This window comes from Helianthus annuus, chromosome 17, assembly GCF_002127325.2.
Source record: "Helianthus annuus cultivar XRQ/B chromosome 17, HanXRQr2.0-SUNRISE, whole genome shotgun sequence".
NCBI lineage: Eukaryota > Viridiplantae > Streptophyta > Magnoliopsida > Asterales > Asteraceae > Helianthus > Helianthus annuus.
In genome coordinates, this window is record NC_035449.2 from 178,291,427 (window position 1) to 178,435,605 (window position 144,179).

Genomic DNA, 144,179 nt, shown 5'->3' on the forward strand with positions numbered 1-144,179 from the left:
TAATTTCATCTTTCTCTTCAGCTTCCATTTCATGCTCAGACTCTGGCTTTTACTCTTCAACATCTGTTGTCTGATCACCCTTCTCTAGCTCAGCTTCACTTTCCTTCTTAACTTCAGCATCATCTACTGTAGCTTCACCATCATCAACGGGAGTAATCTTTGCCATAAATGCTTGAGTGACATTCTCATCATTTTCTAAGTGAACACTCCAGTCATATGAACCTTCTCTTGTAGTAGAGATCAACGCTCTTGAGTTAGAGTTGTTTGATGCATTCCTATTGTTTGAACTCTGACTCGAAGTATCTTGCTTTTGTTTTTGACATTCCCTAGCGAAATGCCCATAACTTTGACAGTTAAAACATCTCACTTTGGTCTTGTCGAAACCAACACTCTTCCCTACAAACTTTCTACCAGTCCGATTCATAAATCTCTTCACTCGTCTAGAGATCATGGCCATTTGCCATTGCAAATCCATCTCTTCTAGATCATCAGGGTAAATCTGATCATAATCTTCATCTAAAGTGGCAGGATCAGATATCTTCCCCTGAATGTAGTTCTCATAAGAAGCAACGAATGAGGCAAGTAGAGCAAGATGTTCTTCAGCAGACTTCACACTCATAGGCATCGACTTAGCACTACTACTTTGCTTAGAAGCTGATGTTCTCTTGGCTCCTGTTGATCCTCCTGAAGCAGCTACAAAACATACATCACCATCCTCATTTACTGTGACCTGCTCATTCTCACACGATAGAAACGCAGTAGCAGAGTCGCTAGAAGCGTTGTGAGATGAAGAAGATGTAAGCCCATTGTAAATTGCTGGATCTTGAACCTGATCGTATCCAGTGTCTTTCTTCTTCATACTGAGCTCATAAGCTCTCAGCTTGCCAACTACCTCTTCCAACTCCTTTGTCTCATAATCTGCTTCTCCCTTGATCACGAGAGTGTAGATATCCCACTTAGTAGGTAAGGCATCGAGCAGCTTGTCATTCTTCTCTACGTCAGTATAGCAATCGATCTCATAATTTTCCATTTCTGACATCAGATGGTAGTAACGAGTGATGATGTCCTCAAGTGACTCATGTTTCATGTACTTGAAGACAGCGAAATGCTTCTTCAGTAGATCAACTTTGTTCTTCTTGACATCTGCATTTCCCGCGTATCTTTTTTCTAATGCATCCCACATATCCTTTGAATTTGTGTACTTCTTGAAGGTATGCTTGATGCTATCAGGTAAGGACATTTTGATTGCAGCCAAGGCTCTCTTTTCAGCCTCATACATCTTTTTATCAGCCTCTTGCATGTTCACATAGGCTGTTCTACGTGGTCTCCCCTCAATGTCGTGTGTTGGGTTTGTGTACCCATCTTTGATACATATCCACATGCGAGTGTCCTGATATTCAATGAAGGATTGAAAACGATCCTTCCATGTCAGATAATTTTCCACCTTTATCATCTTAGGTGGTTTGTTGGTAGTGCCAACCTCATGCTCCATTCGCAAAAGCTCATTCAAACTTGACATGTTCGACATCTTAAAGTAACAGACTGATAAAACCGTACAAAATTTCTCCAAAAACAGTGGTTACCAAATTACACCGTTAGAATCGTCTCGAAAAGATGAACCCAATGATATATAATGTCAAAAACTGAATTCGGGATTTTCCAGAGTTTTTTTTAACGGCTTCTTCAGATGAGCTATAGATATTTCTCTAAACTCGAAACACTGAAAAATTTCCTACGCTTGCCTTTGAAAATTCCACCACTAGTGAATCGCACAATATAGAATCGCACAAGACTCTCTGAATCGCACAAGGTCTTCTGGATCACACAATCCACTAACTTTGGGCCGATCTGTCACTAAATGGGCCTGATCGCACAAGTTTTGAATCGCACAAGCTGAACTCTGATCGCACAAGCTAACTTCTGATCGCACAAGCTGACTTCTGATCGCACAAGTTTAAAACGGGTCGCACAAGAACAATCCGGGTCGCACAAGAACAATCTGGGTCGCACAAGTTTCAAACGCACAAGTTTTAAACTTTGAATTTCAACTAATCAGCCACTCAATCCTGAAAAATCAGCAACTAGTAATCAGCAATTCTTTCCAAAAACTTGAAATTCACTTCATTTTTCAAACTTTCAAAGCAAAGTCTCCTACAAACACGAAAACAGTCAAAAATAATAATTAAAACAGATCAAAATACATGAATTTAAACTATTCTTCAACTGTTCTTCATAAAATCCCAGAATTTTTATTCGAAAATATTCAAACAAACCAACTGCCTTGATTCCAATCGATCAGTCTTGAACCACGCACAAGAGCAAAAGCTCTGATACCAATTGTAGGTCCCCGTATCCCGTATGGATCGTAACAAGACTGTTAATCTATAAAGGGTGCGGAATCCCCTTGATAAACCTTCGAACCCGAAACAAGAATGTGTAGATGAATATGAACTCGAACACACAAACACACAATCTTTCAAACTGATCTTCTGTGATTATCAAACCTTAGAAACGTTTTACAATCACTAAGATCTCCAAGAACCTAACAGCCGATTTCTGTTTGTTCTAAACTCTCTCAAATCGAATGCTCTATCACAATTTCCAAAAGTCTAACCCTAAACATGTAGACTAAGGCTGTTTATATAACACAGCCAAGACCTACGAATTTGGGCTTTGCCCATATTACAATTACATAAACTTGGGCCTAATAGACTTAATACAAACTTGGACTTGATTGGGCTTCATAGAACTCGTTTTTCTTTAAGTCTTCATGATCCAATCTTCTGTTTAATATCCAAAGACCAATCCAAAGCTATTGTCACATAACATGCACCAACAAAACCTCATAATCATCATCGTCAGACTCGCCGCGTAATAATTTTCGATGAAAATCCTCCGGCACCATCGCATTTTAGATCGGCATAAAAAGAAAATAAGACCGAAGATTAAAGTTTTAGAGATGATGGAAGATTAAATCAAAAGATGAAATCGCCAAAATTGATAACGGCAGTGATTTAGGTTTTTAAGGATTGATTGAAACGTATTGGAGAAGATTTCAACTGATTGATAATTGATTGGAGTTTCCTTATTGAAGAACATAACAGCGCTTTAACAAAATGGCTGAGAAATGAGGAAAAGGATTTACCGCTCAAATCTTAATTCTCTGCATCAAGACCTATGCCACATCATGGTCAATTGGTCAAAGCTATTTTGCTTTAATATAAGAGATAGATATTTGGTGAAAATGGTGTGCAAGAAATATATAAAGTGAACATATTTGTCGTATTATGAGATTTATTCATAAATATAAATATACAATCTTTATATATATAGCTTTTTGCCATCAAACCGAGTTGAAAGTGTATTTTATTTTATACTCGGATACTATTAAATCAAGAACTACTATAAGTATAATAATGTTGATATATTATTATTATAAATATAAATACATATTTTGGTGTAAAAATATATATTTTGTCAAATTGGAACAAATCGTCAATCTATCGGCGTGTCGTGTTTAAACAAGAAAGTAGTTATTTCAAAACTAGCTAGTTGGATGATTTGATTATGACCAACACATATGCTAAGGCTATGTTTCATGGACCTTTGTGTCTTTTACGATTTAGGACCCGTGTAGGTCGGTTTTCTACTCAGACATTTTATTATTTGCTAGCGGTGCACAGAGAGCTTAGGTGAATTTCACGACCCTTTTGTTTTTAAATTGTTTATTCAAAATGGGGGAGGTACATGCTTGGTACGGGGTATCGTAGTTGGGGATGAATTCCATTAATCTATAATGTGCACATAAGTTTTATGCATTGAGCTCGGGATGCCCTCGTGGTGGTATTACATTGTGAGTGACCATTAGCCTACCTTACTGCGAAACAGTCGAATAGATCTGTTGGGTATAACAAGCCCCACCCTCGGTTGGACCTTGGGTGTAACTGTGTCCTATTTGTTAGGTGTCACCTTAGTTGGTGACGTGGCGAGGCAACATTGTTACGGTTTGGTCATGAGCTTATATTTTCACATACGTCATTGTTCTTTCAAGGCAATGATTTAATCATTCGGTTTCATTAGAGTATGCATACTAAACTTTTTATCAAATGATTTTGGTTTCATTTGTGTCATTAAAATCTGTGAACTCACCAACTATATATTGAAATTTTTAAGCATGTATTTCAGGAAAGTGAATAGTGTTTCATGGGCTTTGGAGTAGGTAGCCTGCATCTATAGTGATACCATTTTAATGGGTTTTGCTTAGATGTCAGATTAGATAAGCATCCTACAATCATTATCGGTGTTATTATCCACCTAAACTCAACAATCAGATGTAATCATATTGCTTAGGATACACTTACTTTGATGATTTATACTTACTAACCGATGTTCATCCACTCACGAGACATTCCCATATCAAGGTATGCGCAAGAGTTCATTTTACTGGCAAGTATACTATTTATCATATGTTTAACGCATAGGATGTGAGAAACCTCACTTATTTAAAGTTGAAAACAAGCCTTATATGATGAAATCACTTATTGATGAGGAACTTGATTTTCAGATGCATGCAGAGAGAGCAAGTACGTGCTCAGATTAGTGCCATCGCACCGAGAAAGAGGCGATCTTCACTCTCAGATGATATGATGTATGAAATGTGATTAAAACTCACTTATTCATGAGATGGATGTTAAAAGAGTATCACTTACTGATGGTCGTATGCAGTAATATGTACATGTATATGTACCGCATCATTGAAGTTCTATCTTTGCATCCTCATTAAGGTAAAAGAACGACCATGATGCACAGGTGATAAACACATAAAGACCACATATCTCAGAACCTTGGGAAACTATAAAACGAAATTTTGGTACCAAGACCATATGCCAATGAGCCACACAGTCTTCAATCCTTTTATGTTTATATCGCCCTATACACTTTAAATGATTATGGGCCTACCGATACATCATTAGTAGAGCTACTTATCATATATCAATTTAGGTTTAAAGAGGTTTCGACAGACCACTGATATACTATCATTTTCTTTTTTTGGTGCCAGGGAACTCATTTTTGATTTTTTATTTGATATCTTTTTGAAATTTTTCATTTTTTTTATTTTTCTGTGAAATCCCCCCTCCCCCCCCCCTAAAATTCCAAAAGTAGAATAAACTAAAAACATAATTTTTGGATTTCTCAAAAAAAATTATTTACAAACACAATTTCCCGATGCAGATTACTCTTGTTTTACCTTAACTTCGTTTACAAATGATCGACAGAACAAAATATACCAATTTTCATTGTGTACTTTTTTAGTTTAAATCTAGTTACGTCATACTTTATATTATTGACCAACTTTCATATACTATATTATTTTTACAAACATACTATATCAAAAATTGAAAATTTTATTATTGTTAATTTTAGTGTGAAACCACCAAATTAAGAAAAATCTTGTCTTAACATAAAAACGGTAACATAATTAGGATGTCACTTACCGGTGGAGCCTTAACCGGAACCAACTTCTCTACTCTGCTGATCAACTTGATTTGCATACTAAAACTCATCTACACTTAGTGAGTTCTAGTTTAATAAAAGTTATTTCGCAACTATTTAATGGTTAAGAAATTAAGGCACACAGTATAACACATAACAATACACTATGAATGCATATCACATTAGGGTAGACTATAACATTTTACTATACATGATAACATACACATTATACTATAAGTAGTTGATCAACCACTGGCAAGCCACAAAGGCATTGCCCCTCTGTCACGACTTGGAAGGTAACCACCTCTGTCCTCGCCCCGAAAGTAACCACCCCCTGTCCGTGCAACATGCATACTATATCACTTATACTATATCCCTTTAACATTTTAATAATCCAAAACTCTACAATTACTTAAGAAAGCTTTGTCATAATCTATCATATTTGAAAACATATTACTTTACTTTGAAAGCTTTAATGAGTATGCACACCGCCCCAAAACAATATTGTAATAGGGGAAAACAAAGGTCAACTGTATTATACGCACATACAATGAGTTATGCCAAATGTATACTGTGAGCTATGCTAAGCGCATACTGTGCCTGGGGCACATACTTTGACCCAATCGCAAACTATCACACAGAGCGCATACTTGAAAGTATGCAGTTAATCAATCTGAGCGCTAACTTGAATGGAGTGTTAACTTAATACAAGCTCCAAACTCTCATAGAAGCGCGAACTTACCAGGTTTATGTCGAGTAACCCTAAATCTAGGCTGCTAATGGCGGCTGTGATTTCGATCCTAGTATTGAATCACAATTCCAACTTTATGTTTCCAGTAAACCTCGATTTACATGACAAAGGTGTTCTCATGCAATACTGTGGAGGAAAACACCATATCTTCAGGGTTTATCCAAAAACTGAACCACGCCTTCAAATCCTTAAAAACCCAATAAAATCAACTTATAACCGGTGCTTGTGAGCGTAGAACTGATCAACGTTGATCCTCTTGTTATCCCCCTTTGATTGTGATTAAATCTAGTCTCTTTCTTTCTCTAGAACTCCAAGGGAGAAACTTTGTAAATGAGGGTGTCAAATGAGGATTAGAGTTTTCCTAAAACCTTTTATACTCCATATTAATTACCTAAATTGCCCTTATGGGCTTTCAATCTATGAGTTCCCTTTTGTGGACCTTAAATCCACTTAATTTTATTAGGCCCATTATTCTTTAAAAATCCAAGGTCAAAACCACTTGTTTCATTGACTTGAAGCCGTTACTGTGTGTCTCTATATAAGAAACGATTAAAAAAATAAAAAAATTGAAGAACATCATAAAACAACATATAGATGCAACTACAAGAATAGAGTATGGTGTAAAGTCCATCAAAGGTATAGGAGAATCTAAGCCCCTAAAAACATATAAGAAAAATATGTATTCTCTTAAAACTTCTTAACCTTAATACTATGTCCACACAAATTCCTATCTCTGACCATGTCATCAGAGAGGTGCAGGTGTGCAACTCTAACAATTCTTGCCTAATTGTTCATCCTAACTTTCCCAAGTCAGTTTGTGCATGTTTATCCCATCCCTCCCCTCAACAATGAGGGTTCCTACTAGTCTAGCAAGCGCTTTTATTTGTCTCCTATTAACATGTTCAAACCATCGTAATCCCTCATCTTTTATCTTATCTGGTATACATGCCATATTTTGAATTCCCCATACATCCATCTTAACATTCTCATCCCAAGTGATATTTTCATCTACGTGTTTATGTTTTCTCAATTCCCATTGTTATATTTCATATAACATAGTCAGTTGAACCACAACCCTATCAAAATTTCCTTTTAATCTACTTGGAAAGTTCTTATCACAAAGTACCCCTTCTGATGCATCCCTCCACCTACCTCAACTTGCCTGGACTCGACTATCTATGTCCCATCTCTTTGTTTAAACAATCATATATACTTGTACGTGGTTGCCTGCAAGTGATCTAGATGTCCTCGTCGTCACTTGTACCACTAAAAAACGCGAATTACACATTTTAGCATAATGTCATTCTGCCTAAATGCGATCACATTTAGCCCAAATCCGATCCTATTACAACTAAACCTGAAACTCTAAACCCGAATTACATTTTAATGCTTTTTGTGTTTTTGGTTAAAATTAGGTTTTCAATAAGAACAGATGCTAAACCGAATTCTAATTCTGTTTTAGATTCAGTTTTACCAACTTCAAATTTGGTTCAATTTCAGTTTTCCACAAAAAAATCTTCAAAACTCGAATTACATTTTAATGTTTTGGTGTTTTTGGTTAAAATTAGGTTTCCGATAAGAAACAAATGCCAAACCGAATTCCAATTATGTTTGTGATTCAGTTTTACCAACTTCAAATTCGGGTTAGTTTCTGTTTTTCACAAAAATTTTCTTCAAACCGAATAAACCTAAATGAAATCCAAACAAATTAACCCTAAAATTGAATTCCGACTTTCTAACATAATTTCATAGATTCATCACAAAATCAAATTTTCTATTCAATATTTCGTTACACATGCCCATAACATTATAGCCTAATGACATGTTAGGGGTGAGATAAGGGTTAGGTACCATTAGGTTTTAGGTTCGAGTCTCATAAGATGGTTTTTCCACATTTATTGGGTTTATCTCTGAATTGGCATTGTCGCCTAGTGTAGGTAGATGGATATAATCGGGTATTTCACTCGTATCATAATGATACTTCTGTGTCCGTTAGTGACTCAAACTTTTCGTTAAAAAAAAAAAAATTCGACTCTCTTATCACATTAGATTAGATTCATTACAAAATTAATATTTCGTTACACTCTCGTATTCGTTACTTAAATTTTGAGTATAACGAGTTTACGCTAACCCGCGCGTTGCGGCGGGATGTTAACTATTAATATTATTAGTATCACTGTATTAGTCTATTAGATACGAAAATTCTTAAGTTTTTAGAAAATGTTCTTTCATTTTGCCTAACCTCTAGCCTATAACACCAGATGCTAGAAAATGTTAACCTCACATTTTCTCAAATTTATCACATTGAAGATTCAATCTCTCAACAATAAACTTTTACTAATTAAACTATATTATAAGAAATAACTTTTACCCACATTACCGAATGATAGAAATAAAAATTTGAAAAATATACATGGCAAACAACTAATATTTAAATGAATAAAAAAATTCAGTTAGCATATAAGGTGCATAAAGTGAAATAACGTATAAATGCATTAAAAATATATCATAGATTTATATGAAGTAATATAAGATTTTCCCTTTTCAAGTATACATATATTTCTATTACTTATATAAGAATAAAATTTATAGGATAAAACTTAAAAAAAATATACTTTAGGCTAAGCTAAACTAACAACTCATCAACCAACCAAATAATATAGACATATGAAATATAACCTATAACACAATCATTAAACATGACTTAATATCCTCGCCAAATAATTACTTTCAGCCCAATTCGTAAACCTTTCATACGAAACACAACCTGTAACACATGATAAAACCTTGCCCAACCGAACCGATTGGATTTGTCCGACCATATTTAACCAAAAGACGTTATAAATAATATAAATATTAAAAACATAACAAAATATCCAAAATATTTATAAATTTCAAACACGATCATATATCTATATATTTAATAAAATAAACAAATTGAACATCAAGCATTTTCAAAATACGTAAGTGGATTTGCTGACTAAATTTAATATTATTAAAAAAAACATAACCAGAACTAAATTTAATAGTATTATATATTTCATTTAACAACTTAAAATAATGATTTAATTAGTGAATATTAAAGGAATGGATGACAACTCATACCTCTTTGGGTTTGAAAATTGAAAAGATACAAACATGAGAGAGTAGTTAATGACTTAAAGTTAATGACTTAATGTAATCGGAACAATAAGACTACATGGTATGGTGATGGACCATCCTTGGAGGATGGTCCGCCACGTAGGCGACACGTCACAATCCTCACTAAGATGCTCCATCCTCCAAAACTACAAGGCATGGTAGGATGATCCTAGTCATAGTCCTCACCATGTTTTTTTTATTTTTTTTATTATTTTATTTTTTTTTAACATTTGACAAATATACTAATAAAATATTTTCATTAATATTAAACCCACATTACATAAATATTAAAAAAAAACATAAACTTAAAAAAAAGACTTAATAAAAATAAACATAAAGTTAAATAATTTGATGCTTTTTCATGATGTCGTCTTGTAGTTTTTTCAACATCGAACGTCTCGGCTCGGGTTCGTTCTCGACATTAATCATCATTATTTCCCATTCCTTAAGCCGAATTTTTTCATCGGAGATTCGGATTTTCTCATTCGACAATCGGACCTTTTCTTTTAACTTCTCGTCCGATGCACGGCTTTTTTCTTCGACGGCCCGCTCCTTCGTCCTCGACTTTTGGGCCGATATGTCGTTGTACACTTTTAGGTGTTCCATAAACTCAACCATGTTCGGGTCCACCGTTTCCTTTCCTTTTCCCTTGGCCCGCTCCTTTTTTGTTTTGTCTCGGCCCGGTGGACGGTCGGGTTCACGTACGTTATACTCGTCTTCGTCATAGTCGGCGTCATCATTTAAGTTAATGTGACACCTCGCGTCCGACCCACCGGCGCTTAAACTACCCGTTTCCGATGTTTTTTGGCGTTTCGCCATCGCCACCTCGTTAGGAATGGGCGCCCATTTTGGGTCGTTTTTTAGAACCATCCACGCGCGAACGTGAGGAAAGTTGGAACCATGATTTTGTTTATACTTTTCCAATGCCATTTTGAACACATCTTCGTCGTTCCACCCGCTACGACGGTCACTTGTGTATAATTTGTTATACTCCGCGCAAAACCGATTAACGGTCGTGTTCAACTTTCGCCACTTCGAGGAAACCGAGTCGATATCTCTATACGGGCCTTGGTCCATCATGGCGAGAAACTTGGTCAATACTTTGGACCAAAACCCGTCACCCGGTTGATTGTTACCTATAAAAAAACGAACAAATAAAATTAAATAAACAAAACATATAAAATAATAAAAAATTACTTACTGTTATGAATTAAAAAATTAAAAAACCTAAACTAAAAAATAAACTAAAAATTAAAAAACTAACTGTTAAAAAATTAAAAAACCTAAACTAAAAAATAAACTAAAAAACTAAACTAAACATAACCTACTGTTAAAAAAATTAAAAACTAAACTTAAAAAATATTAAATTTAAACCAAAAAAAAAATATAAAACTTAAAATGTAAACTTTAAAAAAATACGAACCTTTTACCGGGTTGTCGGAAGTGCCAATGAAAGCCTTGGCTAATGCTTCTTCTTCGATTGGGGACCATTTAATCGCCTTCGGTTTCGACGCTTCATCACCCGCTACTTGTTTCCCTTTGTTTCTTTTTCCTTTCCCTTTTGGCGGTTGGGTTTCGGGCACAATCTCCACATCATCTTCGGGTTCGGATTGAACGGGGGGTGTCGGGATCGGTTGGGGTTGAACGGGGGGGTGTCGGGATCGGTTGGGGTGGAAAGTTCCAAGCACCCCGCATCATCATTTGTTGAAGAGCTTGGTTTTGGGAGATTTGAGTGAATTGGTTGGGCGATTGTTGGAATGACGCAAAAGCGTTCGATGAAAATTGGGAGAATTGGTTCGGTTCTAGCGTTGGATAATACCCCGGAACCGAAAAAACATTTGGTTGGGTCGGATTAGTGGGAGTATTCGGGTTGTTCGAAGGCGTGTTGGGAGTATCGGGGTTGTTGAACGGATCCATGAAAATTATGTGGAAGAAGGTTGAGAGTGTAGTGGAAGAGAGTGTAAAAATTATAGGAGAAAATGGTGAATTGTGGAAGTTAATTTGGTGTTTGATAGTGAAAATGGGGGTTTAATTTATATATTTTAAAAAAGTAGCCGTTTGGCTTTATTCAAAAAATGGAAATTTAATTTTTTTTTATTAACGGTCATATTTAAATTTGGGGGGCCCACTTTTTGCTTCGTCGAGAACGGCGGAAAAGAGACGTTGGGGACGGGACGGGATGGGGGCGGCACGGTGTTTGGACCGTCGCCGACCCGCGACGGCCCGGGGCCGACCCCCATACCGTATAGCCTAAGGCAATGGACTTTTGTGTTCTCTCTACTCTTTCGCACCAACCAACATTCTGATAGACTCATCTTGTTTTTGTCAGTTTTCGAATTTCCGGTAAACATTATGCCATCTCTGGTGCCAAAAACATAGTGGGTCTTCTCGTGGCGGAGAATAAAATAAATTAAAAATGATAGAACTAAACCCGCCGGCCTGAAATACAAATATCACCGACTTTCTTGGTCGGCCTGCCATGGGGGAGTGAGTCACAGATCGGTGACGATGACGGCGGTGTTTCGTGGCAAAGTACGTTGTTTGTGGAGGGTGTGAAACGATGGCTTTGAGAGTATGTTACTGTGAGTATGGCGGTGGCTTCAAGGGGTTATAAAGGGTGTGAAACGGTGGCATGGGGAAACAATGGTGAATGTTGGAGGAGACGCGCCGAACTATGAAACGGTGGTGACTGTACGTGTACCTATTGAGGATTTGAGTGGTTGAGATGGTTGATGCTACAAACCGCTAACGGTTGAGAAATTGATGGTTATACAACCGTTTTTACAGTTGCCAATGGTTGAGATGGTAGTTGGGGGAAAACCCGCGCCAACTTAGAGTTGCACCGCTTGACATAAAACCCACATATAATATCATAATAACTGTTACTAATAATAAAAGGATGTCATAAGATTATTTCCATTAGTGTATACGTGGGAAGTAGGTGACGCCGTTAAAGTTATTGAAGGGAAAGTGAAGTTGCTTTTTGTATTATATAGTAAAGTAAAGTAATAGTAATAGTAATATTATTACACTTTCCTATGGATGCAGTAACGTTCGGCATCATCGTCGGAATAATAATCCTCTTCTTCATCATCGTTTGCTTCATCACCATCGAAGGCACCTGCAAACGCCGCTCCTCCTGATAACAACAATAATTCAACCCAAAATGACGTCGTTTCATCACCGTAAAACCCAGATCTACACCTCACTCCTACTTTTGCTCATAACCGTTTCGTTCAATTCGAGTTTCGGTCACCAGTGTCAGCACTCACATGAATCCCATAATCATGTTCATGCTCATCATCATCACCATCATCATGATGATGGGTATGCGGATTTGGGGGTGAAGAAGTTGCCGGAAGAATTGGCGGAAGAGGAGGATCTACGGTTGGAAAATAATCAATTTATGTCACGAATTGATCATGGCTATGATCATGGTGTTGGTAATGTTAAGGATTGATGATAATTGTTGGTGTTTTGTGTAATTTTGTGGGTGATTTGTGTTGTGAATTTTGTGTTTTAGGGCTTTGGATTCGTGCAATGGGGTGTTCACTGTTGGTGAGCTTGGCTTCTTTAATATGTTTGATTTTACTGCCTTTGATATTCTGTGAGTTAATATGCTTGACTTTAGTGTCTTTTTTTGGTTTGATTTGGATAAAAGATGGTAATTTGTTTGAGTATTTTTGTAGTTCAAGGGAAGCCTTCAAAGGTTTTTGTTGATTCACTGGCTGTGTTTGGGGTTAGATTCTTGATCCTGTTATGATCTATGGTAGTGTTTTCTTGGTTTTAAAAAGCGCGCCTTTGCCTGCCTTTTGGACTTAAATGTGTCGGAGCGATTTGCGCTTTTTAAAACCTAAGCAGTTGATGCGGTAAAAAATCGGATATCAGTCAAAGATCGATATGGTAATCACGGTGGGATATCGGTAATTTTAATATCATGTTGAATTTATATATATATAGCAATTTAACGCTAGCAATTCAGTATACTCTCCTACCATTAACAAATTAACCTTTAACATTTAACACTAATAATTAACAATTAAGACTTAAAACAATAATAGCAACAATTAGAAGAAAGACGAATGCTAGAACTAAGAAGAAAGATATTGATATCGGGAAGATTGGTGATATATCGGTCATAGTTGTCAATTGCGGCTACAGCGGCCGCTATAGCGCGCTATGTAGCGAGGCGACCAAGTGTCGCTATCTGGGTCATAGCGACCAATAGCATGAATAGCGACAGTTAGCTTTTTTTTTTATTTTTTTGATGTAAATAGCAATTAGATATGGCTGTAAAATAGCTGGATTTATAGGTTTTTGTTAAATATACATGTAAAACAGCATATATACCAAGGTATTTTGATATAATATACATATAAAACTTTTCAAAATTCTTTTTTCTAGTATATCGCTATTATAAAATAGCAGTCGCTATTCGCTATGTAGCATATAGGTCCCTTGTGCTATTCGCTATTAACAACTATGATATCGGTCAATGTCACCGATAATATCGGTACCGATATTTTGCACCGGTATCTCACCAGGGGACGGATAACCGATATATCACGATATTAACTACATAGTTTAAAACCAAGACTATTCTTGTTGGTAAATGACTAGTCTTTGTTGGCATTTTAGGCGGGAGCGATGCTTGGGGATGCTTTCCTTCATCAATTGCCGCATGCGTTTGGTATAATAAACATAAATTTCAATTCTTGTAATAAACCAATAACATAGATTTTATGTTAACTAGTTAAATGTATATTCATCAGGTGGTGGACATTCGCATTCGCATGACGATTCTCATGAGCATTCTGGGCATGATCACTCCCATTCACATTCCGATTCACATTCACATTCTATCGAAGATCTCTCAGTTGGATTATCCATTTTGTGTAAGCAATAACATATTCGAAATGCCCGATTATTCAACGTCCGTGCTACCTTTACATCCTAGACTAACTAGATTCGATTCATTCACGATTTCCCGTTTTTCAAATTATTACTGCAGTTGGAATTGTAGTTTTTCTTCTTGTGGAAAAGATTGTGAGGTACGTCGAAGAAAGGTCAGGCGGAACCGATTCATTGGGTCATGGTCATCATCATCATCACCGTAACCATAAGAAGACTGATACGTTGCAGGATACATCAGAAACGACATCTGTTGAATCTTCAGAACCAGAAAAACAAAGTGAATCTCTTCTTCGCAAGGTATAACTTGTTTATACAATCATATATTAAACAGTTGGTAGATACCAAAACGCTAAACTGCATGTCATCATTTTATTCGTTGCAGAGAAACATTAGTAGTAACGGTGCTGGAGATTCAGCTGCTGAAAATGGAACGGAAAGTAATATCGAACCCGTAATTAAGAAGGAACCTGAACCACAGTCGTCAAATCTGGTGTTCGGTTATCTTAATCTGATCTCTGATGGTGTAGTATGTGTCCCTTATCCTTTATATCTTATTTTCACCTTTGGTGACCGTGAGAACCTGTTACTAGAAAACTCATGGGACCCACCTATACCCTGCTAACCCCGGGCAGGTGGCATGCTAGATTTTGTATTGTATTATTATGGATTTATCATTTATGGTTAATAGTTTTAATCTCTTATGGTTAACTTTTGCAGCATAATTTCACTGATGGCATGGCTTTAGGAAGTGCTTTTCTTTTATACGGGTCTGTCGGTGGATGGTCAAGAACGCTATTTCTACTGGCACATGAGCTTCCTCAAGAGGTGTTGCTCTTTTGTTTATTCCTTACAATCAATACAATTAGTTATTATACATATATGTTGTAGTTAGGGTAAGTGATAGCGGTCAGGGAGCCCAGAAAATTACCGACTTTACCGTTGGGGTTTTGAAAGAATTAACGCCAGCTGAACTCGGGCCCGAATCGGATCATATAGGGACCCATGGAGGTGGTTGATAAAACTAGCTTCACACCCCACGTTCACCACCTCTTTTTTTATTTATTTCTGCATGTTTTATTGTCAGTTTCTTTTGATGCTTTATTTAATTGTACTTGTTGCTTATTAGGTAGTACTTTATCTTAGTGTTTAAACGTGGGGGTAGTGCATGAAATCTATATGTATCTAACTTTGTAATGAATGGAAGGTGGTGGTTTTATGTTTGAAAATTCTCTGTGTTTCTCTTCTTCGAGCAAACCAGTTTTTATTATCTTCCATTGCTAATCCAAGGTAGCATCTTGGGTGGTGTTCTTTGGAACCTATACTTGAGTTTTAGGTGGTGAATCTGTATCCTTCTACTCGGTTTAGGAAGCTCTTCGGTTTGAATCGGGTGGTGTTTCTGTATCCCATTCGACCGTTGCTTGTTCGTTCGTTTGAAATTCTACGATTACTAGTCGTTTGATACTTCGATTGCTATCATCTGGTATCAGAGCCGAAACACGTTCCGTTCCGTTTCGTCTCCAATCCATTTCGTAACAAACAATTTGTCACCATTTACATCGGTATTCATTTTACAGCCATGGAACAACAGATAAAAGACCTACAAGATCAAGTGCGGGAGTTAACTTTAGCTGTACAGAGACGAAGGGGCAATGACCGAACCCCTCCTCGATACAGACCTGATGATGAATATGATACCGACGAGTTCTCCCAAGCCGGTGACTATAACCCTTATGGTCGTCGATCTCCTAACAACCGAAACCACACCGACATCAAAGTTGACATTCCAGAGTACGATGGAAAGCTTGACCCGGACGAGTTTGTAGAATGGCTTCGAATCGTGGAGAGGGTATTTGATTACAAGCACACAGTGGAGGAAAAGAAGGTGAAACTTGTTGCTTTGAAGTTAAGGAAGTATGCATCAACTTGGTGGGCAAATGTGTGTTCACAACGAGAGAAAATGGGTAAGAGTAAGGTCCGTTCATGGCAAAAAATGAAGAAGTTGCTCAAGGCCAAATTCATGCCAGTGTATTACCTCCAAGAAAGCTTTACAAAACTCCATTTTATTAAGCAAGGAACCAGATCTGTTGAAGAATTTTCTCAAGAATTTGAACATCTTCTTATGAAATGTGATCTTGGGGAAGACGACCCTCAAACATTGGTACGATATCTCGGTGGTCTAGAGTCAAGAATTGCAAACATTGTGGAGCTACAGTCGTACTCGACGTTGGCTGAACTCAGGTTAATGGCGCACAAGGTGGAGTCTCAACAGAAAGCACGAGGCAAGATGGAAGCGGCCAAACAAGTTAACAAACCAAGTCTCGCACCAAATGCTTTATCCATGCCAACTTCCGAACCGTCACCGATGAAGACTATAGATGTACCTGATGGTTCCAGTACTATTTCGAAGCATTCACGGCGTTGTTTCCGTTGCCAAGGACTGGGACATATCGCATCGGAATGTCCCAACAAACGGGTTATCACTTTAGCAGAATTTGAAGCCTTGAGCGAGCCCAAGTTCGACGAAGAACCGAACCACCAACGTGATAAAGAAGAGGTAGTGATTGGACCTGATGATGGAGAGTGTTTGGTGATGCGTCGAGCACTCAACGGAACCGCTGTTCACTGTGAAAATCTGCAGCGTGAGGCTCTTTTTCGCACTCGTTGTACAATTCGAGACAAGGTTTGTTCGATAGTTATTGATGGCGGAAGTTGCACCAACGTAGCGTCTCAAACCATGATCTCAAAACTGAACTTGCTAACTGAACCCCATCCTTCTCCTTATGACATTCACTGGCTTAATCAAGGAAAAGGTATCCGTGTTACAACCCGTGTTTTACTCTCATTCACTATTGGACAGGAATACAAAGATGAAATCTGGTGTGATGTTATACCAATGGATGCATGCCATGTGCTATTGGGAAGACCTTGGTTGTTTGATCGGAAGGTTATTCATGACGGGTATAAAAACACATATTCTTTTGTTAAAGATGGGAAAAAGATAACATTACTCCCCATGGTCTACACTAATGCAACAGGTCGGCAATCCTTAGTTATGATTGGATTTAAAAGAAGTAAGTCCCTTGGCATAGGTACCGTTCACAAGCTGGAGATTAATCATTTAAGTTTGAGGGCAAACTTTTTCAAAGGAGGAGAGGATGATAGCGGTCAGGGAGCCCAGAAAATTACCGACTTTACCGTTGGGGTTTTGAAAGAATTAACGCCAGCTGAACCCGGGCCCGAATCGGATCATATAGGGACCCATGGAGGTGGTTGATAAAACTAGCTTCACACCCCACGTTCACCACCTCTTTTTTATTTATTTCTGCATGTTTTATTGTCAGTTTCTTTTGATGCTTTATTTAATTGTACTTGTTGCTTATTAGGTAGTACTTTATCTTAGTGTTTAAACGTGGGGGTAGTGCATGAAATCTATATGTATCTAACTTTGTAATGAATGGAAGGTGGTGGTTTTATGTTTGAAAATTCTCTGTGTTTCTCTTCTTCGAGCAAACCAGTTTTTATTATCTTCCATTGCTAATCCAAGGTAGCATCTTGGGTGGTGTTCTTTGGAACCTATACTTGAGTTTTAGGTGGTGAATCTGTATCCTTCTACTCGGTTTAGGAAGCTCTTCGGTTTGAATCGGGTGGTGTTTCTGTATCCCATTCGACCGTTGCTTGTTCGTTCGTTTGAAATTCTACGATTACTAGTCGTTTGATACTTCGATTGCTATCAGTAAGGTTCATGCGAGAACCACCTTTATTGCGAGAACCGCGAGAACCAATGTGAACACAACCTAAAATAGCTAAAAAAACCTAACACCCCCCCCCCCCCAAAGCTAAATGCTAAAAACTAAAACCCCCAAAAAACCTAAAAAAAAAACTTTTTTTTAAATATTTTTTATGTTAAAATCGCTAAAAGTGGCGATTTTTTTATAAAAAAATGTTAAAAAAAAACAAATTTTTTGTGTTTTTTAGCTATTTTTAGGCATTTTTGGTTGTGTTCACATTGGTTCTCGCGGTTCTCGCAATAAAGGGTGGTTCCTAACGGATCTTTGTCCGTTGTAGTTAATGCATATATAAACTTGCATTGTCGCTAAATAAAAAAAAGTGTATACCTGTATATGTTATGTGTGTTATATACATTATTTACCACTTATTATTCTTTTTTTCTTTTTGAAACTTTTCAAGCTAAAGTTTCTTACAAAACCAATGATTAGTTTCATGATCATACACTATAAACGGCATTGATTTTGATTGAACACTTCCATATCTCACTTTAGAGGTGGTAGTTTCGACCCATTTGCCTATGAGTCTCTCGATTTGGATTGTGTTTTATCTCAAATGGTTCACAGATATTTTTTAGCTAAAAGGGGAACATGTTGAAATAGGGGTGTGCACAATCCGGCTGGGCTCGGTTTTGATAAAATTTTGCGCCGGAACTCTTAACCATGGTTTTGGAAAATGCCAAACCAAACCGTCCAGGTTGGTAGCGTCGGTCGAAGCGGATGTGTTTTAACTGTTCAGTTTTGGCGGTTTAATAGTTTTGAACCAAGACTGTTTTTTGAATATCGTAATTTTGTATTAATTTGTTTAAATTAATAAGCATGAAGCACGGTTTATTAATATAATACATATACTGTAAACAAGACCGTGAAAACCGAACTGTTTGCATTCAAATCCGGCCAAACCAACCAATTTGCTTCAGTTTAGACGGTTAGGTTAGTATCAACGGTTTAAGAATACTTCTAGGTTGAAAGTCACCTAAAGTCAATTAATAATGTATACAACCTCCCAAAAAAATTGGTTTTAAGATTTTTAATTAGACTAAATTACGATTTTGGCCCCTGTGGTTATATCACTTTTACCCTTTTAGCTCAAAAAGGAATCTTTTATCATCTGCACCCCCAACGTCTTTTTATCTAACTAATATGTCACGTGCCCCTCACATGAGGGGCAAGTAAGTCAATTCACCAAATTAGTTAGATAAAAAGACGTTGGGGTGCAGAGGATACAAGATTCCTTTTTAGGCTAAAAGGGTAAGAGTGATATAACCACAGGGGCCAAAATCGTAATTTACTATTTTTAATTATTATTGTAGTAAATAAGGTGGTTGCTGGTCAACCCCGCCTGGTCTATTTCAATTCATGACCCTACGTGTTTAACTTACCATCTTTACATCACTTATAGTCAACATGGTCACTAACAGATCACTAATTTCCGTTAATTATTGCAGATAGGTGATTTTGGAATCTTAGTGAGATCCGGTTTCAGTGTATCCAAAGCCCTCTTCTTCAACTTCCTTTCAGCATTAGTGGCATTAGCAGGAACCGCATTGGTTAGTTGTATACTTATATCTTTCCACAAATTACGCAAATACAATATTCTATATTTTAATAAACCCCATGAAAAATAATTACAATTTTACCATTATCGTATTTTAGGCGTTGTCAGTGGGTCAGGATCCAGGGCAATCATCTTTGATCGAGGTACATTTGTTATCAAAATGTTGGAATTTATGTACATTAGCGGAATTTTATGAACCGAGTTGACTCGGTACCTTGTTTGGTTGTGAAATGTACAGGGGATTACGGCAGGTGGATTCATATACATAGCAGTAGGGGTGATGGCGGAGATGAACAATGGCAGCACCTCGTTGAAAACTAGTGTTATACAGTTAATTTCATTGGTAGCGGGTATGTCGGTTGCCCTATTTATATCGCTTATCGAATGAGCTATTTTGATTTTAATGTAGAAAGGCTAGGGAAGCAAATGTACAAGCTGGTTTCAAATTCGTGTTTGTTTGAAAATGATTTATAGCAATTTTTTTTAATACTTATAGAGGTTTTTTTAGGGTATGTTATGACGCTTAAATTCCAACTTTGAAATTGTGTAGTAGAATAAGCTATAAGATCTGCACATGTAAATAGGTGGTGGTGGTGGCGGCAGCCGCTCTAAGTACCAACTGGCTGGTGTTGCACCGCTGAAACAACTGGTCACGTTCTGGGTATCTGAAAGGTTGTTATAGGGGCTTCCTGAAATATGTGTTAGTTTCAATCGGTCGTTAGTGACAGCTGGGCAGTAATCAGTGGCGGATCCAGCCAGTTTTTTCACTGGGTTCCTTTTTCCAAATCATACAAGGTTTACACTACAAAAAAAACGTTTTTTTTCAAATCATACAAGGTTTACACTACAAAAAAACGTTTTTTTTCCAAATCGACTGGGTTCTCGGGAACCCGGTGAACCAGCCTGAATCCGCCCCTGGGGCAGTTAGTGGTAACTTGGTTACCACTGATGGAGTCTTTTACTAACGTGTCCGCTAATATGTCGGTTGTTGGCAGTTATAAACGCTAAACAATTACTCTTATGTAGATTGTGATGTTTTGTCGTGTCTGTTTCCACCTAGAGAAAAGAATCATCTCGTTTGAATTTTACACACGAATTACTACTTCGTTTTCACATAGAAAAGCATATTGCTCTTGCAGAAACACCATCAGTAATCTTATTATTATTATTTTCGTGTTCTACGAAATACTTTAATCTAAAAGAGTGCACGATTTGAAAAGTTGTCGAAGTCATACGACATCCAAAGCTTAACACTTTCTTTTCTAGTCACTATGCACTTACATTCATTCTTCCCTTTCATGGTCGTCAACCTCCATACGACTTTGCTCCCAGCATAAATCCGATTCTCTGAGCTAATTCAAATTATAAAATACAAACTAAGTTTGGTTGGTTTTGCTACGAGGTCGAGTCTAACTATTATATTATACTATATCTTTAAGGTAATTGGTCCATGCGGCATTACATGAGTGATCTATGTTTTTACATTTTTTTTATTAAAATACATAAACATGATTTATACTATTTTATTTGGATTATAATATCAGTTATTTGAACATATATTATTTTTGTTTTTCTATATTCCGTCTATCCGTTTTTCTTAATGTACGTTTTAACAACCTAGCTTTTTGGATATATCGTTTTTAAAGTGTGTTTTTTCATACGAGGTCTTAGTGGAAACAGTCTCTCTATTTCTACGGGGTAGAGGTAAGACTGTCTACATCTTAGCATTCTTAGATCCTATCTTAGTTTTGCCATGGGTAAGATTTACTGAGTATGATAATTATGAAGTGTGTTTTTCTTACATTTGTTAAAAATAATTCACCACAATACGCCACCAAAAAGAACGTTATCCAGCCACAGCGCGCGATAAAACTAATGGTTCTTAAATAATTAAGAAATCTAATATTATAAAACAATTTCCATAGTTTATATTAAAATGAACAAAGTGGTCGCAAAAACCAAAAAGAAGACTAATTGTAACACATAAGACAAACATTCATAATCATTATGTTTTAGCCATGAAAAGAAACACATTTTGGGATTATTTATTTAAACACAAAACATTATCTATGACAATTAGGGTGTGATAGGCACTCTTATTTTTCTTAAAGAAAATGTAATTTTGGTTCGGTCTTGAACTCAAATTTTAAACTCAAATGGTTTTGAAAGGCACCCCTGATTGAACATAGTCAACCCAAATGAACTCATTAACGAGGGAGTCTCATCTTATTTTATCTTAAAATAAACCCGGTGACCCCAAATTATAAGGGGCGCTCCAAAAAATAAACCCGATAAACCGAAGTTCCATTTTTCCCAAATTGTAACAATCATTTCTTTGGCTTCAACATTGAGTTCACCGTTATCATCCCAATGGCGCCTGTTAAATAAGTTTATAATTTGAGTAAAATGTTAAAATGGTCACTGAGTTTACTTCACTTTTGTCACTTGTATCTGAGTTCCAGAGGTTTCTTTTTTGTTGCTATTTTCATCCAACTGGAAAACTAGGTTAGAATTTTTATCAACCTTCACTTTTTGTCGTCTTCCTCATTTAAATGAAGGATATATTTGTCAATTTACGTATGAATAATAGTTAATTCAAATGAGGAAGACGACAAAAAAATGTGGAGGTTAAAGGAAAATTCTAACCCAGTTTGCCAGTTAGATGAAAATGGCTGTAAAAATGATACCTCAGGGACACAGATACAAAAGGTTTCATATTTGGATTACAGTGACAAAAGCAACCTAAACTCAGGGATCATTTTGGCATTTTAGTCTTATAATTTTAAAACTCTTTATTCAAGAAATAAAAAAGAGTTAAGTGTCATTTTAGTCTCTATGGTTTAGGCCATTTTGTCAGTTTAGTCCAAAGGTTTCGTTTTTCGCCTTTGGGTCCAAAAAAGTTTCACCGTTGCCATTTTAGTCCACTGGGTTGACTTCATCCATTTTTTCTGTTAACGAGAAGGGCAATTTGGTCATATAAAATGATTGAATTGCTCTTCTCGTTAACAGAAAAAATAGATGAAGTTAACCTAATGGATTAAAATGGTAACGATAAAACTCTTTTGGACCCTTAGACGAAAAATGAAACATTTAGACTAAACTAACAAAATAAACGGAACCACGTGAACTAAAATGACATTTTAACTCAATAAAAAATCACTTGAAAACGTAAGAAGCTTAAATTCATGTAAGCATGAGAGTAGATGGTCCACTTTATCAGAAATTAGTCCATTAGTTTAAAAATTGCGATTTCAGTCCCTGTGGTTTCACTTTCGTAACCATTTCAGTCCAGTCTCCTAACACCGTCTATTTTACCGTTAAGTTTTTAATGAAATACCTAAATTACCCTTGTGTTAATTAAATATGGACTTATATGATTTTATTATTGGATTTATATGATTTTATTGGTGTATGACATATGGACTTAAACTGGATTGTAGGGTTCGACCCACCATGGCTTCACTGAAATGGTTACGAAAGTGAAACCACAGGGACTGAAATAGTGATTTTTGACAAACCACAGGGACGAAAACAGTAATTAACTCATTTAGATATCTTTTTGTTTTTTACTAATAAGGGCATTATGGTCAATTCATGTGTACTTAACAGAATAAATGGATGGGGTCAACGGAGGTGGACTGAAATGGTTACGAAAGTGAAACCACAGGGACTGAAATCGTAATTTTTAAACTAATGGACTGAAATAGTGATTTTTGACAAACCACAGGGACGAAAATAGTAATTAACTCGAAATTCAATTCCATTTGTCATCGATCATCTTTCCCATTTCAATTCCATTTGAATCCCCCAATTTCTGCGAGGTTTTGGTCCCCTTTTCGGGCCTCAAAAAATGGCCAAAGTTAAAGCAACAGGCTCGTGTCATTTTCTTTATCGGGCGGTGCATCTTTCTTTCAACAGTTGAAACGCTAACAATAGTGTATCTAATTTGTTTAATTCTTGATCTAAGAACCCTAATTTTAAAAGGGTTTTGTGTCTGTCTGGCTTTAATGATTTTGTGTATCTCTGCAAATCCAAGGAGATGGAAAAAAGTAGGAAATTTGTATGATTTTCAAACTAGAATGTACTCTTGTTGTTGAACTTAAAGCAACACTTTAAAAAAGTGAAGGGGGTGGGGTGGGGCAAAAGTGTTCTCTTTGGGATGTTTTGGGATTGTCTTTGAAAGCTGTTATTTGGGTTTTTGGGATTGTTGCACACTCTTAAAAATAATGTAATAAGATGAAATAAATGTTATGTTGAGAACTACGAGAAACGCATAAACTATTTGTACATAATGCGTGTGAGAACCGAGAGAACAACATTGAACACTTTTAAGCATTTGGACGTAGTGCGTCAATTATTTAGTGAGATGGTGGGATAGGTGGTTATGTAACTGCTTCTGTATCACACTTAAAGCAAAAGGTACAAGTGTATCACTATTATGCGGTTTTCACATTTCTAAAATAATATTGTTTCTAAAATCAACGACTCTCTTATCAGATAAATAATTTTAATAATCAATTCAAAAGAGAGTTGGTGAAGGAGAAGAGGCTGACTAGAGTGTTGGGTGGGTAATTTTCAAATTATGGGTAAAATAGTCTTTTTGAAAAAATTATTGTTAAAACACAAAAGTGCATCTATTACGGGACCAAAAACGTGACGAGTAAGTGAATAGTTGGGACCAAATGAGTAATTTTTAAAAGTTGGTACCAAATATGATACATCTACATACCACATAGACCATCCATGTAATTTATTCTTTTTCTACGTGTTATATTTGTACTCGACAGTGCTAGATCCGCTACTGACACAGGTGACGACGCAGTATGTTTTCGGAAAATGACACTATAAGCTCAAAGGAAAGAGAATTGGCAGGATTTTGAAGTTGTTAGCTATTACTATGAGTTGAAACCATTATATATTTTTTGAACATAAAGTGTACATAATTCCCGGAATTTGATAACCTGGCCTGACCCGATAAAAATATTTCAAGATCCACTACGACATAAGAACACGAAAGAAAGTAATCCCTGCGTCTGTCTCACCATTTTCATAGATCGCGCTCACACGCACACAGTGCGTGGAAATGATAGGGACCCCAAATAAAGAAAGAATAGTGAGTAGTCAGCAGCAGGGGACTAGAATGATGATGAGGAATCTTTATTCTTCTTTTACTGTTGCCTTTAGCAGTCCCCCTTCCTTTTTCATGCATACACAGACTGCTTTATATTTATGTTTTGTGTTTATTTGAGGTTGTGTTTTGTGATGTTTTTGTATCTTATGTTATGGGGCTTTCATCAGGGGATGGTGACCATGTAAGTCTCTTATTATCTCACTTTCTACCATCCCCATATCTATCTCCTCTCCCTTTCACTCACATAATTTACAGGTTATATGTTTGTTTGTATGTGTGTGTGTGCATTATGATCTTATATTATATAATGTCACTTGGGTTTTCATTTGAGGTTGAACTTGTCTAGCTTGCTCATTTTTCTGCATTTCTCATACACATACACACCATTGGAGACGTGTTAAAATCTAAAATGTCGATTCTTGATATGAGTTCTTCTTTCTTGGACAATCTTGTAAGTTTTTTTTTTCTATGTGTATACTTATTTTAGTCATTTTAAAGATGTTTTATGTAAGTTTTTTGATCTTAAGTGTCGATTCTTGATACGGGTTCTTCTTTCTTGGACAATCTTGTAAGTTATTTTTTTTCTATATGTATACTTATTTTAGTCATTTTTAAGATGTTTTATGTAAGTTTTTTGATCTTAAGTGTCGATTCTTGATACGGGCTCTTCTTTCTTGGACAATCTTGTAAGTTATTTTTTTTCTATATGTATACTTATTTTAGTCATTTTTAAGATGTTTTATGTAAGTTTTTTGATCTTAAGTGTCGATTCTTGATACGGGCTCTTCTTTCTTGGACAATCTTGTAAGTTATTTTTTTTTCTATATGTATACTTATTTTAATCATTTTTAAGATGTTTTATGTAAGTTTTTTGATCTAAGTGTTGATTCTTGATACGGGTTCTTCTTTCTTGGGTAATATTGTAAGTTTTTTTTGCCATCTATGTTTGCTTATTTTAGCGAGTTTTAAGATGATTTTTGTTAGTTATATGGTTTAAAATGTCGATTCGTGATAGGGGTTCTTCATTCATGCATAATCTTGTAAGCAGGGGCGGACCTAGTGGGGGGGGGGGGGGGGGGGAGGGGCGTGCGCACCCATTGAAAAAAAAGTTAGTGTATTTTATATGTCAAAATCTTGCCCGCAACCCTTGAAAAATCTAGTTAAACTCCTCATCTACGCCCCTTGAAAATATTTCCTGGGTCCGCCACTGCTTGTAAGTTCTTCTCTATGTTTTATTTATTTTAGCCATTTTCTAGATGATTTATGTTAGTTTTATGATCTAAAATGTGGATTCTTAAATCTTAGTACAGATTCTTCTTTTTTTCTTTTTTTGGATAATCTTGTAAGTTGTTTTCTCTATGCTTGCTTATTTTAGCCATTTTTTAGATGTTTTGTGTTAGTTTTATGATGTAAATGTCAGTTCTCTTAATGAATTTTTGATTTGATGATGACTTTTTGCTTCTTTTCTTTTCCTGCTTTCACACTCACACACCATCTGTCACTTGTCTCTTTATCTTTGGTGCATATGAGTATAGGGGTGTTAATTTCTTATACAACACGAAAACGTAAGTTTTCCGGGGATGGGTTTAGTCTTAAACAGGTTCGGGTCAGTTTCAGGTCGAACCCATTAACACGTGTAGCTAAACAGGTTGAGTTTCAAATCAACTTGGTGGGTTGACATTTATTTTATTAACTTTAAAAAAACATGTGCTTTATGTCATAACATAAAAGTTAAAAAGAAAAAAAAATGTAATCGTTTACGTGTAATCGTTTTATACACATTTGTATCTTTGTTGTAAATTTGTAAATTTAGACTATTATTCAAAAAAAAAAATTGGGTTAAAGAAGTTGTATCTTGTGTTCATGTGAACATGCGAAACGCTTGTCATGTTCGGTTCATGTCTGAGTCTGTGACATTATTTTTTCCACACAGGAAATGAAAGAAGGGGTGGTGATTCAACTGAAAGATGACAGTAGAGAGGATCAAAACAACATGATGATCGAAAATGTGGGAATCAAAGGTATTGACATAGAACCATGTTTTGACTTAGAACCCGAGTTTGACTTTTGGCCAATCCAACACCCGACCGAACCCTCCCATGAAGATCGGCCCGTCCAGTGTCCTATGCCTCATTCTTCCCATCTTATCAGTGTAAGTCTTTCTCCTTTTTTCTACTTGTTTTATGTGGTGTTTGAATATATGACATGACATGAAATGGTCTAAACGGGTCATGTCCACGTTGAAGTGATAGGTGGACCCTTTTAACCTGTTTAGGTTTGTATTATTTTTTTTAAATGTGTTTTTGCCTCTTTACTTAAGTTAATTGCGTATTTTATACCAATATATAAAAGATAAAAAAAAAGAAATGAGTATCAAGTTCTATATTTTAAACGTAATTATTTTATTTACTTTTGTATTTTCGGTTGTAAATTGATACTTTTAGAGTATTAATAGGTAGATTTAATGAAGAAAATAGAATTTGGGGTGAAGCGGGTCATATTCATGTCAACCTACTAAAACTAGTGTTGTGTCCGGGCTCTTGACAAATTTTTGGGTTCGTGCCGGGTTCGACCCACAAACACAACCCGTTTAACATCCCTAGTTTGGATGCATTTCTTGAATTTCATGTAATCATGCTGGCGTAATTACATTCGTATACAGGATGATAGAATGCAAGATGATCGGTTTTCAGACCGCAAGAGGCCCGAAGCAAAAACCACTCTCCACAAAGAAAATAATGAACTAAGTGCCATAAAACCGCCTGTTAGGATGGTCCGCAAGAGGCATCATGATCATACAAATGCCGTCATATCGTTGCTACAAATGCCGTCTGTTTATCCTCATTTGAACCAAAAAGATGGGTAAAACCGTCTTCAACAAGTCTTCAGGTTCGAATCATGGCAATCTTGAATTGAGGTTTTAGTTGCTGATCATCATGGTGTTATGACAGTTAACTTAGACTAAATGTCATATTCATTGTTAAAATCAAATTAGATGAACTCTAGTGAAACTTTTTATATACATATATGTATAATGCATTATTAGCCTTTTTATATTGTGGCAATCTGGCCTTTGATCATTTATAATTCGTGCACTTCACCGCATGTAATCGTGTCATGCCGGACTTCTTAAAAGAGATGATGACATGGGCGGGTTGGGCAACAAGTCAAAACAGTTTCGGGCTGAAATGATAGGTTTTAAGTACCTTCTGGCCCATCTTTTCTAAAATTCATTTGGTTCAAACTCAATTATTGTAAATTACTATTTAGAAGACTATATATGTTAAATCCTCTCTTTGATCGACTTTCGGCTGCTGTCCGCCTCCCCCCCCCCCCCCCCGCCTCTAACTATACTGTTTATTAGATTAATCCAAGAAAAATACTTCTAGATAACGTATTATTAATAAGTAAACGGGTCAAAATGCTACCACTTATGTGAAGAATGAAGATGTAGTGTATCGGTCACATGTGAATACATAAATACATATCTAAGACTCTAATACTGATGTATATTTGCCATGGTTGTAAAGTCCCGCCTAGGCCGAGTACTTCCCGAGTACTCCCGAGTACTCTCAAATCCGACTAGGGAACTCCTAACGACTTTTACAACCATTTGCCAAAACCAACTAAGCTATATATCACCAACAAATTCAGCGTAAATAGTATATCATCTCCGCGGTGACAACTATATATAGTACTTCGAAATAAGAGTTTTCTTGTCACCATTCATAGTCAAAGGCATCTCTTTAACATGAAATGACTTTACAGCCATATGAGTTTTCTTTTCACCATGAAGTACTATAACATATGCACACTATATAGACTTATTGTATCATGAACAGAAGTTTAATAATATGCGGTCATTGTAAGTATTTAAAGGTATCGAGTCGTTAATCCTAATCGTCTATAACTTGGCGTGTAAATTTTTCCATTTTTATTTATTGCTTTCTTAATATGTGACATGTTTTTCCTGAGTAACTCTCGGTTGACAAAGTAATGTCCATCCCAGAAATGATAGCAAAATTAGGAATAAGGTTTTGACTCAACCAAACAAAAACACAAATAAAAGAGCAAAAAAAAAAAAAAGAAAAAAAAAAGAGGGGGATTTGGAACAGGAAATGAGGCTATGGAAGAGGGTTTTCGGGGCGTTAAAGGACCAAAACAGTCTTTTAAAAGCAAGACTGGTATGTCATTTAACGTCCGGAAATCCTGACATAGAGAAAGCCATCATCAAAGCCACCAGCCATGACGAATCCTACATTGATTTCCGTAACACACAATCTGTCTTTTCATGGATTCGTCTTTCTGACGAAAATTTCCAACCTACGTTGTCAGTCATTTCTAAAAGATTAGAAAAGACGCACAACTGGGTGGTGGCCTTGAAAGGCCTCATGCTTATGCATGGAGTTTTCTGTTGCAAAGTCTCCTCTCCTCATACGATCGGACACTTGCCATTCGATCTATCAAATTTCAAACACGGGCATTCAGAAAGTGCAAAGAATTGGAGCTTCGAGGCGTTCGTCCGGTCTTATTACGATTTCCTCGAGCAAAAATCGATGGTTTTATTACATTTCTCCAAACAACCAAATAATAACAAAACCGAAGAACATCTCATACTCCAAGATCTTGTTTGTCTACATACCCTTCAACTTTTGCTCGACACGCTGCTTCAAATCAAGCCGCGATATGCAGCAAAGTCAAACACGTTTGTTCTCGAAGCAATGGATTGTCTCGTCGTCGAGAGTTTTGACATTTACAGCCGTATATGTGACGGGATCATGAGCGTTCTCGCGGATATATATTCATGTGGAATGACAGAAACTAGCACAATGTTAACCATTCTTGAAAAAGCAACGGTCCAAGGCGTAAAACTGTCTCAATATCTCGATTTTTGTAGACAAATGGGCGTTAACAACGCATCCGAATGTCCTAAAACCGAGCAGATAGATGAAACCGACCTTCAAGATCTTGAAGTTTTGATTGAATATACTTCTGATGAGTCAGAAGAGATGAAATCTTTGGTGATGGACAAGAAGATGATGACAAAAGCGCATGAAAGTAATGATTCGAAAGGCGGGTTGAAGGCGATAATTACAAATGAATGGGATGTGTTTGATGAAGATGATAAAGAACCAGATTAAGAAGTGCAGTTTACAAGTATTGATTCTTCCATGTAATCTGGAAAGATGAATACAAACACTTTTCTTGATCATTGTAACACTTATGAATGGCTCTATTTGATTACATTTTAGAGGTCGAATTCGGGTTGGGTTCAACCTTTTCTGATCAAATCCATGCAAAATTTTCTCTGGTAGGCGAGAACTCGTGTCGGGTTCGACATGTTAACCAAACAAGACCATCTATTTGTTCGTATAAAAAATATCAACCCTAACCCTTACAATAAACCTAATCATGTTATAACCAAGTTAAAACCAAGTTGGTTGTAATCAAGGTAATAAGACCACACGGAGTGAACGTTGTTTTGAGGCGTGGAAGCCTCCCCATGCCGGGCACACCGGCCGGTTGTTGAAGAAGATGATGATGATGCATGTTGTTTTGATTGGGTGGTGAGTTTTTCATTTGTTTTTTTTAAATATAAAATAAATATAAAAAGTGTGTGCCACGTGTCCCACCCGGCCACCCTTTTAGGCACCACACCACTTTTCTAATAGGTGCTAACGTGGCTGTCACGTGGCGCTTCACGCCTCCTTTTCAAGCTGCCCCATTTTCAAGACCTCCCAGTCCGTATAGTCTAAGCGTGTTAAAGAGTTTAGTAGACGTAAGTTAAATAGGTTAAACGCAAACATGTCAACCGGTATATTTATTCATGTCAAATGCGCTTAAAATCGTGTAGCATGAAAATAACTTGTTTTACCTACTTATCTAAATTAGTCAAACAGGGTGATGGGTTGTAAACTAGTGTCAAAGACGTCAACCGTAACTCAATACCAACCGTTACTCAAAACGCTTGAAATTTTGTAACATATACACAACCTATTTAGTCCACTTATCTAAACAAAATCAAAAAGGTTGTGATTGAGTTGAGATGTTGCAAGTGGGTTATATAAAGTTGTAAACTTGGTAAAGAGGTTAGAAATTGTAATTAAAGGTCAACATGTACAATTAAACATGTTAAAAAAAGTCATAAACAAGCTGACGGGGTCAACTTGGGGTTAAATCGGTCAACCCAAAAACCACCCGTTTAATTAAATGAGTTAAACATGCCAACTCAAATAATACCGTTTAATTAAACAGGTTAAACAGGTCAACCCAAACACAGCACACAATCCGCTTAATTGAATAAGTTAAACATATCAACCTTAACATAGTTCAATTAAACGAGTTAAATACATCAACCCCCCAATCACAACTCGTTTGGTTAATGGTTAAGCGTATCGAACCAAACGCTTGTATATCAACAAGACTAGATATGACTAGGGGTGTTCAAAACTATCCGTATCCGAAAATCCGATCCGAAATATCCGAAAATTCGGATATCCGAATTTTTCGGATTTGGATTCGGATAGTGATTTTAATTTTTTCGGATATTTCGGATATCCGAAAATTTAATTTTTATTTTTTTCGGATATCTGAAAATATCCGAAGTATCCGAAAACTTATATTCGGATATCCGAAATATCCGATTCCGAATATGAAAAAATAATAAAAAAATAAAAATTAAATGAAAAGTTGGATTTTCGAATATTCGATTCACTATCCGATCGGATATCCGAATTTCAGATATCCGAATTTTCGGATACGGATTCGGATAGTGAAATTTAGTATCCAAAAATTTCGGATATCCGGCTTTGAACACCCCTAGATATGACAACCAAAAAAACATCATTTGAATAGATCCAACACAGCTGATGACAAAGATTATAAACTGAATCTTTAAATCTACAGTTAAAGAGTGAACAAGATACATTCTTTTTCGCATAAATCGATATAAATTTAAATTCCCAATTGTCTAAAATAAAAAAGAAAACTTAAATCTCATGGGCAAGTCTCAAATATCCTCTGCAAACAACCACAGATGTATCTACACTTGATCTATCTGATTGTTACAAACTTGTTGGTCCCATGTTTAGCCCAATGACCCCTCAAATCAATTGCATTATCAAAACTATAACCTTCAGAAGCCAACTTCTCCAACACCTTCTTAAAAGCCCCTTGGCTCATCTTCCGGCCCGCAATCCTAGCCCCACGGCGTTTCGTGCTCATCGGCAACGGGTACATCGAAATGGTGGTTGTGCAACAAGCCGACTGCCACCCACCCGACCCCCATCGATAACACTGCTGAGGCGTTCCAGTGCATGAACAAACCGGTATCGGGATCCCAGATATGTCCATATCCAGCCCGTTTATCACGATATCCAAACTTCGTTTCATAACCTTCGATCGTTGGCCCGTTTGACCCGTTTGACCTGTTTGGTTCGCGGTTTCCTTCGCCTTCTTTGGTTTCTTCCCTCGTGGGCCTTTCGGGCCCAACGGGCCAGATCTCTTCTTCACCGGCCCGTTAGGCCCGCCAACATCGCCTACACATTCACCATCACCATCACCATCACCATCCCCACCACCGATATCCTCCAAGCTCAATCCCGGGTCTTTCAACGTACCGTTCGGATGCATAATGTGGATCGAATTCGAGCCCGAACCCGAATGATCCGGGACAAAGTTAGGGTTTCCGGGCCCGGGTAGCATATGAAGTAACCTCTCTCTATGTACCCAACTATCTCTCATGTACGGCATTGGTATGAGCGGGTGGTGGTGGTGGTAACCGGCGGCGGCAGTGGTGGTTCCGGCGGCTGCACCGCCGTGAGGGTTTATCATAATGGGGGTTTCACGGGCAGATAAAAAGGGTTTTGTGTCTCTATGGTCACCAAAATGAGACATTAATTGCAGCCCATTATGTTCTTTAAATGATGGCTCATAATACCCCCAATTTCTCATATTCAACCCATCATCATCCACTGCAACATTATCAAAAATGGGTCAAAATTCAACCATTTAACCGATTTAACAACATAAAAATCAAATCTTTTTAGATCTAATACAAACATGGTAATACAACCAACAAATTCAACAATCAAAACCCACAAAAAATTACGTAAAAATCAAATCTTTTTAGTCAAATTTACAGATAATATCAAGATTTCAAGATCTAAAATAATTTGTGTAGATCTAACAGATCCGTGAACAAAAATTAAAGAAAGTTAAACAAGATTGCAAAAAACAACATTTTTAAGAAAACCCATTTGAATTTTTAGATCAAGAATAAAGAAAAATCAGATCTTGGAAAAAAAATGGTGAAGATTGGTTGAAATAACATGAAGTACACATCAAGATAGATATTTTAGATGAGAAGACAGAAAAAGAGAGATATATGGATATGTATGTGAGAGAGAGGACTTACTTGTGTGGGTAAAACAGCTCTTTTTTCCTGGAGAGAGGAGAGAGAAGAAAAGAAAGAGACAGAGAGAGAGAGAGGAGAGAGAAGAAAGGAAAGAGATAGAGAGAGGAGAGAGAAGAGGAAAAGGGGTGGCTTAAAATGGAGGGGCTTGTTGTTCCATTAACATTAAATAAAAGCAAAATACAACCGATAACTGTATTGTGTTGCTTGCACTTACAGCAGCTGACATCAAATCCAAACCCCAAAGTCTTCTCTCACCAGCCCACCCCACCTCTCTTTTTTACTTTTTTATTCATAACACATGAAGTAAATTAAAAGATTCTTTAGTTTAATGCTTGGTTTGGTATAGGTGTATCAGAGATCTTGCACCATTAGTTGTTACTATTCAATAATTACATAATAACCTTCATCTATATAAAAACATACATTTCTCTATACATTCTATCAAATATTGTAAGTGGAGTTTTTATAGTATAAATAGTATAAAATGTGGTTGTGAGTGAAGGAAAGAGAAAATGTTATTGTTCATCTGTATATTTGAGGGGACACTGCTCACCCCTATAATTTTTTAATATATTTTGAAAGGGGTTGTGAGTGGAGGAGAGGGAAAAGGTAATGATAAGGGTATAAAAATATTATTTAATTGAAAACAAAAGAGAAAATGTAGTGTTTTTTAGTGTAATTCTAGGTGAAAATATGGTGAAATGGATGTGAATGCTCTTACTCACAAACACTTATTTTTTCTCTAGAGGGTATAATATGAACCTCTAAATATAAAGATTCCATTGTGGTTGTGTTATTGTTGTTTCCTCTATTATTTTCTTTATATTATATAGAATAGAGGCTCCAATGTGAATACTCTTAAATGATGGAAAACTGTTCACGAATGAGTTTGATGGTTACATTTTCATAATGTGGATGGTCCTCAACGATCTTTCCCATCAATATCCTACCCCCGCCTTTTCGTCCTCCATCTTACCATGTACACTTTCAATTCGTTTCATCATCTCTCCAACGTAATGTTCCCCAAATCTCCCTCGGATCCAAGCAATCTTCATCATCTATCTAATTAACATGAAACAAGTTGATTCAATTTCAACATGATTCACAAATGCCGACAATCAAGAGCCCAACATCTATCCAATCAATCTTCATCATCTCCCTTAGGTTTCTTCATGTTTCGTTTAATTGGCGATTGGTGCTACGATGTTTTTTTTTACCATAGCAGGGAAGGGTAGATGATGGTGGTTGTGTGTGGCAAATAGGGTGGTGGTGGTTTGGGAATAATGGTGGTGTTGTGGTGGAGGGTAGTGATCATGGTGGATGGGGAGCTGTAACACCTCGTAAAATCACGTCCAATAATGTATTGACACACGTAATAAACCCTAATAAAGTCCAATATTGAATTTAAGGGACTAATTTTTCGAAAAATCGAAAAACTTTGATTATGAAAGGATTGGAAGTGTTAGCATACCTAAAATAAGTTTCCAAATAACCTCTCACGATGATTATATTCACAAATGAGCCATTTGTCAATCGAGTGTAGCCGTTTGCGTAATTAATTGGAAGTTTGCGCAATAAAGGGTTAAAAGTGTCAACATTTTAATTCTTACCTCTAAGTGACCATTTAACAAACCGGGAGCTTCATGATATTTGATTATACTCTCGGGAATGCCAACTATTGGCCATCTAAGGTTTTTATGCCTATAAGTAAAGTTACGCGCAACTTTGCAAGTTAGAGGGACTAAAAGTGTCAATATGTTTAATTATACCGCTGGATGACCTTTTAGCGAAGCCGAATCATCTTGATGTTTAATAATACTTTCAAGAATGCCTAATATGGATTAGATGAGGCTTCAATGCTAATAAATGATGAGATGCGCAAGTTTGCGCAATGGAGGGGCCTAAAGCGTCAACTTTTGAATCTACGCCATTCGGTGACCATTTAAGCAAACGGGAGCGTGGTAATATTTAAATATATGCTTGGGAATGATTATTATGGGCCATGGAAGGCTTAGATATCATTAAACGGCATTTCGCGCTACTTTGCGCAATTAAGGGACTAATTGCGTCAAACTGCAAAAGTATGTCGATTCGTATAGAATCGGACCTTCCGGAATATGACCATAAGTTAAACATACCCTATTTATCCTTTATATAGCTTAGATATAGGCTTAGAGGTGTTTGGTGCGCAAAAATAAACTTTTATGTCATACAGGGACTAAAAGTGTCAAAAAGTGCACAAGTTTGCACTTTTGCGCATATCTCGCATTCTGAATATCCCCGGACACCAAAAATTTATGTAAGCACTAAAATATTTTATTTTAGTGTATGGCTTGATTAAATTCCATTCGTCGCGTAGTTTGGATCGTTTTTGGCGTCCGTCCGTGTTTCGTCGTAATTAGACGAACAACGTGACCGTACGGCCAAACGAACCGACATCCGGCATGTTTTTGAGCATGTTTTATGTCCCCTATGTTTAGGCATCATGTTAGAGCCTTGAAATGAGGTTAACGGGCCTTAGATATGTCAGAAACACATTATTATGCAACAGGGACCAAAACTGCACTTTTGAAAGTGTATTTGAGCTGTGCAGGCCGTAGGCTACGCCCCCTGCAGCGTAGCCTACGCCCAGGTCTGGGCAGATTCATAATTTCAGCATTTTTGTCATTTCTCAAGGGCTTTTATTTAAAATTCTCAATACCATGAGCTGGTTTTCAACACCCATTGTATTTAGAAACCTTGGGCACACATGGAGGGCCAAGATTGAAGCACGGGTTACGAGAAACGATCCTAACGGTTCTTGAAATCCTATATAAACACACTTGATCTTGGATTTCATTCACACCTCATTCCATTTCTGCTTGTTCTCTAATTCTTGGAGGATCTTGAGCTTCTTGAGAACATCCTTCTGTCCTTTGGACCCTTTGTAAGTATCCTTTCGTGCTAGTTAATATTATTTAGCAGTTATAACCGAAAAGTCAAGCGTTTCGATAAACGCTTTGACTTTTCAACGGTTGAGCCATGATTCGCATCGAACGTGGCTACGTGACCGTAATTAGGTAGGTGATTAACCCTCAAAAGGGCGCCTCCTGATTACCACGTTTACTTAGTTTAATTGTCGGGTCAAATAAAAGTCAAACAAGTTAATTTAAATAAAATTCATAACTAATAATATAGAAGCTATAAAATCAGTTTTGTCACTTTAATAACTTGGTAAATACTAGTTGAACATGCCTAAGCATGATTCAACCCGACAATTCTAAGTATAGGCTCGGTCCGGAACCAAAAGTCGCAAAAGTTGACTTTTGCTTTGACTTTCAGTTCTGACCCGATTTAGATTAATTTAGATATGCCTTAGGATTCCATTAGGACCATATTATAAGTTAGTATAACCCTCCAAGGTTATACAACTTGGTTCCATAGAAATCCTAGTTCATGTATGTTTCCGTTAAATGTCTAAATGTTGACCGTTATGCCTTTTGACCCTAAAACGAGAAATTTGAAAATGTGAGAGGACAATAATCTTTATTACTGATTTATAAACTTGTACCTAAAATTTGACATCAGTTTGAGGTCTAGATTAAAAGTTATGCTCATTAGCGTAAATAGAAAGCTTTTTATTAATTAAAAGGCATAATTAGCGTATAGCCTATCTAAACCCAATTTTTGATATCAAACTTTTTACCAACTGATATAATATATTATTTTGGGATTTTTGGAGATTTTTAATTATTTTTAGACTGAGCATAACATAGGGTTCTAGCTCTAATTCGGTAATTGTCGGTTTGCCCTTTTGGGCTATAAAATGAGTTTTACAAATCCTTTTGACCCCAAACCTTTTTCTACTGATCTAATATGATAAATAAAATATTTTGAGCCTTCTGGAATAATAAAAACATCAGTTTTTCTTTGAAAACCCGGAAATGGCTCCAAATCGCCTTTTTAAGCGTTTTTAACGCATAGTATGTATCAAAACTAATTTAAAGATATAAGGGTTGATGCCTACTGATATATTCAGTAAATTTTTATATTTTAACAGTAAGGAAAAGTTTTAAACTCAGATTTCCAAATTCGACCTTTAAACCTTATGTGAAATTACCAAAATGCCCCTTCGGTGCATAGTTTGGTTATAAATGATAAAATTCACATATGTGTCATACCCTACTGTTATAACTTATTAAATTAAGTATTTTTCCTGATTATATCAGACCTGAAACTCAGATTTATATTAAACCTCTTTTATAACCTTTAAAATGACCAAAATACCCCTGCGGGGCATAAATTGGTCTTAAACTCGTTTTGGGCATAACGGAAGATATCCTACTGATATCACAACATATTTAAGGCATATTAACTTAGGAAACCTGTTCATGATTCTTTTGGTTACCCGTTACGCACTTTTCGCGTTCGGATCGACTTATGTAACTAGTTTGCATAAATTAGCCGAAACGGGTCAAACCTTATCATTTTTATCTCAAAATCCAGAATGCGTTTAGTTTACCCTAATGACACAAGTATACAAGCTTGTCGGGTCTAAATCACATTCTAATCCGGTTCTCACTTAATCATGCGTTTTGAACCGTATCCTCCTTTAAAACTAACCGGTCTAAGCTTAGGCTTAATTAAAGACCCGTTAGGAATCTAATAGGTTATTAAAAACCTTCGTTTCAGATTTAGGAGCCTAGTAAAAGCTATCTGTACTTGCTTGGTGGTATACGGCTGGGATAAATTGTATAAATTTGCTCAGATAAATACTTTTAACTTATTTTCCCTTATACGGGCTTGGGGTACGGTATATAAAATACCGCTTGGTCGGACATTTGACCTTAATCGATTAGTGGTTAAGTATTATCAAGATGACCCGTTTGAAAATTGGTTTTGTTTGTTTTACGCCTTTGGGAGTTTAATGACCATGTCCCGGATATCCTTGGCATCATTCATGAAATGGCCACGACCTTGACACGCGGGTGTAGGCGTACACCCGACAATGTGTCCATATTTATTAAGGTAAAACGTTGGTTTCCCGCCGCGGTTTTATACTATGTGGTGTGTCTATTAATCTTAAACCTGGCACGAACCGGGCGGCTGAACGCATAACAATCATGTAATTCTTTTACAAGTTTAAAATTGATAAATTATCCCAAGTTATAAAAAGTTTTGTTCCATGTGCATTAAAATCAATTTTTAAAACATTTTCAAAACGAGTCAGTTAAATTGTATTTACCAGTGAAAACTGGCGTATTTTCCAAAAAGGCTAAGTGCAGGTGCTAATCGGAATAGGTTGTCTACTCCTAGCATCAATAAAGAGTCTCGCAAGCTTAGATGCCTAAAGTCTGTTGAACAATGTTTCATTTATCTTTGATCCGCCTGTGGATCCTTTACTTTCCGTTTGTAATACTTTGATATTACTCTACATCGGTTTGTAATATATATTCATCTTTTGCTTCCGCTGTGCATTTAAATTGTGTTGTTTGACTATGATGATATCAACTACGTCACGATACTCCCCACCGGGCCCACCGGTAATACGTGGAAATATCGGGGTGTGACAGGAGCTGAGAGTGGTGGTGGTGGTTTGTGTGGGTGGGGCGGGGGTGGAGTAATTGTAAATTATGTTTATTTAAAAACAATGAGGCTACTTAAAGTTCATTAATGATATAATCATTTTTTGTCCTTTTCTAAAATGAACATTTCATACCCACTTAACAGGTAATATTAACGACTTTAGTGTAAGGGTATAGTTTAGTAGCTTTGCGCTTGTCTTGTATATTTTGGTAGTGGGTTGGTTAATTAGGGGTTTTGGGCTTGAATAGATGATTATGGAAGTGTACGGTTTGGGCTTGGCCCATTTTGTAATTAGGTCACCCTATGTAAATATAAATAGGGTGTGTCTAGGTCATTAGAGGGTTGTTGATTGTTCTTGCTTTGTTTGATTTGTACCAGACAAGCCAAGAGCTTGTGTGCAACTTTAATACAATCAATACTTTCTTATTTCTCACTTTCTTTAGTTTTCCGCACTTTTGATTGTGGTTGTGATATCCGGTTGAAGATCTCTGGACTTACAATTGGTATCAGAGTCTAAGAAGTCTATTCAAAGGCTCAGTTTTTGTAAGAACCTCCAAAATTTCAAATAACCATTCCCAAAATACATTTCAATGAACCCTGATTGAGACCCCGAACTTGTACGGCGCAACCCGAAATGAAAAACAAAAGAAACTTGAAACAGGGACCCCCGGAGACACGCCGGGGGGGACCCCTAAACCTCCCGCGACGCGCGACGACATACCTGGACACGTGGGACTCGAAAATCGACAAGTGGCCAGCATATTTTTGCAACAAGGCTAATCTATCCTAGGGGGGTTAGCCTCGTGACACGCGGTAGGGAGAGGGGGCCCGTGCGCGACACGCGGGAGGCACCAAAATTGAGTATAAATCCAGCAGTGTGGGACTTGTCAGTTTACTCGGTTCGATCGTTTAAAACGTTGTCCTACTTCTCGTATCTCTGTTTCTTTCAACGAAGTCCCAAATTCTCGAAACGCTACTCTGATATCAGGGTAATAACTCTAATCATTGATACGGTACTTGGTCCGATCGATTGGAACCGATCTAACATATGTTTAAGTGCTGCTGGTGCCGACTATACTTTGCCATTCGTTGTGGGTAACTGGGTTTTGATCTCGTGATTATGGTTAAAGTTGAATTGAGTTAATACACTAATACGTGTGCATTGTGTATTTAGTTAGGTACACCAAGCTTTAAAACAATAGGCAAGATATATCAACTTAAACCTACAATGTGAGTCATTCTTTCTTTAGGCAAGATATATCAACTTAAACCTACAATGTGAGTCATTCTTTCTTTTACTAAACGCTTTGCAAAAACCCTAAATGTTTTCCAGTTATACTTACAGTGATTAAGTCTTGGTATTCTTAAATTGCTGCCAGTTTGTGGGGTTTTGTATACACTACTTGTCAAGCGTTACTATTAGATGACATGATTCAATAGTGATATGACCACAATCACAAGTCTTGCCGAGTGACAACTAGGTTAAGTAATTATAAGATATAAGCAAATGTAAAAACTCTTAATACTGTAATTATAACAATGTATTTTTAAACAACTGAATGAACTCACCAGTATTTTCCGCTGACCAAATGTTTTTAAAATGCATTTCAGGTGATTTATTGTGAAAAAAAGGAAAAAAAATTGCCGTGAAGCACTTCAGCTTAAATAAGTGGCTATGTAAACCTAAAATAAATGTGTTTTCTGTAATTAGTGGATTTCCCAGAGAAATTCCTTTATGTAAATACGGGGTTTACCCCGTAGTTTATGAAATGAAGACTTGGTGTTTTGAAAAGTCTGATCAAAATTTTCCTGACACCCGGTCCTAATGATTTTCCGCTGCCAAATAATAAACACCAGTACCACTGTTGTCTGCCTCGCGGCGCCCGAACCGGGGTACGGGTCGGGGGCCGTGACAGAAGGTGGTATCAGAGCCACTAGTTTAAGCTAATTAAGTATTGTAAAAATACTTAAATTTAGTTGTCAGGAATGTGATTAAATGCTTCTGTGAAACATCTGTGCTACTAATTAATATTATATTCGATTTTCGAAGTTCTTTTTTTCATTGTTTTTGACTAACAGCATGAGCAAGTTAGTAGAAGCACTCCGGAACATATCCATGAGTCTAACAGATATGGAAACGACAGATACTCAGATAGGATATCAGGTTAAAACTGATGAACCGATGGTGTTTGAAGCTCAGAGAAAGCCGAAGGAACCACCCAAGAAGAGGAAACGGATTCTGGATTGGAAAAGAGGTAGGAAGAAGAATTCGGCTTCTCAGAAAATCAAAAAGACTGTTGAACCAAAAGGTAATGAAATTATTGGAGAAAGTTCCAACCAAGCTCTGATGTTACCCCCTTAGGAGGAATTGGATAGGAAATTGGCAAATTGTGATCTGTTCAGACCGCTAAATGAAATTAACCTGAACGCGCCAATACCACCAGAAATGCCAAGAAATATGGAACCCGTCGTACCCGAACTGGCCATTCCCCAACAGCCACTTCAAAATCAAGCCGAAGAATGGTGGACAAGTGACTGGGCTTTCCAGAACCTTATGAACAACCCAAATCCCTATTACCCCCGGTTCGCACCTGCTCCTGCAGTTTTCCCACCCATGAACCCGGACAACGTTGCTGAACTTCGCCACTATGGCGAAGAACTTGTGGAGGCAGGGAATAGGATCAGAACAGTGGGTGAAAACCTCGTCTGGAAGTATGACGAGAGGGAGTTCAATTTCTGAAGACAACTTAACTATAGATTAGATGTCTATATAATAGTTAGTATGTTGTGAAAAAAAGAAAAGATAATATATATATATATATATATAGGGTTAGGTTAACGTACAAATGCCCTTATCGTACATTACGTACGCTACAATCTCAGCCGTCTGTTCATCTTCCCGCATTGAATTCGCATGTTGTTTTTTTTTAACAATTTCGCATGTTGGTTTTTTAACATGCGATTTCATCAAAATTACCACATGCGAAATTGTTACAAAAAACAACATGCTATTTCATCAAAATTATCACATGCAAAATTGGTAAAAAAAAAAAAACAACATGCGATTTCATCAAAAATTATCACATGCGAAATTGTTAATAAAAAAAATAACATGCGATTTTAAAATGCGGGAAAATGATCTGACGGCTGAGATTGTACCGTACGTAATGTACGATAAAGGCATTTGTACAGAACACTTTCTCTCTCTCTCTCTCTCTCTCTATATATATATATATATATATATATATATACAGTGCCGTTCCTACGTTTTCGGAGGCCCTAATCGAACTACGAAGTGGTGGCCCTTTTGCAAAATTATCATTTTACACTTTAACTAAGAAGGTAAATAGTCACTTTTTTTAATCACCTAAAAGTTCAAAATTTTGACCTTTGGCCCGGTTTGAACTGGTACCGGTATACCGGTTTAAACCGGTATAACCCAATTTACCGGCGGTACAACTTCTTTGCCGTTTCCTTAGTTTACCGGTATGATTCGTGCCGGCCAAATATCTGACATCCGGTTTAACCGGTTCAACCGGCCGGTTTAAACCGGTTCTTAAAACATTGTTTAAACGTCTCTCAGTGCCATTAGGTTATTAGGTTTATGTAATGTTCACAGATGAGAGATTTGGGTCTCATGTATTAGAATTGGGTTATTAGGTTTATGTAATGTTCATAGATGAGAGATTTGGGCCTGATCTATTAGAAAATTGGTGGCCCTTCAAATTGGAAAATTGGTGGCCCTTCAAATTTGGTGGCCCTAGGCTTGGGCCTAGGTTCATATACCCATAGGGCCGGCTCTGTATATATATATATATATATATATATATATATATATAGGGGAAAGTTCATTTGAGAAGAAATTTAATGTGAGAAGAAAAAGAAGAAAGAGCATATTAGTAAAATGCTATTTCATTTATAACTCACATCATTAATTTTTCTGTCTTTAATTAATTAGTCAACTAATCATTAATTATCCTACATATAATCAACAAAAACTACACATATCAAAATTTTCCTACATATACCCTACACATTATAGAATTTTTTCCTACACAGTCGAAATTAATCCTACACACCTCGAAATATATCCTACACAACTCGTAATTTATTCTACATTTTAAATTAAGTTGTTTTTTTTTAATTTGGAAAAAATATATATTTTGAAAAGGAGTTACAAATTTAATTTAGCTAGTTATTAAAGGGGAAGAATACAAATTAATGATTTATGTTAGTTTATCAATATACCCATATATTAAAAATTAAACATAAATATTAAATGAAGTAAAATGAAACATTTTTATTAGGCCACCTGGTATACTCTAACATCCATTGGTGTTAATCCTAGTTGGCATCCGTTAACACTTGTTAAACCGCTCTTGAAGGGTGTTAAGAGGCATTAAAAACTTCACATGTTAAGTTGTTAACTAGGAGAGAGAAGGAGAGAATCAACATTGCAAAATTTGTACACACACAACAACATGCTATATATATATGTATTTTAATTAATTTTAAGGGGAGTTAATGGGGTTAAACCATTTCCTTGGTGTGTGGTGAAGGTGAAAGAGAGTCAAGTAGGTGATGTGGTGCCTACATGTAGATAAGGGGCGTGAAAATATACCCAATAGCCTTAGTTGAGACTTCTTCTTTTTTCTTCTTACAAAAAAACTTCTCATTTAAACCCTCCACTATATATATAATAGTAATAATAATAACATAATAAGAATAATAAATAATAAAAATAACGCTATATATGTAAATATAATTACAAATGTGGTTGTGTAATATATACATATGAAATTCACAATGCACAGACAATTTTGGCTATATGCTCTGACTAATGTGTATTTGTGTTTACATTACTTTGCTTATTTGTTATTTATTCTGTGATATTAATCTGTGAAATATGTTTGCAATTCAGATGTCAGATGAAGTTAAACAATCAGGTCAGAATAATCAGGAAAATCCTTTGAATAAAGAGACTATATAAAAGATAATCGCTCAGGGCATAGCCAATGCTATCCCTTTAATCATAGAAGCTGTTAAAAACCCGGTAGAACTATGAAAGCTGTGAATAGCAAACGCACCCGTAATGACATCTTTAGCCATAGTGTAAATGGAGGCAATGATAACCTTATCAAAGCCCCATTTCTTAAAAAGATGAAAGCAATAACACTTCCAGGACTGTTTTGTAGTGGGCTTTCGGGTTCTATAACAACATTAGTATCACCTGCAATTACATCATTTTCGTCATCAATTTCATGCATGTTACCTGGTTGAACATTTGGTGTATGACTTCCTTCATTTGTCCACATAGCTCGCTCATTAAACACAACATCACGACATGTGATGATTGATTTCTTTGCTGGATCATATAACCTATAGTCCTTTGAGTGTGAGCAATACCCAACAAAGATGCACTTGTTTGACTTTGCATCGAGCTTCTTTCTCAGCTAAGAAGGCTTCAAACAAGAAGAAATAGACCCAAATACCTTCAAATGACTTACAGAAGGTTTGTATGAGAACCAAGCCTCATGAGGAGTCATTCCTTGAACTGCCTTGGTCGGAGAAATATTCAACAAGTATACAGCTGTTGCAACGGCCTCACCCAAGAAACTATTTGCTAACTTCTTGGCTTTCAACACGCACCTAGCCATTTGAACTACCATTTTATTTTTTCTCTTGATTACCCCATTTTGCTCCGGGGTATATGGGACAATAAGTTCCCTACATATACTATGTTCATCACAAAAAGCATTGAATTCCTTAGAACAAAATTCACCACCCCTATCAGTATGTAGGGTATTTATCAACCTTCCACTTACTTTCTGAATACGAGCCTTAAACACTTTAAACTTCTCAAAACTTTCAGATTTTTTAACAAGAAAGTAGACCCAAATCAAACGTGTCAAATCATCTATAAGCAAGAAGAAGTATCGATTACCTCCAAGAAAAAGTGTAGGCACAGGCCCACACAAGTCTGCATGCATCAGTTGAAGTGCATGAGATGATCTCCATGCATGTCTTGGAAATGACCTCCGAGTTTGATTCCCATAAATGCATCCTTCACACACCGAAACCAACTGAATTCGAGGCAAATCAATGACCAGATTGTTTTCACTTAAAGACTGCAGACTGTTCTCATGCAGATGACCATATCTCATGTGCCAAAGAGATGAGTCAACTGGAATGATAGCGGCCGAGGATGTTGCATGATGTTGAGCAACATTAAAAGGGAAAACATTGTTCTCGGGCATAGGTATTATAAACATCCACTCTCTCATTCTTTTGTTTGTAATATTGCATGCATCATCATCAAAAACCAACCAATATCTAGCCTTCATTAACTGACCAACACTCAACACATTATAACCAAGGGCAGGAGCATACTGAACCCGAGACAACGAACGAGACACCCCTGATGAGACCTCAAACTTGATCGTTCCTTGACCTTCAACATTTATGCACTTGCCATTTCCCATCTTCACTAAAACTTTCTTGCTTTCATCCAGATATTGAAACAAGGATTGTTGCTCTGTCATATGATTTGAGCACCCACTATCCAGGTACCACACAAAGCTTCCTCGAACATTGCTATCTTGGCCAACCACAAGTGCTTTGGCACCTTCTTCACTCCCGGTCTCATCCAATTCAAACGCCATGAATAATTGTGGTTCTTTATCTTCAACTTTTTCATCATTCACCATAGCATAAGTGATGTGCACAAAATGCAACATATAAATTACATCAATTAAGGCATAAAACTAACCCTTTTTTAGTACTAATGTTGGAAAAAGTGTTGTTTTGTCTTCCTCTTGTATTTTCAGGATTAAATAAGTTCAAATAAACAAAAGAAACAAAAAGGCAGCCAAATCTAACATAAATACAAGAAAAGGAACAAACGTGGCATGCCCAGCCTCCCGACAGCATCTTCCCAAGCAAAACAAGAAGACAGAAGACTGAACACGCCCCGTGCTCAGTGAGCACGGGGGCGTGCCCAAGTGTCAGCAGAAAAGACAAAGTTGTAGAAGCTTCTATTGCCTACCATGGGGCCGTGCTCAGCGGACACGGGGCCGTGGTCAACTATAAGATTCGCACAATCCAGGCAAATCTTGATAGTACAGATACGCTTCTGCACACGGGGTCGTGCTCAGTGGACACGTGGGCGTGGTCAAATAATGCAGACAAACTACATTTAATGAAGAAAGAGAGAAGGATGGACACGGGGCCGTGCCCGAGCTTCTTTTCAGCCTATAAATAGGAGTGCTTGGAGCTCTTGCAACTCATCCCTTGGCACACCACCTCTCTCACACTTCACCCACCACCCACCACCATCATCCATTGTCCATCATAGAGTGTGTGAGTCGTCTCGGGATCCAAGATTGATCGTAAGAGTTCTTGACAATCAAAGGCCATGTTTGCCTAAGTCTCTTACATCACTTGGTGAAGACAAGTGTTTAATGGAATACTTTTTATTTTTAATGTTTTGCACTTTTTAATTGGTTATGTATTAATGACTTTAATAACTAGTTTCTTATGTTGAAGGTGATTCTTCCTTATCGTTTATCCGTGGTGTCTTGGCATTAATTTACTTTTTATATAAAATAAAAGATTTTCACCATTCATATCTCCACGGCCTATATGGAGGTATGTTGGCTACCTGGTCGGGGGTTAGGGGAACGGTTTGGTAAGAGTCTTGCCATTGTTCAGTGTATAGATCCCGCAAAGGACCTGGGTCAAATTTAGTAGGACCTCCTTCAATACCCACCGGTATTGGATGGCGGGTATCCAAACTCTTTGATCCCCTCATAAGTTAAACTATTATTAAAACTTTAACCCGGCTACTTAGGACTGTATCCCTGCTGAATCAGACTACTTAGCCGAGGGTAACGTCACCTTCAAAAGAGGGGCCTACCACATTATGCATTAATAACTTAACTAATTATTTTTCAATAATCCGACCCTTTAGGATTGTATCCTTGCTGACTCAAACTACTGGGTTGAGGGTATCGTCACCTTCAAAAGAGGGGCCTACTACAATAACTAAGATAATCTCTTAAACAAGTGCAAAAGTGCAAAAATAATCAAAGGTTACACTACACACGAGTCGGATCCAAGTGATTCATCTTGTCTGTCTGTTTTTACTTTTATTTTTATTTTCAGCATTTTAGTTAGTTTTATTTTCCTAAATTTAAAACCTTTTTCTAACTTTTGATTTGATTAGACGTTGAGGATAAACCGGTACTAAAGGCTCTTGTGTCCTTGGACGACCTCGGTATCTTACCAACACTATACCACGTCCACGATGGGTGCACTTGCCCATATGTGTGTTTAGTGTTAGTAAATATCGTGTTTTATAAATTTAAAACTTGGCTAAAAAGTGTAAAAGGGCTTAAAATATATACCTAAAAGATAACACACTTCACGCACATCAATAAGCCTGTGGCTCTGCCTAACAATTTGCTTTAACATGCCCAAATCGATTGCAATTAAAGCATTGAACACCACTTCTTCCTCTGCCAAATTGTCTTCCATGTCCATGGCTTCGGCCTCACACCAACCCACATCCTCTTCCTCAAGTTGGCGTAGCATACTCTTCAACTTCTGTTGGAAAAGCATGTTCCTCCTTAATCATATCATTTGCTCGATGCACTCTTCCCTCATGAAATTGAAGAGGCCCTATGGGTAGATCAAAGGACAATGTTGTCAAGTCTCGAGACTCTTCAATTGCAGTAACGACGTGGTCCCACTTTGATGGCAAACTGCGCAACACTTTCACAACGACATGTTGATCACAATTTTTTTCACCGTAAGCCCTTTTGTAATTCATAATCTACATAACCTTGGATAAGAAATCAACGACGACTTCATTCTCCTTCATCTGAAGTGTCTCAAACTCACGTCGTAACCCTTGCAACTTCACAGGAACCTTAGAATCTCCCTTAAAATCAGTTTGAAGGAGATCCCAGGCTTGTTTTGCTGATGAAGCAACATCAATTTTCGAAAAGATACTATCATGCACCCCTTGCTGAATTAGGGTTAGAGCTCTCACACATTTTTCCGGTTCTTCTTCACTTTGTTTTCATCAGTCTCCTCTTGTGACGCCAGGAACTCCCACAGATCCTTTGAGCGCAACGTCTTCATCCTGATACTCCAGAACTCATAATCCTCGCCTTTAAAGACAGGTGTTGGGGGCTGAATCGATTCAGATGAGTTACCGACTATGCTGTTTTGTGAAAGTGAACTCTCAAACACTCAAGCTCAAATACCAGATTTTGGTTTATCAGGCTAATTCTCACATAAATAAACAAGAGACTGAAAAGCTTAATTTCATTAACCTGATAAAACGTTTTAATAGAACAAGAATGAAAATAAATTGCCTACTCATGACCTACATGACTCAATCAACTATTCCCTGAAAAAGAAGGAACTACTAACAGCTTATCAGATAAACTAACACATAAAACAATGACCCATGATTCTAGGGGGTGGCAAAATGGGTGGGTTGGACAGGTTTGGGTAATGGGTTAGAATGGGTTGGGTTAGAATGGGTTTATTAAGAAATGAGTTAGGATGGATTTAGGTAAAGATGGGTTTTTGTCAAGAGGGATTTGGGCATGATAGGCTAAAAATACAAATAAAAAAAAAATCAAAAAAAAGTAAAAAAAAAAGTAAAAAAATAAAAATTTAAAAACAATAATAAAATAAAAAAAATTAAAATATATGAAAAGATATAAAAAATAAAAAAAATAAAAACCATCGATTATTCCTATATGGTTTTACCATGGTGGCCGGAGCTACATTCACAAACATTGTATTGTTTATGTATTTGATGGAGGTTTAACTTGCAACAAAGTTGTAATAGTTAAATTAGTTTCTTAGCCATTCGTTGGGGATTATATGAACCTGTTGTTCTCGGCATCCATTAAGCAGCTACAATAGTTGGTTTCATTCGCAAGTGTATCTTAGATTATTCGTTAATAAATTCGCAATGCATCTTAAAAATGAAAATATTTCCGCTGCTGTCTTTAGTTTGACGACTTTGAATATCGACCATCGGCCGTTGTATTACTTCTCTTCCACAGTTGTTGGCTCTTTCTCACCGAGCAAGAACCAACATTTACATCGGTACCATGACACCATCACATGCAAAATAAAAAATAAAATAAAAATAAAAAAACTGCAACTTACATTAGTCCATCATTGGACATGGAACTTGAGACTAATGTCAAGGCATGTCCAATACTAATCTCTTCAATAACCCAAACATAGCTAACCCGTTGCGCGATCGCTTGGATCATAACCGCCACCAACGAGCTCCCGGGATAGCATACTATCACCTCGGCCATCTGTGTTATCCTAGCCGAGTAGCTACTCGACCTACTAAACCTCCCAGACTTCACACTCACAGGCGAATTCAACATTTCATCATCAGATGATGATGATAATGTGGCACACAACTTACTATTTACATTAATTTCAGAAAAATAAACCGAAAACGATTCCAACATCCCTTTCAAATTCTTATCTTTCAACCTTATCTCCACCAATTTGATTATATCCTCAGGCGGCCCACCGCAGTCGATATACGCCATTAAATCGCATGCGGAGAGTGTCGCGATTGCAGCCGCAGCTGTTTCGTCGCAATAGGATAATGTGAAGGGGGAGATTTCGCCATTCAGGATGCCATCGTCGTCTACGACGACGATGGAGGTTTGATCAGCGAGTGAGGTGGTGATTAAGTAGAGTGCGGTGGATGCCGGCGAGTGGTTGTTGACGGTGAGGATGTCAGAATCGATGATTCCGAGACAGTTGACGGAATATGTTCGGTTGGGGAGAATAGTGCGATTGAGTTTAGTAGGAATCTGATTATGTCTTCTTGTGTTAACCAACAGAACTCAATACCGCCCGTATGGGACGTTGGAGCGATTGATGATTCGTTGGGTAGTGTTTGTTTTCGTTTTGAATTGATTGTTGTTCTGCTCGTTACGGGTACTATGAGATTTTGAATCTGATTGTTGTGGTTGGAACTTACCCATCCTGACCCATCAGATATTTTAAATTGATATCTAAAAGTTCATCCTAACCCATCCATTATTGTTTCCTAGCACACTAATTTGTCTCATTTTTTAAATTACCCAAAATAACCCATTTGGGTTTTATTTGCGAGGCCTACATGATTCCATAATTTGATGACTCAGTAACCACAAATTAAATTAAAAAAACAAACACCACGTGCATATTTGAATTCTTCAAATACTTGTGAAAGTAGGGGTGTTTAGAACTCGATTCGAATTCGAAAAATTCGAAATTCGACTCAATTCAAGTTCGATTAAAAATGTTCGAATTCGAGTTGATTCGTATTCGAGTCCAGTAATCGAATTAGAACCGAATACGAATTTACGATTTTGAATTCGATTCGATTCGAAATTCGAATTCAATTTATATTTATTTTTTAGATATATGTATATACACACACAACATATATATACACATATAACTTCTAAACTTGACCAAAGTATGAACTACCTGTATAAGTGATAGTTTATTATTCATAACATTACCAAATCTTCTAAAAAATAGCCCATACTATTTATTTTCAAATTTTACCTAACTTAAATCGCTACCAGTAACCAAGATATCTTCTAAATTTTGGGGTTTTGATATATTGATAGTTAATTAATTTTGCAGATTATTATATCTTATGTTGAATATAATTATTTATAGTAGTTCTAAAAAATGAAAGTAAAATAATTATTGTTGAATTTGAATTAAATCGAATTTATTCAAATTCGGTTCGAATTCGAGTTTCAAATACTAATCCAATCGAATTGAATACGAATTCATGTAAAAAAATAAAAAATTCGAAAAATTCGATTCGAATACTTCAAAAATTCGTTATTCGATTCGATGAACACCCCTATGTGAAAGTTTGATAAATTTTTACGGCCTTACAAAATGTAAACTTTGATTTTTCTTTTATTTAATATTTTGGATTTATTAGCAATTTTGGTTTCTAGTATTGCTTCAAAGTGGAGCTTTAGTATGGGTAAAAGAGTTTTAGATCAGTATGAAAGTTCATGGTCTTGTCCGATTGTTGAAGTGTTAATATGCAGATTTTTTTTTTCATATTCTTGCATAGTGATAAGTCCAAGTTGGTCAACTTTCCACCAAACTTCATAGTCCATACCTCGTAGTAGTATTATTCTTGCAGCCCACCACATTTCATTTTCTGGCTGCTGGCATCCCATCAAATATTTTGCATAGTCCATAGTGATATAAGCCCAATATAGTAGCCTAGATTGAGGACCAATAATTTCCGGTTTGTATCTAAGATGGTGTTCAACCGACTGAAAACCGGTCCGACCTAGGGCTGTAAACGAGCCGAGTCGAGCCGAGCTAGACCCAGCTCGAGCTCGGCTCGAGCTCGACTCAATTAGAATTCGAGCTAGTTCGGCTCGGCTAGATCTAGGTCGAACTAACAAATAACCGCAAAATTTACTACATAAAATAACCTTAAAATTGAATTTCTTCATAGACTAAGGGCTATAATTGCCATTTAATTTAATCATATGGCTAACTATGCAAGTATAAATAGTTAATTCATTTTGTACATTGTCTTTACCTTCTTTTATAGGGGAGATACTCCCTTAGTTTTAGTTTTCTAAGCGATGTGAGACAAAAAAAATGTTTGTAACACACTGGTCAGGTTCACGGTTGACATTTTCATAATTAGTTCCTGGTTTTGGTCTGGGTCCCGGTCTGGTTCCTACCTAGAACCTACTTGATACGAGTACTAAATAATATGACTGAGTCTAGAGATGAATGTTTCGGTTTTTTCTTCTTTTTTTCAGAAACCCAAACCGGTTTCTTTTTTTCTTTTCTTTTTTTTTTATCAGAAACTCAAACCGTTTGTTTTTTCTTGGCCAAACTGGTTTTGGGTTGAAACCGGTTTGGTTCCTTGCCGGTTTTAAAGGCTGGTTTGAAACACCAATTTCGGCTCAGTTTGTTTCGGTTTCGGTTCCAAACAGGTTCTTGTGCGCACTTTTTAAAACCATTTTGACGACAAAAAAAAATTAGAAAAAAATATAATACGCCCTTTTTTATTTTTATAGCTTTCGAACTGTTTTAGGCATGGTTGTAAAACAAGGTTATGATGGCCGAGTACTCCCCGAGTACTCGCTACAAGGTAGATTGCCTAGGCCCGACTACTCTCCGCCTAGGCCGAGTACTTCCCGAATACTCCCGACTCCGACTAGAGAGCGCCTAGCAACTTTTACGATCATTGTTTTAGGTTAAAAATTATTGGCTTTTTAATAAAAATTTTAAAAAATTTCAATAAGATAACATTTTTTAAAAAAATAAATGGACTACTTTGCAATTGTTTTTCTTTCATACCGATTTGGCGAAAAGCCGGTTCAGTTCGGTTTTTGGCGTGAAGAAGGAGAACCAGTCCTAAACGTACGGTTTCTATACCAAACCGAACCGGTTTGTATGGAATTGGTTCCAAACCGGTTTCAGTTCGGGTCGGTTTTGCCAAGCCGTTTATGTAACTCCTCATATTTTGGCTATGACTATCTAGATATTCATTCATTCGTTTGGGTTGGGTTATTTAATGATGACCCAGCAAGTAAAGCCCAACGGGGCGGACTTTTCCAAATTAAGTAAACCCAAGAAGGCCAGAAGAGCAAGAAAGAGATGAATCTAAAATGTTGATAGAACTCAGAGCATTCACTATCCATTGATTCCATTCCATCAAAAAATATGTGAGTGAAGTTTTTATAATATAAAGAGTATAAAAAGTGGTTGTGAGTGGAGGAGAGAGAAAATATTACTGTTCATCTGTATATTTAAGAGGACACTGTTCACCTCTATAATTTTTTAATATATTTTGAAAGTGGTTGTGAGTAGAGGAGAGAAAAAAAGGTAATGATAGGTATAAAAAAAATATTATTTAATTGAAAATGAGAGAGAAAATATAGTGTTTTTTAATGTAATATAGGGTAAAAATATGGTGGAATGAATGTGAATGCTCTCAAAAGAATATTCATACTTTTTTGTATTAATCTGTATTAGTATGGGTAATATACTAAGAACCACACTAGAAATCTGATGCGGGTTTATTCGAGATGAACCAATCTTTAAGATAGTAGCTTTTTTAGTAGGCAAACACTTCCAAAAAATAAAGTAGAGAACAAGATATGTTTTATATCCATTTTCTTCTTCTCATTCCAATGCAAAAACATGGTATCTAAAAAAACATAATCATAAAATAACATAACGGGGCATGGAGGGTTCGTATCAAAATCATAACATGATACATAAAATATGCTCCTAGCTATATAGTAAATTAAGTATTTAAGATGATATTCACAACCATTGTTCGTAAACCTATCCTTTCATAACACCATTTTCATGAAATATTGAAGATAAAGAAAACTACTTGAGAAAACAAAAATTTTAATGTGTCCTAGTTACACAAATGTGATTATCACATACACTTGCAAACTTTTGAGTAATTCTGGAATGTGTTCCACAAATGTGATTATCACATACACTTGCAAATTTTGCATTTACCATGTACATTTCTTTACCTTATTCAAGTTTTCGTTTCATATATTTAGGGCTAGGTTGTGGACATGAGGTGAATTTCAACCTATCTTGGGAGGGTTGTAGACAATCATGCAAGGTGGTGATTTTAAAAAAACTAAGTTACATTATTTCTAGAGTAAATTACAAGTTTTGTCATTTATGTTTGTCTTAAATTTCAGACGTTGTCCTTTATCTTTAAAATCAGTGTTGTAAAAATCGCGACTAGGCGGCGACTAGTCGGCGATTAATCGCTAGTCGGCCAGTAACTGAGTAATTTTTCGTTAATCAGTCCATTAATCGCTAGTCGGGCCTAGTCGGACCTAGTCGGCCAGTCAAAAATCGGCGATTCCGGCCAGAATCCGGCAAAAATCCCCTCCCCGCTTGTGTTTCCCCCTTTTAAAACCCTGATAACACCCCCAATTCATCACTTTTCTAAATTAGGGCTCAAGATCATCCACCAAATTAGGGTTCGTCGGCCAGAATCTAGCATGGTGAACTACCATTGTGGAAGGTATTTACTATTTGAGTGTATGTTGGCTTAAATGTTAATCATCAACAAATAATCATGGTATAATTTGATTTTCCTAGGGTTTGCAGAGAGGAAGAAAATCGACACTCAAAACCGTTAATTTCCACTCATAAGAAGAAGACGAAACAGTGATGGAAGAAGACCAAGAGCAAGATAAACCTAATGATACTGGAACGAAAACAATCGATGCCACCAAATCAGACGAAAAAGCATTAGCTGATACAACCGTTTAAACCCTAGACGATGCGGGTACTGCAGAGCATGATAATAACACCACTGAAATTGATGCAATTGCAGTAGTCCCAAACGAGGATGTCAATGTCAAATCTCCAGACACAGAAGCAGCAGCAGTTGAGAAAGAACAACAGCTGGTAAATGGCGAAGAACATTATCAGGGTTTTAAAAGTGGGGGGGGGGGGCACAAATAGGGAGGGGAAATGACTGTTCTACCCTTGTGTACAATGCACGTGACATAACTTAACAGAAAATTCTAACTGGGTTTGCTCTAAAGGACAAAACGTGCAACATTTTCAAACATTAAGTACAAAATTCATCAATTTTAAAGGTAAAGGATAACCTCTGAAATTTGAGATAAACATAAAGGACAAAACTTGTAATTTTCTCTTATTTCTAGGATTAGAGTAAAATGGAACTATAATTATAATTTTAAGGGGGTAAAAATGTAACTCTTATAAAGCTAAGGGTCAATATTTTGTCACGACTAAAAAGTGGGCCATTAATCTTGGTTTAAAACTAAAGTACCTCCGTATTTTGTCCCTAAATTTACCACATTTGAATTTTGTCACTTCTCACTAATCCTGTCACCATTTTGGAATTAAGATAAAAAAATAAAATTAATTTTTAACATAAAATCAGCTACGAAATTAGTAGCAGATTTTTGGAAGTTGTTGCCAATTCTCTTGCTTGCTCATATCTTAAACTAAGTTAGCTATCCGTGTAATACACGGGTTGAAAAATTCAATTTTGATCAGCAATAATAAATTTATAAAGAACAACAAAGAATGAAACAACATTTTCATTCAACAATCAAAACGTAAAAAATATTAATTATAAGTAAAAACAATTAAAAGTATTTATAAGTCTCTGGAAATTTCCATCTGAATCGTGCACATAGAGGACGGGTCTTGGTCCCCTGGGAGAATATGAGTTAGTTCATGCAAAGATTGAATGATTGTGTTTTGATTAAAAAAAAGTAAGTATTCGATTTAAACCATGATCGAGTAAAATCTAGACCATAATTTTGTATTCAACCAGGAGAAATTACCTGAAGTTCTAATCTTTGCAAGTGTGCCCAGTTTGTGGGCATCCCATGGAGGCCCAACATAGCATAAAATTTACATATAGTCAAGATTCCAGATTCTTTTATTTCCCTTATTGCCTTTACACTTTCACAGTTTTTTGGTAACCTAGCAGCGAGGCCTAACAGAGCATTATTTATTTCTCACGACAACACCTACATTTGTATCGATAACATGTCTTAAGATCATATATTAAAATAAATTACAAGGCTACCTAAATTTAGTCCCAATGCGACTTATTGAGTAAAAATAAAAGAAATAGCAAAGAAATCACCTATTACAAAAAAAAAAAAAAAAAAAAATGGATTGAATATGCCAACAACATTCTAGAGAAAAAACAGCATAAAACAAAATGGTTTGTATTTACATTTACCTTGAAAAACATCACTCGATATTGTAGAAATGATTTGTAATTTAGAGAGAACATATTATATTGTAGATTTGCTTAGTGCACTCCCATAAATGAAAAACATATGTATATATTCAAGATAGTTGTAAATGCCATTTGATTTTCTCCATCACCCACCCTCTAATGTAACCGATTACATAACTATTTATGTATGTCTGATGATGTAACCAATTACAGTTCCTATTATAGTTTCATGTAACCGATTCTGTATGTATAATATAGCTTTGAAAACTTTAGCACATGCCAAGGAAATATGTAGCTGGATGGATTTTCTAAAAAAAAACTATTCAAACAATATATTACATCACAAAGATAAGAGCTATGCGAAGAAACAAACTATGAAACAGGTAAGTTTCGTCTCAAATAGGACAAATGGGGATCTAAACAAATGAGCGGGAAACCAATAAAAAGGATGGCTTGAGAATGTGACACATGTGCTTTAAGATGTATAGATACATAAATTTTACATAAAAGCATGACTTACTCACTCACCAGTGAAAGCGATGACATACTCGGGTGTTGCATATCCATATGTCTCCATAAGTGGTGTTGGTACATGGGTTTGATCTTCCATAGGCTCATCCTTCCCAAGCCCAAAATGAGAAAGCTTTGCATTGAGGTCCTGCAATTTATTTTCCGATCAAAAACATTTTTGACATTTTTATTAGAGACAAAAACTGTAGTCTATTTAGCTAAATTAAGTCATGGTGACTAATCGCATCAAACAAAATATTTGATGTCTTAAAATCCCAATAAATAATTCGCCTTTCGGCATCATGGAGCAAAGCAAGCCCTTTTGCAGCATCCAAAGCAATCTCATTCTTTTTTACCAGGTCAACGTAGCACATACTCCTTTTTTATCACATAAAATTTGATAAAAATGATACCGTATTGCAAATATTTCAACATTTTTGTACATGTGAAATTAGAGAGTAACCAGATTCTGTACATTATGTTTATCGAAAGTCTCAACATAATTAGCAAGTAGAACTATCTTTAATTGTATAGCATAACGAACTATAAATCTCTTTACATCCATTGGGAAAACGAAGATGAGGGAATCAAAATAAATTAAAACTACAGTTAATTTACAATAATAAGAGTCATAAACTTATAGAAGAACTGACAAAAGTTCCAGATCCAATCAGACTAAGTTGCAAGTAAGTCTTTTTGAGCACTTATAAGTTTATATTAAGCTAACCAATATGTGATCATCACCAATTGGATTGAGGTTTACAAATCTTCTCCTTAGAATGAAAATCTCACATATACATAAAAAAAGAAACAAAATGAAGAGATTGAAAAGCAAAAAAAAAACTGAATTTTACCCAGCCCTAACCGAAAACCAAACCGAACACCGTAAGTACATAACAGAACCAATAACCAATTTTGATTTGGTTTTTCGTTTAATGATTTTCTAACCATTAATCAACCAAAATGAAAACCCGGAAAGTTCAGGACTTACATCGAACACCTTGAGTGCAACTTCCTAACTATGAAAACACCCATCGTCCCATCCCAAACCCCACCAAATCAGTTACACCACCAGAAAGTTAGCCATGGCATCCACTTCTTCATCCTCATTTCCATTGGTATCTTAAAAACTCAAACCCTAAAAACAAAAAAAACACTGGACAAATTTAAAAACTCCGATCTGAAGAAACATAATGGATAATGACATATGAACTCACACTTAGTAGCCGATCAAACTAAAAGAAGATAGATTTACATAAGATGGGGGGACTGGATGAGATTTGGATGTGTGTTGCCATTAGCGTTCAACATAATAAAGAGAGAAATTAGCGTAAAATGATTGTGGCATCTTCAATATTAGGGCGTCTTCAATTTAATCTTCTGGCATCTTCAATCTTGTGCTTCTCCATGAAGATTGTGTTTAGGGGTTTTTTTTAGGAAACAGAAAAAGAGAGAAAATAACGAAAATAAAACATAAGACGTATTGTGATATGGGTCGGGTCGAAGCAAAATTGATCCAATCTATTGAGCGGGAAACTCACAAAAACAATGCCCTAAGAATTGGACACGTGTCCCACCATTAGTTTTGTTTATTATATACTAGGTTATAACCCTGTGTATTACACGGGTTAAGTAAATAAAAAATCAAATAGTTAATAACAAAGATTTAACAATTATAAAATTATATTTTTAAGAAGCTTTTGTGATATCCAAACAAAATTTTGTGTTATGTATGATCAAAACTTGTGATGTTTGTCAAGTTTATAAATATGAAAACATTTGAACCATCGATTAGAAGACAAACAGTATCATCGACTTTCTCATGAGTTTTAACGGTCATGTGAACATACATTTAATAACCCAGGTTTTATTTAAATAATAGTGGTCTTAATTTATTAGTTCTAAAAATGTTAAAATATCCAGATTAGGAATATAGCAATTAGCCAATTAGCTAAACTTATATCAAAAAATAATATTTAAATTTAAATTAGTTAGATAAGTGTAAATTATCGGCAATTATTAAATTATATAACTTTAAAATTTAAATATGTGAGTTGCATCTTAAAAGGATGGTTGTTTTTGGATAAATTTATTAGTATGATAAATGTAGTTATTATTCTTCTTGCATTTTAAACATATATTAAATTTAATAACTTAAATTAATAAATGTAGTTACTATTCTTCTTGCATTTTAAACATATATTAAATTTAATAATTTAAATTAAATAATAATTATCTGCAATTATGGAATTGAGATACAAAATTTAAATATAGGAGTTGCATCTTAAAAGGAGGGTTGTTTTTGGTTAAATTTATTATTATGATAAATGTAGTTATTATTCTTCTTTCATTTTAAACATATATTAAATTAAATAATAAATATCTACAATTAAGGAATTAAGATATAATTTCTAACCTAGTAATTAATATAAAAAAATAATATGATATTTTATGGAACTTTATCCGTAATTTCTTAAATGTTTGAAACATATTAAATTTAATAATTTAAAGTGAATAATAATTATATACAATAATGGTCTAGAATAATGACAAGTGTCCTTCTATTGATTTTTTTATTATATAGTACTAGCGGTAAGACCCGTGTGCAAACACGGGTCGTTTCTTAGAAAACCATGCATAGCCCATATTGACAGAGAGTAAAAAAAATAATTAGTGCAGACTTATAAAAGAGATATATAGGTTTATTAGAAAACCATGCATAACATATATTGACAGAGAGTAAAAAAATAATTACTGCAGACTTACAAAATTGATATAAATTAATGATCAATAGCTTTATTCAACAGCAATTCCATTATGTTGAGAGCAAACTACTTTACAAAATTACTTTAATAATAGGGTGACTTAAGATTTTGTAAAAATGTTTGTTTTTGTACTACTTTACAAATTGAACAGATATTGAGTTATTCAAAGTTCTGTTGAATACTAAATGAGATGTTGACCAAAATTGAAACAGATGTTGACCAAAAGTTAATCAGATGTTGACCAATAGTCAAACAGATGTTGACCTTAAACAGATGTTTGGTTTAATGCCACAGATCTGTTTATGGCCAAACATCTGTTTAAGTCCAAGTATCAGATATAGAAGGCCAAACATCTGTTTAAGACAAAACATCTGTTTATGACCAAACATCTGTTTAAGCACAAACATCTATTTCTTAGAAAACCATGCATAGCCCATATTGACAGAGAGTAAAAAAATAATTAGTGCAGACTTATAAAATTGATATACACTAATGGTCAATAGGTTTATTGAACAGCAATTCCATTATGTTGATAGCAAACTACTGTTGTCTATTAACTGTTAAAAACCTCTATTGCTTTTGAACAGACTTTACTAAAAAAATTTATCCATTGTCTACAACAGAACTTGCCAGATGGATAGATAGTAAACAGATATGCATGTTAGTAAACCTATGTTAAAAAGGTCAGTCAACAGAAATTATAAAGGTTGGTAAATAGATGTTAAGAGAATAATGTTATTAACAAAGAATTTAGTACTCTCATTAAAAATGAGAGCTACAAACACGAGTCGTTTCTTAGACAACCATGCATAACACATATTAATAGAACATATAGATACGTGCATAGATATTGTACCAAAACGTGTTATCTATTATAGCTAAAAGACAACTATAAACATAGATTATCGGTTAATATATCAATTACATACAATTTAACTGTTTACCCCAAAAGACAATATAAACTATTTATAGACATACATACTTCATAGAATTTGAATACAACTTAAAGTTCAACAAACATTAACTACAAAAACACAATCACCTGCCTCAAAAACTTTCAGTAAAACTAAATCAAGGAATCAGAAGATTTTAGAAATCAGCTTTCTTTATTCTCTCATCAACATTTCCCGGATTTGCCCTTTGAATTGGAGCTCAAAATCCAAAGAATCAGTATCATCTTCATCCCTATCAAGCTGAAGGTTAAAAAGATCTTGGAGGTCAACTGGATTCAGACCAAGTGCATTCTCCCTTGATATCTTTTCAACACTACCATCAGACTTCATCAAAGTCAATTCATGGGTCTGTTTGTCAGACTTCCACTTTAGTATTTTTGGGTCTGATGGGTTTCTTGGGAGAAGTTTTATTTGAGAGGAGTTTGGCGTTTGAGGCCTGCTTGCCAACTTCTGAAGTGTTTCAGCAACTTGAGCTTGTAATTTCAATGAAGCATCATCCAATCCATATCGTAACTGATTTTTGATAGACTCTTTTCTGTGCTCAGCATACCTATTTTCATCTTCCTCATCCATCAGTTGTTGTCTTTTTCTTTGGTTCAAGGCAGCAATGGATACATCTGCTGATGAGAACAGCTTTTTAGATGTAACGGTCTGCCGACGTTTCCTTATCGTTTCATCTTTGTATACTGGCTTTTTAGGAAGGGATGAATCTGTCTTTCTTCGCTCTTCTAACCTACTGTAAGCTAGATCAATAGACTGCTTAGTCCATTTTCCAATATGTCTAGCAGTCCCAACCTTAGCTGCTACAAGTTCTGCCTTCATTCTCTTATACTTCAAAGCTTCATCCACTTTAACCTTTTTGTATTGTTTCCAGTTGGGAGCAGATTTTGGCATTTGAGGATCTTTATTCATCTTTTCAATTCTATTAACTTCCTCATTAAGAGCCTCAAGGGGCCAGTCTTTGAAATCAGATCTGTAGGCTTCGTAGGGCTTGGTTTCCATGATAGTGTTCAAGAACTCATTTCTTAATGTCTTTTCTAGCTCAGCATTTGGTGACAGATTTGACATATTCTTACTCAGGTCTCTAGCAAAATCTTCCAGCTTCTTCACTTCACCAAGCCAATGTTGCATGCGAGCTGATAAATTAATGTCTCCTAGCCCTTTACATTCTTCATTTGCTTTATCTTCTGCTTGCTTGCCCTTGAGCTTCAGATATTCATAAATATTCTTTGGAGTTTCAAATCCCTGAAGAGATGGGAAGGTTCTTTTCGATGGATCATCCTCTGTGTAAAATTGAGTCATTTCATCTTGAACTGCAAGCAGTTCCAGAGGGAAAGTTACTGCCAACGGGTTGATCTTTGTTGATGAAGGTGGGACGAATGGTTTAGGTGAACTTTGAATGAACGGAGTAGCTGATCCCGGAATTGGTGCGGGTATATCTTCCTTCTCTTCTTCATACACCATGAATTTTCTCTTTCTTGTGTAAACAGATTTTGGAGAAGGAGGAGTTAGGGAAGAAAAAGGTGCCATGACTGTAAGGGTTGATTGTGATGGAAATTGAAATTGGTTAGAATCAGTGGATTGACTAACAACTGTTGAAACAACTGGTGTCTCAACCGCTATTGTCTTAACATATGCTGAAACATTTGTTGCATCACCAATTGTTTCAGTCGAGGTTAACAGTGGTGATGAGGATTTTGTATTCTGCTTTTTGACAGGTGGTTTTTGTGGTGAGAGTTTTGTTTTAGGTGTATCAGAATCTGACTTCTTAGGTTCAACAGTGGTTTTGAGTTTCGCAGCAGTGGTTGGTTTTTCTGGTGGTGATTCGTTATCTTTCTGTGATTTTCTACTATTTGAAGTTCCAATGTTGAGCACTTCATCTTCCTCTTTTGTATGCTTCCTCTTCTGTTTTCGTTCAATCTCCTTATCTGTCTGTTTGTTAACGGAATCATCAATTCCCTTTTTCTTACCAGTATCACATTTTCCAGGAGATTTTGCAGAAGTTTGCTTGGCAGCCTTTGGATTTTGTTTTGGCTGATTCCTTGGTGTTGGTTTGCCAAAGTTTTTCATGGAATCCTTTTCCCTCTTATCAGCATCATCTTCATCTTCTTTTTCAAACACAGGTGTAGGGGTAGTACCAGTTAACTTTACAATGCATTCTTTTATGCCCTTGATGTCAACCTGTGTGTCTTTGTATCTTGCTTCAACCATAACTCTAATTAGCTTCATGTGGGAATTAAGTTGAATCTCAGCCAGTTCCATTTGAGCTGCAAGAATGGATTGTACCAAATTCCAAAGCTCTTGGCATAACTGCTGATGAGAAGGTCGACTTTTGAAAGCATCCACCAACTGCTTCAATTGATCTTTCATATCAGCAACAGTTGTTTCCAAGTTAGATATCCTGTCCGTCAAATCCTGGTATTTTAATCCATCATCTAACTTAATATGATCATCTGAATTCTCACCAGAGGTGGTTGTATCTGCTTTTGAAAGAGGAGGTATCTCCAAATTTTCATTAGCAGATGCCCCTTGTTCTTGGTTCTAGGGACTTCCCTCTGCATTAGTAGTTACCTTAGTGATCTCACCCGTGGTTAACTTGAACTCACCAGTGGATACCTTGATAGACTCAGCAGTGGTTGCCTTCAAGGGAGTCTGACTGATGAAACTACTGTCCAAATGTAAATCAGTGGATTTGACATTTGTAGTAGCTGCGCTCCACTTGAAATACCATCAAGAATTTGCTGAAATTCAAGAGGTGTAGCCTCCTCAACTATTTCTGGGTTAGGTAATTGAAAAGGTTCAGACATAGCTATTGTTGAAGTTAAACTCTCAGTAAACTGTTCGTGAGAGGGATTGTTATCACTCTGAATGTCAATAGCTTGAAGCAGTGTTACAAACTTTGGTGGAATGGAAGATGAAGGGATTGCTGTCGAAAGAGACATTGCCGCGGGAGAAGGGCTTTTAAGTATACTCTCATATGAGGGTATGATTGTAACGCCTCGTATTTTCATATTTTTATATTTTTATAAATTTTAGAAAATTCAAGTTCGTTTTCTATTTTTATAAAATCAGATCGAAAAAAACGGAATAAAAACGTCAAACGACGCATTTTTTAGGCGCTTTTAACGCAATCGACAACGAACGTGTCAAAACTGACTTCCAACATACATTTTACGTATTTTCAACTCTAAATAAAAATTTACGAGATATTATGAAGTTTGGGTGCGAAAACGGGCTCTTAGGAATTAACTGGCCACTTATAACACGTAAAGTGGGTTTGTGAGCCTTGGGCCCAAACCCAAAGACCACTAACTAAACCTAGTATTGGAAGGAAGTGACAACCCTAATTCTCATTCTGTTACAGTAGCCGCACATTGCAAGATTGCTCCCTCTCGTCTCTGTCTCTTCGTCTGCACTTTTATTACAAAAAAAAAGAAACCTCACAACACAGACAAACACCCTCATTACTCTCCTGTCCCTCCCATCGTTCATGTTCATGTTCCGGCGACCGGAATAACCGGCGACTGTCCGCGTAGTTCTCTGACAACAGCCGCACCCCCAGCTGATGGTAACCGTTTCTCACACACACCCCCATCTCGAAGAACAGGAGAGAGAGTGAAACAGAGTGAGAAGGAAAGGGAAGCACGGCAGCGGCGCCGCCGCTCACGACGGCGACAGTGGAGGCGACAGTGGTGGTTGAGGCTCCTCCGACGAGTTGCTCAAGTTCCGATGAAGATTGATTATGGTAATGGAGACCGACGACAGTGATGATGATGAAGTTCTGGTTCGGGTTGGGCACCGTCAACTGGTCAGCGATTCAAGAATGGTTCAGATCTGGTTCGAATTCCGGGTCACGTTACGCTTGGTTCCGTCAACAGCAGGTGGTTCCGTTCCAGTTCGAATCTCGGTTCAGGCTCTGAGATGATGACTGGAGAAACCGCGGCGGTTCTTTTACGTGTTCGGTATACCTTTCTTAACCCGTTGATCTCTTGTTTAATCCTTTGTCGATAACCCTTTTTTTTACGCTAATTATAACCCAGATACAACTGAAATACTGGGTATCGTATAACATTTTAACTTGTGTTAAAATGAGGAAGATGGTCGATGGGTTATGATTCAAATAAATAAAGAACTTTAAATCTGCAACATAACATAATGGGTTGTTCAACAGGTTTGTCAAAAAGAAGGAAAACAATAACAGTGGTCTACAACAGATTGTGAAATGATTTAATTCACTTCATCCATTTAAGCTTTTAAATCCTACGAGAATACATACTCATGTGCTAAAAAAAAAAATAAACAAATAAACTTTATAATTGTAATATGATATTATATACTTATATATTTTAATGAAAATAAGATTACTTATTTCAATATTTAATAACTCATGCTATTATGCATACTATGCTATGAGATGACAATTTTTTTTTTTTGGTATAAAATGAATTGGTATTTCTTAATATAAAGATCATTCACCAACTGAAACTAAACGAACATTTAACTGCTAGAAAATATGGATTTTAGTAGCATAATTGTTTTAAATCAATTTTGTAGACAATAATCGCTTTGTTCGTTCTCTTGGATTTTCTCAACCTTTACTTGTGCGATAATTCAAAGGATTCTCATACGCAACCAATGTGAGCATACTCGATCCCTTTTTACGCTCTATTACCTTTGGGATGCAATACATGTACTTAAAAATCATTTATACAACTTACGTGTCATACTTGTAGTCTTATGTGTTTACTTGTAACCTTACGTGTTATACTTGCAAATCATATGTGTTATAAAATTGTAGATCGCGTGAAATGTTTACATTAATCTAGTATATTAGTTACGCATGCGAAGTTGATTAAAATGCTTTCTTATCTATATTTATATCCAAAACTTGTATGCTCGCCAATGCTTTTTGTATTGAACTATGCTTTAACATGTATTGCAGGTTGACGATTTAAAGAAAGATGCCCGGAATCTAGTAGGATTTGCCTAGAAACGAATTTAAACTTTAATGCTTATTATATTGTATTTTACTTCCAAACTTGATGGATTTGGTATCTAAATCATGTACTACATTACATAAATGAAATGAAGGTTTATTATTTGACTATTTGTTATAAATGATTTAAACTTGTTGTATATTATTTCAAGTGATGTAAAAAAAAAAAAAAAAATGAATACTTGTCATCAATAGCGTTATGAAGCCTCTAGCAATCTACACACTTCGTCTCATCCCGATGTTTCCGCCATCGGTTGGGGTGTGACAGATTGGTATCAGAGCCATAACTATAGGGAATTAGGAAAATTGCTATGCTTTTGACCTAGTCTATAGTTTAGGTACCTATACTTGACCATTCTTGTTTCATGCTTTTAAGACACTCAAATTCTTCCTACTTTGCTTCTTTCTATTTTTTTTCGTCATAATTAAACGATTCGTTCATCCTAAGGCATTATACGCAAATTACACGCTAAGGACTTGAAGACGCTCATATTCCACAATCCAAACGACTCATCAAAATAGGGGTGAATCCCGCCTTTGGTGACGAATTTCAATATATCCATCATGTTATTTTGCACGAAATTTACCACCAAGTCAGGAGTGACATCCCTATCTTGATGGAAATTTCCACTTCATATTCTCGTGGATCCCTGTTGACGACTCAAGATCATATCTGGTTTCGTTCAATAAACCACATTATGGGGACGAAATTGTCAAGCTAGGATTGATATCCACACCTTGATGACTGGTTCCATTCTTCGATTTTCAATCTCGTCAAAGTTTCGTATTTTCGATCGAATTAGGGACATGTATTAACCAGAAGGGTAAAATACCGCTACTCGCCTGGCGACGAGAGTATTTTACCTATTAGGCCAAAGCATGTCTCTGTAATTCGAAAGGACTTACGGGTCACTTTGAAATAGTCGAAGTTTCTAAACCCGAAACGTTCCAATATTTTATCAAACCCCTCTTTTATGCTATCTCGATCTCTATGTGATTTAATACTTGTTATCTCGTTCATTTCAAAACCAATGTTATACTAAAATCGATTTATCATCCAACCATTCAATACATACATACTAATAGTTATACTTGGTTCGGGATTACTGGGTGATTCTTATGTGATAAACTTGTCATTAACTTTGATCAAAGCCACAACTTAACATGTATAGCGCTTGTGTAGCGCTATAGGAGTAGCGCCCGCCCGTATTCTTGAGGTCATGTTAAGACATTTTGCGGTACACGATGGATTGACAATTAGTCATTAACTTTGATCAAAGCCACAACTTAACATGTATAGCGCTTGTGTAGCGCTATAGGAGTAGCGCCCGCCCGTATTCTTGAGGTCATGTTAAGACATTTTGCGGTACACGATGGATTGACCTGTTTATTCGCATGCCAGTAATGCGTTAATCTTGATTAACTAAAGTATGTCGTGTGGATTGTTCAATGATTTTTTTACATATGCTAATGCTAGTTATACTTGATTCGGGATTTCTGGAACATTCTTATGTGATAAACCTGTTATTAACTTCGCAAGAAGCCACACCTTAACATGTATAGCGCTTGTGTAGCGCTATAGGAGTAGCGCACCGCCCATATTCTAGTGGTCATGTTAAGTTAACAACATTACACCCTTTTTGTTGCGACGATGAGGGGTAGTCAACATTGCGGTACACGATGGCTTGACATGTTTACTCACATGCCAGTAATACGTTAATCTTGGTTAACTAAGTATATCATGTGGTTGTTCAAAGATTTCACTCCTACTCTATACTCTCTCATACTTAAACACAATCATGCTTACATACCTAAATCTTTATACGTTATCACACACACATTCATACTCGTAATACGATAATGTACCCTGACCCATACACTACTAGTACAAACTATGCGGATCATGCACATACCAAAATAATCGCGGATGCATACGTGATTATATTGGTAGATGCATGAAAACCATATTAGGTTCTATTGTGTATCATAACACGAGTCGCGAAACGGACGTAACATGATATGAACATGGTGGATACGCCACTGTTACTTCCTATATATAAGTGTTCCTACCATATTACCAAACTTTCGTAAAAATGTGTCATGAGAAATTCGGTGTTTCCTCATACCTCATTGAATGCAAACTTTGATCACAAACCACCAATTTCTCGGTAATACCCAGAACACACTTCGAAGATGCCATCTTTCCCCAAGGTCTTTCTCTCGAATAAATTTCGGGACGAAATTTCCTAAAGTAGGGGAGACTGTAACGCCTCGTATTTTCATATTTTTATATTTTTATAAATTTTAGAAAATTCAAGTTCGTTTTCTATTTTTATAAAATCAGATCGAAAAAAACGGAATAAAAACGTCAAACGACGCATTTTTTAGGCGCTTTTAACGCAATCGACAACGAACGTGTCAAAACTGACTTCCAACATACATTTTACGTATTTTCAACTCTAAATAAAAATTTACGAGATATTATGAAGTTTGGGTGCGAAAACGGGCTCTTAGGAATTAACTGGCCACTTATAACACGTAAAGTGGGTTTGTGAGCCTTGGGCCCAAACCCAAAGACCACTAACTAAACCTAGTATTGGAAGGAAGTGACAACCCTAATTCTCATTCTGTTACAGTAGCCGCACATTGCAAGATTGCTCCCTCTCGTCTCTGTCTCTTCGTCTGCACTTTTATTACAAAAAAAAAGAAACCTCACAACACAGACAAACACCCTCATTACTCTCCTGTCCCTCCCATCGTTCATGTTCATGTTCCGGCGACCGGAATAACCGGCGACTGTCCGCGTAGTTCTCTGACAACAGCCGCACCCCCAGCTGATGGTAACCGTTTCTCACACACACCCCCATCTCGAAGAACAGGAGAGAGAGTGAAACAGAGTGAGAAGGAAAGGGAAGCACGGCAGCGGCGCCGCCGCTCACGACGGCGACAGTGGAGGCGACAGTGGTGGTTGAGGCTCCTCCGACGAGTTGCTCAAGTTCCGATGAAGATTGATTATGGTAATGGAGACCGACGACAGTGATGATGATGAAGTTCTGGTTCGGGTTGGGCACCGTCAACTGGTCAGCGATTCAAGAATGGTTCAGATCTGGTTCGAATTCCGGGTCACGTTACGCTTGGTTCCGTCAACAGCAGGTGGTTCCGTTCCAGTTCGAATCTCGGTTCAGGCTCTGAGATGATGACTGGAGAAACCGCGGCGGTTCTTTTACGTGTTCGGTATACCTTTCTTAACCCGTTGATCTCTTGTTTAATCCTTTGTCGATAACCCTTTTTTTTACGCTAATTATAACCCAGATACAACTGAAATACTGGGTATCGTATAACATTTTAACTTGTGTTAAAATGAGGAAGATGGTCGATGGGTTATGATTCAAATAAATAAAGAACTTTAAATCTGCAACATAACATAATGGGTTGTTCAACAGGTTTGTCAAAAAGAAGGAAAACAATAACAGTGGTCTACAACAGATTGTGAAATGATTTAATTCACTTCATCCATTTAAGCTTTTAAATCCTACGAGAATACATACTCATGTGCTAAAAAAAAAAATAAACAAATAAACTTTATAATTGTAATATGATATTATATACTTATATATTTTAATGAAAATAAGATTACTTATTTCAATATTTAATAACTCATGCTATTATGCATACTATGCTATGAGATGACAATTTTTTTTTTTGGTATAAAATGAATTGGTATTTCTTAATATAAAGATCATTCACCAACTGAAACTAAACGAACATTTAACTGCTAGAAAATATGGATTTTAGTAGCATAATTGTTTTAAATCAATTTTGTAGACAATAATCGCTTTGTTCGTTCTCTTGGATTTTCTCAACCTTTACTTGTGCGATAATTCAAAGGATTCTCATACGCAACCAATGTGAGCATACTCGATCCCTTTTTACGCTCTATTACCTTTGGGATGCAATACATGTACTTAAAAATCATTTATACAACTTACGTGTCATACTTGTAGTCTTATGTGTTTACTTGTAACCTTACGTGTTATACTTGCAAATCATATGTGTTATAAAATTGTAGATCGCGTGAAATGTTTACATTAATCTAGTATATTAGTTACGCATGCGAAGTTGATTAAAATGCTTTCTTATCTATATTTATATCCAAAACTTGTATGCTCGCCAATGCTTTTTGTATTGAACTATGCTTTAACATGTATTGCAGGTTGACGATTTAAAGAAAGATGCCCGGAATCTAGTAGGATTTGCCTAGAAACGAATTTAAACTTTAATGCTTATTATATTGTATTTTACTTCCAAACTTGATGGATTTGGTATCTAAATCATGTACTACATTACATAAATGAAATGAAGGTTTATTATTTGACTATTTGTTATAAATGATTTAAACTTGTTGTATATTATTTCAAGTGATGTAAAAAAAAAAAAAAAATGAATACTTGTCATCAATAGCGTTATGAAGCCTCTAGCAATCTACACACTTCGTCTCATCCCGATGTTTCCGCCATCGGTTGGGGTGTGACAATGATATCATATTGTGGTGTCCCTGTGAATACAACATGTTCCTTTTGTGAGGAATCATGAGGAGTTTGGTTTATGGGTTGAGATCTTTCCACATGTTGTGAGGAAGTAGCAACAGTGGTTTGTAGTGACATCTGTGTTGTCACAGGGTTAACCTCTGGGATCTCATCATCCAGAAGACCCGTTTTGCTGGTTTCGATGGGCTTTTTGGATTTTGTTTTGGTCTTTTTGATTTTTGTTGGTGGGGGTTTCACAGCAGTGGTTGTAGTGCTGTGATCACCAAGAGCAGTGGCCGGCTCAAGAATAGATGTTTGAGGAGCAGTTGTAGACTCATCTAAAATTTCCTCATTCCCCTTTGCTTCAGTTTTGAAAACATCTGACTCTTTAGCCATAAGGCGAGTAAAAGTTAGACTATTCATTTTAATAGCTTCACCTTTTTCAAAAGCCTTTTGAGAAACACGTTTTTGCAGGTAGTAGCTTAATAGTCTAGGAAACATAAGAAAACCAGCAGTTTTCGCCTTTTCAATAGCAGCAGCTTTCCCCTTTTTAATAACAGCAGTTTTGCCCTTTTTAATAGCAGCGATTTTGCCCTCTTTAAAGTTATTTAAATTTGCAACCAAATCAGCAAACAGTGCTTGGGAGTAGTTAAAATCAGTATTTGTCAAAATTGCATACCCCAATGACTGAATTTTCAAAGGTATTTCATTAAAAGAAGTAGTTTTATTTGAGAGACAGATTAAGAGAGCATGAAACAGAAATTTCATCGGCGGTGAAAAATTACCTTTAAACATAGTTGCCTTTTTCAACTCTCCATCATATCCCCTCCCCTTCAAGTATGTTTGAATCTCATTTTTCGGCAAAGAGGTCTTACCTGCCAAGTCGTATACCTCAAATGTAGTTGATATGGTACTGGGGGTAATAGCAACCGATTCACCTCCGACTTTTGAAGTTATACTTACAGCCACATTGTTTTGTTCTTCAATATTCGCATTAGCCCAAAAATCACGAAGCGTCTCTTGGAAAATGGGTGCGTCGGCGGTAAGAATGACCTTATATTTTGATGATGTAAGAATATCAATCATCGAATGATATAGAGTATTGTTCTCGGTTTTCTCAAAAATAGCAGCGTAATTATGCGATTTTTTCATCACCAAAGTCATGATCGGAATTGAAAGTTGCGAGAGGTTGACGAAGAAGTGTTGAAGAAGAAGGTGGAAACCTTACTGCTGAATTTTAAACTCCAAACGAAAGTAATACCTCTGTTTGGGGATGAAACAGCGGTTTATAAAGTGAAAAGGTGAATGCTGACGTGTTAGAAGTTAGAAAGATCTGATGGCTAACATCTGTCCACGTCACAACCTCTGCTCTGATAATGGTTGACAGTTGTTGCAAAAACCACTGTTGGCCAGCAACAGATGTTAAGAGAACAGACAATTCACAATACCCTTCAACAATATTTGGAAACCACTGTTGGGCAACAACAAATCTTATACAACAATAGTAACTTAGCAGTCCTTTCAACATACTTTTAATATAAATGAATAAATTGATATTAAATATCAACAGCCATTTAATGCAAAACATTTAAATAATAAATTTTTATGTGAAAACTATAAAATTAAATATCAAGAAACTGAAAGGACAAGTTTTAAACCTCTGCCATAAAGAAATATAAAAAAAAATATCTTCATTTAAAGACCAACAATAATCTACATGGCAAACAATGGTAAATCAACAGTTGAGCAATAACAGATGTTCAGAAATGTTGAGCAGTGGTAAATCAACAGCAGTAAAAAACCTCGTCATTTAAAGACGTTGAGCAATAACAAATGTTCAGAATTCTATTGTGTTAATCATTGACAATTCTTTGTAAACTACTGTTGGGAATAACAGATGTTCACACCAGTAGCAACTGTGAGATGCAATAACAGTTGACCAATAACAGCTGTTCAACACTGTTGAGCAGTGGTAAATCAACAGCGGTAAAAACATCTCATTTAAAAACGTTGAGCAATAACAGATGTTCAGAACTTCTATAAAGTTAATCATTGACAATTCTTTCGAAACTGCTGTTGGAAATAACAGATGTTCGCACCAGAGAGCAAATGTCACTTGCAATAACAGTTGACCAATAACAGCTGTTCAGCACTGTTGAGCAGCGGTAAATCAACAGTGGTAAAAACGTCTTCATTTAAAGACGTTGAGCAATAACAGATGTTCAGAACTTCTATAAAGTTAATCATTGACAATCCTTTAGAAACCGCTAATGAGAATAACGGATGTCGCCAACAGTAGCAACTCAACAGTCGTTACAAAAAACAGGAATTATGAGAACAGACAATACCTTTAAACATGTTGATAAATCTTTTGTTAAACAGATGCTGACAACAATAGCAACTCAACATTTACAATAGCAGATATCAACACTAACAACTGTTGATGCTCAAATCAGTAAAAAGAACATGCTCTACAGAGATCAACAATTACATTAAGAACTGAAAAACGAAATATAATAATCTTCAGCTCTTGAACAGTAGTCCTATCCTCATATACTTGATCCTCAACTTCCTTGAAAAAGCAATACTTTAAATCATAAGAGACCTACAGAAGGATATGATGACATTTTTAACTTGTATATTTCTTCAACTCCGATGTAAAAGAAGGATATAATGGTAGTAAAACGTGATGAAAAGCTTCTGCACTGTTTTTGAATTCCGAAGTGCAGAAAGACATCACCAAAACAGCTCTTCAGCTCCTCAATTCTTGAACAGTAGCCCTATCTTCATGTAAAAGAAGGATATCATAATCGTAGTAAAATGTTAAATATCAATAAACCGAAAGAACAAAAATAAAATTAGAAAAAAACAGATTCTCATAATTACCATTAAGTTCTTCATTTATCATAAAGAAGTACTCCACTTTCTGCACTTCAGACTTCAAAAAGAGTACAGAAGAACTTCCCACTGCTCGCTCGGAAAAAAAAATAAGCTGAAATATATCAACACCTTAAAATAAATATTATCAACATAATCAACAGTTTAAAAGAATCCACAAACCTAAAATAACCCGCAAAGCCAAGGTCAAAGGCGAGTGTGTGAAACAGAGCTACCATGAAACAACGATGTTGGAACAATGATACTGGAACAATGACACTGGAACAAAGAACTGTATCTGAAGATTAACCGGCTCAATCATGAGAGTTATGCATTTGAGTAAGAGAGATATGATTGAAATTTGAATGTGGAGCCAAATTCATATGTAGATATGAGCGAGGGAGATTTGAATGTGGAGCCAGATAATTATATCTTATTTATAGGATTAGAATTAGAATATATATGGTTTGAATTTTGAATTTTGAATATGGAGCCAGAATTTTGAATTTTGAACGTGAGAAGAGGTTTTTTGAATTTTGAATTAAAATCAGTACTTTAATATAAACGATCAGGGCAAACCTTTGAGTAGTAATCAGACCAAGGCAGTGGTTTGATGTGGGCCAACTTTGAATTATAAAGTCTTTTAATATTAGGCTTTATGATGTAATAATGAGATAAGAAAAGCCTTGTTGGACACCTTCTCAAGCTGACACATCAGCTTTTCTTATGTCACTTGGATTTCTCCTTTTATAGAAAGTATAGATAGAAGATTCACCCAATATAACGTATTAACATTCAACTTGACTTATTAGACCATCCGTAATGGGCATTATAGGGGCATGAAAGAGTTTGATAAAGCCCCCAGCACCATCCCCTTGGGCGTTATAGGGGCATGAAAAGAGAGGGGCATTTCTAGAATAATGCCTAAAGAGGAGGAAAAAATTGGCAAGTATTTAATGAAATGGGCAATAACCGTTACACCTTTTTTGCAAGGGCGTTATAATGTTGATGTGGCGAAAAATGCCCCTTAGGGGGCATAAACCATTACACATGGTCTAACTACTTCGAAAAGACGAAGTAACAATGGTCGATCATCATGCGAGGTGGTGATTTTAAAGAGTAAGTTACATTATTTCTAGGAGAGTTAATTACCCGGATGATCCCTGTGGTTTCGCGTTTTTTCATGTTTAGTCCTTACATTTCGGAAGTAGCAGGTATGTTTCCTATGGTTTGTCATTTTGTTACTCGGATAGTCCCCTGACATTTACTCAGGAGACTATCCGAGTAACAAAATGCAAACCATAGGGAGCATACCTGCTATTTCCAAACTAACTGACATCTACTCAGGGGATTATCTGAGTAACAAATAACAAACCATAGGGAGCATACCTGCTATTTTCAAAAGGTGGGGACTAAACGTGAAACCACAGAGACCACATCCGGGCAATTAACTCTTTTTAGGATTAGTGTAAAAAATAAATATAATTTTAAGGGCTAAGAATGTAACTCTTAAAAAGCTAAGGGTCAATGTTTTGTCACAACTAAAATGTGGGCCGTTAATCATGTTTTGAAAACTGGAATACCTCCGTAATTTGTCCCTAGATTTACCACGTGGGAATTTGTCACTTCTCGCCAATCCCATCACCATATTGGAATCAAAATAATATAAAATTGTCTACGAAATTAGAAGCAAATTTTAGGAAGTCGTTATCAATTCCATTGCTTGCTCATATCTTAAATTCACTCAATATAACTTATTCACATTCAACATGAGTTATTATCATCTACTATATTAACATTCAACATACTTAGGGTGTACGGGGTGGGTTAGAAAAACCCATCGGCAACCCCATATGCCGAGAGCCATGTCCACCACCAAACCCCACATGCCGATCGGTAATGAAGACGGAGACTTGATTTCGGCGAGCATATGCTGCAGGCGGCAAAGAGAAGTAGAGGGAGAAGTGGTGGGGCCATCCCCAAATCAACCAATCTCCAGTTTTGTTTTTTTTTTATAATGGTTTGTCTAATCTCATTCTAGGCATACATCCCTTATGTTTTTTGGGCAATAGGCAAAAATGAGAGGCAAATTACATACCACAACATGATTGGGTGGGGAAAACTTTGCCTAAAAGGATTAGGTATGCACCCCCTTCACCCTTATTTTCACCTACTATGATATGGTCAACTGGGTCAATTAGTTACTTTTAGCCATTTTTTGTATTGTTGAATAGTTGAGGGACCTAATTGTAAGAAAGTATAATAGTTGTTAGGTCGTTGTATGTTGTTAAATACCGGTAATAACGGAATGAGAGATACCGTTGATTGAGCTAAACCTTCTTTCTGTTGTTCTTCCCCAATTCTCACAATCACACACATCAATTAGTATCAGAGCTTCCCGATCCTCGGAAGATCTGTATCAATTTCGTTTCAATTCCAGTCATAATCAATTATTTGTTCATTTGATTCTGTTCGATTCAATTCAATACGTCGAATTGATCAATTGTTTGATCAATTCATACTCGATTCATTTCAATTCTTCCAGAATTAATCAATTGATCGATTAATCCTATCTCAAAACCAAGAATAAAAAATGACGTCTACCATAAGTCAATCTGAACTAGAAAGAGTGATAAAGGATCATACTATATCTCTGTTGAAATTCGAAGCTTTTGTTGAGAAAGCTGAACAATCTTTCATGGATATTAGGCAAATTCTTGAGAAATTGGCCAGTAATCAGTCAAATACAAGTAACTAAGTCATAGAATGCCGAGTAAGGCTCATCATAATCAGTTGGGTGATATTAGGTGTGAATGAGTTACCTATGGCAGTTATAAGTCATATTTGATGTTAGTGAGTTATATCGGGTGGTACACATGACAAGTCTTATCAGATGTTAATAAGTTAACTTAGGTGATTATAAGTTATCATAGGTGTTAATGAGTTATATATACAAAATACAAATATAATGACTTAACTAATGATGATGAGCCTAGTGGGTGTAAATAAGCTATATTGGATGATAGTTTGAGTTATTATACCTTAATGTATTAAAGTGGCAGATAACATGTCATGCAAGTTGTTATGGATTATTATATGCTTAATAGATCCTGACACAGCCTTGTTAGGTATTACCTAGGTTTAAAAAATTTCGACCCGTTGTGGCGAATTTCTTTTAGTATTTAGTATGTGTTTACATGTGTTTTGAAATCTATCTTGATCTTCGCACCTGTGACTAGATCGTCCTGAAGACGGATGCGACGGGAAGAAGCTACGAGCGTGTTACGAACAAAACAGCTAACAAGAATAAAAAGAAAATCACCAAAAAAGTTGTATGGTAACGATGTTGTTCGTATGAAACCCGTGGTCAGAGATGAGCAAATTGTTCTGGATACCGGTACCAAATTTGTCGAACCGAAAGATCTTAAGTACCAATTCGGTACTGATTTTTGTCGTTCCTGGTACCAGTTCACTACCGTATTTTACCTTCATATACCGGTACCGTAACCGGTATTTTCGGTATCAGTACCGATTCTGTATCAGTTGGCACCGAGCTCATCCCTACCCCTGAAACTAAAAAAGAAAAAATTAAAAGTTGAAGAAAATCAACAAAAAAAGTTGTACGATACCGTTGTTCGTACGGTAACCGTGATCAGGGATGAGCAAATGGGTACCGGGTAGCCGCACTGAATTTCCCGAACCAAAAGATTTCCAATATGAATTCGGCGCCAACTTTTGGCGTTTTCTGTATTAGTGCCGGTTTTTACCTTCATGTACTGATATTGAACAGGACCGTACCGGTATTTTCGATACCTAAACTGGTTCGATATTGGTTGATACCAAACTTGTCCCAACCTCTGATATTAAAAAAAAGATTAAAGTTAAAAATTAAAGAAAATAACTATTATTAGAATATTAAAATAATAAAAGTATAAAAAAACTATATATTATTATAATATTAAAATTACTATTACTTTCGGTTCGTTTATTAATATATAATAAAATAATAATAATAATAATAATAATAATAATAATAATAATAATAATAATAATAATAATAATAATATATAGTAATAATAACGGGTTATATTGAATGAAAAATGGCTTAATGAATCTCATTATGTCTTACTAAAAGATATCAAGTCATACTAAGTGGTTGTCGCACCTTAATAAGGCAATGTGACTCATTACTATGACTTGGTGTCATCAGATATAATTCATTAACACCTTAGTGAAAGTTCAGTCATATAGTGATGAGACTTGTAATATTCCACACTTAACCATGGATGTGCGGAGATTTAAAGGGATTTTACACATTTTTAAGTACAATTTAAGAATTATATTTAACTGGATTTTACATATTTTTAAGTACAAATTAAGAATTATATTTAACTGGATTTTACATATTTTTAAATACAAATTAAGAATTATTATATTTAATTTGTCAAAAGAACATTTCTCCTTGCTTGCTCACAGTTCTACACATTTTTAGGAAATGGATATACCCAAAAAATTTTTTAGTGAACTTGAGTTATATTTAAGAACAAATTAAGAATTATATTTAACTGGATATATACCCATTTTTAGGATAGCCTCTAGTCTCCAAAATATTTCAGTCATATTTTAAGATAATTACAAAACCCTGAATACACGTGCCATCAAACTACACATGATTAAGTCTCAATCATTCGAATATGGTCTTCTTAAAACAATATCAACTCATGATTGAATCCCCCAAATGGAAGATTAGATGTGCCTGGCTATGCACATTTATAAGGCTGCTCGGTGTGGGGATCGGCTTTGGACCGTCCCCTACGGGCGCCAGTCCTCTTTCCATGTTGCCCCCCCACCCCCCACCCCCAAGCGGCGTCCTCACCGTCCGCAGGTGGACGTGTCCGACGAGCCACAACAAGACAAAAAACAGCTCTCCCCTCTCTCACACACCTATACATACAATATATACATATACATTTTAGGTCCATCCCCCCCATTTTCATACCTCCATCGGTTGCACCATTCTCAAACCCATCCTACGTGACGCCTACGTGACGGATCATCATTCAAGGGAGGACCATCACCATACCACATAGTCTAAATGTAAAACCATTGATTTGGTAAATACATGGTCTTCTCATCAATATGGTCTAGCCAAGAATTTGACCAAACAGTATCCTTTTCACTAGCAGACACTAGAGCAATAATAGGATAAGGTGTTGCTGTTTAGATCAAGGAGATCCTAGGCATCCTTTATTTCAGAAGGGTCCAAGAAATGTACATTTAAACTCATAAAAAAATCATTAGCTAATACATAATATTATAAAGTAATAAAGATCTGTAAGCTATTGTGTATTAGAGCATTCACATCCAAAGAACTAAATTGTGAGTGTGGGGTTTTTAAAATATAAAGAGTATAAAAAATAGTTGTGAGTGGAGGAGAGAGAAAATGTTACTGTTCATCTGTATATTTTTTGGGACACTGTTCACCCACTATAATTTTTTAATTATATATTGAAAGTGGTTGTGAGTGAAGGAGATAGAAAAATGTAATGATAAAGGTATAAAAATATTATTTAATTGAAAATGAGAGAGAAAAAGTAATTGTTTGTAGTGGAAATATATTGATATAAGAGTTGTTTTTTAGTGAAATGTATGTATAATTTTAGAGGGCTGGATGTGAATGCTCTTAGTAAGGCTAATTAGGGATCTCCTCACCATTCCCCCATTAAGGATGTGGTCTCCCTTCATCCCTCTTCCCCCTTTTATTTTTTTTATTTATAAATAATACTTTTTATTCATTTAATTTGTTAAGATAAAAATAAATTAGAAAATTTGTAAAGAAAATTAAACATTAATCATAAAATTTAAGAAACTTACAAATTAAAAAAACACAAATGTTAATCTAAAAATACATACTAAAAGCATAAAATAAATTTTGCATAAACCTACGAACACCACTACTCGTCATCAACGTATTTGGGAACATCATCTGGATCGACACGGAAGTAATTCCAAATATGGTCGATTAACTGCGCACAAAGGTTCCCACGTGTTTGATTCTTGTTGCCCCTTGTCAACCGACCCAACATTCTCATCAATGTCATTCGGATCGTATTCGGATATCGCTAGGCATTCATCTTCGATAATCATGTTATGTAATATTGTACAAGCATGCATAACACATCTTAATCTTTTTGGCGTCCATGGACGTGTAGGGTTTTGTATCATATGCCAACGTGACTTCAACACACCAAACAACCGTTCGACATCTTTTTTATCGCTTCTTGGCACTTCACGTATTTTTTTTTCTTTTTTCATCAAGGGGATTTGATATAGTTTTAACAATATCTGCATAGCTTGGGTATAAACCGTCGAATAGATAATACCCATACTTGTTTGACACCCCATTGAGCATGAATGAAGAATCACGGCCGGTACCTCTAGTGATGTCGTTGAAAACCTCAGATCTGGCTAAACGTTTAAATCGTTGTTTGAGCCTGCAACTCTATAAAAAGCATGCTAAACCCATAGATCTTGTTTGCAAACGACTTATAGCATTATTGAGGGGTGACCTTGATCACCATATGTATATTGACCTCACCATGCATTAGGGCAATTACGACATCGCCAATTGATGGAGAGGGGAAAACCCGAGCATTACCTGTCTATCTTATGGTTTTTATTGTGTTTTAAGTGACTATTGTTTGAATGTGACAACTACGAGAAATTGTGGTTTTGCAGATTAATCGCTTAAATCAATGGAGTTAAAGTATTTGGAGATGAAGTGGAACACCCGAAGATGACGAGTAAAGCAAAAGACATTGTTCGGGACTTGTTTTGGCTAAGAAGCTAGCTTGGACGCATGGAAAACATGGAAGAATGAAGTTTGGGGGCATAATGGTCATTTGGTGATAGAGAAAAGGCTAGGGTTTTGTTTATAAAGGAGGTAAAGTGGAGAGGTAAATTTACTAATATACCCATCATGTGAGATGCATGTGACAATTAATTAACCAGGGTAATGGGTTAAGTTATACTCAAGGGCCAAAATAGTTAGTTATAGAGACGTTGGGAACACAGATGTTAAAAAATCCTATTTTGGGTTACTAGGGTAAAAGTGATATAACCACAGGGGCCGAAAGCATAAATTTACTCTTATTATCATCATTATTATTATTATTATATATTTTGTTAACAAAGAGCCCTATAACTTTTTTATAATAAAATAAGTTTTTTTATTATTTTTAATATTATAATAGTTTATTATTATATTTCCTTTAAATAACATATTTTTAATGTTTTTTCCTTTCTTTAAATCATATGTTTCCTTAACTAATTTTTTTAATATTTTTTTCTTTTTTAAAACAAATATTAATTTATCAGTTAATTTGATACTTCTTTAATAAATTACGTCTATAATTTTTTTCTAAAAACTTAAGTACGCAGTTGTACTTGATTTTTCCATCGACATTTCATTATAAGATTTGTTAAAAATGAAGTTGTACTCAAAATAAAGTATTTATTTTGTATCATAAAACAAAACGGTATGATGATAAAATAAACCGTTATATATATATTGTTAACGGGGGCTCATGAATAGTAACTTTATTTTTATAATAATATATATCCTTTTATTATTATTTTAAATATTATAATAACATATTTTTAATTTTTTTCCTTTCTTTAAACCATATGTTTTCTTTACCAATTTTTTTAATAATTCTTTTTTCTTTTTTAAACATATATTAATTTATCAATTAATTTGATACTTTTCTTTAATAAATTACGTTTATACCTTTTTTCTAAAAACTTAAATACGTAGTTGTACTTGATTTTTTTCCCTCGACATTCCGTTATAAGTTTTATTAAAAATGAAGTTGTACTCAAAATAAAGTATTTATTTTGTGTAATAAAACGGTACGATGATAAACTAAAGCGTTCTAGTGGTTTGACTTTTTAAGCAACATATTTAAAATTCAAATCACGTACGTTTTACATTATCATTTGCTCGGTTTCGCCGCAACGCGCGACCTAAAAAATCTAGTATATATTGTTAACGAAGGTCGATGAATAGTAATTTTATTTTTATAATAATATATAGCTTTTTATTGTTCTTTTATTTAATCTATTATAATAGTTTATTATTATATTTAATTTTAATAACATATTTTTTTTATTTTTTCTTTTCTAAAACCATATATTTCTTTTATCATTCTTCTTTTTTAGAACATACATTAATTTATCGGTTAATTTGTTACTTCCTTAGTAACTTACGTTTATAACTTTTTTTTATAAAAACTTAAGTACGTAGTTATGCTTAATTTTTTCCTTGACATTCTATTATAAGTTTTGTTAAAAACGAAATTGTACTCGAAATAAAGTATTTATTTGGTATTATAAAATGATACGATGATAAACTAAAACATTCTAATGGTTTGGCTTTCTAAACAACATGCTTTATTTTCAAATCACGTTTATTTTACATTATCATTTGCTCGATTTAGCAGCAACGCGAGACGTCAAAAAATCTAGTTATTATTTAAGCCGTTGGAGGGGATATTTAAAATACAAATTGACTTTTTTAATATATCCGTCTGAAATGAGGGCGGGTCCTACTTATCACCAAGCGGACAGGTCGAGCAAAGCAAACCACACCATGTCATCACCTCAATCGACTAGCTAGTCGTCCTGAAGTGTGTCGTCTAAATCCGGAGGGGTATTCCAAACCCGTGTGTTGATGCTCTAATCAATTGTACATAAGAAAAAAAATAAGATACAGATAAAGAAAATTAATCAAATTATATCCGATTGTTGTAAAAACAATTACAATAAATTCTAACTAATATATTTTATCTAATAATATTGTGTTTGTGAATTTGTTTTTAGGCAATCATCTTTGCTGTTATGTAACTCGGCCTTTGTTAACGGAGTGTCATGTGCCTTATGTTCAAAGTTTGATGCAAAGCTATCATTGAGCCAGAGGTCTTATTGGAAGCAACATCTCTATTCCTATGAGGGGTAAAGATAAAATTGTCTACATCTTACCCTACTCAAACTCTATCTTATCTTTGCTATTTGTGAAATTTCCTGAGTATGATGATGTCTTTAGTCTTATCTTAGTGTCTTGTTAAATATTTTATCAAAAAAGAAAATTATATCTGTTGACATAGTGTTTCATGTTCAGTGGAGAATTAAATATTTAGATTTCTAACAACTTTAGATATTTTGGAATTTAATCTATAAAATAATGATACCCATAAACAAAAATACTACTTCAATTCACATACGTACTACGTACATAACAAAAGCTTTATTTGTGGGGCTTCATTCCATTGAAGATGTGAACCAAAAGTTGGCCACCAGTACCAGCCGACTAAAGAAAATATCACTCTTTTCTTTCAAATTTTCTTTTTACAATAATTAAACTCCATTCTTATCATACTTTCTTTAGCATAAACATAATAAAAAGTGACAACCTTTGATCTAACTATAATTTGTTATGGTTTGATCATAATTAACCATACATAGCGAGTCAATCTTATCGAATTCCAGGATCAAAACTAAGCACCAACCACGTGTGATGAAACAATGGTTAACCGGGCAGGGTTAACACACTGGTCTCGTCAAGAAGGGTTAATCCCTTCCTCTCGGAGATCGCTGGCTGGGTCACCGGTGGATGATCTCCTGCACAAGGAAACAAGCCGTGACTCGTAACAAGGAGGATGGGGTGGGGGGTGCTCCTTGTTACCACTCTCCGGCGTGAGAATCAGTAGTTTGCTTGGGAAGCAAAGCAAGATAATAGTAATAGTGAGAGAGTTGGCAAGAGATACCTCAAACCTGGTTTGGGGTTGGTATTTATAGCCGAGGAGTGAAGGAGGAGATTGATGGATGGGCTGACGACGAGCTGCACCGTTGCAGGTGTGTCAGTCTCGCCGGCCGTGGGGGTTACGCCACGTCAGCCCATTGCTTTAATAGCTCTGACAGGGGACTGTTGCCGGCGCCACTTGCCTTGTGGTGTCAGCCACTTGCCTGGCGTGTCAGTCCACTTGCTGGATATGCAGGGTGCGGTGCTAGCCGCATCGCTGCATGCGGTAACGTCTGAAGTTACCGCGTCTCCTACTTGTGATCAAGAAATACGCGAGATGCGGTGTTGGCCGCATCATCGTATGTGGAGACTATTTGCTCGCTTCCCTTGTCGTGACGAAAATGGCCATATGATGCGGTGCCAGCCGCATCGATATGCTCATCTTCTTTCGTACTTGGGTCAAGCTATTCATCTTCGAACCGAATGGGTTCGAAGGGTGTGACCGCATGGGTGCGGTTTGCTTACTGGTAGGGGTTTGTTTGATGCGGGTAATGGTCGTTTTGGGACCATACCCCTTCAACGTGCCTATGACACAGTGATTTACCTCCCTCATGTTAGCTGTAAGATCGACCGGTGGGGGCGCTTAGCTAACATCATCTTAATTATTGAAATTCCAAACACATAGAGCCTGACTGCACCAAGATGTTGAGCTCCTCGGACTCTGCTCAATAGTGACAACTAAACCAATTGGTCAGTACTGTCCAGACACATATATATGTATTTTCTTTGTTTGTTTATAGCCGGGGGTTTGTCTAGAATATATACCTGAAAATGATGGCTAGGCCTAGTGATAAGGAAAGTCCATCATACAACTTGGTTGTGAGTCTCCGACACCATGTTCTACTTGTCAGCCCTCTCTTTCATTTTTAACAAACAAAAATGTAAATCCATCAAGTGCTCCAAAGAAATCATCTGAAACAAACAGACACTGTATATTCTCTAGTTTTTGTTTTTTAATGTACGTGTGTAATGCGTGGAGAAAGAGGACATCTTTTTTAAAATTTGTTTGCTAGTCTTTTTTTTTTTAATTAAGGATTATAGTAACTTGATTGATGCCATCCGGACAAACGCGATTAGGGTCCATTAAGGTTTAAAATGGCTGTTTAAGACCCTCGATTCTTAATTAGTTGATCAAGCATATGTAATAATCCAATGTTTTCTACAACAATCTTCAACACGATGCGGTATATTCACTTGTTGTCACATTTTGGTACTTTCATCAACAATCTAGACACGTGAAAGCTAGCGAGTTCGAATGGACAGATGTTTAGTGTGGTTGGGGGATAATATCCTTAGTTACCAAGACTTGATACACTTTGTTTAAGTCAGAACTTAGCTTTCTTGAAGGTTACTGATTGAGGGCAAAATCTATTGCATATTCTAGGTGCTCAATGCACATCCGGAGATTAGTCTAAACAAGTTCTAATTAACTCTATGAAGTATTGTTTTCACAGATTTTATTTTGTTTATTTTTTTCTAGTGGTTTGGAGAATGGCTAACCATATCTTTTTTTAATATAAAGAAGTAAGATAATTCAGGTTCACTTAATCAAGAATTACATTAAAATAGAAGGTAAACGGGCAACAAGCTGTGCAGCTACCCCTTTTTGTATCTAGATATTTTTTTAAACTACTTGCACAAATATTTAACAGTTCCTTTTCTTGAGTAGCGAACTGACGCAAAAGGCGACAAATAATTTTTGAATTTGCTTGTCAAACGCCCAAATTCTACCATCCTTAAGAGCTAGTGCGCGTCTTTATAGAATATTTAAGTTTGCTAGCCACACCAGCGAACTCCAATAGCTTTTGCATGAGTTTGCTACTTCTGCTTATTTGTACAAATAGTTTCGAAAATGCACAGAAACAACTTGACATTCTCAAAATCTCTTAGAAATCCAAAAGAAAAAAATGTTTTTTAACCACATATTTTAAGAACTTCTTAGAGGTTTCAAACATGAGAAAATAGCGATGACTATGTACCGGGTTCACATAGAGCCTGTAGAGGATGTTAATCTCCTCAAATTGGATAGTACGTCGACGAACGTTGAGTTCAAACTACATCTTTTAGTTAATCGAACTGAAAAATGTCCCCGAACTCGATTAGCACCTAAATGTCCTTTTTCAGTGTAGATATCGGGCCAAAAACACATCTTTTCAAAGTAGGTACATAAATACAAGTTTTTTCATCGATAGAGCTAGATGCCATGGATTCTAGTATTTCACTTATGCTATTGGAATTTTTGGTTTTGAACGAGTATTGAAAATGCCAACATGAATTGGTTGATGACTCTCTCCCACATATAGATGACAACAAAAGTAAACCAGACAAATGCCACCAGCTATCAATTGCAACAAAAAGGGGCCATCACTTTGCACCATACCCATCAAGGAATTATTGAGGTGCACATGCATAAAAATGTTTCTAATGTTTGTATCCCTCCCCTTTTTGTTCATAAATCTTTCTTACTTTACTGAAATGATTAAAGTAGAAAAAATAGACCCATAAAGAAAATAATTAAATTTTAAGCAATAACCACTGTTTCAACCAGATAATTATTGCTTGGAACCATCTCTTGGATCCAAAAAAGTGAAGGGATTGGCTTCACTCATCGATGCCTCTTTAACAGTTTGTGTCTCCCTCTTTTTGTTTTCGAACATGCTTTGATAGTCCATTCTTACCAACTCCTTAAGGAATGACCACATATTTCTTTAGGATAAGTTGAAATGTAGGCCTTGCATTTTTTATTATAGTTTTTATTGTTTTAAACTTATGGAATAGTTTGTAACATGTGAATATAATACGTAGCAGTTCACCCACTACGAGCCAGGATTGGAACACTTTCTTCTTCACTCACGTGATAATTTTTCTGACTGATCAACTATCAGTGGGAAATGTTAGGGTTTTCCTTCCAGTAATTCCATATAAAACAGTAATTTGTGTTGATAATGGATCATATATTATAAGGCACAACCATTGTTTTCAGGAAAAAAAAAAACGGCCCATATATCAAACATGTCTATCTTCTAGGTTCATTAGTCATGCCGGATTTAAGAATCGGATTTTATTAAAATTAATTCAACAATTTAAAATATACAAAGTAAAAGAACACCATCTTAACTTAGACCTAGACAAAAACATAAAAAGTATATGTGTTTTGTTACCTTTTTGTAAGTAAGTAAATAAACGTCACAAGTCTTTTAATTTATGTATAATATGCATATCAGTTAATAAAAATACTAGTATGTTATATTACCATTGGATTCGACATGTCCCGTTGTGCTTGCTCGTTGCGGATGACATCGTGTTATTCGCGGAGAGTAAACAGAGCTTGAATGCAAGGTTAGAGGAGTGACAAGAACGTTTAGAAGACAAATATTTAAGAATTAGTCGCTTTAAGACTGAGTACCTTTAATTTATTGTAATTTTAGTGATACTTGAGAAGACAAGGACACCTTGATCACCTTTGAGGGACAAGTGATCTCATAGGCAACTAAGTTCAAGTATTTAAGATGATTTGTACAAAGGAATGAAGAGATAGATAATGACATAGCCTATCGTGTCCAGGTTGGATGGTTTAAGTGAAGAGCAGCCACTAGCGTATTTGACGACAAGAGATTCCTAGCTAAACTAAGGGGGAAATTTTATTAGGGGTTGCAATCACATCAACTATACTATATTTAACAAATTGTTGGGCCATCAAGAAAACGCTGACGCATAAGTTGGAGGTAGCAAAGATGAAAATGTTGAGGTGGGTGTATGGGAACACTAGGCTTGATAGGAAAAGAAATGAAGTTTTAAGGGAAAAACTCGGGATCACTAGTACATCAGATAAGATAAGAGAGGGAATGTTGAGATGATTTGAGCATGTTAGGAGGAGGTATAAAACTCTTAGTAACATGCACCTCTCTGAGGACATCGTTTGTAGAAGCGTATGATTAAGGTTAAAAACTTCTAAGAGAATGATACCCTTTGATATAAGATTCACACGTTAGGAGAATCATACCCTTTCCGGTTTATTTTGGTGGCCTTTAAATGTTATCACTTACATGTGTGAGTTTATATTAAGTTTTCATCAATTTATTTCTTGGTAGCTTAGTAATTTTTTTATTATACTATATTTTCTGTTGTTTTTATAGTAGATATTTGCTTATGTATGATTTCATGTGACTCTTATGTCTAGATATGGAATTGGAGTTAAGGGTCTCATTAGAAATAGTTTTTTTATTCTTTAAGATAGAGGTAAGACTTGGTTACACCCATACTTCCTTTGTCCTCACCAATAGCTTGATTATGCGTGATACTGTGTATTGGGTACGATTGTTGTTGTAATAGGTTTTATTAGAACGGCTAACTTACTCACCCTCTAACCATACTCCTAAATCATACCAATATTTACTATGATGCTAGGACCCTCAACTACTTAGAGTGGAACAAGCTTACTATGCACCTTGTTATCAGTATAGATTACAAGCCATTTAGTAAGTATTCTATAGCTATATATAAAAATTCAATAATAAGTCTCTTCTTCAATAAAAAAGATATGGTAATATATTTATATAGGCTAGGAGTTGCCCAGAAAGTCTAAATTTCCTAAAAAGTGTAAAAAGTCATAAAATACCATAATGTCAACCATAAAACAAACCAAAAACCCACAAATAATATGATGAAGATTACTAAAACATCATGTATGTGGGTTTTGTGTTGTGTTTTAGATGTTAAGGCTCTGATTATGGAATGACAAATATTATTGTGTTTTATGTTGTTTAGCATTTTGTATTTTATATTCATAGTTCTACGATGGTGCATTTGAAGTTTTTATGGATTATTAGAGTTTGAATATGGTGTTTTAGTAATATTCATTCTATTATTTGTGAGTTTTAGGTGCGTTTTATGCCTGAAATTATTGTGTTTTATGACTTTTTACACTTTTTAGGAAAAACACACTTTCCGTAGGATCCACTCTATTTATATATTCAACATATTACAAAACACAAGTTGGTATTAAAACCGGTTTAAACCTTCCATGGGTTCTAATCCCACAACTTTATAGCAATATTAGTTTGGCGAATCTTAATCCTATTGGCCCATCCACTTAACCCACAAGCATATCCATCTCTCCAACTCGCTTAGACCCACAAAACCTCGAAATTTAAAAAAAACAACTAAGACTTGGTTAATCGGTTCAACCATCGACTCATCCTGACCAACATGTGCGTTGGCCCGTTCACTAATGACTTAAAATTGCATAACCAAGCTATGATGACCACCACTGTGGATCCAGAATTTTTTTCTACAGGGTTCCTTTTGTTAGATTTTCATTAATTCTCACTAAATTTTTTCAAAATTATACAAGATTTCCACTAATTATTTTCTATTTTTTTCTAAATCGAGGGGGTTCTTAGAAACCTCCAAAACCCCCTAGATCCACCTCTAAGCATGTGTATTTTGCATTTCTAAACTTTGGATTTTAATGTCATACCTCATCAACCAAATTTATAAAACTTTATTTATTCATAAAAGATGTTTCATAAGCTGTAGAAAAAATGTCACTTTTAGGAAATCTGAAGTCTAATTTAAGTATACATTGTTTCTCCAAACATTCATTCCTCTTGTATACCAAAGAATGTATACACATGTTGTTGACTTGTGAGTTCGAAGAGTTACTTGATTAATAATTTGTCCAAGCTTTCCACGTTAAACCGTTCTATTAAACATGGATTTTATAGTTGATTGGTTTCTTGCAAGTTATTAACATATAGGCATGGTCAATCCGAGTTCCTTCGTCAGCCATGGTTCGGCAGCAGTTCTTCTAACTTTTGATCTTGTTTGACTACACAATACTTATTATTGGTCTAGTGTTCAATATATTCCTGGATTGATTTATTCATGTTTTTATGGATATTATTACTGATTATATTGAAGAACCTTATAATAAACATACGAATAATTATATGTATTATTTATATCACACGTTACGTATATTTGTATCATCAAAATTAGATATACATATATTACAATATGAGAGGGTTATCTTGAGAACACTAAAATTATGAGAATCGTAAAAACAAATGAAAAAACCAATCGAAACCAATTTTTCTTAATACAAATCTCACTGTAATTAAAATACATCAAAAATAGAATTTACAACACTAAAAAAATCTTTTCTTCTATCGAAATCACTCTTATTAGATTTTTACACATATGTAAATATAACAAATTTACACATGTGTAAGTGACAAACTTACACATGTGTAAATTTTCTTTATTTACGAATACACATAAATTTAAACGTGTAAATTTAATTTCAATCATAGTATTCAAAAAATAATGATAAATCTAAGATAAAATTTTAAATTTGAATTGTCTTTGTCGAAGTTCTTACGGTTTTTTATTCGTTCTCACAGTTCTCACAATATTTAGCGTTCTTGTTTAAATATTTTCCTACTACAATAAGTGACTATGTATACACCCATGCTAATTATTTAAATTTTAATAACATATTCACCATTTTATATTTTTTTCCTTTGCATTTCAGAATATTCAAAAACAATATTACTTATTTTAACCTAAATTCATATACTTCAGACACATCAAAGAGTATAAAACTAGCATCTAAAATTTACATATTAAAATATCTAATACTAATAATAGAAACAACACTTAACTTTAATCAAATCAAATCCACCTTTAATATTACTTGCTTTATAAATTCAACAACCATGCTTAGAATATTATGAAAAAGCAAAGCAAACTATCATATTTTCTTTTTCAGAAACCTCCATATTGAATCCCTTGCCGTAGCCGTAGCAGTAGCCGTCGCCTCGTCTCCTCGGTCGCCCAGTCTCGAGGACTCTCTCCCCAGAGACCTCCTTGGATTGTTATGAACGACACTGTTCGCAATTGCCTGGTTTTCTAGAAGTGAATTGTGGCCAATACTGACAACAACCTCCCATTGTGAAACAAATGAAGCATGCATGCCTTGTTTGATTTCAGAACCCAATTTGCATGCGTCGATTTGCTTCATGCATCATTTCATATGCTTCTTTACTGACTATCAGATTTATAACTATGATTAAAAGATCAACCCTCAAGATTTCTGGCGATGAAGATGAAGACTTTTGATGAGTTATAAAAAAGGGATTTTTTCATTTTGGTTAAATTAGGATGACGATATATGTTTTGGGGTTAGGGGTTGATTTTATTGATAATTATTATGATTTTGTTGGGGTTAGGGGTTGATTTTATTAATAATTATTATGATTTTGATTTTCAACTTAATGAAATTTCTTTTCCAGTATTCTTGAGTTTTATGAATCTAGTTTTAAAATAAATAATATCCCATGGTGTAACAGTACTCAACTGACTGAACAAACAGTGAAATAAAACTATTTTCATAAACTGTTTCAAAATGGAATAATATCCATAATTATTAATGCACCAACTGTTCGTAAAAAAAGTATTTTACTGTATTGTTAAAAAATATAAGAGTTCAGTATTTATAGAAGTATTTTATCTTTTTTCCTAAAGCAACATGATTTGCAAAAACGGTAATCCCAATAATTCGAATTAACTAAACCAATTGTTGATGATAAAGTACACCAAAATTGACCTAATTGCATAGTATATAATTATCGTATATTTGTGTATTCTTATATAAATATATACTGGTGACATGCTCGTATTTTATTTTATTTTAAATAATTAAACAAAGAAATGATTAGATTCGAATCGAGGAAGACTTGGGAGTAATGATTACTCTCACTCACTTACTCTGCCTGCATCTGAACTCACAATCCGACTCCATGATGCCGTTCTTCTTCCAATCCTCCTTTTCTTTCCCTTTTGTGGATACCTTTTCTGTTTATAAATTAAAAAGTTTATTCTCCATGGAATATAATAGTCAAAATTCCAAATGATTAATATATTTATATTTCTGGATGAATATTAAAATCTACACAGTTAATTTCACATTAAGAGTTTTGTGAGTTACCACTACAAAATATGGCTTTCACCAACGCTTATATTTGTCGGAAATCCGACAGTGAAGGTCGGTTACACATAGTGGCAAATGACCGCCGGCGGGGGTGGGGTCGAAAACGTATATACCCAAAAAATTTTATTGAACCGGGGGTTGAAAACTTATATACACAAAAATTTCTATACGAAACTATACATATAACATTACTGCTCGAAAAGTTCGGGTGGTCTTCCCCCCCCCCCCCCCCCCATACTTCGCCCCTGGTTATACACATGTTAATCCCTCAGAAATTGGTCGATCTGTTGTTGAAACATATTTCTGTAGTAATGTACATTTTAATTTGAAAAAAAATTGACTTGAGCTTAAAATTTGAGTTTAAAAACACCAAAATATATAAAATTTTAACAATCTAAACTTTAGTGTTCTTAAATTAAGGGATTTTTGAATTGTTGAATATGCAAAACATTGAAATTCCTTTACAGAAATGCCTTAGTATGTTACTCATGAGACTACATTGTTTGCAGTCCGGTCTGTTATTATAAGTGCTAGAGTTAGTTTGGTAATAAAGCAATTAAATGGGTAGTATAGGGGGGGGGGGATAGTGCACGGTCCTCCCAACCGCCGAAGTGATCTCACTCTTAGAGCCGCTACCCGACCAAGCTAGCTCCGCGGTGACTCCCCCATGCCGAGTTCTTACCCTGGGCGACATATGCCACTCTCAAGACTCGAACCCAGTACCTCTGGGAAGAGGTGGGTGTCGGTGGCCAACTGGGCTACCCCAGTTGGTTATTAAATGGGTAGTATAGTTTTTACAGAATTTCGTATTCCCTAGATACTTTCTGAATCGTACACGGAATTCACTAAAAATCATTTTTTTGAACGACAAATTTGGATCACTGACGGACCATTGGAGTATCATCGTGCCACCAGCGGAACCACTCGATCATATCCATCTCCACGAGACATAATGCCTATACACCAATTCAGGAGGAAGCCCAATAAATATGGAAAAACCCCCCCTTGTGGGAATCGAACCCAGGACCTATTGGTCCCAAAGCTTTATCCCACCCCTAAGATGCCACTAAGCTATAAAGTGATGGGCCACTAAAAAGCATTTTAATTGAAACAAAATCAATAATAGAATAAAACAAAAAGTTTCCCCAAGAATGAGAAATTCTTTAATGTGAACATATTTATGAGTATTCGATCTTGAAATTAGTCCGGATGAATTCCTTTTATATGAGATTGAACGAACACTATGTTTTAGTTAATGGTTATGTAGTTTGTGGTATAATCACATGCAATTACTTAATTAACCACTCGATAAGTTCAGAGTTGCAACCGAAATACAAGATGCTACACTATCTCAATTGTTACATAGGCTAATTTTCTACAACACTATAAAGTTGTCACAGAGCAGTAGCAATTTGCTACTAACGTTCAGTAACTTTTAAGAACATTCTTCATGTGACATTTCTTCAGTTCAGACAAATCTGTGTGTTTTCAATGAAGCAATTTTAATTTAATAAATTGTTGGACTCTGGAAAGAACTTCTAATTTTTGAAAGCAAAAACTCTAGGTTGACTTTTGGGAGTCAAACTGATGCTCTCCTCGTGAGAGTACATCTACTAATTTGTTGTTGCATTAGAAGAACTGTTACCAAAAGAACTGGATCAAGTAAAACTGCTTAGAAGGTGTCACACCCGATATTTCCACGTATTACTGGTGGGCCCGGTGAAGAGTATCGTGACGTAGTTGATATCATCATAGTCAAACAACACAATATTTAAATGCACAGCGGAAGCAAAAGATAGATTTATTTCAACCAAATGAATTGTAATATATTAGTATCACAACAGTTGAAAAAGATCCACAGGCGGATCAAAAGTAAAGAGGAAACATAGTTCAACAGACGTAATGCATCCATGTAACACCTCGAAATTTTGCGTCCAATAAATAAACGACACGTGTTACTTACGACAAAAGTATGGTAAACCCGGATTTAATTAAAGATGTATGGTAGGATTTTTGAACACGTCGACATGTTAATTTACACCTCTGAGCGGCTCCATTAATAAATCCCAAGACCCTAAAACATGATTAATAAACAGCTAATATACCTTAATCCGGTAATTACTAATAATAAAGGATGTCCAAGTTTACTAATTTGGATCCTAAGAAAAATAATGCAATTTAAACCTTTGTTCATGAACCTCATCTTTATGCAAGCCAATAATCTTCATGATGGGTTGGCACACCTGATCAAGCATGGGTTAAAAGGGCCTCATACTGACATTTTCCAGACTCAAAATCATGCATTGCAAGTTGTCCGTTCAAATCATGAAAGGTTAATTTTTTTTGCTTCTGACAAGGGCTTACGGACCGCAAGGGTCCTGCCTTACGGTCCGTAAGGTGCGAAAGGGTAAAACATTTTCTCTGTCAAAGGCTTACGGACCGCAAGGGCCCTGTCTTACGGTCCGTAAGGGATGCCCAGCGACAGCAGCTTGGCTGTTGGTTGTTGTAAACGGTAAAACAAGCATGGTAAGATATTTTCAGAGGCATGGGCGACCCCTAACCCATCCTAAACATTAGGAGACACTTGTAAATGATCTGGACACAATCATAGACTTAGTTGTCATGATCTCAATGGATTAAATTCACTATAAAAGGCCAATGAGTTGCACATTGTGTTCACTCATTACTTCTGCATTCCTGGAGCTTTTCTGGAGCACAAGTGCCATTCCTAAGCCTTCCTAATCTTGTATTAGACTCCTATAAGTATGGTCCACCCTTCCTTAGTTAAGTTTTGCTTAGATATAGCCTAAAAGTCAATCCGTCGTAATTAACGATTGACTCGATGATAAATCACAAATGGTCCAGTGATTTGTCGAATCAAAGGCAGTTATATGTTGGTAATCATGTGGGCATTAAACCCCTAAAAGGGCACCCTCTGATTCCCACTTTAACTAGTCCGAATGTCGAGTCAAACTTGCTTAGAAAAAGTCAACAGAATGCTAAATTGCGATTTTATGCATAATCAGTAATGTAGATGACGTGTAACCTGTTTTAACACTCATACAACATGATAATAAGTATATTAACTAGTCTAAGCTTGTTTGATCCGACCGTTTTCTGTTTTGACCCGGTTCGGAGCCGAAAGTCGTAAAACTTTGACTTTTGCTTTGACTCCAGTTCTGACCCGTTATGGTATGTTTTAGAAATGCCTTAGGACTCTCTTAGGACCAGGTTACATGATGGTATAACCCTCTGTGACCGGTTCATTGTTTGTCCGAGTCTTTAGCACATTTCCGTTAAACGCCTAAAAGTTGACCATAACGCCCTTTTTACTTTAAATGAGAATTTTGGACATGTGAAAGGACAATAACCTTAGTTACTGATTTCTAAGCATGTCCCTAAAATCTCACGTCAATCCGAGGTCTAGAATAGGAGTTATGCTAAATAGCGCAATTACGAAAACTTTAGTAATTAAACGGCGCAATTAGCAAAAAGCCTATCTAAACCCAAATTTCGACACCAAATCTTTTACACACTGATGTAAAATAATATTTTGGGATTTTTAAAGGTTTTTAATAAATTTTAACCTGCTCATAACCTGCGGTTATGGCATCGGTTCGGTAAATACCGAATATACCCTTTTCGGACATAACTTGAGTTCTACATGGTCTTTTGACCCGATTCCAGTTGCTACTGATTTTAAATAATAAATAGAGTATTTTGGACTTTATAAACTGTTCAGAAAACTCAGATTTCCTGTAGAACTCGGAAACCTCTTTTATAATCTTTAAAATGACCAAAGTACCCCTACGGGGCGTATAATGGAATAAAACTCGTTACGGGCATTATGGAAGGTATCCTACTGATACCACAACCTCTTTAGAGCATATTAACTTTAGAAACCTGTGTAGGACTCCTGCGGTTACCCGTTACGCCTTTTGCGCGCACGGTTCGGTTTACGTAACTAGTTTACATAGACTAGCCGAAACGGGTCAAACCTTATCGTTTTTACTTCAAAATCCAGAGTGTGGTTATTATAACCAAATAAAACAGGTCTTCAAACTTGTTGGGTCCAAACCACATTCCATTCCCGGTTTTCACCTTTCACGCGATTAAACCGTAATTATCCCTTGAAACTGACCGGTCTAAGCTAAGGCTAAATTAAAGACCCGTTAGGATTCTAATAGGTTGTTTAAACCTTCGTTCCAGAGTAGGAGACCAGTAAAAGATACTTGCATTTGTTTATTAAGGATATTACTTGCTCAGGTAAATACTTTTAACTTATTTTCCGTTATACGGGCTTGGGTTACGGTATTTAAAATACCGCTTGGTCGGGCAATTGACCCCAACTCATTAGTAGTTGGGTATTATCAATGTGATCCGTTTAAAAATTTGTTTTGTTGGCTTTACGCCTTTGGGAGCTTAATGACCATGTCCCGGATATCCTTGGCATCATTTTACGAAATGGCCACGACCCCAACAAACGAGTGTAGGCGTACACCCGTAATGTGTCTATATTATTAAAGGTATAACCGTTGGTTTTCCCGCCACGGCTTTATGCTTTGTGGCGTGTCTATTAACCTTAAACCCGGCACGACCCGGGTGACCGAACGCATAGTGAACATGTAATTCTTTTACGAGATTTAAATGATAAATTATCCCAAGTTATAAAGAGTTTGTGCCTTGTGCATTCAAATCAATTATATTAAACATTTTTACAAAAGTGTCGGTTGAATGTATTTACCAGTGTAAACTGACGTATTTTCCCCAAAAGATTAAATGCAGGTTCTGTACGAAATAGCCTGGCCACTCCTTAAGCATCGTAGAGTCTCGCAAGCTTGGGATGCCATATCTATTGAACAATACTTATGTTTTTATTTTGATCCCCTGTGGATTTATTTTCGACTATTCGTGATACTTGGATTTTACAATCGATGGTCGAAATATAATCTATCTTTATGCTTCCGCTGTGCATTTAAATATTGTGGTTTGACTATATTGTTGCCAACTACGTCACGGTAATCCCCCACCGGGCCCACCGGTGAAACACGTGGAAATCGGGGTGTGACAGGTTGGTATCAGAGCCAACGTTGAGTGAATTAAACACTATCCTTATGTGTTTAATCTCAATGACACAATTGCACATACTTGAGTCTAGACAAGAACATAGGACAAATTCGAATTGTTATTCCAGTTTGTCTTTTATTGTTTATTGTGATTTAAAAGTTTGTTAAGCAGTAAATATGCCACCAGCAATTAGAAGAGGAGGAAAAGGCAAAGGGCCGATCACTACTCATAATGATCACAAGGCCGGACCTTCAAACATGTGAGCTCCTTCCAGTACAAGGAGTGAAGAGCCTCAAAGACGTAGGAGGAACCTCTTTGAGCCAGCAAGACGGTCTACCTCACACAGTTCGACACCTTCATACCGTCACTCCTTTGGACCAAATTCGGAGAACAAGCCCAGTAACCCTCAACCTTCGTTTATACCTCTCCAGCGATCTGCATCGCACCGTTCCTATGGCGATCCTACTCCTTTCTTCCAAGGCCGGTTCAACCCGGCAGACTATGTACAGGAACTAGTAGGTTTTAATCCGCTAGGACCTGAAGACCATTTCTCCGAGGATAATGCGGTAGATATGGATGAAGACACGGATCCCATAGAACCTGCACGAGGTACTCCCAACCACCCTATCGAGATCTCTGATGGGTCATCCTTTCATGGAACACCCTATCAAGGTCCCGACAGTTATCAGGCGAGGTTTAACCAGTGTGATTGGTACTTTACACCTTCTCACCACTTCTCGCCTCATGAGCAACAGCAGCAGCAGGATCCCTCCGAGGATTCGCGATTCGTGGCAGTTACGCCACCGCCTCCACCGCCACCAGTTCAACCAGCACCTCCTGATCCGCCAAGGCGTAGGAGATCAGGCGCGCGGATGTCTACCCGAGGAGGGGAATTCCACTTTAGCACCCCTCGCCACTCGAGTGCAAGTCACTTTCCGCCAGTGCCTGAAGAACCACAGTTAGGGGAACCTTCGGGTCACCCTGCAGAGGTGAATTCTGCACCAGTTGCACCACCTCTGCCACCATTCGGCTATGACAATCCGATACCAGCGTACGCCGGTTCCACCGCGTACAACCCGTTTGAGCAGCTGACTCACACGCACTACAACTATAATTATGATGCCGACCCATACGTAGTAGCGGCCAATTACAATGCCCTCCATCCCGACAGACCTTATGGGGATCCTTGGGGATTAGGATACGCAGCTCATGGGTATCCAGCGCCTCCTAGACCTCAGGTTCAGCAGCCGTCGCAGCAGCCGCGTTTTTCTCCACCGGAGCAAGAAGAAATCCTCCACCGTCTAAACCGAGTGGAACAAGACTTTGAGCAAGAACGTAAAAGTAATCGCGGATTCCTCAAAGGCCTAGCAAACCTACTAAAAGGGAGGAAGAAACGAGATCATTAGTCTCTTTATGTGCTATAGTATTTACTATTACAATCAAGTCCCTGCGAGGACATTTGTTTTGAGTATTTTAGTCCCTGCGTGGACATTTATCGTGTTTAGTCCCTGCGTGGACAATTGCCTTTCAGTCCCTGCGTGGACTTATCTTTTTATCCCTGTGCGGACACCTATCCTTGTATTTGGTCCCTGCGTGGACTTGTTTTTCTGTAAACCTCTGCATAGGTATTTGTCTATTAAAAAGTCCCGTTTAGGGAAGTGTGTAAGCATTATTATGATTGATGGAATGTTAAGTTTATAAATTTCATTTTTGTCATTTTAATACATTATTATATGAAATAAATCAAAAATCATTCCTTTTAAATTAATCTGCTTAAATAAAGAATCTTAATGGTGAAACCTAGCCTAGTATCATTAGAAGACCCGGCCAAAATGGTAAGACCTGATTAAAAGATTCAGATTTCTGTTAACCTTTGTAGACATGTTAACGTTCTTGGAAGATGTGATTCGTTAAAATCGCACGCGTCATTCTTATATAAGAATCCTTCAAAGGATTCCAAAACCCAAATTAATGATTTGTAAATCAAGGGTTAAGTCGTCAATAAAGATGACCAATTATCAAACATCCATTAGTGATGAAGTGCCTACGGGCCATACTTATTGTCATATAAGACAAAAGGCAGTTATAGACTATGACTCCCTGTCAGAAAAGATAAAAGGACTACGGTTCAAACCTTCATGCCTTGATTCTCTATAATCCCGGCTTATATTATAAAAACGTCCTTGTGACTAGGCTTTTGTGCCACTAACAATACTATTTGTAAATAGGATAAGTCATATCCAAATCCTAAATAAAAGTGAGTAACAAATTAACCAAATATGGTCTATGTTTACCATGGTTAATGAATTGCCATAAAAGACAATTCCATAATAAACTCCTGAATAAAATTCTGTCATGTTCCTTGTAGCAGATCAAGATCTCGATGGCTGACCCAAGTGGAGTTAATAGTCAATCAAAGGAGGACGAAAATGATAACGCCTAAATTCATATAAAGGGCGCTGAATTGAAAGCTCTAGTAGACGGCGCTGTTAAAGCAGCCTTGGATCGGCAGTACGAAGAATACACCGAGTCTCGAAGCAGAACCTTATCTACACCACACTCAAAGCCAAAAACCCACTCTAAATCTCACAGCAAACCACCCTCGACTCCGTCTAAGCCCAAGAAGGACGACGATAGGCACTCATCCAATGAGAATAAGGTCCACCCTAAGAAGAAAGTGGTCGATGACGCACCTCGCGCCAAGGGTTGCACGTATAAGTACTTTGTCTCCTGCAAGCCCAGAGATTTTACTGGGGAGAAGGGCGCGGTGGATTGTATGACCTGGTTAGACGAAATGGACACTATTGTGGACATAAGTGGTTGTGCTGAGAGAGACGTGCTGAAGTTTGTATCACAGTCATTCAAGGGTGAAGCCCTAGCGTGGTGGAGATCTCTGGTTTAAGCCTCTAGGAAGGCTGTTTTGTATAGCATGACATGGGAGGAATTTATTGCTCTCATCAAAGAAAACTACTGCCCTCAGCACGAGGTTGAGAAGATAGAATCTGATTTCCTATCGTTGGCCATGAAGAACCTGGATTGCCAGGCTTATCTCCCGACTTTCAACACTCTGTCGAGATTGGTTCCGTACCTTGTTACACCGGAACCCAAGCGGATCGCGCGCTTCATTGGGCGTTTGGCCCCAGAGATAAAAGCTAGCGTGAAGGCTTCTAGGCCTGCTACCTTCAGATCCGCGGCAGATATATCTCTGTCTCTCACACTGGATGTAGTGAGGCAGAGATCGTTGAGAAACGCTGATAGCGAAAAGAGGAAACGTGAAGATGATGATTCACGTAGGTCTAGCAAGAAGCACCGGGGGAATCGTGACCACAAGAAGGGGTCAGAGAACAAGAAGAATAATCGACAGTCGGGCGATAAGCCCTTGTGCAAGGTTTGTCAGAAGCACCATTTCGGAAGGTGCAGGTATGAAAAGAAATCCCAGCCGAAAGCATGTGGGATATGCAAGTCCTCCGAGCATAGGACTCTTGAGTGCAAGAAACTCAAGGATGCAACTTGCTATAGTTGCAACGAAAAAGGGCACATCAAGATTAACTGCCCGAAGATAGCAAAGAAGGCTGAAGAAGGTAAAAAGACCAATGCGAGGGTCTTTCAGATGGATGTTAAAGAGGCTATCCAGAACGACAACGTCATAACCGGTACGTTTCTTATCAACGATGTATTCGTAAGAGTATTATTTGATTCTGGAGCAGACAAATCCTTTGTGGATGATAAGTTCTGTGAGTTGTTAAAATTGCCTGTTAAAACTTTGAATGTGAAATATGAGGTAGAACTAGCTGATGGGACTATGGGGACAGTCTCAACTGTTTTAGATGAATGTGTTATATCCATTAGGAATCACTCATTTTCTTTATCCCTATTACCCTTTAAACTAGCTGGTTTCGACTTAGTATTGGGTATGGATTGGTTATCGCATAACCAAGCCCAGATTGTATGCAACAAGAAACAAGTGGTAATCAAGACTTCGTCTGGAGAACCACTTACCATCCAAGGAGATACTCGACATGGATTGCCTGCGCAAGTGACTATGATAAAGGCATCCAGATGTTTGAAGAAAGGATGCGTCATTTATATGGCACAGGTGACTATTGGGGAGGAGAAACCCAAGATCGAAGACATCCCAGTCATCTCTGACTATCCTGAAGTTTTCCCAGAAGAACTGCCTGGTTTGCCACCAGACAGGCAAGTGGAATTCAGTATCGACATCATTCCAGGAGCCGCGCCTATTGCGAGAGAACTGTATACATTGGCACCCACGGAAATGAAAGAATTGAGGACGCAGCTAGATGATCTGCTAGCCAAGGGTTTTGTTAGACCAAGTTCATCTCCCTGGGGAGCACCAATCCTGTTCGTCAAGAAGAAAGATGGTTCGATGCGTCTATGCATCGATTACCGTGAGCTGAATAAGGTCACAATCAAGAATAGATATCCTTTGCCCAGGATCGACGATCTGTTCGATCAGTTGCAAGGAGCGAGCTACTTTTCCAAGATTGACCTAAGGTCAGGGTACCATCAATTGAAGGTCAAAGACGAAGATGTGCACAAGACTGCATTCCGGACTCGTTATGGTCACTTCGAGTTCCTAGTGATGCCTTTTGGGCTCACAAATGCACCTGCCGCATTCATGGATCTCATGAATCGTGTTTGCAAGCCGTATTTGGATAAATTTGTCATTGTCTTCATCGATGACATTCTCATATACTCGAAGAGTCAAATGGACCATGAGAAGCATCTTCGGTGTATTCTCAAACTGCTTCATCAAGAAAAGCTTTATGCCAAATTCTCTAAATGTGAATTTTGGCTACGAGAAGTTCAGTTCCTTGGACATGTAGTCAGCGAGCGTGGTATCCAGGTGGATCCCGCTAAAGTTGAAGCCGTCATGAATTGGCAGGAGCCGAACACACCTACGGAGATTCGCAGTTTCCTAGGTCTAGCAGGATACTACAGACGCTTCATCGAAAATTTCTCAAGAATTGCTGCACCCCTAACTTCTTTAACTAGAAAGAGTATAAACTTTAATTGGGGCCCTAAGCAGCAAGAAGCTTTTGATATCCTCAAACAAGAGCTGAGCAATGCTCCAGTGTTGACATTGCCGGAAGGAATGGAAGAATTTGTCGTATATTGTGATGCATCGCACACCGGTATGGGTTGTGTGCTTATGCAGAGGGGCAAGGTGATTGCCTATGCTTCGCGACAATTGAAAGTGCATGAAAAGAACTACACCACCCATGACTTGGAGTTGGGTGCCGTTGTATTTGCACTAAAGCTTTGGAGGCATTACCTTTGTGGCATTAAATTTGTGATCTATTCTGATCACAAAAGCCTTCAGCATCTGTTCAATCAGAAAGATTTGAATATGAGACAGCGACGTTGGATGGAAACTTTGAACGACTATGATTGTGAAATAAGATACCATCCAGGCAAGGCCAACGTAGTCGCAGATGCCTTGAGCAGAAAAGAAAGAGTGAAACCAATTAGGATCAATGCCAAGAACATTGAAATCAAGAACAGTCTGAATGAGAGATTGTTAGCTGCACAGAGGGAAGCTGTGTTAGAAGCTAACTATCTAAACGAAAAGCTAGGGGTAACCGAGGAGCAGTTATCCTATGGCAAAGACGGAATTCTGAGATTGAATGGAAGGATATGCGTTCCTGTTTATGGAGGTCTTCGTGACGTTATCCTTCAGGAAGCCCACAGTTCCCGATATTCCGTCCATCCTGGTGCTGATAAGATGTACCAGGACTTGAAGGCAAATTTCTGGTGGATAGGCTTGAAGAAGTCTATAGCCACCTATGTAGCAAAGTGCTTGACTTGTGCGCAAGTAAAGGCTGAACATCAAAAACCGCCAGGCTTGCTGCAACAGCCTGAACTTCCTGAGTGGAAATGGGAGATGGTGACGATGGATTTCATCACCAAGTTACCAAAGACAAAGAAGGGAAACGATACAATATGGGTAATAGTTGATAGACTGACTAAGTCAGCACATTTCCTACCCATAAAGGAGACTCATAGCTCCGATATATTAGCCCAGTTGTTCGTAGATAAGATTGTAGCCCTTCATGGAGTGCCTGTGTCTATCATCTCTGATAGAGATACTAGATACACGTCACACTTTTGGAAAAGTTTCCAACAATCTTTGGGCACACGTTTGAATTTCAGTACGGCTTACCACCCTCAGACAGATGGACAGAGTGAGCGTACAATCCAAGCGTTGGAAGACATGCTCCGTGCATGTGCGATCGACTTAGGTGGTAGCTGGGATAACCACCTACCATTGGTCGAATTCTCCTATAACAACAGTTACCATACGAGCATTAAGGCTGCACCTTTTGAAGCTCTATATGGTAGAAAGTGTAGAACGCCCGTTTGTTGGGCAGAAGTTGGAGATGTCCAGATGACAGGACCTGATATAATATTCGAAACAACGGACAAGATTGTCCAAATTCGCGATCGATTGAAAGCTGCCCGAGACAGGCAGAAGAGCTATGCAGATTTGAAGCGTAAGCCTTTCAACTTCGAAGTAGACGACAAGGTATTGCTTAAGGTATCACCCTGGAAGGGGGTGATGCGATTCGGTAAGAAAGGCAAGCTGAGCCCGAGATATATTGGACCTTTCGAGGTAATCGAACGTGTCGGATCGGTTGCCTACAAATTAAACTTACAAGAAGAGCTCAGTGGTATCCACAATGTGTTTCACATCTGTAACTTGAAGAAGTGTTTTGCTGATGAATCACTGGTTATACCGCATACAGATGTACACATCGACGAGAGCTTAAAGTTCGTTGAAAAACCTGTGTCGGTCGAGGATCGACAGGTCAAGAAGCTTCGTAGGAAGTATATACCGATAGTGAAGGTAAAATGAGATGCCCGTAGAGGTCCCGAATACACATGGGAGGTAGAATCCACGATGAAAGAAAAGTACCCTCAGTTATTTCAATAAATCTCGAGGTCGAGATTTATTTTAAGGGTGTGAGGATGTAACACCTCGAAATTTTGCGTCCAATAAATAAACGACACGTGTCACTTACGACAAAAGTATGGTAAACCCGGATTTAATTAAAGATGTATGGTAGGATTTTTGAACACGTCGACATATTAATTTACACCTCTGAGCGGCTCCATTAATAAATCCCAAGACCCTAAAACATGATTAATAAACAGCTAATATACCTTAATCCGGTGGTTACTAATAATAAAGGATGTCCAAGTTTACTAATTTGGATCCTAAGAAAAATAATACAATTTAAACCTTTGTTCATGAACCTCATCTTTATGCAAGCCAATAATCTTCATGATGGGTTGGCACACCTGATCAAGCATGGGTTAAAAGGGCCTCATACTGACATTTTCCAGACTCAAAATCATGCATTGCAAGTTGTCCGTTCAAATCATGAAAGGTTAATTTTTTTTGCTTCTGACAAGGGCTTACGGACCGCAAGGGTCCTGCCTTACGGTCCGTAAGGTGCGAAAGGGTAAAACATTTTCTCTGTCAAAGGCTTACGGACCGCAAGGGCCCTGTCTTACGGTCCGTAAGGGATGCCCAGCGACAGCAGCTTGGCTGTTGGTTGTTGTAAACGGTAAAACAAGCATGGTAAGATATTTTCAGAGGCATGGGCGACCCCTAACCCATCCTAAACATTAGGAGACACTTGTAAATGATCTGGACACAATCATAGACCTAGTTGTCATGATCTCAATGGATTAAATTCACTATAAAAGGCCAATGAGTTGCACATTGTGTTCACTCATCACTTCTGCATTCCTGGAGCTTTTCTGGAGCACAAGTGCCATTCCTAAGCCTTACTAATCTTGTATTAGACTCCTGTAAGTATGGTCCACCCTTCCTTAGTTAAGTTTTGCTTAGATATAGCCTAAAAGTCAATCCGTCGTAATTAACGATTGACTCGATGATAAATCACAAATGGTCCAGTGATTTGTCGAATCAAAGGCAGTTATATGTTGGTAATCATGTGGGCATTAAACCCCTAAAAGGGCACCCTCTGATTCCCACTTTAACTAGTCCGAATGTCGAGTCAAACTTGCTTAGAAAAAGTCAACAGAATGCTAAATTGCGATTTTATGCATAATCAGTAATGTAGACGATGTGTAACCTGTTTTAACACTCATACAACATGATAATAAGTATATTAACTAGTCTAAGCTTGTTTGATCCGACCGTTTTCTGTTTTGACCCGGTTCGGAGCCGAAAGTCGTAAAACTTTGACTTTTGCTTTGACTCCAGTTCTGACCCGTTATGGTATGTTTTAGAAATGCCTTAGGACTCTCTTAGGACCAGGTTACATGATGGTATAACCCTCTGTGACCGTTCATTGTTTGTCTGAGTCTTTAGCACATTTCCGTTAAACGCCTAAAAGTTGACCATAACGCCCTTTTTACTTTAAATGAGAATTTTGGACATGTAAAAGGACAATAACCTTAGTTACTGATTTCTAAGCATGTCCCTAAAATCTCACGTCAATCCGAGGTCTAGAATAGGAGTTATGCTAAATAGCGCAATTACGGAAACTTTAGTAATTAAACGGCGCAATTAGCAAAAAGCCTATCTAAACCCAAATTTCGACACCAAATCTTTTACACACTGATGTAAAATAATATTTTGGGATTTTAAAGGTTTTTAATAAATTTTAACCTGCTCATAACCTGCGGTTATGGCATCGGTTCGGTAAATACCGAATATACCCTTTTCGGACATAACTTGAGTTCTACATGGTCTTTTGACCCGATTCCAGTTGCTACTGATTTTAAATAATAAATAGAGTATTTTGGACTTTATAAACTGTTCGGAAAACTCAGATTTCCTGTAGAACTCGGAAACCTCTTTTATAATCTTTAAAATGACCAAAGTACCCCTACGGGGCGTATAATGGAATTAAACTCGTTACGGGCATTATGGAAGGTATCCTACTGATACCAAAACCTCTTTAGAGCATATTAACTTAGGAAACCTGTGTAGGACTCCTGCGGTTACCCGTTACGCCTTTTGCGCGCACGGTTCAGTTTACGTAACTAGTTTACATAGACTAGCCGAAACGGGTCAAACCTTATCGTTTTTACTTCAAAATCCAGAGTGTGGTTATTATACCCATATAAAACAGGTCTTCAAACTTGTTGGGTCCAAACCACATTCCATTCCCGGTTTTCACCTTTCACGCGATTAAACCGTAATTATCCCTTGAAACTGACCGGTCTAAGCTAAGGCTAAATTAAGGACCCGTTAGGATTCTAATAGGTTGTTTAAACCTTCGTTCCAGAGTAGGAGACCAGTAAAAGATACTTGCATTTGTTTATTAAGGATATTACTTGCTCAGGTAAATACTTTTAACTTATTTTCCGTTATACGGGCTTGGGTTACGGTATTTAAAATACCGCTTGGTCGGGCAATTGACCCCAACTCATTAGTAGTTGGGTATTATCAATGTGACCCATTTAAAAATTTGTTTTGTTGGCTCTACGCCCTTGGAAGCTTAATGACCATGTCCCGGATATCCTTGGCATCATTTTACGAAATGGCCACGACCCGACACACGAGTGTAGGCGTACACCCGTAACGTGTCTATATTATTAAAGGTATAACCGTTGGTTTTTCCGCCACGGCTTTATGCTTTGTGGCGTGTCTATTAACCTTAAACCCGGCACGACCCGGGCGACCGAACGCATAGTGAACATGTAATTGTTTTACGAGATTTAAATGATAAATTATCCCAAGTTATAAAGAGTTTGTGCCTTGTGCATTCAAATCAATTATATTAAACATTTTTATAAAAGTGTCGGTTGAATGTATTTACCAGTGTAAACTGACGTATTTTCCCCAAAAGATTAAATGCAGGTTCTGTACGAAATAGGCTGGCCACTCCTTAAGCATCGTAGAGTCTCGCAAGCTTGGGATGCCATATCTGTTGAACAATACTTATGTTTTTATTTTGATCCCCTGTGGATTTATTTTCGACTATTCGTGATACTTGGGGATGGTTGAAATATAATATATCTTTATGCTTCCGCTGTGCATTTAAATATTGTGGTTTGACTATATTGTTGCCAACTACGTCACGGTAATCCCCCACCGGGCCCACCGGTGAAACACGTGGAAATCGGGGTGTGACAATCCAAGCTTGCGAGACTATTATTGTTGCTAAGGAGAGGCCAGCCTATTACGAGTAGTACCTGCACTTAACCTTTTTGGGAAAATACGTCAGTTTACACTGGTAAATACAATTTAACTGACTCATTTTTGAAAATGTTTAAAATTGATTTAAATGCACATGGCACAAAAGATTTTTATAACTTGGGATAATTATTTGAATATAAACTTGTAAAAGGATTACATGTTTCTTATGCGTTCAGTAGCCCGGGTTGACACCCGGTTAAAGATCAATAGACACACCACATGGTATAGTCCCGCATCGGTTAAACCCAAAACCGGCGGTTATACCTTAATATTCATTTATGCACTAACGGGTGTACGCCTACACCCGCATGCTTAGTTCGTTGCCATTTCGTAAAATGATGCCAAGAATATCCGGGACATGGTCATTAACCCCCCAAAGGCTTTAAGTAAACAAAACAATTTTAACGGGTCATTTCAATGATTTAACCTACATTTGATTAAAGATTCAATGCCCGACCAAGCGGTATTTTATATACCGTACCCCAAGCCCGTATAGGGAAAATAAGTTAAAAGTATTTACCTGAGCAAGTATAGTCACAATAAGCAAGTGCAAATAGCTTTTACCGGTTCTCCTATTCTGGAACGAAGGTTTATAATAACCTATTAGAATCCTAACGGATCTTTTATTTTAGCCTAAGCTTAGATCGGTTAGTTTTTAAAGAAAGATTATGTTCAACGCGTGATAAAGCGAAGACCGATTTAGAATGTAGTTTTGAGCTGACAAGCTTGCATGCTTGTTTAATATGGGTAACTTAAACACATTCTGGATTTTGAGACAAAAATAATATGGTTTTGACCCGTTTCGGCTAATATATGCAAACTAGTTACATAAGCCGATCTGAACGCGGAAAGTGCGTAACGAGTAACCATATGAATCATATACAAGTTTCCTGAGTTAACATGCACTAAATATGTTGTGACATCAGTAAGATATCTTCTATTATGCCCAAAATGATTTTAAACCCAAACTATGCCCCGTGAGGGCATTTTGGTCATTTAAAAAGGTTGTAAAAGACTTCAATTAGTAATCTGAGTTACAGGTCTGATTTATTTAGTAAATATACTTAATTTAATAAGTAATAACAGTAGGGTATCATAAATATGTGAAATTAATTAATTATAACCATACTATGCACCGTAGGGGCATTTTGGTAATTTCACATAAGCTTAAAAGGGTCAAAACTGGAAATCTGAGTTTAAAATATTTGCCTACTGTTAGAATATAAAAATTTACTGAATATATCAGTAGGCATTAACCCTTAAATATTTAAAATGGTTTTGACACATACTATGCGTTAAAAATGCTTAAAAAGGCGATTTGGAGCCATTTCCGGGTTTTCAAAGGAAAGCTGATTATTTTATTATTCCAGAAGGCTCAAAATATTTTATTTATCATATTAAATCAGTAGAAAAAGGTTTGGTATCAAAAGAATTTGTAAAACTCATTTTATAGACCGAAAGGGCAAAACCGACAATAACCGAAATGAGCTTAGAACTCTAAGTTATGCTCAGCCTAAAAATAAATAAAAATCTCCAAAAATCCCAAAATATTATTTTATATCAGTGGGTAAAAGTTTGATTTCAAAAATTGGGTGTAGATAGGTTATATGCTAATTATGTCATTTAATTCACAAAAAGCTTTTTAATTACGCTAATGAGCATAACTCCTAATCTAGACCTCAAACTGATGTCAAATTTTAGGTACAAGTTTATAAATCAGTAACTAAGGTGTTTACTCTTTTTCATTTTCAAAAATCATATTTTAAGGTGGAAAGGGCATAATAGTCAACATTTAAGCAATTAACGGAAACATGCATATGAATTGGACAACTAATGAACCAAGCCGTATAATCACAGAGGGTTATACCAACATGTAAATAGGTCCAAAAGAAGCTCTAAGGCAATCCTAAACTAGGCTTAAACGGGTAAGAACTGAAAGTCAACGTATAAGTCAAACTATGCGACTTTCGGTTCCGAACCGGACTTAAACTGAAAATTGTCGGGGTGAACATGTTTAGATATGTTCTTACATTAATTACCAAGTTATATTAATGATAAAACAGGTTACATGGATCCTACATTGCTAATTATGTATTAATTTGAAATTAAGTATTCTGTTGACTTTTTAAAGTTAGCTTTGACCCGACAATTGACCTAGTTAGAGTGGAAATCAGAGGGGTACCATTTTAAGGTTTGTTACCCACATAATTACCAACTCATAGGTATTTTTAATTCGAGATTTGACTGGATAATTATTGATTAATCTCGAAGTCAAACCTTAATTACGACGGTTTGACTTTTAGCTAATTAACTAGGCTAAACTGAATTAGGAAGGGTTAAGGACACTTACAATGGTCCTAAGTATGATTAGGGATCTTGAGAAGACTTGTTGCTGATCAGAGAAGCTCCAGAGAAGTCTTGAATAATTTTCCAAGTGAGCAAGTGAGAATGTCACAACTTGTTCTTCTTATATAGTGAACCCAATTCCTTAGGATAATGCCAAACAACTCTACCATTGTCATGAGCCCTATGATGCCAAAAACCAGTTACAAGACCCCTGATTTTCGAAAACCACTCATCTAAGGCGGTGGAACAGGCTGAACAGGCAACTGTCCATTTCTGCTGCCAGCGACAGCCTTACGGACCGTAAGCGATTCCTTTGCGGTCCGTAAGCATCTCCTTGCGGACCGTAAGCCTTAGCTCTTACGGTCCGTAACCGATGACCAGAGACAAAAATTTTTGCAACTTTTAGGCTTTGCTCATGCATTTCTTACAAGTCCGAATCTTGTGCTTCTTTTCAGTAGAGGGGACCAAGTTTTTAGCTCTTGCATGCCTTGCATGTACTTACACAAATTTTGGATCTTTGTGGGAGGTTTTAAATGTCGGAAATACCAAGAATTCTCATTAAATCCATATCTTAGGCTATAATCAATTTATTATTTAGGATAACCAGATTTATTTACATAATTTAGATGTTGATTAAAAATATCATGGTTAGGGATTTATTAATAGGTCGCTCAGAGGTATAAATTAACATGTCGACGCTTTTAAATCCTACCGTACATCTTTATCTGGATCCGTTTTCATAACACGTTTACATTACATGACACGTGTCTTTACTTTATTGGGTATGATTTTACGAGGTGTTACAGAAGACATGTCAATCGGTAGTTATCATTAATCCAAAAGTTATGACTATTTCGACTATTTTGATCAGTCAAGTAGTTCTCTATGTATTCCTCAACAGTTCTGTTAGCTGTTGGTAATCAGTTTCTTCTTAGCCGGTTAGATATCACTTTCAAGGTGACGTCACTAGTAGTTTTACACTTGTATAAATAGATTATTTTGTACATTAGAACAATCCATCAAACTTTGCACAATTCACTAAGAACTTGTTCTAGTGGAACCCTGAAAGGAGACACTTCCCTCTTAAACCCCCCCCCCCCCAGGGCCAATAATAGTCTTGGACAAGCATATAATTCACACCTCCTTACTTATACCGATGTGTATTGTAGCTTCCCATTTGGTCTTCAAGTAAATTCAACTACCCTGATTAATTACCAACAAGTAGTGTTATCTCTTGTTACAACTCCCAACACACATACATTTAATGTAATTCCCAAACCACACTCACTGCATTAAGAGATCCATTACTAGATGTTAGTATGACCTTGTATACCAAAAAGTTCCTTCTTATCTACACACCCCTGCATATTAGCAACTTTTCGAATATAATTAGCCATACCTACCAACATGCACCCGAATATCGACAAGCTCCTATATATCAAAATAAACCTTCATTCTAGCATGCTTCTAAATAGAAACAATGAATACCTCTATGCACCTTCATACAAACATGCTTGTGGATACTACTATACATTAGCGCAACGGCAATTCCTCATGCACCTTCATACCAACACGCTTGTGAATACTACTATACACTAGTGTTGTAGCAATTCTACATATATACCATTCATATCTTTAATTGGCTTAAATAATATATTAGTTAACTTTTAGTGTAGTAATCTTGTACATAAAGTTTCCTAATTGTACTCTTGTAAATAGTTGATCAATAATATATAATATTGTACATAAATTTCATTATTCTAAATGGTATTAGAGCCTTAAGGCTCTTACCCGTGTATTTTTTTTTCTCCTTCACTTCCATCTCTGCACCACCAAATACTGACTGGTTGTCGTCCCTATTCCTCTTTTGCCCTCTTTGGGTGAAAACTTTCCTTCTCTTCTTTAACCTCTCGTCCAATCCCAAAGACGCTTATACATGTTGTTATTATGTTGTCGCAATCATGTTGTTATAGTCTGACCACCACAGTCATAACTTTTTTCACCCTTGCACTATGGTTGTTTCTCTTGTCGGCATTGTTATTGCCATATATTTGCCGCTACCATTTAAAACCTTGATTTTTTTAGCATTTTTGTTTCTATGGTTTTGTTTCTTATATATTCATGATTCTATCTACTTTTAATCACGCACGCACGCACATATATATATATATATATATATATATATATATATATATATATATAAATATATATAAATATATATGTTCATTTGAGAAGAATTTTCTTAAAAGAAGAAAAATGAATTAATCTAGACCATATATTTTTTTGCTCAATGGTTGTGAATTAAGATATCATTTTTGTCAACTTTTAATTAATACTTTAATTACTAACGGTAGTATAGACATTTTGATGTAGAATATTAATAAATATTTTAAAGAGTTACTCAATTCTTATTAATGCAACCATAAATTTCTCCTTCACCATCATTAATGTATTGGCTCCTACACAAATTTTATTAGAAGTGACAAAATTATTTAAAAATTTTGTGTCCTACACATATTTTATTATGAGTCGCAAAATTATTTAAAAGGATTTGAGTCCTACACATTTTGTATCCTACACCAAAATATTGTTTTAATGGTGTAGGAAACGTTGAAAATTTAAGATCATGTGCAGGATTATTTTTATTGTATAAGGTGCACAACTATTTTATAAGATAGGCTCATTAAATGATTAGAGTTCATTAATTCAAATAACAAAAATAAATAATAGACTCATTAAATGATTTGTTTAAATTACCTTTGTATCCTTTATTCCTTTTATTCTTAATTTTTAATTCTTCTCATTTGAACTCTCCACTATATATATATATATATATATATATATATATATATATAGTGAAAGGTTATGTTGAGAACTCCGTGAGATCCCTACGTAACCTCTTTTGTTAAAAACAAAATTGCTGCTAATGCATCTTATAGTTATCATATTGTTACCTAAACTAAAAAAATGAAAATGCATCTATGTAATACACATTACATCTGTGTAATACAAAATTACACATGTGTACCTATGATGAATATTTATTTTACGTCCCTTTTCTTACACATATGTAATGTCGCTGCTAATTTTTCCCCTTTTTACGTATTTCTTAGTTAGTCATTTATAGATGTTTTGGTAAAAAAAATCATACGTGAAGTCAAAGTTCTCATATGATCCAAACCATATATATTGCTCTTCACTACCATATAAGTGTTCGATTTTCTCTTGCTTTGACTTTAGGGTAGTATTAGAGAATACATTAGTTAGTTTACCGTAGTAATGTTCACCGGGTCACAATTGATGAACCTTTATTAAATATGACACGACTAAAGAACTTCCATGAAATATCATGAAGGATCATGAAAATATGGCATCACCAATGATAATGAACAATATATTCTAGTAGTTTATAAGTGATTTTTAGTCACTTTGCAATATAAACATTAATAAACAAAGTCGCATTGAAGCTTGTTGTAGGGTTCAAATGTCTTGAAGAGGGGTTTCAAGTAAAAAACAACATGTAGGGAAGTTTATCATATCAAATAATTATAGATAACATATCATGTCAAGCAACCAAAAGGGTACTAAAATGAATCAAGTTTGAAGGTTTAGTGACATGCTTAGTGTGTCAAGGACTCAAACAAATCTTAGTGAAAAGAAATGCAAACAAAAAAAAAATCAGTAGTAGTATTGTAAAAGATGCACTATTCAAAGAAAATAAGATATGTCGTGGAATCAAGAGAGTTATGAATGTTAGATATAAAATATCTCTAACATACTTAATTACAAGTTTTCAAGTATCGTATAGAGAAAAACGAAATGATTTAAAAATTTATTGGTTGTTAGACATTTTTTTACGGTTTTCAAGTATCTTTTTAGAAGTTGTTAGTGGGGTTTCTTTTTTTGTAGTTTTAACACGTGGCGCTCACCATGGGGTTGTCGCTACTTAGAATAGTTTTCTCTTATAGTTTCAATCCATGTTCCCAAGTTTCCACTCTTTTTATGGCTGGAAAGGATCTCCCTCTGAAGGATAATTCTCTCCAAAAGAGTTCGTTGCCTGCTTCCAACTCCCCCGTTGTGGCTGGGACAAGTAGCAGATCTATGAGAACGGATGGAAAACTCGTTGAACCGTTACTACAGAACGTTTAATAATTCCAAACTTCTACTTTGTCATGAGCTACACCAACCTCACTGATTGAAGTGCTCATCGCTTACCTGAAATGGTTCCTTCCCAATTCGGTAGAAAGATCACTACTATTCTTCAAGACACTCTAGATGGATGGATAAAGCCGAGGTTTCCTTCCTTGCACTTAAGGAGCACATAGCTTCCCTCCTAGAAATGACATCACCAAAGAAAGAAGAAGCAACAACCATTTATTTAGTTGCAGGTTAAGAAGTGGTAAGCTCAGTGCTGATAGTGGAACGAGGCAAGGACCAAATCCTGGTGTACTTTGTGAACAGAGCATTAAGGGCAACTGAAATCAATTAGTCTCATATCGAGAAGCAAGTCTTGGTGCTTGTGCACACGACCAAACGACTAAGGAGGTCTTTCAAGCCTTCAAAATTCAAGTAATTACAGATCAACCACTTAAAACGATCCTAGAGAATCTTGAAGATTCGAGTAGATTGGAAAAATGGGTTGTCGGCTTAGGAGAACATAAGATCTAACCCATTCCAAGAAAAGCTTACAAGGGGCAGGTACTAGCTGATTTTCTGTCTGGGATGCCATAAGCTCCAAAAGAAATAAACGAAGTCGAAACAGAAGAACGTCCAATTGTCATCAAAGGGAAATGGACACTATTCTCAGATGGAGCTTCTAATATAGAAGGTTTCACAGCTGGTCTAATCATAACAGACCCTCATGGGACCAAATATATGTATTCCCACCGTCTTGACTTTCCCTGCACTAACAATGAAGCTGAATATGAAGCCCTTCTAGCTGGCCTATGGCTTGCCAAAACCATGAACGTTGATGAGTTACACGCCTTTAAAGAGTCGAAGTTGGTAGCTAATTAAGTTAAAGGAAAGTACCTAACAATAGAACCAGTCGTGGTCAAATACAAAGAAAAGGTACAAGAGCACATGAACAATTTCCAATCATGCACAACGACCAAAGTGTCTAGAACAAAGAACAAGCAAGCCAATGTCCTGAGCAAACTAGCTTTCCTCACTTTTGTACACATAACAAAGAAAGTACTCTTAGAGGTACTTAAACTACCATCCATTAACGAGAAAGAAGTCCAAGATGTGATCATCAAAGACAAAGCGACATGGATGACTCCGATATTCAAATACCTCAAAGAAGGGAAACTACAAGGCTGAAGCTAAACGCTAAGCAATACACAATCGAGAATGACATCCTTTACAAGAAGGGATATCTCTCCCTCATTCTTAGATGTGTAGGCTTGGAACATAACAGTTACCTCATCAAGGAAGTACACGAAGGCATATGCTGCACACATGTCGGCCCAAGATCCATTGTCACAAAGCTAATGAATAAGCGCTACTACTGGCCACGTTGCACAAAGACACATCAAAAAAATTTGTAAGTGTGAATCATGCCAGCTCCATGCACCTGTAAAGACAAGCCCGAAGCATGGCCTAGTCCCAATCACCGCAGCATGGCCATTTTCAAGTGGGGAATGAACATTGTGGGTCACTTCCCCAAAGCTCCAGGATAGGTCAAACTTATGCTGGTAGACGTGGACTACTTCACAAAGTGTCCTGAAGTAAAGTCTTTGGCTAAAATCACGGGACAAAATGCTATCAACTTCGTATGGGAAAACATGGTATACAAGTTTAGACTTCCTGGAGAGATAGTCACAGATAACAGTAAGTAATTTGTTGAGAAGTCGTTCAGCTCATGGTGCAAGGAGCTAGAAATCAAACACGTATTTTGCTCTGTGGCTTAGCCCCAATCAAATGGCCAGGTAGATATAATGAACTGAAGCATCGTTGAAGGCTTGAAGACAATGCTGGGAAGATACGAGAAACAATGGGTAGACGAGCTCCCAAATGTTCTCTATGCCATATGGACCATGGAGAAGACAAGCCACCAAACCCCATACAAATTAGTCTATGGTTCCGAAGTTGTTATCCCGGCCGAAATAGGGGTAGGCACTTGGCGAAGCACTTAGAGAAACAAAAGGAAAAAACAATGATGAAATCTTACTTAACCTAGAGCTACTTGAAGAAGCTCGTGAAGTAGCCCTCATAAAGGAAGCTAGATACAAACAGAAGCTCGAAGGTTGTTTAACAACGCAAGAGTCAAAAAGTAAACCTTCAAATCTGGTGATCTCGGCCTGAGAAACATGGGGCAAGCAAGAAAACCTAAGGAAGCTTGGCCCTAAATGGGAGGGTCCCTACATCAAACACGAAGCTCACAAAGGAGGCGCTTACAAGCTTGCTACCACAGAAGGTGAAAAATACTAAGGCATTGGAACGACAAGCACTTCAAGCATTTAATTAGTTCGAACGTAGAACATGAATGTATCCCGAGTACTATGTACCTGATTATTTGAATTTAATGAAAAATCTGTAGCATCATTTTTCAAAAAAAATTGTTCTCCTATCCTAAGGGTGAGCTCCTCCTAAACAAGTTCCATGAGATTCGAAACTATATCTACTCATGAGAAAGGGATGAGCTCGTAGGCCATATCATTCAGCAGGGAAAAAGGCGCTATACCTTCCTACATAAATGTTAAGTTCCTAAACAAACCTACTCCATTGATCGAATATACAAACTTAAAATAAGAACATAACTCCATGAAAGAGGGTGATTAGCTCACATCAAATCTGCTCCACAAGCACTAAGCTAGAAACATGTCACACCCCTATTTTCCACGTGTCGCCGGTGGGCTCGGTGGGGAGTATCGTGACGTAATTGATATCATCATAGTCAAACAACACAACATATAAATGCACAGCGGAAGCAAAAGAGATAGATTCATTTCAACTGAATAAATTGTAATGTTTAAGTATCATAAAACAGTCGAAACGGATCCACAAGCGGATCAAATAAAATGGAAAACTGTTCAACAGACTTTGACATCTAAAGCTTGCGAGACTTGAGTAATGATGCCTGGAGTAGCCAGCCTATTTCGTTTAGTACCTGCACTTAGCCTTTTTGGAAAATACGTCAGTTTGCACTGGTATATACAACTTAACTGACTCATATTGAAAAGAGTTTGAAAATTAATTTGAATGCACTTCGGCAAAATATTTTATAACTTGGGACAATTATTCAAAATAATCTTGTATACAGTTTTACTCATTTGTCGTCCATTAGGGCCGGTTGCAAGGCCGGACTTAAGTTAACTGACACGCCACAGGTATAATGCCCACAAGATCGATTCCATATAGTGGGATACCCGTGTTTACATAATGCATCTGTCAGGTGTACGCCTAGACCCCATGCTTAGGTCGTGGCCATTTCTTTGAATGATGCCAAGGATATCCGGGACATGGTCATTTAACCCCCAAGGGCCATACACCAAATAATACATATCAAACAGGTTATGTAAATACATCAATCACAATACGATTTAAATGACTACATACACCCGACCAAGCGGTACTTTTATAGTACCGTATCCCAAGCCCGTATAGGGAAAATAAGTTAAGGGTATTTACCTGAGCAAAGTATAAATCAAATACAGCAAGTGCACATAGCTTTTACTGGGCTCCTAATCTGGAACGAAGGTTTTTAATAACCTATTAGAATCCAAACGGGTCTTTAATTAAGCTTAGACTTAGACCGGTTAGTTTTCAAAAGGAAAACACGGTTCAAACACATGATAAAGCGAAGACCGCTTTAGAATGTGGTTTTGACCCGACAAGCTTGTATGCTTGTTTAATATGGGTAACTTAAACACATTCTGGATTTTGAGACAAAAACGATATGGTTTGACCCGTTTCGGCTAATATATGCAAACTAGTTACATAAACCGATCCGAACGCGAAACATGCGTAACGGGTAACCATAAGAGTCATGAACATGTTCCATAAGTTAATATGCTTCAAATATGTTGTGACATCAGTAGGATGTCTTCTATTATGCCCAAAATGATTTTAAACTCAAATTACACCTCGAAAGGGTATTTTGGTCATTTAAAAGGTCATAAAAGACTTTAAATATAATTCTGAGTTTCGGGTCTGATGTAATTAGTAAAAATACTTAATTTACTAAGTTATATCAGTAGGGTATAACTTATACGTGAAATTTATGACTTAAAACCAAACTATGCATCTTAAGGGCATTTTGGTAATTTCCCATAGGATTAAAAGGTTAAAACTGAAAATCTGAGTTTAAGACTTTTGCTTACTGCTAAACTATAAGAATTTACTTAAAACATCAGTAGGTATCAAGTCTTATATATCTAAAATGTCTTTAATATATACTATGCGTTAAAAACTCTTAAAAAGGCGATTTGGAGCCATTTCCGGGTTTTCAAAGGAAAGCTGATAATTTTATTATTCCAGAAGGCTCAAAATATTTTATTTATCATATTAGATCAGTAGAAAAAGGTTTGGGGTCAAAAGGATTTGTAAAACTCATTTTATAGACCAAAAGGGCAAAACCGGCAATTACCGAATCAAGCTTAGAATCCTAAGTTATGCTCAGCCTAAAAATAAATGAAAATCTTCAAAAATCCCAAAATATTATATTACATCAGTGGGTAATAAGTTTGGTATTAAAAATTTGGTTTAGATAGGCTATATGCTAATTATGCGGTTTAATTACTAAAAAGCTTCTTATCTACGTTAATGAGCATAACTCCTAATCTAGACCTCAAACTGATGTCAAATTTTAGGGACAAGTTTATAAATCAGTAGTGAAGGTTTCTATCCTTTCACTATATCAAAAATCACATTTTAAGGTGATAAGGGCATAATAGTCAACTTTTAAACATTTAACGGAATCATGCATATGAATCGGATAACTAATGAACCAAGCTGTATAATCTCAGAGGGTTATACTTATAGGTAACTTGGTTCTAATAAGGCTCTAAGGCATTCCAAAATCATGCTTAAAACGGGTCAGAACTGAAAGTCAAAGCATAAGTCAAACTATGCGACTTAAAGGAGGTTAAGCATACTTACAATAGTCCTAAGCACGACTAATGATCACTAGGAAACATACTTGAGCTCCAGGAACCTCCAAGAAGTGAGTTGTGAAGTTTCAAATGAATGAGCAATGAAGAACCCAAATTCATGACCCTTAGATAGGTTTCTTGATGCAATTTGATCATGCCAAATAAGTCTAGGATTGATTCCAGATCATTACAAGTGTCCCTAGGCCTTAATATACCATCAAACAAGCCCATAGAATCAAAAACAACCTTCTTAAGTCGGTTAAACGGACTGAACTGGCAGCTGTGAAAAAATTTTGTATCTGGCAGTGCCAGGCGGCCCGCGTAAGGGACCTGCCTGGGCTTACGCGCCCCGCGTGGATGTTCTGTCCGGTTACAAAGTTTCAAATATTGCATCTTTAGTCCCTGGTCATTCTAAACTCATTTTTAACATGGTTTCTTGCACTATAAACCCCCAAACTTGACTTTTAAGGACCTCAAGTCATAAACCAACTTTGTTAAGTCCCCGGTTATTCATACGATCACCGAAAAGCCTTAAATTTCAACGTTGACGCTTTTAACCCCTCGTATACGAATATTGTCATAACTTTCTCATACTTAATCGAAACCTTGTGAAATTTTTATCACACATTCTTGTGAGTATAATTAACCATTACAAAGCTTTGGATTTTCTAAAAGGTCACTCAGAGGTATACTTTTAAACATGTTGACACATTTAACCCCTGTAGTTTGTAATTCCTCACTTTCTTTCACAATTAGCTTTGTATGATCCATGACTCATTCGTTTAAGGGTATAAACATCATGTAGGGCTATTTTAAAGTATATTTATTCATTGTTGACATTTTGAACCCTTATATTCACATACTTTCCTTGTTTGTCAACTTTAGTCCTTCATACGTAATCTTTCACACGTTCAAAGCTTATGACATGTGTCGATACATTATTGGACATAAATTTTCGAGGTGTTACATCCTCACCCCCTTAAAAGAAATCTCGACCTCGAGATTTGCTAAATTGCTGGAAGTACTTTTTGTCGCATAATGGACTTTAACTTCTATAGCATATCTGGAGCCTCTCCAAGCTCCCGAGTTGACCTCCATAGGTACAGGTACCCCTTTTTGTAGCTTCTTAACCTGTCAATCCTCAATCGATACAGGTTTCTCATCATATCATAAATCTGCATATCATTACGTGATAATGCTTCTTGACTTATTAGGGAAACATATCCCTAAACCATTAGTGTGGTTCACATTGCGGGTCCCACCAAGCTCCTTAAATGGGTTTTAGCTCATAAGCTTATTTGATCTTGATACATTCGATTCCTTCGAATGATTTTATATATTCAGAGCCTAACTAGTCTGATAATTAACAAATTGGTACACCCCTCCAGGGTGATATCTTTGTTGAACCTTATTCCTTAACAACGACTTAGGAGGGTTGCTATTTTCATTAATCCTTGATTTTCTGCCGAATATTGGCATCTTACAGATGATTACGAATTTGCATGATGTTATTCGTTGTTTCCAATGCAACTTTCAGATCCTGATAATTGGACTTACCAATCTTTTGTCGAACAATATTTGTTTAATATTCCATTTATACAAGGTCTCCAAAGGAGCAGCCTTGATACTTATATATCAACTATTATAGAAAAGCTTATTTAGGTTATTCCAACCACTACTTAAAACTAATCTTAAGGGATAGCTAATCCTCGCTGTTAGTCGAATAAATCGACGATCCTGGGCAGCTGATGGGAATTCTTAATTGTTGCCTAATTAGGGTTGCGGTAATCAATGCATACGCAAAATGAACCGTCTTTCTTAATTAACTATACCCGAATTCTCAGAATATTGAGTTAGGCTACACGAATCCTTTATTTTAAAATTTACTTAATCAGGGTTTCGATCTTCCAATGACGGTACTAGCCGTCTTGTAGATTTCATAATAATACAGCCCTAAATGGGGTATAAATATTAATTTTACTTGCCTCTCAGGAGGTATATAGGGTAATCTTAGGAAAAGATAATCAAGACACAAGGAGGTTACAGAGATTTCCAAATCTCTGGCTCCAGTTCATCCATCATTGCTTGTGTCAAATAAGTGACACATTATATGTTACAAGTCCACGAATTTCCTTAATCGAAGACCTTTACTTGGTCAATTCCCTTCTGGATATCTTCTTTGAATACCTTTAGCTGACTTTAGTACCATATGACCATCAGAATATCTTTGTGGTTCCATGCATTAAACCTCCATACTGATCAGGCATGGAAGCAATCTATGGAACATATTAAGATACACCAATCCTCATATGGCGCTTTTTGTCATACCATCTGGTATTCTTAATAGATAGAGATCAAGAGATATTAACTACATATTCTGACGTACTTCATCTGGAGAGAGGGTACACTAGAATTTTACGACTGAAGATTTCTGACAGGTACAGAAGAAATGGTTCTTATGATTTCGCCTATAAGTTTTACCTTACACTTAATATATGGGGTTCTTACGGGAAAATTTCTAAAAGTTTGCTAAGCTTATGGTTTTATGAGAGACTTAGCAGCATCTGAAACCAAACGTAACTCCTAGCAATAAAATCACAATAAGGGATCTATCTAGTGTCATTATTTGTGTGAGCTGCCTCTTAATCATTCATCAGGAGGGTAAAACGCCTCCATTCTTAAACCTTTTAAACCTAGCTGCAAAATCCTTGACAATTTTAGGGCAGTCTCAACTTTGACTGGTTATTTCTTAATCTATACAACGTGAATAGCTGAGGTAGATCCATAATGGACTTATAATAGGCAGGCTTTGAAACCTTAATATGCCCTCTTATTTCCGATGCTAGCCACCAATAATTATTTCATTTAAGCTTAGAATTTGGGTAGATTGAATAGGGTACTATCTCAGCCAATGAATTAAAACTTGCAACATACTGTCGACAGTCTAAAACCTTTATGGTGAGAGTCAGAAATTTCTTATTCCATCTTTTTCCATTCGTGATGCGAATAATAGGTTACCCTAATAAGGTCCTTAAGACTTGGACCATCCCATATTTTTATAAGGGGATCTTTCTTGTGGACTTCATTAATGTCCTCACTAATTAAGGGTATTGCCATCGAATTACTGTCATGCATACCTCACCGTGTCTTTTCTAGCATAACCGCTGATACACCTAATGGTTTCTACTTCATCCAACAATTTCCTGTAATCGATGGCCCCTTTTTACTATTGAAGTCTCTTGACTTCCAAGAGACGAAGTACTTTTAAGTACATCCTAAAAGGAATGGGCTCCTTGCCATATATGATTCTGTTAAGATTATTCTTCGCATTTGAAGTATGAATCAAGCTCTTCTCATGAGCAGCGACGTGTGTTTTAGAGCAAGCAGCATTTGGCTTCTTGAACCCTTTCATGACTTTTCTCATAGCCTTTCTAACAGCTGTGTTAATCACAGTTTTGGGGATTAACTCCATTAACATCGAGGTTCACATTTGATGCACCATTAACATTTGTCGCATCTCTAACATCGCGACTGTTGTTTATCTCTTCCGAGTTTTCCATACTCGGAGCTTTGGTATTAAATACCATATTCAGCAGGTGCTAGGCAATCCATACCCAGTGTCTCCTCGAATTGTCAAAGGCTCCCCATAAGGAGTCTTGATAACCACTTGCTTCTTATCATACACAGCATGGACTTGGTTATAAGACACCAATCCATTCCTATTATTATAGCGAGTCCCTCTTATTTTAACGGAAACAAGGACAGCGGGTCTTTATGTGCCCCCTTCTTGTCAAAACCATAGCAGGTGGCGTCCTTAAAGTCCTTGCATTCATGAGTCTTGTAATCCATCTCTGTACAGATGCCACATCCCCTGGTCTGTTCAGAGAAACATTTTCCGAAGTGCTTCTTCCCGCAAGTTTTATATTTGGGTTTCGCCTCCTTTGGCTTGGGCTGGTTATAGTTTGAACCAGTCTTACCCTTTTTGTAACCTTTATTTGGGGTATTATTGCACTTTCGCTTATGATCCTTTAATACTCGGTCCACGACGTTGTTTACGGCTGTATCTATCATAGCCTGCAGCTCGGTGCCCGGTAAATTCAGTCTTGCATCATTATTCTGATCAACTGGATGATTGTGAGCTTCAGATGAGCCAGCCATGGTGAAGCTTTTAAGGCTACAAACCGAGTAATAATAATTTGCTGAATTGTCGAACTTGATGATTAAATAGCCATGGTGTAAATTAACCATATAGGCCAATAGATAGTATTTAATTTATTTGATTATGTTTTGCCTAGGTTTTTAAATAAACCATCTTTGGCATTTAAACGGAATATAATCCTTCATATTTATTAGACAGGGGACATAAGTCACGACTGTCAATGTCGTACCGACATTTTATATAGCACAAAGGCTTGTTCCAAAGGACTTTTCGATGGCACAGATGCCTTGTCACTAGGGAAATTTTAAAACATAATCAATGATTCCTTTGGATCGGAAAATTTCATAATTCATTGCCTTGACAAGAAGTTATGAAATAAAATTATCTTTTTCATGTATACATCTTTGCCCGTAGGTATACATCCCAGATGGATGTTTAGATGTGTACATCATGTTCGATGTTTATTAGCCATGATTCCTATTGATCATTTAGGCTAAATAAGGGGTTTGGAAGTTCCTAATATAAAGATGACAAGTGTGATTTTATCGCATCACTATTGTCGGGAGTGTTAACACGTTTTCAGGTGTTAATAAGGATTTGAATCTCTTTTAAACAGGTTTTACCATCTTAGCCAAGTCTTTAATGACATTCAAGCTAGGTTATACCTTTTAAGATTTTTAATACATATATTGGCAGAAAAGGAATAATATTTATTTTATTCAGGATTTTCATTATAACCCTAAATTTATAAGTTAATAATGGCACCAAAAGGCCTAGTCACGTAGACAAGTTTAGTTTATAAACCTAGATTTTTATGGAATCGAGGCATTAAGGTTTGAATCAAAGTTCATTGCCCTTTTCTTGATAGGGAGTTGTAGGCTACCACTGTCTTTAGTCCCAGAGGACGTTAATTATAGCCTGTGGGCACTTCATCCTTAAGGGATGATTATACTATTAAGGAAATTTAGAATAACCCAATTTAAGAATGACTTATGTGATTTTATCGAATCACACTTTGTCAAGCATATTAATTTATGCTTTCAGATATTAACAAGGTTTTGAATCTTTTGAATAGGTTGTACCATCTTGGCCATGTCTGCAATGACATTTAGGCTAGGTTTTACCATCTTGGCCATGTCTGCAATGACATTTAGGCTAGGTTTTACCATCTTGGCCATGTCTGTAATGACAAGTAGGCTAGGTTTTACCTTTAAGATTCTTTTAATATTAACGCAGAGCAATCCTAAGTTGAGATGTTAACAAGGATCTGAATCTAATTGGAGAACTACCATCTTAGCCTTGTCTTAGAACGACGCTTGAGCTAGGTCTTGTCCTTTTTAGATTTTGCCATTTTATCACAATGGTAGATCTTATAATAGGAATGTTATTTTAAATCTAACCATTCCTTTTAAAATATTACACAAGTACATGGTTGCCCTAAACGGGACTTCTAACTGAAATGATTTACCCATGCAAGGGCAAATCAGAAAATAACAAAGGAACAATTAAAGGACAAAATATAACAGCTTACGATTAGTCCTAAGTTCTTTGTCTAGACTCGAGAATCAAAGAAAGTGCAATTGTGTAACTGAGATTAAACACAAAAGGCTAGTGTTTAATTCACTCAGTGTTGGCTCTGATACCAACCTGTCACACCCCTATTTTCCACGTGTCGCCGGTGGGCCCGATGGGGAGTATCGTGACGTAATTGATATCATCATAGTCAAACAACACAACATATAAATGCACAGCGGAAGCAAAAGAGATAGATTCATTTCAACTGAATAAATTGTAATGTTTAAGTATCACAAAACAGTCGAAACAGATCCACAGGCGGATCAAATAAAATGGAAAACTGTTCAACAGACTTTGACATCTAAAGCTTGCGAGACTTGAGTAATGATGCCTGGAGTAGCCAGCCTATTTCGTTTAGTAACTGCACTTAGCCTTTTTGGAAAATACGTCAGTTTGCACTGGTAAATACAACTTAACTGACTCATTTTGAAAAGAGTTTGAAAATTAATTTGAATGCACTTCGGCAAAATATTTTATAACTTGGGACAATTATTCAAAATAATCTTGTATACAGTTTTACTCATTTGTCGTCCATTAGGGCCGGTTGCAAGGCTGGACTTAAGTTAACTGACACGCCACAGGTATAGTGCCCACAAGGTCGATTCCTTATAGTGGGATACTAGTTTTTACATAATGCATCTGTCAGGTGTACGCCTACACCCCGTGCTTAGGTCGTGGCCATTTCTTTGAATGATGCCAAGGATATCCGGGACATGGTCATTTAACCCCCAAGGGCCATACACCAAATAATACATATCAAACAGGTTATGTAAATACATCAATCACAATACGATTTAAATGACTACATACACCCGACCAAGCGGTACTTTTATAGTACCGTATCCCAAGCCCGTATAGGGAAAATAAGTTAAGGGTATTTACCTGAGCAAAGTATAAATCAAATATAGCAAGTGCACGTAGCTTTTACTGGGCTCCTAATCTGGAACGAAGGTTTTTAATAACCTATTAGAATCCTAACGGGTCTTTAATTAAGCTTAGACTTAGACCGGTTAGTTTTCAAAAGGAAAACACGGTTCAAACGCATGATAAAGCGAAGACCAGTTTAGAATGTGGTTTTGACCCGACAAGCTTGTATGCTCTTTTAATATGGGTAACTTAAACACATTTTGGATTTTGAGACAAAAACGATATGGTTTGACCCGTTTCGGCTAATATATGCAAACTAGTTACATAAACCGATCCGAACGCGAAACATGCGTAACGGGTAACCATAAGAGTCATGAACATGTTCCATAAGTTAATATGCTTCAAATACATTGTGACATCAGTAGGATGTCTTCTATTATGCCCAAAATGATTTTAAACTCAAATTACGCCTCGAAAGGGTATTTTGGTCATTTAAAAGGTTATAAAAGAGTTTAAATATAAATCAGAGTTTCGGATCTGATGTAATTAGTAAAATACTTAATTTACTAAGTTATATCAATAGGGTATAACTTATACGTGAAATTTATCACTTAAAACCAAACTATTCATCTTAAGAGCATTTTGGTAATTTCACATAGGCTTAAAAGGTTAAAACTGAAAATCTGAGTTAAAGACTTTTGCTTACTACTAAAGTATAAGAATTTACTTAAAACATGAGTAGGTATTAAGTCTTATATATCTAAAATGGCTTTAATATATACTATGCGTTAAAAACGCTTAAAAAGGTGATTTGGAGCCATTTCCGGGTTTTCAAAGGAAAGCTGATAATTTTATTATTCCAGAAGGCTCAAAATACTTTATTTATCATATTAGATCAGTAGAAAAAGGTTTGGGGTCAAAAGGCTATATGCTAATTATGTGGTTTAATTACTAAAAAGCTTCTTATCTACGCTAATGAGCATAACTCCTAATCTAGACCTCAAATTGATGTCAAATTTTAGGGACAAGTTTATAAATCAGTAGTGAAGGTTTCTATCCCTTCACTTTATCAAAAATCACATTTTAAGGTGATAAGGGCATAATAGTCAACTTTTAAGCATTTAACGGAATCATGCATATGAATCGGATAACTAATGAACCAAGCTGTATAATCTCAGAGGGTTATACTTATAGGTAACTTGGTTCTAATAAGGCTCTAAGGCATTCCTAAATCATGCTTAAAACGGGTCAGAACTGAAAGTCAAAGCATAAGTCAAACTATGCGACTTTCGGTCCCGAACCGAGCTTAAACTAAAAATTGTCGAGGTGAACATGTTTTGACATGTTCTTACATTAATTACCAAGTTATACTGATGTCAAAACAGGTTGCATAGCTTCTACATTGCTAATTATGCATTTATTTGAAAATTAGCTTCCTGTTGACTTTTTATAATCAAGTTTGACTCGACAATTGACCTAATTAGAGTGGGAATCAGAGGGTGACCTTTTAAGAGTTTAATGCCCACATAATTACCAACTCATAGGTACTTTCAAAATGAATTTGACTGGAGCAATTAAGATTAATGACGAAGTCAAACCTTAATTACGACAGTTTGACTAAACACTAATAAACTAAGCAAAACTGAATTAAAGGGGGTTAAGCATACTTACAATAGTCCTAAGCACGACTAATGATCACTAGGAACGATACTTGAGCTCCAGGAACCTCCAAGAAGTGAGTTGTGAAGTTTCAAATGAATGAGCAATGAAGAACCCAAATTCATGACCCTTATATAGGTTTCTTGATGCAATTTGATCATGCCAAATAAGTCCAGGATTGATTCCAGATCATTACAAGTGTCCCTAGGCCTTAATATACCATCAAACAAGCCCATAGAATCAAAAACAACCTTCTTAAGTCGGTTAAACGGACTGAACTGACAGCTGTGAAGAAATTCTGTATCTGGCAGTGCCAGGCGGCCCGCGTAAGGGACCTGCCTGGGCTTACGCGCCCCGCGTGAATGTTCTGTCCGGTTACAAAGTTTCAAATATTGCATCTTTAGTCCCTGGTCCTTCTAAACTCATTTTTAACATCGTTTCTTGCACTATAAACCCCCAAACTTGACTTTTAAGGACCTCAAGTCATAAACCAACTTTGTTAAGTCCCCGGTTATTCATACGATCACCGAAAAGCCTTAAATTTCAACGTTGACGCTTTTAACCCCTCGTATACGAATATTGTCATAACTTTCTCATACTTAATCGAAACCTTGTGAAATATTTATCACACATTCTTGTGAGTATAATTAACCATTACAAAGCTTTGGGTTTGCTAAAAGGTCACTCAGAGGTATACTTTTAAACATGTTGACACATTTAACCCCTGTAGTTTGTAATTCCTCACTTTCTTTCACAATTAGCTTTGTATGATCCATGACTCATTCGTTTAAGGGTATAAACATCATGTAGGGCTATTTTAAAGTATATTTATTCATTGTTGACATTTTGAACCCTTATATTCACATACTTTCCTTGTTTGTCAACTTTAGTCCTTCATACGTAATCTTTCACACGTTCAAAGCTTATGACACGTGTCGATACATTATTGGACATAAATTTTCAAGGTGTTACTAAACAACAAGCCTGTGAAACATATATCATGCAAAACACTCTAAGTCATGGACAGAAAAAGCGATAAGACAAGGTAATTGCATCGGGTTTTTTTCTTACATAATTGATTCAAGATGACAGTAGCACCTAGTCTCGATTTGGAAGTTAAGACATTGCAAACACAACAAAAATAAAGTACATAAAAATACACTAGGCATAAAAGCGTAAGAAAGCTAACAGCCCAGTAGGGGCATCTTCTATTTCATTACAAACTTAACGAGTTCATACATAAACGCCTCTACGAGGCTACAATAATACTTAAAGCCTTCGAAAGGCCACTACAACCACAAAAGAATTTTTATAAGAACCATAAAATAAACGCATCAAACATGAAGAGAGTCTGATCCTCCTACTTCTCCACCATCAACAACTTCATCTTGAGGGCCAACAGACTTCAAATTCATATTAGCATAAGGACCATCCAGATCGGAACATGAGCAAAATCTTCAAAATCTTCCGAGGTGGGGGAGTCATCTCAACCCTCACAGAAGATAGCAGAGCAACATCAATAGACATAGAAGGTATCTATTCCGACTCTTCTTGGAAAGCTTCATATCCTCTGCTTTCTCATCATTGCCCTAAAAAAGCATCCTCTTAGTAGAAGCTATTGAAAACATCCTTTCACACATCTCCTTCTTCAAACAATGGGGCTCAAGGGCTTCAAACACAGATACAGGTTGATCCACCAAACAATAAAGGGCATCTACATAAGGTATAGACATCATTTCCATCTCCTTGACAACATCAACAAACTCCTACATTGAGTCAGGCTTGTAGGCAGGAAGATCCTCTAAAGCTTCACACTTCATAGGAGCATTAAAGCTAACAACCAAGCTTGTATGCCTATTAGGTGCCATTGCCTTTTGAACTCTTGACTGTGAAGGAAATAAGTGCTTGCATGATGAATCCCCCGCTCAGCAAACTACTTTTTCTCTTCAGCTAACTTCTCCACCTACCACACTAGCTATTTCATTAATGCATCATTGGCAACCTTCTACCTCTTGAACTTTCCCTTTTTCTAAACCAGATTCAGTTCTCTCTTTAGCAAGTTGACTTTGAAAATCATACAACAATTTAGAGTGAGCTTCAAGTTTCTTCATCTCCTCATCCACTTTAGTCTGGGAACCAACAAGCTGGTGGATAAGGTCTTCTTCCCAAACCTTGAAGGCAGCGACCTCCTGCCTTGATGATTCAAGATCAACCTCATTTTATTGGCAGGAAACCTTAAGATCCTTATGTTGTGTTCCCGAGTTTCATTTAACGAAGGAAAAGAAACAATTTGAAAGAATGTTAAAAAAGTTATGTTCCAGAGTTTTCTTAAGGAAGGAAATGGAAGGAAAACTTTTCTTTATTTCCTTTATTCGTTACTCCTTCCAGATTGGAGAGATTTGGAAGGAAAGGATTTTTAATACATAAAATCTTGACACTTATTTTCATTTCCTTTGAATTTATGAACACGATTGTTAATTAAATATTTTCTTTCCATTCCCTTTCTTTTTTCTCCTTAATTCATTTTCTATTCTTTTCTATCGTATATTAAACTCGGGAACATTGCGTTCGAGTCATGTAACAAATCAACCCACCTTTGAATCCCCTTGGGGAGAGACATCCTTAAACAAGCAACTTAGGTAATGAATGATCTTCTTTATGACCTCATCATCAATAGCCTTTTGTAAAGATTGCTTCTCAGCAGGAGTGGCAAGGTTCATCGTTAATACCTGATAAATGAAACCATCCTTGGTAGTATTAGTGGCACGAACCTTCCACTTAGGAACAAACATCTCAGATTCAGCATCAGAAGCTTCACTAGGCATAAGCTTCTCAATTAAATATTCCCCTTCTCAACCACCTTCTTTGCCTCACATGGCATATACTTCGATATATCAGCTTCAAAATTCTTCTTCAAATGCTCTCAAACTGAGAATCTCCTACAACAACATCCTTCTCCAATACCTTCTTAGATTTTGACCCAATGTAACTCTGACCCTATTTCCCAGCAACAGTTCTCTTACCTCCATTCAACTTCTTTAACACATTTCCATGCTAACCTTCACGGGGTAGAAGTAGTATCCTCCATCTCAGAAACATCAACTCCACCTTGAGCCATCTTCGCCTTTACCACATTCACACCCTTAACATTTGCTATCATCCTCATCCTCACTATCAAGAGAGATAGGATCGGAGGACGGGGAAGCTAGTTAGTAGTGGTTGCCCTAGTCGACCTCCGAAGGGGATGAGAAACCTTCTTGACCACTGAAGCCTCAACAACAGGCTGGACATAGATAGTTGCAAAATCACAAGCAGCACGCACATGCTCGGTCTGATGAATAACAGAAGGTCAACCCTCTGAAACCTCCTTAAGAACTATCTCAGCATCGGTCAAGTCATCGAGCATGATAATGTCTAGATCCCTCATATCTGCAAAAACAAACATACGGGAAAATATTAGAAACAAGTAGTTTGATGATAAGAAAAATGCACTACAAAAAGGTACATATCCTTCCCATCAATAACAAAGAAGGCCCAGACGCCGGATTGCTCCACCTTGCACTAATCCCTAACAACATGAGAAATTCCTCAGGGTAAGCCCTAAGCTTGGAATAAGAAGCACGAAGCATCAACAACAACTCGGATTTAAGTTCTGAGGGTTCAACTTCTTTCTCATCTAGGGAAATATCAAATTTACGACACGAAGCGACAAAAGGGATAAGTGTGTCAAAAACGAAGAAAAAGTGTTCTTTCCAAGCAGTGGTGTGACCAACATTGGTAGTTATTAAGGGAGTTTCACATTGAGTTTTTTCGATAGTAAACCAATTCCCACTACGAGCAAGACGGAAAAAAACGACGAAACATCTTAAGAGAAGGCTCATAACTAAAACATCGACAATTGATCTCAAAATGCATAATGCGATCGACTCTAACGGGAGCCAACTAACCAAGAGACAAACAGTAGTATTTAAGAACCTCTAAGAAAAAGTTTGAAAACGGCTATCGAAGGTTGGATTGTTCTAAGATACGAGTATAAAGAACAATCTTACCTTCGGGACACTTATCTGAAAAAAAAAATTTCATCAGGGGCTATTGGATCAAAAGAGGGATCAATCCAATGATCAGAGCAAAACCAATCAATATCAGCTTGAAATAAGTTCGAAAATTGAATAGCAATATGGTTCTTTACATTCGCAGCCATGATAAACTAGAAGGTAGAAGGACTTACCGATTTATAAGAAGCTAAGAATTCACCAGAGAGAAATGAAGATCACCAAAAAATCCAAAGGGTTTGTAGAGAAAATGGGAAGAAGATGAATAAGAATATGCAGCTACACGATTAAACAAGGGACTTTAATTTGAATTTTGAATCCCCACAATTTTAGGGGATAGGTGGAAGGTTAAGATTAACCGTTGGACAGCTGCAAGCATAGGGTAATGATACCCTCCCTGTTGCAAACGTCCCATCAGTGACGTCGAAGCCGTCCAATGCAAGTGGCATGTTCAATTGAAGAGAAAGAAGGTATACGGAGTAAAATAATAAATGACAAGAAACTTTTTACACAACCCTTTTCGCACACAAATAGCTTCAAGCTAGTAGCTTCCCATACAAAGCTTCTAGCTCATAAGCGTGGCACAAAAATGGCTTCTAGCTTATAGCTTCCCCATATTTACCTAACAGTTCTAACATCAATAACAAAGGTACGAGGCCAATATGTCACAACTTCAAAACTAGAAACATGTGCTCATAACTTCCTCGTATCGCCCTAATAACTTCTAAACTTCGTCAAAAAAGTTAAGGCACATACTCTAAAGCATCCAAGCTTCCCTAGGCTAGATTTTACAAAGTCAGAAGCACCCATACTTACACCATAGATACTTATAAGGACTCCTCACAACTCTTAAAGGTATTCTAACTTTCCCTTTCTCTCTTTAGAACTCTCAACTCTTATTCTTTCTTAGCTTATTGACACTTGAGAAGCCCTGTACTGATTCTCATGCTGGATTTTAAGCGCAGGAGGCCACCTCATGTGTTAAGGCTAATAGTGCTTCTTTGTCTGTAAATATCTTCAAGGAAACTTTTACCGAAGTGGATTAGGACCTTCCCCCAGCCGTACTCTTAATTTTTTAACATGTATTCACTACAATACCAAATGACTAAAAATAAATCTTTTACGCACGATGTAAGGAAGAAGGCAAGATACATATACATTTTTTTATGTGAAACCCAAGTGAGAGAAAGTTATCATCAGGTAAAAAGTAGCTTTAAACAATACAAGAACTTATAGTATAGGCTTAATTAAAATAATTAATAAAACCAAACTTAGTTATAAAAAATCTCTATAGTTATTTTTATGTTATGGATTGTTTCTCAACTATATTTACGCATTCTCACCAATTAACATATGATTCGTTTGTTTGGTTTATCATTAACTTGTCATGCTACTCACTTGAAAAAGTAATTGTACACAAGTTCTTGAAGCAGAGAGCTTAGTTTGGACACTCGATAAAATATCGTGCCCGATTCCGATTTTTCTAATGTAATAAATTGGTTGCTTTATAAAACATTTAACTCTATTAAATGTGTTCTTATGAATGCAAAGGAATGATATTGTTATGGTTCAAGATTTAAAAAAAAAAAAAAAGCTCTATCAATTTTCTCAAATTGTTTAATGCCATCTGCCTTTTACCAAACAATCAGACTTAATTTATTTTTTGTTGCACACCCATTTTATACTGTAAATTGGATTCTATTTACATGCTCATTGCCGACTTATACGATATAAAATAAAAGAAATTTGTCATTAAAAAAATTATTTTAAAAACATGACATATTTATAAAAACATAATACATTCCCCTTGGTTATTCAAACCCACTTTTTTGGTTCCATAGTGATATTGGATACACCTTCTTATAACTTTAAAGAATTAGTGAATTTTAAACTTAATTTTTTAGTAAAATTATGAGGAGAGGGTGCGGACTCTCAAAATCTTATATTTTACACTATATAAATTTTCTTTTTTTTTTTAATTTTTGGTAAAAATTACATTATGAAGCGAAAACTAAGGGAGAGTCGAAGACTCGTCTGGCTTATAGAAAGAATCGCCTTTGTTCCGAAGGATCCAAGGAAAGACACTTGAGTAAGTAAAAACTCTCTCAATTGAATTGTTATCAAGTGTACGAATTGTCAATCTTAATTTGATTGAATGGTCTTGTGACCCAAAATCTTGTTGCTCCGAATCAATATAAATATGTAACATGTTATGTTCCTTGCCGCTAGCTTCTTCGGTTCATCCTAGTGTCCTGCATAAATGATTTTCCTTTAATAAATCACCCCTACATATGACTAACACGTGTGTGGCTTTAATCTATGTATATTTGTACCACCTATGCCACTCTAAATGCAATTCCACCAAGTTTATTTACACATTTATATACCCATTCTTAAAATATAGCAACATCAATAGTTATTGTACATATTCTCATGTCTATTTAGTCACTAAATTAAATAAATGATTCATCTGTCATTTTAATAACTAAGACGGTGACCGATTTGGAACAATTTGAAAAATAAGCAAGCACTTTATAACATGAAAATATTCCAAAATACAACGACCAATGTAAATCCTCAAGATAAACGTGTTTATATTCTATGAAGTTTTTCTTATTCTATATAGCCAATGATGATAAATACGTAACCTTTATTCTTTTGGCAATAGAAACTCACAACTTTTTTTCTCGTGATGCTTCCATTCTAAACATTCGTTTACTTGTTAAGAAAGTTAATGTGTTAAAAACTCATTCTACTCTTAATTGTTATTGCATCAAAGGCGTAGCTTTGTGGGGCGGAGGTGGCGGCCAACCCTTGAACTTTTCGCTCAGGAGTGGATGGTATGTAGTTTTTGTATAGAAATTTTTGGGTATATACGTTTTTGACCCCCAGGTTTTATAGAAATTTTTAGTATATACGTTTTCAACCTCCGTTCGAAAATCTCAAGCTTCGCCACTGTATTTCATAACGGGTTTGTCCCCTCAACTTACTTTTTTTTATACATTGGTATAATATAATATTAAAACATTTGTGTGTTTCAGAAGTAACTATTGATATAATTTAGAAAACTCTTTGCTTTTGTAAGATTTATTCTAGTTCTGTAACTTTTGTTAAATGAATTATTGATAACCCACAAATAAATTATTTTTAAAATAACATGTGATAAAAAGTATGTCGTTCCACTTATGGAATTTTATGAGTGGGAGAGTATATATATATATAATAAAAACAAATCATGAAATTCGTTATTTTATGGATAAATTTATCTCTACATCAACCTTAACACATTCACATATATGTCATACGATATGTGAAAACTTAGATCGCGTATATACCTTTAGTCTTGCATCAGTCTTTACGTATGATAATAGAACACACAAATATGCCTATAATAAATCATATGCAAATCCAATATTCTAGTACAAACTTGTGATCAAACATAATGTGAAAAATAAATAAAAATGATAAAAAGGAGTTGTATTCATTGATCTTAAATTTGAAGGGCATTTTATGGAAAAAGAAATAGTGAAAGGGATATAATGGGAGGAGGCACCTCACAGGTTGAGGGTTCCAACCCTTGCGGTAACACCGCTGTCACCCCTTAGAGTAGGCCAGAGCCGGTCCTAGAATTTTGGGGGCTCAAAGTAAATTAAAAATTCGAGGCCCTTTTTAATTTTTTTAGGCTTGTAATTTCGGTTTGTATCTGACATGAAATTTATTAGGAAAAAACTTATAAAACACTTAACCATTATATAAACAAGATGATTTCCCTAATCAAATAATGTTAGGATCTAATACATAAATCAAATCTAAGTTGGTCAAAAGAGTTTAACCTAACAAATAACAACTTACATTATGTGTAAAAGGAATTAAAACATGCTACTTATTTTAAGTATACTATTGTTATTAGTTAGAAACGATTTTTTTAAATAAAATTTTACATGGACGTATCATGTTAAAATTGTGTGGACAGAATCTTTTAGCTTATTGAATTAAGAGAGGTGATTAAAAAAGATGCATTTATAACCCTTTGTTAAAAGAGTGAGTGAAGTGATTAATAATTTTGAAAATGGGTAGCAGGTGGGATTCGAACACAGCCCTCTACAAAAACTAAATCTTGTTTATACCACCAGACTACATTTGTATTAATGTTAACAAATATCACCGTAAATATAATATCCCTTTTTTATAAATATAGATTTATTTTTCTAATTTTGGAGGCCCTATTTTTTCGGAGGCCCTAAGCCGTCGCCTAGCCCAATTACACTAACGGGCCGGCCCTGAGGCATTGAGGGTAGTTTGTTCGGGTTACCTTTGTCGCATGGTAAGGTTTTGGAAATGTGACTCTTGGATTTAAAGGTGGGGTAGGGCGTGTGTGCTTTGTGGGTGAAGTAAAAGTGCGGGGTCTATGGTTTTAGGGTATTCGTGGGTAGGCGTTGACAGTGTTTTGTGGTTCTAGGGTAATTTGGTGTATAATTGTTATGGATTAGTCGGGGCTAGGGTAGTAACCTTCGGTGATCATTCCCCATAAAAGGAATCATACATTTGTTGACTTTTCTCTCCACATGTAGGTCACATGTCAATTCCCCAATTTATTTAAAATCTCCGTAATTTTTTCATGCAATATTTTTTTTTAAATCACCATAATAATGCGCATTTTTTATCTTTAATACGAGTATAATATTACTATATAAAAATAAAATAAAAAATTCATTTTTACTAAGTTTTCTTTGCATTGTGTTAAAGGTGCTGGTCATTGTGTCTTTTAACTGGGTGTTGGTCATTACGTTTTTACTAGGGGTTTTATACATTGTATTATTGTCAAAACTTATAACAAAATGTTAATTTGGGTTTTGTCTATTACGTTTTTATCAGAACCTATAACATAATGTAGGACACAATGAAGTTGGTGTTATAATTGGGATTTCTATACATTGTGTTATTAGTTTTGATTATTGTGTTTTTCAATTGAGTGAGTTTTATATACATTGTGTTATAGGTTCTCGTCATTGTGTTTAGTCTGATATCCATTATGTTTTAATCTGTTATCCATTGTGTTTTTGTTTTGTTGTTCATTGTGTTTTAATATGTTGTTTATTGTGTATTAGTCTATTGTACATCGTGTTTTTAGTCTATTGTCCATTGTGTTTAATTTTGTTATTTATTGTCTTTTTGTCTGTTGTCTGACGCGTTTTAGTCTGTTGTCCATTGTTTCTTTTATGTATTGTCATCATTTGTGTTTTTAGTTTGATACTCATTGTGTTTTACATTATGTCTATTATGTTTTAGTCTATTGTCCATTGTGTCTTTTATCTTTTGTTATCTATTGTGTTTTTAGTTTATCTTTTGTTGTGTTTTTAGTTTAATACTTATGTCCATTGTGTAATACGCAACTGAGGTTTCAATTTTATTATTTTTTTTTAAAAGTATAACAATAGGGTACTCGTATTAAAGATCATAAGACACTCGATTTTATAGTATAACTTTTTTAAGAACAAATGTCGTATAAGTTATGGACGTTAAAAATTGGGGGGGGGGGGTAACATGTGACTTGCATGTGCATGTTTCCTAGCATATGAAAAGCATGCTTATTTTGAGTTTTTTTTAATCTTGGACGAAACTACCATTTGCACTTGTTTTTTCCTTTGACACGTTTCACTCTCTAGTGGTTTCTCACCCTTCTTGTTTATTTTAGCATTTATAGAATAAATTAACGTAAAACTTTATACTTTGGCATCGCATTTATTCTTCTACCTCGGTGTGTAAACAAGTTGGGCCGAGCCCAAGCCTTCCAATACTCGAGCTCGGCTCATCATGTGTTTCTGAAGCTCAAGCTCGACCCCGGCTCAATTCGAGTCTACTAATTTGAGCTCGAGCTCAACTATTTTGAGAACAATCTCAAACGAGCTAAAAGCTTGACTCGAGCTTGATTCCGTATTGCTTAAACGACCCAAAGCTCAGTTTGAGCTCGGCTCGCCGATGTTATTAATTTGATCTCTGCTCACGGATGAATGGATAGATTTTCATATAAAACAAACTGGACAAAACCAACATAGTTATGAGACCAACATATATATAAACTAAAATTTTGTTACTGCGAGCATTGTATTTCAAGCTCCAACTCGAGTTCGATAACTAAACGAGTTGTATTTCAGGCTCGAGCTCAGGCTAGTTATGGCTTGGCTCGTTCGAGCTTTTAACCGAGCTGATCACGAGTTGCTCTCGAGACTCTAGGCTTATTTGCACCAATACTTCTACCCCACAGATCATGATATGCAACATTGAGTAGCACATACTTTTACATTTACACCATCAGTAACAAAAAAACCTAATCAACTAGGAGTTGTATAAGATAAGAAGTTACGTAACTTTTTGGTTATCCATTTTAATTGGTTTATTTCATATTAGGTTACAATTTTTTTTGTCTTTTATGATATCCTAAATTATGGATTGGCTCATTTTTATGTTTAACTTTCACTTATAGTCCTTTATTTGAAAAGTTCTTAAAAATTATAGTGTTTTTACTTCCTAAGGCTTTGATTTTTGGTGGTTCGTCCTGATTAGAGTTTGTACACACAACACAACACAATACCACCATCGATATTAGGGCTTTGAATTATGATTTTAAAAACCTTGAATGGTTCATGTAGTTTGTACAGACAGTATCAATTTATAAAAACAAACAGTCTTATATTTTCAGCTTGAAGAACTTTAGACCACATCTTCAGTTGCAGACATGAAAACAGATGAAATCAGCTTGCAGACAATTTATGTCTGCAAAAACAGACAACACCTAAGGCGATATTTTGCAAGGGAACTATATTTAAATTTATATTTCCAATCAAGATCTATATTTAGACTCATCTTTTCCAATCTTGATCTATATTTGACAAGACCCATATTAAGTTTAAGTGTTTAACTTTGTCGAATCACAGCCTTTTGGATATCGCCAGAGTCCTCAACGGCAAACACAAAAGCTTGATTTGGCTAAATGATTCTGATGCATGTTGTTGGTTGATTGGTTACATAGATTAGATTAAGGGCCTGCTTAAAGTTTAGGAATGATGAAGGTAATGGTAGGCCTCATGGAACTAACATATCTAACTATTTGTAGGTGTGTAAATGAGAGGGGAAATTATGTTTTTACCCTCTCGTGCCTTACGCATGGGTTATGCTAACTAAGAAACTGGACACGAGTTAGTGCAAATGACATATATTGTGGCAAGTTTTCAAATAAAGTACTTTAAGTGAAAGTCAAAACTTTAAAGAACCCACTCCATAAATTTAAGATATCATATAGGATAAAAATTGTAATTTAGTATTTATTTTAAAAAGTAACCTTTAACTACCACTTAAGAATTATTACAAAGATTCACACAGTGATTCAAGGTGATTAACACGATTTACTAGACAATTGATGTAACAGGTTATTTATCAACGTACATGACCATTCAAATTCAAAGTGTAGTATGTAAATTTATATAAACTCACCTTTTCCAACATATGTGACCATCTAGAACTTATTTTATTAGACATCCATTCAAAGTACTGAAATATTAAATATTTTTTATTTTTTGGATTTTTTAGCAATCTTATTGTCTTTTAGTTTTGTTAACATATTATATAATACGCACATGTTTGTTTGTCTTGGATCATAGCCATAAACTTGTGGTTGTTGAACGTTAGTGATTTTGTACCTATTTATTGATTTTGTGATATTCAACGATTCTTGATTTCCTTACAATTTTGGCATTTCTTAACAATTTTCAAAGGTTGCTACAATGAAAATGGACCTTATTAGTACAATATACCCAACATACCCCGTGAAGGAAAAAGCCATCTTAGTTTTTCATATTGATGATTAGGAGTTGTGCTGTTTGGACATGAGGAGTTTTACTCAATCACATTGTTGTTATTCGGTCATAAGTTCATGTAGTTTTATCTTAGATGATCCCTGTAATTCGAATTCAAAGCACTTTTCAATACATTTCGACGTTGATTACTCCACTTCTAAATTACTCTTGCTTTGTAAGTATTGATCTAAAGCAGAATGTGGCTGATGACTTTCATATTTTAAGATTAAGATATTCTACATGTTTCCTTTGTTGTTTATGATGAGGCATCTAACAAAACCTATTACTAATTAGCATCTAAGTAGGATCTTTTGTATTAAAATATCCAATCATCATTCCAATAACTATCCAAAGATCTAGACTTTGAATCCAAATTGGGTTATCCTCTAGCTGATAGTTTTCTAGAAAATCAAGTCCATAACATTCTTAGAAACCGTTGAAAGGCAGAAACATTCTTAGAATTGAGCAAAATGGAGGAAACATTTTTTTTATCGCGTTATAATAAAGATAGGAACAAGATTGATACTAATAGGATACTAGAATGTGATTTTTTGTGTTACCACATATATGAATTTGACATTAATGGAATAAGACTAGATGGTTTTATTGCTTTTCGTATCACAACAACCAACACTAAGTTCCTAAACACTAACATATTTGGCCAAATTGTTGACAGACAAAAAAACCCGTCATTTCTTGAAAATTATAAAGGATAATCTCAAAAAATACAGAAACATCATTCTCGCATCTTATAGATCCACTAAAGAGAGTTATACATAAAAAATTTTAGTAAAGATAAAACTAATCCTCAAATTTAGATAATCTAAACAACACCTTTACTATATCTAATTTCTAACAACCTATAATGTTTTATATTCAAAGGAAAACATATATCACATCTAAAAGATGAAACATATGCTACTCAGTACTCAATCACTCGATTAATTAAATGTCGCTACCTTCCATTACCAAGGACTATATCCACATGCTCAAAATAGATTTTATTTTCATATAACATTTGAAAATATGGCTTTTTAAAACCGATAACAAAAAAATATTAATATTATATATATATATGGGGCAAGTATAGAGAAAAAACCCATGTGTATTGAGAAAACTCAAGAAACTCTATGGATGGACCACATGTTGCCACGTATTACAACTTTTTTCAGAATTCTAACATGTAACAGCTTTGTCAAAACAGGGAAAATTGATATGTTACATCTCTTTTGCCCGTTTATGTAGATATAACATAACGTGTTACGTTTTTTTTGTTTTCAACAACATATTATGCATGTAATTTTACGAAGTGTAACATTTTCGAACCTAAAAAATTACGAGTTTTCAATGCGTAGTGCATGTAAAAAAACATGTTACATGTTTTATAGAATAATTTTAGTGTAACAAACAAAACCTGTTACACTTTTTGTGTTAGACTGGAAAAGTGAAAAAACAAAAACTGTTACATGTACTTTTTGCCAGCCTATTACATAGTTAGAAAAGTTACTTCATGTAACATTGAATCTCAACTATAAATTTTTTCGATGAATGGTGAAGATTGAGTTTTCAAAGTTTTCTCAGCTCAATAGGGTTTTCTTATTATCCTTTCACTAATCGACTTCGAATGCTCGGCTAACTCAGTCCCAACTGACCCGACTTTCCGGGTCATAACTTAGATCTGTCATTTATCGCTTAATTAACTTGTACTCTCGAGATTCCGATTATCGCAAAGGGTTTCGCAACCTTTTTAAACTATGTTTTACCACGCATTCACAACGCCTATTCAAAACGCAGTTATCGCATATTTACAATGCATACTATTTACACGCATTTTATTGCATCATTGCATCGCATGTTTATACTAAACGCTATCGCAACGCAATCTCATCGCAACTCGAAACGCAGATTTACTTTTATGCATTATATGTGTTATTTGTGTTAGTTGTGTGATTATTTGTTTAATGTTATGTGGTTATCTCAACGCAACCCTTACTCGCAACTAGCCTAAACGCAACACAACGCTTATCGCACGAAACAAAAGTTGGAAAACTAACTCGCGCAACTCGACTGGTCGAATGACCATTCAATCGAATGGACATCCGTCCGGATGACCATCCGATCGGATGGCCACCCGGATCCGTCCGGATGTCCATCCGATCGGATGGCCATCCGGATGTCCATTCGATCGAATGGCCATCTGACCGGACATCCATTTGACCCTCCCACTCTCCACCGCCTTAGTCCCTCTCTCACCCTATAAATACTCGCCTGTACATCACTGTTCACTAATGTGACAGCTTCATTCGACTAACTCGCTCTCAAGTCATTGTCAGGCATTTTTCTCTCGATTCAAGGCTATTTCGTAGGCATTTCTCCCTAAATCTTGTACTTCCATCATCACTACACACTTCTCCATCATCTTCTCCATCAAAATCACTGATTTTCTTCCAGAAATCACCTGATTTGGACTCCTTGAAGGTGACATCATCTCAATTGCTTATGCAATCGGCTGAGTGACATCATCTCATCAAGATTTGCCTAGATCTAAAGGATTTCCACACTATTTAACACAAATCTCTACAAGATTTCAACATTTTCAACAGTTTTAAAACTTTTCTTCGACTTTTCTTCATTTCCTACTCGAAACCGATGGAATCTAGACTCATTCAGGCTCTCTACTCATTCCCTAGTTGAGAACCGGTCTGAAAACAGATTTCCACCGGAGAGACGACCGATTCACGGGTTGAACATGAAACTCCATCAAGGACAGTTAGTCCGATTGAATGGGGTGATTCCCATCCTATCGACTGAGCTGGACCATGGTGTGTTTCCGTTGTTTGACACGTCGTCACGCCGTCTCCATTAAAACTCAAACTTTTTAACTTAGAAAAATTTTACAAAAGTTTCCAAGGCAACAGATCACTCACTCGAATGATTATCCAATCGACTGATCATCCGACCAGGTGGCCTGCCCATTTATAACTTTCAAACACTTATACAATTTGACCAAACTTCAAAAATTCAAGTGTCTCGATCGAATGGCCATCCGTCCGGATGACCATCCGACCGGATGACTTTTTATTAAACTACAACGAAAATTTCAAAAGTTTCAAAACAATTTACAAACACACACATCTCATTCGAATGGCCATCCGTTCGAATGGTCATCCTCCGTCCGGATGACCATCTGCTCGAATGGATATTCATCCGTTCTACTCACCCTTCGACACTTATCTCATCTGACACGCTGTTTACGCACCGTTCAACCCTTATGCTACTGTTCTATGCTCAGGCTAACTCCAACGTGCTCCCTTCAATCCAATTCAAGGTTGTGTTTATTTGTTAAACATATATTGTGAGTATACTCGAACCCCTTTTTCGCTTAACGCACTTTTGGATGTTACATACGTTCTCTATCAAAACATATCAACACACAACGCAAACACTTTTAAATGCTAACCGCTCTCGCATGTTATACGTGACTCGATGAATGTTTGTATGTTATGTTTACACAGTGATTGTTTGCCTGACACCTTAGCAACGATAGTACTATAGTTTGGACTCAGCACCTGTCGTGGAGAGGGGTTGTTAAGGGCTTTATTTCACATGTTCACAGTGGTGAAAATGTGTTACGCATTCTACACCCGTAGTCATGTCGGTTGCATACGTCATTGTCGATAGCATACTTGATTCACATTTTTACGTGTTACATGCTGGTTATGCGTAAACGTTTTCGCTATACTATATGCTATTCAAACTTGTGTACTCACCTTTACATTTTATGTATTGACTTTATTTTAACGTATGTGACAGGCTGATAGGATGTTATGCTTGCTGAATCGAGTAGGAGGTCTAGAAACCCACCAAATAAGAAATTTGAGTTGTCGGAACAGTTTACTTGTTTATGAGACTGATATCTGTAACGACTGTTTTTCTTTATATGTTATTGGTATGGGACTTTAACGTTAAATATAATGATACTAATATTTGTTATGGATACTCGTGAACAATTTGTTTCGCTCAGTGCCACGCCCCGATGTTTCCGCCATCAGTTGAGGTGTTGAGGTGTGACACCAACAATCTTATTAGATAGGTAAGTCGGGTGTGGAACCATGAGAAGTATCATGGAAAGTACTAGTAGATGGATGAATATTGATAAGTAATTATATTCTAAGGAAAAGTGAAATCAAATTGTTTGGTTATTTGTTTTAAAAAAACTACATTAACGATTAACTAAACGAGGTTGTCAAAAATAATAAGAGAAGTGATTCCTTCAGCATTCCAGTTCAAAGATATACCTAGTTTCACGTTAGGAAATTCACGTAGACATAATTATATAAGTTAATTGATAGTGATAAACAAGGCCAATTCATTTAGTGGCAAAACAACAGAGGGTTTTTCACTTGATTATCAATTGGGGATTACCAAACCAGATCTCAAATCCAAAATATCCCGATTAATAGAATTGAAAGATAAAGAATAAAGTCTAAAAACTAATTGTTTATAATCATTCAATCTAACAAATAGCAAAATCATCAAATGCTTAGATTGCATGTCCCAAACATCAAAGAAAACCAAGTCAAATCATTTACTTACTAGAACTCTCCACCCGGAGAATACCACAAAGAGATTAGCCGCTTATGATCGTGACAAAACCTTCAATTGTTGTTTCAAATTGCATGATTCTTGATGGAATATTAATTTGATGGGTTCGAATCCTTTAAATACTTCAATTCTTTGATCCAAAATCGTCCACAAGGTGTTAATTACGAATTAGGGAATTGGCGACCTTTAAATACCTCAAAATGAAGAACCCTAAATATCCCATGCGATGGTCATAATCTATGGCTAGGGTCGTAAGCTACGTCCCCCAATGAAATATTACGGTGCAATACATTTTTCCTTACGACACGGTGTTCTGAGGTCCACCGTAACCTATGCCTCAGAGCCGTAGGCTACGACCCTAGGTTTTTCATATGGGTGTTTTATTCTTTCGTCTGCTCTTTCCACCTTCTAATTTCTTGTTAATTACTTTCCAGTTGTGTGTTTCACCTACAATAACACATCCACTAGTAATCAAACAATCCCAAAAAATTAATCATAGAAAAACTTATAATAATTAGTATTTAGACTCGTTAAAGATCAATCTAAAACCCATCTAACACTCACCATTCTAATCATACTTCTAAATCTACATCTTTTGTCAACTGTAACAGTTGAACCATCTGCCTCTTGGGGAGAGACAAATTTTTTCCACTCCTTGATACCACTAGGCTACCCGCCTTTTCGTTAGTAGTATATATCAACTTTGATTTGAAGTATGTTATCGTTAGAAAGATACATCAACATATATTAATATAACAAGATCAAATTTCACGTAATATTATGATACGTAAATGATATACGAGCATGGGCGGCCTTTATGGTGTGCAGGGAGGACCACTGCACAGGGTTCGTGATTTTGAGGGACACATGTTTTTTTTTAAATATCCGACATATATATGTTATTTTTTTTAAATAGTATACCTATAACAATTCAAATATAGACTCATTTACAAATCAATTTTTATGGTTTAGAAGCTAGCCCATTGACATTAGCTTTATCAAGCACAATACTAATTTAATTTTAAAAAATAAAAATAATAAAACATTATGGAAAGACACATTTTTCGAGTTCGAACAGGGTATATGAATTCTCAGAGACGTCCCTGTTACGAGTAAAAGTATTCAAATGACCAAATTTCCGTAAATCTTATGTCTCTGTGTGTGAATTAGTTCTAATACGACCACATACGTATATTAAACCAAAAAATAACTATAATCTTTTATTATAAAGTTAGTAATTTACGAACGATGTAACAATGCTAGAGGTTTGAACTAATTTAAAAGAGTCAGTAGCATTCCTATTTGCTTACACATCATGTTTTTTACTACTTTTAAATGCAGCACTCTTATGCTTTGTCAAATAAACATCTCCTATCTTATTCATAATCATGTTTTTTTTACTTTTTAACAGTAGTATGGGGTGCTTTTTAGATGGAATCACCTTTTCATCAGTATTTTTTTTTTTTCAACCCTTTAAACTTTAAAGTAGAGAAAAAGAGTAGGTCACGTGAGGCAACACAGGAAGTCACGTGCAGGGAGTTTTGTACCTGTATTTATTCATGCACAATGTTATATTTTCTGTTATAAAACTTAAAAGAGAAGATAAAAGAAATGTGAAAAAAAGAAAGAAATAATTACTGTTTTCTTTGTCTTTCTATATGGTGGGGATGTTTTTTTGGTTTCATCTGTTGGGTTTCTCTCTTGTGGGCTCAAGTTTCGATTCATTTGATTGGGTTTAACAAGCTCTATCTCTTTCATCCTCACCCTACATTCCACACCTCACTGTGTGTGTTTGTGTGTGTGTTATGTGTATTTATCTTTTCTCTTGATTCTACTATAGCAGGCTTTATATACAAGACTTATAACCTCAACCTTACCTGCTCAAGGTGCGGGGTCAATGAACAAAAAAGCAAAGAAAGTTCATTTGTAAAAGCTAAAAGGTTTTAAAGCTTAAAGAAAGCTGATTTCTCGCAAAGCAAATTACTTTTCTTCAATCCTCATCTCTCTCTACATCTCACCTTCTTCGTCTCAAGAACTAATAAAGCTGAAACAAACGACTATCTTGATCACTTTTACGGATATTTGATAGATTTTGTCTTACATAAATCAACCCATATGTTAGACAACAACGACCACCATAGCCACCACCTCGCTGCCGCGCCATCTTCATCTTCTGATCCCTTCCTTTCACCGGAAAATGGTCTTTCCAGCAAAAGGAAACGACGTCCCGCTGGCACGCCAGGTAAATGGTTAACTTACACATGTGTAGAACAGTTACATATATATATATATAACTAGGTTATCTTCTAGGACAGAGTAAATGTTTGCCCTCGTCCCACTCTACCCATACCTAACATATAGTTTTTCTGAGTGAGATATTACTAGGTACGTTTCTGTATAACAGGTTCGTTGGTAGTTATGTATTATATGTTTTAGTTAACTAGTAATCTAGGTAAATAGTTAACGTACACATATTTAGAACATTTATATATTTAATTCGATTAAATTCGCAGATCCGGATGCGGAAGTGGTATCTCTATCACCAAAAACATTGTTGGAATCAGATAGGTACGTTTGTGAGATCTGTAACCAAGGGTTCCAAAGAGATCAGAACCTACAGATGCACCGGAGACGGCATAAAGTGCCATGGAAGC

General features: G+C 36.2%; 7 protein-coding genes and 3 long non-coding RNA genes across 11 annotated transcripts in view; 6 read left to right on the forward strand and 4 right to left on the reverse strand.

Annotated features, from left to right (window-relative positions):
• Nucleotides 1-9,696: 9,696 nt before the first annotated feature.
• On the reverse strand, nt 9,697-11,635 carry LOC110921940 (glutathione S-transferase T3-like). The gene is made up of 2 exons (XM_022166264.2): nt 10,809-11,635; nt 9,697-10,521 (listed from the first exon to the last, which is right to left on the reverse strand). The coding sequence occupies exon 2, from the start codon at nt 10,463-10,465 to the stop codon at nt 9,725-9,727; it is 741 nt and encodes a 246-aa protein (XP_022021956.1). The 5' UTR covers nt 10,466-10,521; nt 10,809-11,635; the 3' UTR covers nt 9,697-9,724.
• A 631-nt stretch (nt 11,636-12,266) lies between these two features.
• On the forward strand, nt 12,267-20,179 carry LOC110920929 (IAA-alanine resistance protein 1). Its single transcript, XM_022165167.2, has 11 exons — nt 12,267-12,828; nt 12,909-12,992; nt 13,075-13,124; nt 14,024-14,075; nt 14,158-14,280; nt 14,397-14,596; nt 14,682-14,825; nt 15,017-15,124; nt 19,533-19,634; nt 19,741-19,785; nt 19,881-20,179. The coding sequence occupies exons 1-11, from the start codon at nt 12,552-12,554 to the stop codon at nt 20,028-20,030; spliced, it is 1,335 nt and encodes a 444-aa protein (XP_022020859.1). The 5' UTR covers nt 12,267-12,551; the 3' UTR covers nt 20,031-20,179.
• Nucleotides 20,180-24,852: 4,673 nt separating this feature from the next.
• Nucleotides 24,853-27,838, forward strand: LOC110923110. Of its 2 annotated transcripts, none has more exons than XM_022167287.2 (3): nt 24,853-24,954; nt 26,707-26,925; nt 27,436-27,838. In XM_022167287.2, exons 1-3 carry the CDS (start codon nt 24,925-24,927, stop codon nt 27,637-27,639), a joined length of 453 nt encoding a protein of 150 aa, XP_022022979.1. In that variant the 5' UTR covers nt 24,853-24,924; the 3' UTR covers nt 27,640-27,838. The 2 variants fall into 2 exon arrangements, with proteins under 2 accessions (XP_022022979.1, XP_022022978.1); XM_022167286.2 differs by lacking the exon at nt 24,853-24,954 and adding an exon at nt 25,067-25,224.
• A 1,053-nt stretch (nt 27,839-28,891) lies between these two features.
• LOC110925631 (putative clathrin assembly protein At1g25240) lies at nt 28,892-29,914 on the forward strand. Its single transcript, XM_022169535.2, has one exon. It carries the CDS (start codon nt 28,892-28,894, stop codon nt 29,912-29,914), a length of 1,023 nt encoding a protein of 340 aa, XP_022025227.1.
• A 1,726-nt stretch (nt 29,915-31,640) lies between these two features.
• On the reverse strand, nt 31,641-33,356 carry LOC110921269 (protein BASIC PENTACYSTEINE2). The gene is made up of 2 exons (XM_022165561.2): nt 33,190-33,356; nt 31,641-32,746 (listed from the first exon to the last, which is right to left on the reverse strand). Coding segments are annotated over exons 1-2 (921 nt in total). The 5' UTR covers nt 33,191-33,356; the 3' UTR covers nt 31,641-31,826.
• A 15,537-nt stretch (nt 33,357-48,893) lies between these two features.
• LOC110922395 (CBS domain-containing protein CBSX5) lies at nt 48,894-49,641 on the reverse strand. The gene has a single exon (XM_022166704.2). The coding sequence runs from the start codon at nt 49,347-49,349 to the stop codon at nt 48,942-48,944; it is 408 nt and encodes a 135-aa protein (XP_022022396.1). The 5' UTR covers nt 49,350-49,641; the 3' UTR covers nt 48,894-48,941.
• Nucleotides 49,642-54,870: 5,229 nt separating this feature from the next.
• LOC110921997 lies at nt 54,871-57,496 on the reverse strand. Its single transcript, XR_002582757.2, has 5 exons — nt 57,295-57,496; nt 57,069-57,215; nt 56,096-56,225; nt 55,161-55,349; nt 54,871-55,028 (listed from the first exon to the last, which is right to left on the reverse strand). It is a non-coding gene; the product is annotated as an uncharacterized LOC110921997 (long non-coding RNA).
• Nucleotides 57,497-63,078: 5,582 nt separating this feature from the next.
• Nucleotides 63,079-64,902, forward strand: LOC110924559. The gene is made up of 3 exons (XR_002584350.2): nt 63,079-63,757; nt 64,350-64,432; nt 64,738-64,902. It is a non-coding gene; the product is annotated as an uncharacterized LOC110924559 (long non-coding RNA).
• Nucleotides 64,903-66,092: 1,190 nt separating this feature from the next.
• Nucleotides 66,093-69,169, forward strand: LOC110924580. Its single transcript, XR_002584352.2, has 3 exons — nt 66,093-68,025; nt 68,617-68,699; nt 69,005-69,169. It is a non-coding gene; the product is annotated as an uncharacterized LOC110924580 (long non-coding RNA).
• A 73,939-nt stretch (nt 69,170-143,108) lies between these two features.
• The window catches only part of LOC110921606 (zinc finger protein SHOOT GRAVITROPISM 5), a 3,455-nt gene continuing 2,384 nt past the window's right edge, over nt 143,109-144,179 (forward strand). Inside the window, exons 1-2 of the mRNA XM_022165957.2 lie at nt 143,109-143,767; nt 144,039-144,179. The exon at nt 144,039-144,179 is cut by the window's right edge and continues 259 nt beyond it. Coding sequence (XP_022021649.1) covers nt 143,641-143,767; nt 144,039-144,179 — 268 coding nt within the window. The 5' untranslated portion in view covers nt 143,109-143,640. The remainder of the gene's footprint in view (nt 143,768-144,038) is intronic.

Coding starts and splice junctions, on each gene's coding strand:
- LOC110921940 (XM_022166264.2), bottom strand. CDS start 10,465: ATGATGGACCAAGGCCCGTATAGAGATATCGACTCGGTTTCCTCGAAG.
- LOC110920929 (XM_022165167.2), top strand. CDS start 12,552: ATGACGTCGTTTCATCACCGTAAAACCCAGATCTACACCTCACTCCTA. Junction 12,829..12,908: donor TGGCTATGATCATGGTGTTG/GTAATGTTAAGG, acceptor TTTGTGTTTTAG/GGCTTTGGATTCGTGCAATG. Junction 14,597..14,681: donor GTGAATCTCTTCTTCGCAAG/GTATAACTTGTT, acceptor TATTCGTTGCAG/AGAAACATTAGTAGTAACGG.
- LOC110923110 (XM_022167286.2), top strand. CDS start 25,183: ATGTCGATTCTTGATATGAGTTCTTCTTTCTTGGACAATCTT. Junction 25,225..26,706: donor CTTCTTTCTTGGACAATCTT/GTAAGTTTTTTT, acceptor TTTTCCACACAG/GAAATGAAAGAAGGGGTGGT. Junction 26,926..27,435: donor ATTCTTCCCATCTTATCAGT/GTAAGTCTTTCT, acceptor ATTCGTATACAG/GATGATAGAATGCAAGATGA.
- LOC110925631 (XM_022169535.2), top strand. CDS start 28,892: ATGAGGCTATGGAAGAGGGTTTTCGGGGCGTTAAAGGACCAAAACAGT.
- LOC110922395 (XM_022166704.2), bottom strand. CDS start 49,349: ATGGCGTATATCGACTGCGGTGGGCCGCCTGAGGATATAATCAAATTG.